The following is a 124,647-nucleotide window of genomic DNA, read 5'->3' as shown; positions in this document are numbered from 1 at the left end:
AGAAATTCAATTCCATTTTATTTATATAGAGCCACATCAAAGCAGCAGTCGCCTCAAGGCACTTAAAGAAAAAGGCCATTCTGTTTAACAAACACGTCTTTCTGAGACATATTTTGGAGATAAGCTTTGAAAGAGAAAAAAAAGGGTTTGAATGTTATAAATCCCAAAAGGTTTGTTTTCGCTGCAGACCGGTGATTCTTCCAGAACGTCAAAAATTGAAATATATACTCCAGTGATGACGCACATCTGCTACAGCCTTTTCCCAGCTTATCTGCACGCACACTCACATTCACAGTCCAGGATTACGCAGGAATTTCTGCTCTGTCACTTTTCCACCATAAATAAAGGAGATGGCCTCCTTGGAACAACTAATGTCTTTATTCACGTTGGACTTTTGACTCCTGCACAGCATTTACAGAACAAGAATAAAAGCTTAGTTCATAAACAACAGTGATTCATGTGATACGCATCCTAGTTTGTGTTTAGCCTCCACAGGAGAGTCCACTGTAGCAAGCCGACCACCGCTCCTGCTCCAAACCTTCAGGCCTGAAACTGGTAAAGCTAATGCAACTTGTAGCTTCAGGTTTAGCTAATTAGAGCAGTAAGGGCTTCCTGCAGAACTACTGTTGACCTCTGACCTCCTCACATTCCTAAAGTACGTCGTCCCAGGCCTCATGATTCGGATCCCCGGGAGAAGTCGGAATGAGTTAGGAGACACGCGACTGATCAAACCACAGGCCTGATGGCAAGACAGTGTGAAGCCTGCCAGTGTTTACTGTCTGAGAATGGAATGATGGGTAATGGCTGACGGGTTACTACTGGCAGGAAGTCAGGGCACATTCCCCCAGCGACTGACCAATCAGACGAGAGGTGTCAAGCAGAGTCAATACATGGTCAAAGGTCAGAAAAGCAGGTTTGGCATGGCCAGCTGTCTGTTTGAATCTGCCGTGAGGGAACACAGAGGGGTCTTTGAAAGGACTTACCTGGGCACAAGCCCAATGCCCGAGGGCTTCACCTGCAAAATGTCACTGACACAGACAAAAACAAAACCCAAAGCAAAGAATTTTAAAAACGAGTTTTTTAAAAAACCAAAAGATGAGGTGAAGATGAACTCAGGCATGTTTAGTGAGTCTGAGATGGTTTTCTCCTGACCCTCTCAGAATCAGCTGACTTTGTTGTCCTGTAACTTTAGTATATCGAATGAAGCCATGCCACATTTTACCCTTATGTGAAGTTACAGGTCCTTCAAGTACAAATCTGTTGCTTTTTAATTCACATTGTTTTCTTCTCTATCAGTACAGGAAGTATCTACATGAAAAGTGAAAAACACAAATGAGCCCTGCTATTTGGTTTTATTTGTTTTCTGTTAATTCAGTGGAGAAAACATACATGATAAACTTTAAAGTGTGATATCACCAGGAGGGCAAAGTGAAATCATACCTATGATGATATTATTTCTGACTATTCTATCATGTAATAACACTCATAAGACATAACATTTGAATTTCTGTTTAATCAAATGTAAAAAGCATGGTGGATGAGTGACGACTGCCTATATACTGTTGTTACTCATATACTATATATACTGCCTATATGACACGTAACAAAGATTGGTTTGATCTTCAAACGTTTCTTCTGTATCTCGGACCACCAAATTTCAAGACAAAGTGAAAGCCTCTGTAAAAACATTATGTTTATTAATACTGACCTTTTTGTGATGTCAGTGAGAAATAGCTGTCCAAAGTTCCCACTGCCTGAAAATCCTTCAAGTCGCTGTAGAGCTGTGAGATTTGCTACACATTAGCATGTTAGCATTTTGTTAGCATTTACTTGTGAGAGTTGACAGACTCATGTTAGCATTTAGCTCAAAGCACCTCTGTGTAAATAAAGCATTATGGATAAAATCTTTAGTACTGCATTAAGGTTATTGTAGTTAATTAAAACTAAAACTAGATGTGAAAAACATTTTAATTAATTAGAAATTTAGAGAATTGGGAATTTTTATTTGTTATGCTAGTAGCAGCCAATTACCCTTGAGAAGCTAGCCTTGGCAGAGACAGTAGTGATGGGTCGTTCGCGAACGAAATGGCTCTTGGAGCCGGCTCTTTGACGTGAACGACGCGAGCCGGCTCCTTATCGCGAGCCGTCACGTGGGTTTTTTTTTTTTTTCTTTCTCTCAGCCTCTCTCTCGCACTTTTTTTCCGCTTCACTCTGCACGCGAGCCTTGTGCTTTACGCTGGGCAGAGGGGGGAGGGGCGGTAGTTACACTCAGTAGCACAGGAACAGAGCCAGAGAGAGAGAAAGAGAGGCAGGGACAACAACATTAGAAAGGTATAGTAATCATCCACAACTATTTTCAGTTGCAGATGATAAAGGATTGAGAAAGTTTATTCATGCAGGTCCATATGACAGAGAATATGCATGTTCTTTTAGTTTTCATATTATAATTTATATTTAATTGTGTTGTGGTTTGCAGGTGTTCTTTTCACTTTAAATTTGTGAAAGGAAAAAGCTGAAAATTTAAATAGTTAAAACTTGAAATGTGAATAGTTGATTTTTGTATTATATGATTTATTTATTACATTTTATGTGGAGTGAATAAATAAAAGTATATTTACGGTGGCCCCTAGAGACAAAGCACATACAAACTTCAAATCACGTACTAACTCTGAAGCATGTACAAACTCCAAAACACGTAAAAACACGTACAAACTCCAAAACACGTAAAAACTCCAAAACACGTAAAAACACGTACAAACTCCGAAGCACGTAAAAACTCAGAAGCACATAAAAACTCAAAACACGTACAAAAGACAACAGAAGTGCTCCAGGATGCTGGGCGCAGTGTTGAGCCTTTGTTATCTTGTGGCTACACAAGCCAGCAAGTACCAACGACCGGATTTGGTGTGTGGTAATAACAGGTAAATGAACTTTTTTTTAAATTATTTGAATATATATATGAGTGCCTGTGTTTAAATACACAAACAATACACACATGCTTTCAATTGTGTAATTTAAGTGATCTAGTAGCTCTGCTTTGGAAGTTCAGTTCATGCTAGAAATGTGTTTTGGAGTTTGTACGTGTTTTGTCTCTAGGGGCCACCGCATATATTTATATATAAACATATATAAATAAAACCACTTGTTTTTACGTTAGTAATTCCTTTTGTGCATAATTTTATATTATTGTTAATAATAAATTAATTAAAGCAACAAAACAACCTGAAGAGCCGGTTCGGAGCCGAAAGAGCCGGCTCTTTTTAGTGAGCCGAACCGAAAGAGCCGGATCTCTAAAAAGAGCCGGAAATCCCATCACTAAGAGACAGGACTGATAAGCTCACTCCTTTCTCACTCCACACACTCACACTCCCAGTTTTTACAGTTGTAGTATTCAGGACCAGCTGGCGCTGACTCAAGTGACATCATTTGAGGTAGTCTGTATCAGACTTCAAGTCCATAGATAAAGCAAAAAGTAAGTTGAAGAAAAACACTGGAACAGTTTCACAAACCTCTGTTTTTCTGCCTCTCGTCTGTCCAGCAGTTTGCTTCTGTACAATGAAAACAAAAGTGACACTGCTGAGTGAAGAGAGAATCAATCTCAGTTTATGTGACCCAAGCCAAAAGCCTTTCCCTTACTAGAAAACCCAGAAAATTGATTGCAAACACATTTCGTTTGCAGAAGAGGAGGATCAGGTGGAGAAAGAAAAGGGAGAAGATCAGTGCCCTGGCTTCAGATCAGGCCACAGGTGAATCAGACTGAAACAGATACTCTGCTGTATATGTTTATTGCAAACATCTTAATTAAACAGAGATATGTGACAGCGAGTGAGGACAGAGAGTACCTTCGTGTTTGTCAGCACCTCAGAGTTTCTTACAGGAAACAGACACGTTTCCTGGTAAAATCACCATCAGTGATGACTTGTGTTCCAGGAAATGCAGTCAGGATTAAATTAATAACCACACTGAGTTTGTGTCAGACATTAAGTCCATGGAAAAAGCAACAAGTAAAACCTCTGTTTTTCTCCCTCTCTCATCTGTCCAGCAGTTTGCTTCTATAAATAATGACAACAAAAGTGACATACCACTAAAGAAAGCAGAATCCATCTCTATCTGCAATCCATCTGTGACTCAAGCCCAAGGCTTCCCCCCTTACTAGAAAACCTGCCCTGAAAATTTATTGCAAACACATTTCTTTTTCGGAAAAGGAAGATTAGGAGAGAGAAGAAGAAGAGGGAGGAGGAAGCTGACTCTGGAACATCATGTGCAAAAAGAACAGGCTGCAGTGGTTGGTATGAGGTGAAAAGAGACCGTGTGAAACATGTACTGGTGGCATGCAGTTTGTGTGAATGAATAGAATAAACTGTTGTAAATGTAATAAAACTCATTTTAAAGCAACAAATGTAGCATTTCACATTGTATGCCAATTTTTTCCTAGATGACGTTTAACTATAATCACAGTGTAAGCTCTTTCATGTACAGACACCGATCAGGACAGGAGCATGACATCTGTGAGACCACACTGCCCTCTAAAGGCCAAACAGTGTCATCAGCAGCAGAAATGTGATATTAGTTTTGGTCAGAATTTTCACAAGTGCAAGGGATTTTCAACATAGCATTAATTTCGAAACATACTAGTTCTCTTTAGAAAGCAACAATTATTTCAAAATAGAAATAACCAGACGACATTATTAGTGCCATGAAAAACGGACCTTTTTACTGAGCCTGCTGCTGTACAGTTATGTGCTTTAACTTCATAATACCCTTTGCTCGTAAAACATGCTCTGAGTTCTGAGTTTCCAAGTGTCAGTCAAGAAATTCAAAGAGAGCCAGACAGTAGAGAAAAAGCCTGATAGAGGTAGGAAGTGAAAGATTTGAAAGACTCTGGAAAGAAAACAAGTGAGAGATGCATCAGTGCATTAATGAAGGCAGAATCATGAAGACAGAAGGATGTGTGAAAACTGGGCCTCGGACGTCGCTTTGTCTTCCAACACAGCAACAACCAAAACATACATGGTGAAGAATGACCCCCAGAAGACCACAGTGAACGTTCCTGACTGGCCTTGAATCCCACTAAAAATCTGTGGGATGAACTGAAGATCAAGATCAAGGCAGAGCAAAAATCTGGAGGAGCTTGAGAGATTCGCCAAAGAAGAGCGGGGTGGGATGTTTCAGGAGACGTGTGAGACTTATGGAAAACTGACTACGATTAGGGGGGGCTAATAACCCCTCCCCAATACTTTTATTGTATTTTTGAAGAGACACTAATTGTTCTGATTAAAAACTGTCAGTAGAGGATTCCAGGATCCATCCATCCATCTTCATCCGCTTTATCCAAGGCCGGGTCGCGGGGGCAGCAGCCTAAGCAAAGAGGCCCAGACCTCCCTCTCCCCAGCCACCTCCTCCCGCTTATCCGGGGGAATACCAAGGTGTTCCCAGGCCATCCGAGAGATATAATCTCTCCAGCGTGTCCTGGGTCTGCCCCGGGGCCTCCTCCGGGTGGGACATGCCTGGAACACCTCACCCAGGAGGCGCCCAGGGGGCATCCTTGTCAGATGCCCGATCCACGCAACATTGCAGAGGCGTGTCAACCAGGACAGCTCTACAACGTCCAGAGCCTTCAGGAACTCGGGGCGGACCTCATCAACACCAGGGGCTCTGCCACCAAGGAGTTGTTTAACTGCCTCAGTGACCTCGCCCCCGGAAATTGGCGGGTCATTCCCCTCATCCCCAGACTCTGCTTCCTCCTCGGAAGACGTGTCAGTGGGATTAAGGAGGTCCTCGAAGGATTCCAGGATCTCTCACATATATTGAGTCTGTTATCTTTGAGAAGTCTCAGTCTCTCCAGATGCAACATATTTACCATCCAAAGCTCAACTCAGTTTTTACCCCACTGCTTCAGTATTATTATTTTTTGCAGTAACTATTCCAAACAGGATTGTGATCCATTCATACTTGTTTACAGATGTCAAAGAGGTGATTCCCAGCTCTTCCCAAATTCTTCAGAGTAACAGTGAAAACTCGTCTTCCAATAAATGCACATCTTCCAATATCTACATATCTATATTACTGCTAATATATATTTTGTAATATATCTATATTATTGCTAAAGCACTTCTGCATGGATGCAAACTGCATTTTATTGTCTTGTACTTGTGACATCTGCAATGACAATAAAGTTGAATTCTATTCTATTCTAATTCTATTCTATCATGACAGACAGGTGAAATATTAGTGTGAAGCCTTACTTTGGAGTTGGGTGCGTTTTCTGACATAATTTCAAATTTGTAAGTATCCAATAAAACCCGGTGCAGTCATTTTGCAAACATTCTGTAACTGTGTAAATGAGGCACACTTACAGGGAGTGCAGAATTATTAGGCAAATGAGTATTTTGTCCACATCATCCTCTTCATGCATGTTGTCTTACTCCAAGCTGTATAGGCTCGAAAGCCTACTACCAATTAAGCATATTAGGTGATGTGCAACTTTGTAATGAGAAGGGGTGTGGTCTAATGACATTAACACCCTATATCAGGTGTGCATAATTATTAGGCAACGTCCTTTCCTTTGGCAAAATGGGTCAGATGGATGGGCCCGTGGCTGGATTGGTAAAGGGCAGAGAGCTCCAGTCCGACTCAGACGCCAGCAAGGTGGAGGTGGAGTACTGGTTTGGGCTGGTATCATCAAAGATGAGCTTGTGGGGCCTTTTCGGGTTGAGGATGGAGTCAAGCTCAACTCCCAGTCCTACTGCCAGTTTCTGGAAGACACCTTCTTCAAGCAGTGGTACAGGAAGAAGTCTGCATCCTTCAAGAAAAACATGATTTTCATGCACGACAATGCTCCATCACACGCGTCCAAGTACTCCACGGCGTGGCTGGCAAGAAAGGGTATAAAAGAAGAAAAACTAATGACATGGCCTCCTTGTTCACCTGATCTGAACCCCATTGAGAACCTGTGGTCCATCATCAAATGTGAGATTTACAAGGAGGGAAAACAGTACACCTCTCTGAACAGTGTCTGGGAGGCTGTGGTTGCTGCTGCACGCAATGTTGATGGTGAACAGATCAAAACACTGACAGAACCCATGGATGGCAGGCTTTTGAGTGTCCTTGCAAAGAAAGGTGGCTATATTGGTCGCTGATTTGTTTTTGTTTGGTTTTTGAATGTCAGAAATGTATATTTGTGAATGTGGAGATGTTATATTGGTTTCACTGGTAAAAATAAATAATTGAAATGGGTATATATTTGTTTTTTGTTAAGTTGCCTAATAGTTATGCACAGTAATAGTCACCTGCACACACAGATATCCCCCTAAAATAGCTAAAACTAAAAACAAACTAAAAACTACTTCCAAAAACATTCAGCTTTGATATTAATGAGTTTTTTGGGTTCATTGAGAACATGGTTGTTGTTCAATAATAAAATTATTCCTCAAAAATACAACTTGCCTAATAATTCTGCACTCCCTGTATTTTCCACATAAAGATCCCTGATGTAGTTCCAGCCTCTCTGCTTCCAGAATGAAACGACAAAACTGACAAAATGTTTAGTCATATACACTGAAAGTCATATATACGACAAAACAATGACAAAAACTGTTAGTAGATGATTTCTTAACTGAAGTAGGGATTTTGAGCAGAGCAGGCGATGTTATTTCATTCTTACTGGATTGATGTTCAGGACGCAGTCATGTGGAAGATGGACTTGACAAAAAAAGACAAAGAAAACTGGGGCTGACCCTTTTGACCCTGGTAGTTTTGGGATTTTGTGAATTAGTTTTAAAAATGTAAGCATTCGAAATACAATTAGGTTGTCAGGGAAAGCTGCATAAAAATTATTTGCTCAGTTTAACAGCAATTGAGAAATGCTTTTCATAAGAGGGCTAATAACTCTGTCCTCATATGTACATGAGATCAGAGCGCAGGTGAATCAGACTGTGCGTTCAGCTCTGTCGGCACCTCAGATTTTCTTATAGGAAACAGACACGTTTCCTGGTAAAATCAGTATCAATGATGACTTGAGTTCCAGGAAATGCAGTTAAGATGAAATTAATCAATAACTACACAGAAAGGCATGTCATTGACATGAGGTTACCTATTTGAAACTCACACACTGATGTGAACTCATTTTTATGTTGTGCGGGTTAATCATTTGCACACAAAAAGTACAATAGAAAGTCTGGTCATTATGAGTGTGCAGTTATAACGTGAGATATGATTACATAAGCACAGGTTTCACCATCAGGTTAGCTGTGAGAAGGAGTGTGTTGAAATCAGCAAGTCATGCAGTACTGAAACTGCAATGATTTTTCACTTCTCATTGATTACCCTCCACATATCATCAAAGGTTTCTATTTCCTGCTGGCAGCTCCCAGCTTCATCGCCACCTCTTTACAAATGAGTCATTTTTAAAATGCAATGACAGGGCTCTTCGTTTCCTACAGACGCACATTAGCCATAATACAGGAAGTAAGGAGATTTAACTTGACTCAGTTGTGGATTGTGCACGTCTAGATATCTGTTTCTAATGTCACTTCCCTATTTGAGGGCGGTTGAGCAAAAAAATAAAACACATTTTACTGAAACTGCAAGTTGGTTGTTGCAAGACCCTCTGAGAAGAAAGTTAAAAAACTGAACAAAACAAACCCTACAAGACATTTTATCACTGTTAGGTTTATTTTGACCACTCTTGATGCATTAGATATACTATAAGTATATTTTGTGTTAAACCCTTATATGGGACAGCTAAACACACCCACATAGATGGTTTTTAACTTAAGAAGAGGGATGACATTAAAACACAAACACACAAAAGTGGCACTACAGTAAAAAGAAGCCCACTGATTACCACAGTATTAAAAGCAGCTGCCTTCTGTTGTGTAAGTCTCGCACATGCCTCCATAATAGCACTGACTCACTGGGCATGAACATGGCCTCTCTTGGGACATGCTATGGTGTCTGACATCAGGAAGTTGGCAGCTGAATCTTTGGGGCTTTTGAGATGCGAGGTGGAGCCTCAGGAGGCTTTATTTGGTTCCTTCCGAGAAGTTTTGGGCTCTTTTTTGTACCTTGGGCTGTTTCTGAGCAGCCTTTGTGCAAAGGACAGGTACGTTGCCATCATATATGAGCTGTTGTCACTGGAGAGTATAGGGTTACAGTCGAGGAAATAATCCTTCGATCCCCTGTTAAACTGTAAGTTTGGTCACTTACAAACAAATAAGCCTTTTGAGTAACAATCTCTTCACTTGTTAATGGCCTTTATTCTGTTGCAGACTGGAATACAGTGAGAGCCAAAATACCTACAAATATTAAAAGAAGCTTTAAAGAGACACAAAACCAATACAAAGACACGACACAGCCAAAATGGGATCCAGAACAAAGACAGCGATGATGTCTGCCCATAATGACACATCCAACAAGCCCAACAAGCACCAAAAAGACTTCACACACTACACAAAACTGCAACATATAAAACTACCACAAAGATACAAACAAGTACAAGCGATGAAAAACCAATTCAACCTAAAAAGAAAAGAGAAAACCCCACAAAAAGGTATCAAACAACTACAGAGAAATGCAAAAAGACATAGATGAAAAGCAAACTTAATAAAAGCAAACGCACAAAGAGTCACAAAACAACTACAAAAAAGATTTACGATACACACAAAAAGATGCAAAACTACCACAAAGATGCACAAAACCCCTTAAAAAGATGAAAAATGCTAGCAAGGGACACGAACCAACTACAAAGAGACGCTAAGCAACTTCAAAGACATATAAAGCACCCTCAGAGAATTGTAAACAAAAACAAACAGAGATGGAGTATACACAATACATTAAACAACTGCAAGCATCAAAAAACAGACACAAAAACAATTACAAAGGGATTTTAAACAACAAAGAAAGGTGGAATTTATTGTACGTCTTCAAAGATGTACAATAAATGTACACATAAGCACTACAAAGAGATGCAAAACAACTACAGAAATGGAATCGATCAACGAAAGGCACAAAGCGGCGTCACATAACTACAGAGAGATGCAAAATAACTTCGAAGGGGAAAAAATATCCATAAAAGAAACTATAAATACCCCATATAACTGTATGCTTATGTTTAATCAGTCACAAAAAAAGAGGCACAAATTGTCACAAAGATAAACAAAAGCTGTCTTTTAACTGATGGCTAATGTGTGCACTACACTGCCAATACAATGCAATTTCCATGGTATGATTTCAGTTCAGTACTGGGGTTGGAAACACCTTAAGTGAAACATTGAGTTAGTTTTGAAGTTGTTTAGAATTTGCTCCACTGATATCAGCTGAAGGTCAGTTTCTCAAAGCAGCACTGATGTGTAGACAGGTAACCTGAGCTAGTGGTAATGTCATACACTCCTTCTTCATTGCTTTACTTGCACAAATAAACTGTTCCTAAAGTGAGCATGATTCAGGTAGAAGGAAGTCAGGGACATTTCAGCTCAGAAACCAACACCAGAAGCTTCACAGACCTTTAGAGAGGCCTCTGCCTTTGAGTGCTTTTGGCATAACAAACATCAGTGAATCACTGAGCTCACAACACTCCCTAAAACAAATGATTACCCGCCAAATAAAACTCATCAAAGCGCTCGTTGTCATGGCAGCCGTGCAGGTGACAGCGTTTTCAGATGTGAGCAGGTGAACCCAACAAAGGCTTCACACCAGCCTGGATGCTATTGATCACAACCGCCACTTGTGGAGGCTGAATAGTCCCACAGAAACCTGGAGGAAATGATGCTATTATCTCCCCGCGGCTCTCTGATGCAGGCCACATGAATAGGCTGACCACTTCAATGGGATGATGTTCATCTGGTGTACCTGTGTATATATGCAACACGCCAAACATCCGCCTCTGCTTACTTCAGCACCGAGACCACTGGAACTATGTGGTATGACATAAATAAATGGAAAACTGGACATTAACTCACAGAAAATATTTAATGAGTTCACTGCAAAAGAAAAATGTATAATTAACTGCATTTTTAAAACCATTATTATTAGCTTTACTATGTATTGCTACATTTTTGGAGTATTTACATAATTCATTCATTGCATTTTGACCACTATATGGTTTCCATGCAGGGTGAAACAAAGATGATTTAAGGGTGAAAGACTACATTCACCCTGGTTGGGGCTGGGTCTACTCTGGTGTAGCTGCCTGCCACCCTTGTGGCTGCTGGATGACCCCGGTCTTTTCTAGGTGCCCCCTGCGGTGGGCTGTGGCTCCCCACACCTACTATTAAAAACTTAGATGGAGAAACCTTCTGAACACAAGCACACGTTTTTTCCCCAGCAGGTGATGAAGCAGATTTTCTGTTTTTTCTCTCCATCCCTCTTCTATTAACTTCCTCTCAAACTTCTTTCCTGTTCACCAGTCTTGACTGTTCTGATTCCAATAATGCAAAATGAAATAAATCAAATATGACTATTAGTTGGACCAGGATAGCAAAAGCTGCAATGGTCTAACGGCTGTAAAGTCTGTTAACTTATGGATACTTCTTAAAATCAAAATTGTGTTCTCTCTTTTTTGAGCAGAAGGAAAAAAGATGTTTGCTGATGGTACTGCCAGGCTAACATGCTTTTTTTTTTTTTTTTTTAAATAATGACAAATTAAAAAGTGTGGTGTGCTACTGATCTAAAAGCAAAGTTTAACTACAATGCAAGAGATTTAAAGTCCCATTTTAACCAGTTCACACCATGTACACCAGTGTATTGCCAGTGTTGTGAATATCAGTCCAGTTAAATCCTATGACATTTACTAAGCAGCATATCCTTCAGCAGAAACACTATCAAGCACCGTATGACTAAGTAACTCGTACCTTTGGTTTTTTTTTTACATTTATTACTCTTGAACTAAATGGAAATCTGTGAGCAGGCTCTGTGAGAATCCTGAAATCATTTCACACAAACTGGGTCACACAAGTCAAAGACAGATGAAACCTGAAGATAGACATGCCTTTATTTAACACTGAGTAGTCTCTACAAGTTCCACACAAACAAACAAGCCATTTATACAGATGAAATGTCAACAGCAACGGGAGCGCCGTCTTCCAAACGACGCACGAGACAGCACAATGCAACAAGCAGTCATTAAATTACAAACTGAGCAAAAACACGACCAGAGCAATCCAGGTGGAAACTTGCCATTCGCTTATTTGAAACTGTCTCCAGGCTCTTGATGCATCACAGGTTTCTCTTGAAAACTCTGGTGCTTCCACAAAGCAAAGATAAATATTGACAAAGACATGTATATTCATATAAGTCAACTTATAAACCTGTACGAAGGATGTATGGAATGATGAAGGCATGGTGCTAACCTATGTACGCACCAGAATTGTGCATCCTTTCAAACGCTGGTAATGAGCCAATTTATAATAGATGAATCTGGGGGGTGGGGGGGTTGGACGAAGGGTTCGGGCCACCATCAGGTGCTTCTACAGAGGGACATCGATCCTTGCCCACCTAATTATTTGAGGTTACGGGTAAGGACGTCAAAAACAGCCCAAACACACACTCGGGAATGGTGTGTGTTTGGGCTTCTCCGAGAGTGACACGCTGGTGGGGCCCAATAGAAACATTAGCAGAGTAACCCCGCTGTTCAGCAGGCAGCTTTCACATCAGACTCCTTCAGCCAGAGCAGAAGACACGCAGATCTTCAGCCCTGACCATCTCCATTTACCTCGTAGCTCCCAGTCACACCGAGAGTTTTACGTTCAGGTGCTCCTGAGAAATAAATGCCCTGTAAAGGGAGGGGCTAGAGGTGAGGCTGAAGTTAAAGGTTGACTGGGAGTCAAGAGGAAAATGTTTAGTAGGGGAGTCTAATGTGAGAGCAGCCTGCTAAACATGCAGGGTTTAACCTCAGCAACCGGACTGTGTGATGTCTCCACCAGAGCTCCTGGTCACCTCCAGAGTGGTAAAGACCTAGAAGGTAAAGAGGACACAGGAACATAATTAACATCTTTAATGCCACAGGCATGTTCTCATTGGCTGAAAAGAAATTGTTCTTAGTTCCGTTTGTTTAGTCATCTACAGCCAAACATGAAACTTCACACCAGGCTGTCACATCAATGCACTGCGTTTGTTTCAGATGAACATATTTGGGCTAAACCGTCAGAAAATAGAAATACGATGTAAACCCATCAAACAAGAGGATCCTCAGCAGCCTAATGCACTGTCATTAGCACCAGCACGATTAACATAATGAATAATCATGTCCCCTAATTACACCAATTATTCCCAAGCATGCATCACCACACACACACACACACACAATATTCAAACAATTCAGACACTGATTGTTTAAGTTCTACACACGATGAATATCCTGTTCCAGCCCAAGATAAAAGTGTGAGACCACTAAAGAGACAGCAAGCACTTTAAACAAGCCGTCTATGGCTGCTCTTTGGACCTGGTGTCTTATCCTGGCCGTCTGATAGGACAACTGCAGACATACACAGCTTTCTTTCTGCCTTCAGCATATTTGCTGTGCAGTTTGTGTGCTAAAGGCAGCTCCAGTGTCATTTCCTGTTCTTACTGGCTTGATGAAAGTACTATTGCAACATGCTGTGGAAATTAACAGTTATTAGCTGTCATACTGGACCTGGAGTGGTTTGACACTGAACTGTGCGGTCTGCCTCAATGAAAAACTGATTCATTTTACCGTCATTAAAACTTTGTTGAAATTATAGAGAACAGAAGGAACTGAAAACACTATGAAACGTTCATGACTCAAAACCGTGGAAAATAACTAAATAAAACAAAAAGGGGGAGAGGGCGGGAGACAGAGAGAGAGACAGGAGAAGAGAAAAAAAAAAAAAAACCCCACACCATTGACCTTTAGGTCAAGGTCACTGAGATTTAAACTTCAAGATTTTTAGTAGATATACTTGTGGTATCAATTTAAAAATCCTGTGTCGCCTTGTTCTCATATTCAGTTTGGTGTCCATGCCACCTGCCAACCCGGCAGGGTGGCGATAACTTTTACAGATGGCCCGGTTTGGACCGATTCTCGGATGCTGGCTACGTGTCTCCCCCCCCAAAAAAACAAACCCCATCCTAAATACATAAACGCAGGATCTAAGGCAGTCCACTAATACAGGAAGATACCCAAGTAAATAAAGTGGCAGCATTGTCTTTTTACCTCAGCACAGGTTGGGTGGATGCCAATGGTGGTGTCCAACTGTTCTTTGGTGACGCCACACTTCATGGCTGCACCGAAGCCCTGCGTCACCTCTCCTGCATTTGGTCCTAGGTAGTGGAAACCTATGACTCGATCCTGCAGTGTGGCATTAAAAAACAAAAACAAAAAACAAATCAGGAGCTCAGGCTGGTGGCTGCCACAGATTCAGGCACATTTGTCGGTTGCATTTTAGTTGCTCTGATCTTACGTTGTCTAGTTTGTTGCAGATGATCTTGGCGTAGCATTTGTTGTTGTCCCTGCCGGGCACGGTGAACTCCAGAGGCCAAAAGAGACTGTGATACACCTGAACATGAGACCAGAAACACATGAATGTAAAAGCTTCAAAACAAACGCAGTTCTGCGGTCCAACGTCAGCTCGCATTCACAGATGTACTGAAGAGTTTGTATGCCTGGAATAAAACACTAAACGCATGCATTTGCTTGATGGCAACCTGTGACAACCAAGTAAGTTAGAGACAGTTTCATTCAATGTGAAAGCAGCGACCAGAGCGCACAGTCAGCCGAGCCTCGTCTGTCATCAACAATTCAGCTGTTACCTCGAGGTTTTCCTCGCCGTAAAGCTCGATGGCTTTCTCCTCTGGCAGACCGCAGGAACCATACTCAAGCGGGGTGAAGACTGTGGTGGGAACATTGATGTAGTCACACTGCAAAAAACAGCATTTGGTTAGTGATTAACAAAATCTTGTTATGGAACACCAGATTCATCATCTGGAGCACAAAACACTCTGACCTTCTTTATGTCCTTCCCTTTCAATGGCTTACTTCAGATTTTAACACTATACCTCTTTAAAATAAGATTAGTCTTAATGGCACCTTAACATTCAGTTTCCATCCTACGAAACAGGTCTTTATGCACCTTAAATAGGTACTAAGAGACTGTTCAGACACTTTATGTCTGGTAGTATTGAGTTGGTTGTAGTTTAATGGACAAATAGATTTTAGAATGACAGTCAGAAATCATGACACAGTCACGTTGTACTTACTTTGACCGTTGATCCTCCGTAGAGGCGTCGGGCCAGCAGCTTGCCAGCCTGGATGGCTACAGGTGTCAGCTCCCACTTGCCTTCCAGAATGTCGCCAATAGCATGGATGTGGGGCACGTTGGTCTGCTCTTCATCATTCACAGGAATCTTTCCATTCCTGCAGGATGGGATCATCGAGCATACATTTAAGACTTTTATCCCGTTTTGTGACTTCAAATTAAATATCCGAGTGTTGAAGTTCAAAGTTAAGTGGGTGTAACAATAATAGAAAGTTACAATTTTAACTGTGAATAACAGATATTTTCTTTATAATAAATCTTTACAATAAGCCTGACATTGTGTAGATGACTGGGGACCGTTATAGAAAGCACCAAAAAGAGTTATACACTCAGCAAAAAGCCTGCAGGAAACAAGGTTAAAGAGCACCACACAGATAAACGTTTGTGTGTCAGTGACAAAGCAGAAATGGATAACTGGCTATGTGGTCATTCATACTTAGCAAAAAGGAGAAGCACACTTGTAGTAGTATCCAAATCACTGGCAGTAGCCAGTGATTTGGATCTGCGCTGCGCAGGAGCAGAACAGCCACAGGCCCCTGAGCACAGAAGCCCTCTGGCTAACGCTGGGCTTCAACTAAAAATTGCTATGGTCATGAGACTCAGAACACTCTTTAAAGCTGGACTCATGCCGTCTTAATCCCTACAGGTAGGGCTGCTCAATTAATTGAATTTTAATCACGATTACGATCTGGGCTTTCAACGATCATTAAAAATGACTGAGCCGATTATTAGCCCCTCCCTCATGCTTTACTCTCGCGCTGCTCCGTGTGGCAAATCAAGCGCACTGCTCTGCATTTCGAATACTTAAGAGGACCCGAAGGAAGCTCGGAAAGCTAAGCAGAAGTTATTTGGAGAGGAGAGTGACTGCCGTTGGTTGAAAAGAGAGGTAAAAAAAAAAAAAAACCTTCAGTGGTGTGGAAACATTATGGGTTCGCGGAGTCAGACGTGGATCAAGTAGACACAGTGTGTAAACTTTGCTATGGTGTCGTAGCTGCACCACAGAGCAACACTGCAAAGTTTACATTTTTCATTTATTTCTTATATTGCAAACATTTGCACTGTTATCAGTATTTGCACACCATTTTATATTATTTTTTAAAGTCATTATTCAATACATTGTTATTGTTAACCCTTTAAAGCCGGTCAGAGCAGCATGCTCGTTTTGTGTAACTATTTTTAAATCCCTGTAGAACCTGAACCGCTAAGCTAGCACAATAAATTTTTCTCCATATGAAACCAGAGGAGTTGTACTTACATCTTATGCCATCAGCTTGTCCTCGGTCACGGTTTCCTTCCACATATAGCTTTGCAAAAATTGCATAAAAAGCGCTTGCAGGAACAAAAACATAATATTCCAGAAACACGCTTTGCCGATCCGATCAGCTGTTCATAACACTTCCCACATTGAAAAAGACATCAACGGGAACTATCGCAAGTGACGTCATTTTCGCGGAAAATGTAGTTTTTTACTTGTAGGCCTTAGAACTTGAATTGCACTGCTGGAAATAGCTTATTTTGATGCACATGCACATTCTTTGCAAATTTGCATCATAGGATTGTTTTTTTTGTTTTTCCTGCAGTGTATATAAAAATTGCTGTATCTCCAAAAATAAAACTATGAAGACACTCAAAATAAATTTCCTGTGGTGGGAAACTATTTTTTGCAACTTTTTTGTATTTAAAGTTTTGAGGGATAAACCTCTTAAATTTCTCCAAGTAGAAATATATGTAAACAAAACAAAAACGATTTTCAATTTTTTTGTAGTTTATTGCACTTTTTTGCAATTAATGTAGTTACTATGGACTTAATACATACACATTATTAAAATATGGGCTATAACAGTTGTATTGATGTATAGCAACTTGAAATGCTCCCACAAATGGCACTACAGCATGTAAAAAAAAAAAAATATATATAAGCTCTGGCGGACTTGGTTCTATGGTAGATCTTAAAGGGTTAAATAAATATCGTCAAATAATCGTGATCTCAATTTCAGTGAAAATAATCGTGATTATCATTTTTGCCATAATCGAGCAGCCCTACCTTCAGGCCTCACAACACAGGCTCAGCCATTCAGTTATTCACACAAGAGTGGAAAGAAAGCCTTATAGAAAACACTGCATTTCTATGCTGGTATCAACAGCATCAATAATGACCTGCAGGAGGTGTCAGTCTGTAAGAATGTTTTTCCAAACCTAATTTTATACTTTTACTCTTTCAAAAACAAACAAACAAGCGAACTCAGAACAGAAAGCCTTTTTTTAATATAGATACTTCCTTTGTTCTGTCACTTAATACCAATGTGATTTACAGCAGTGTTCTCATCTTACCCACAAGCCACCCCTCACCTCCCCACCAAATTCCCCCAACACTCACACCAGGCAGAGAGCCCTGAGCAGCAAGAACTGCTGAATCACTGTGACTGTACTGCGAGTATTAAAGGGACAGGGGAACACACGTACAAGCACTCTGAGAGCAAATCAAGCCAGCTCACCCTGGGCGGTGTTTACTTTTAATTGTATTTTCTGTATATTCACTGTGTTTTCTCTGGTCTTCAAGAAGTTTGCAGTGGACTAAAATATTATACTACAGTATATTTCTATCTCATTCCAAGAAACACATTTTGGGGCCAATTGGACAGAAAGACAGATGTGAAATGTAAATGTGAGGTCAAAGGTCAAGTCTCACATGATATTTGGATGCAGACTTTAAAAATAGTTTTAAAGATGACATTTTATGAAAGTTTGATCTCATTTGACCTTGAAGGAGAGGCCAGAGGTCAAATGTGACAGGCTAATACCATATAAAGATTTTAAAATTTCCATGTGTTGGCAATACACACCAGATTGTCACAATCATAGTTTCTCAGACCACGACCCCACTCTACATGCCTACAGAAGCCACAAAAAAGTTTGACCTATCAAGTTTAATGATGATTTAATGACACGTGCAAATACACCCGAAACATGGCCTCCTCGGCAGTAACAACATACTGAACTTACTTTGGGTTGACTTTGACTCCTGCCTTATCCAGGCCGAGCTTGTCTGTGCATGCGTCTCGGCCCACTGCGATCAACACCTGAAGAACAAAAACCCCAGCTTGTTAGCTTTAATGCAGTGTGATATTAATCCTTTGTCATTGCCAATTGTTCCAGAGACATGGCATCTTCTCAACACTAACATGACAGCTGATGATTACATGGCAGTATCTCAACATATCACAGATTATGTAAAATCATCATATCTTTGGTTTAGTTAAACTGTAAAAATGGGGGTTTAAAAAAAAAAGAAAAAGAGAGAAAAGTACCCTAAACACTACGGAGCACGATTAATATTAAAGTGACCACAGAATAGTGATTATTGCAACACTAAATGTAGTTTCTTTCACAGAAATAAGCTGTGAGAGAAACCGTTTACTCTTTTGGCGGAAATACATGACGACGGAGCAGAGAGAGGGGTGAAGGAAAACCGAAGCGATACATACAGTGTTGTACTCTCCCTCGATGATCTCGTCGGTTTCTGTGGACTTGGCGGTCACCTTCAGCCTGCCAGGAGTTCCTGCTTCAAGCTCCTCTATCTGACACATAATTTAAGAGAAAAGGCTTAAAACATCATTCATCTATATGCTGATCAGAGTCTGACCACCTCCTGCGTTCACTATAAATCAAAGGCTTTTAATGTTGACCTATTAAGCACATGACCTGACAACATTAAAGATTACAGCTATTACCATTGCATGTAGGCATACTCCGAGATCAATAAGCTAAATCACAAACAGCAGGTTGTGTTCACGCTCACCTTTGTGGGTACATATTTACGGAGGAACTTGACACCGTGCCCCTCCATGTGTTCACCAGCGCGGTTGGCCATGTCCTGGTCGAAGCCCCTCAGCAGGATGGACCGTACCATGACGGTGACGTCGAGCCCGAGGCCGGCCAGAAAGCCGCCACACTCCAAAGCCACATAGGACGCTCCGATCACCAGAGTTTTCCCCGGGCAGTAAGGCAATGAGAAGAGGTCATCACTGTGAAAACAAAACAAACAAACAAAAACAAGGTGAGGTTAAAGCAGGTTTTTGTGCAGCTAGTTTTGCATACAAAGAATTTAGCAGGTGTGACACTTGCTTCTGCTGATCTAGACCTTCAGGATATTTTTTCTTTTTACCTCACAGGGTGTGGAGAGATGCTGTCTAATACTTATTTAAAGCCTTGAGCCACACTGTGGATTATTTAATAGAACAAGGTTCATGATGTTGCTCAGTGCTGCCCTGCACTCTGCTCCTACAAGCTGGTCACTCAAAATTTTAAATTCATTTCTTTTTTTCAAAGATTTTCAAATAATTAAATATTTCATGTCACAACAAATAAATCCAACCATATCCCGTATTACTGCTTATCCTGTTTTCAGGTGTGAGCTATAGGATGTGTAGCTTAATTTCAGTAGCTGACAACAAAAGTACCAAATCTGGCTGACTGTCCAACAACAGCTGTGAGATCCGAAGAGAATCCCCGAATAAACCCTACCAAGCCCAGGCTTGTTTCTTACATTGTTCAGACAGCTCTGGTTTAAGACCTTGTGGAATAAATGAGCCTCTCTGCCAAGACAGGAGCATAATCGTCAAAGACACCTGAGGATAATCTCACGTCAGCATTCACAGAGCAGGCAGACAGACGGCTGCTCTGAGGCACAACAACCTGCTGGATCACTAAAGGGCAGGTTTGTTTTCAGAGATCACACCTTAAGGAAGTGACACTTATTTCAGCCATGAACCCATCCACTGGTCTAAAAAGGAGCTCTGGGTGGAGCTTCAGTCACTCACACACATTATAACATAAATTGTCAGATTCTGTGTACTCTGCACGGTGCTGTCACCTGGTGATGCAATACTCCTTGTCTCCGGGAATGCCCAGGTAACGTGGCCTCTCACCCGTAGCCAAAACAAACTTGGCTCCTGTGTAGAACGTCTCCTTCCCTCGTTTGTTTGTAGCCTGTCAGGAAACACAAACAGATATTTTGACACACATGCAACATAACAGGAAGCTTTTTCAATATAGTGGATGTTTCTGAAACATCTGCTTTTTGTGCAACTAGTGAGGTGATTGCAACGACAGCAACAACTTCTAAACACCGATAAGTATTTTTGAAAAGCCTGTTTAGGACACAAAAATAACAGTTAATTCAACAGGATCATTTCAAAGCTGACAGCTTATACAGATTAGTAACAGGTTGCGAGATGGTAACATGAGCAAGCAGAGAACGAAGACTTTATTAAGTTATGAAACGACTAAACCTCTGCATGACTTTATTGAAGATTCATTTTCATTGAAAGCAGTCGGTTACCTTGATTTTGTGTGGTTCCACAAACTCTGCATAGGCATTGACATAGTTGACATTCTTGTCCCTCAGTGATACCCTGTAGCCCCAGTTCAGGGAGCCAATGTAGTTGTTAACAGCAGTCTTCATCGTGTCCCAGTTGTGTTTCACTGAAGACAGAAACAGACACTCATCAGTAGAAGCAGTTGAAAGACTACGGGGTGCCTCCTAAATGGGCTCGCCTCCGATTTACCACGGCAAGCTGGTGTGATGTCACCCCTGCGTGACCTCCTGGGTCGGTCCCCTGAGCCCTCACCTGTCTCATCAAACTCCCAGCCGAACTTGCGCGCGTCCTGCATGGCCGTGGACAGCAAGGCCGTCTGGTGCATCAGCTTCTTGGGAATGCAGCCTACGTTCACACACGTTCCTCCAAGACCTGATCGTCACAGCCAGAGCACAGCAAAACTGTCGTTTAGCAGCCACTACAGATCCAGACAAACCCTGCGTCAAAAGTCTTACTAAAAGGAAGTATCATACCCCAAGTGGTTCCTTTTGGTGTGGGCACAACGTAGTCCAACACCATGACCTTCTTCCCCAGTGCAGCAGCTTCCTGTTGTTAAAAGATTATATCTTACTGCTGTGTTGCACAGTTTTATGGAGCAAACAGAAGTGGTGTAAGTGAATTACATCATCAGCAATAGTTTCACACTAGTTCTGAGAAATCACCAACCACCACAGATCAAGAACCACCTTGCACTATATTTCATTATGATAACACATTTTAGCCTTTCACAGGTTTCTGTTTTCCTGTCATTTACACTAGTACTCTAGTTTCTGTCCTGTGCCCTGTTTATCATACAAGTGTGTGAAAATCTCACTAACAATCCTCCCAAAGACAAAAGCCTGCAAATGTCTGAAATTCTGCCAGTGACCAAAGTTACAGCTGCACCCCCACACAAGTACAAAAGCACGGCTGTCTGTGGGATCCCCAGTTCACACAAAGCAGTCAAATCAGAGCTAAATACTGAATTCTGACATCACCTTCGAGCAGGCCAAGCCTCCAGAGCCGCCTCCGATGACGATCAGGTCGTAGTCGTAGTCTTCATTATCGCCGTTAAGCAGCTGCTGCAGGCTGCCGTCTTTATGGGCCTGACACAAACAGCAACACAACGTTTGTTACTGTAGCACTTAGCAATGCTAATCATTTCAAACAAAAACAAACAAACAAAGGGTACACTGAGCTTTTTCATACTAGGTGTTGCTATTAACAGATATCCCAGTCCAAGTCAGATATTAGCACTGCCACCCATTATCTGACGTGGATTCGTATCAGCAGTGTGTTAAGCGAGAGGTAAATTTTGCCATTCAAGTCTCCAGGGGATGCTACCGGTCGGGATAATATTATTATTTACAAGTAACTAGGTCTACAAAGATTAGCTGCAGCCATTTTACTGAATGTTTCTGAATATTTTCATTAAAGATTTTAAACAGTGGTGTTTTTTTTCTATTTCTTTTTCCTGCAGCTGTATGAAGTGTATGAGACGACATAGCCCACCCTGTTCATGCACCCCTGATGGAATAATCACCATAAACCTTTTTCTTTTTTACATTTTCAATGAGTTTCTCACAGCTTGGCTTAGTGGCATCATACACTGACAACCACATGGTTTGTTTTCACCTCTTTCCAGTTGTGACAAAAACAACCAACCCATTTCTGTTATGAGAAGAGGCAAGTTACAAGAAAAAACAAGTTACATCTGAGCTGCAAGACGACTTTCATTGCTTACCTGTAATGTTTTGTCACAGCCACCGATGTGCTTCTTGTTGATGAAAACGTTAGGAACCGTTTTCTGTCCGGTCATCTCAAGCAGCATCTCCTGGTAGCTTGTCCCATTATCTGAAGGGGGGGGCAAGTTTTTCACATGCTGAAACTTAGCCATGCATTGTGCATTTATACCATCTTTGATGTGCAAATGAAATACAAATAACAAAAGGGAAGGGTAACCCTGGAATGTGTACTGCTGTAATAAACACTTTCCTTAGCTGATCCTGTGCTGACTTTTACTGCACGTTATGATCAATTATAGCCTCTGGTAATTAAGTTTGTTAGGTTTTCCACTGACTAACGTTTAACATCCACCACGTGCAACCCACCTCTAGCATTAAACCTTGGTAATTAACTCAGCAAGACAGGAGCAGTGAGGTACGAGTGCACTGAGATAATGGCACAGGGCCATCTTCGGTGAATGACTCAGCACATTTTGTGCTTTTGCAAAGACAGCCCAGACCGTGAACCAGTATAGGACAACGTTTCCGATATGTGAACAGAAAACCGAATTAACTACTGTAAAAATTTTATATTAAATTAGGGGCTTTGAAACTGACAGCACAAAGCAAAATGTACATTAAACAGGAAGAGGCTTTCAACAGACAAACTAGAAACATGGGCCTTAAACAAGCAGCTGGACTGTCATGAGTGAATTATTAAAAACCTACACTAAAATGTTAGCATAGCTAATAAAGCAAACAATAAACATGTATTGCTTTAGTTATACCAGGTCACAGACAAAGATGGTCACTCCCCTGTTTATACCTGCCTCTTTGTAACTTATTTGCTGTAAGAAGTGAAACATTTGTTTTGCTCAAAGTAATCTGCAGTTTTAAGCCTTTAAATGGAAAACTTGATACAACACTATAGCTAACTATAAAGCACTTACTTTACAATACTCCCAGCTGTTTTTTATATAGTCATTCGCGATCTGAATAATACACATAAAGCTACTTATGGGCAGCCACGGAGTGTAACAGCTGCTGACAAACACATTAAATATCCCTCACAGCGGCTATCAGTTACCTCACAATGCTCGTCTTACCCATAAGATCCAGCTCCACCACATTGCACTCGACTTGCAGTTCTTTGAACAAGTCTTTCACCTGAAAACACAAATAAGGTAAAAGATTAATCCTACATCAAACGCACACAAACTTGTCCACACGTTAGAACATTTCATGCTAACAAATATGTCATCTTGTAACTGTCAGGTAAGCCTTTGTGTCCAGGTTATGGCGGCAGAAGGCAGCATTTTAAAAATGGGAGAAAAGTATGAGTTTTAAATGAATTAGCGCAGCTTTTAAATACAGTGCGTTCAGAATTTACAGCACATTGTAGCGAATCACTAGCAGAGTTAACTAAGAACAATACGATATGTAAAGCTGACTTTTCAAGGAGCTCGTTCAGAGGCGGCTAAAGCGTCCCAGGCTTAAATATATAACACTGGATATTTATCTTCTGCCATTGTTGACCTAACGTAAATTACATTAAAGGCTATGCTGTTCGGTTTTGTTTTTGTCATTTAGCGAGCTTATGCGTAATAGTAAAGTTCTAGCCACCAAAGTTGATGACTGTACTAACGCAGCAAGGCCAAACCAGCAATTAGACCAAGCCCGTGTACTTCGCGGGAGAAGGTGGAAGTTTCTGACCGGCGCGGAGCCTCTACCGCCTACGACAAACTAAACGCCTTACCTTTACACAAAATGGGCAGTAGCTTTTGCTGAACACAATCACTTGATTGGAGTCGATAAGCGCTTGTATCTGAGATTTGAGTTCCTTCTTCCCACTGTCATTTTCGACGGGAGGCATTTTCGGATATTTCCGTCTGCCTGAGCAGGGCAAGCTTAGGTAGACGGCTGGCTACGGCTGGTGAAAAAAAACCGAACAAACCGCCTCTCTCTGTACAAACTCGAGAACAGATCTAAATCTCTTGAGTCTGTTTCCCAGAGAAAGTACTTCTAAAAAATATACTCGAGCCGCGGGTCTATCCCGGATCTACTCCCTTTGCTGTCAGCAGCTAGTCTACCAACCGCGCCAAACGTCTTTTACTATTTCTTGTCTCGTTACGGTGGGTGCGCTCGATCTGAGTCACCGCGCTCACCGTGAGCTCCCTTGGTAATCACTACGGGCAGGAAGAACCCCTCCCGCTCGGGAAACCTCGTGCTATAAAACGCATCTAACTATAAACGTCACAGGGTCGGCTAATTACCTGCCGTAAAGTACAAGAACTGTTATGCAATCAAAATATTCCGCTTAAAATAAAGTATTTTAGAATTAAACGCGCATCTACGTAAAAAATAAGTAGCAACTGTCAGTTAAGGGGACGCTAACACAAGTTGGGGGCCTACAGGCGTCTCCGGAAGACAGCTAATCCTAATTCAAGACAGGAGTGAATTGAAGAGGAGCTGTACAGGAATGTACTGATGTATTGTTGACGTTTGACAGCAACAGAAAGCTAAGTTGACAACCGTGTGAGCCCCTAGCCCCTGAGTATTTCAGCAGTATTGTGAATATTACTTGTCTAATTGTGGGTCCTGTAACGCTGGTGTCTACCGCCATCTGCTGGTAAGTGTGTCACAGGTACATTTTCGCCGTAATAATTTTCCAGGTTCTTCCTTCTTAAACGGGCTATTCCTTCCTTTTGTCACAACTTCCTATGGCAAACTCCAGATGTCCACTCTGTAGCACAATTTCTGTTAAAAGTTCAGTAACCCTAATAATAAAACGTCATGTCTTAAATACACTTTAATTTAAAATAATAAAAACTACGTAAACCAATATTAATACAAATGTTTTTCTCTCGATTTTTTTGGTTTCTGAAGAAAGAACATAGACAAGATGATAGATTGATAAAGACATGCATAAACCAATATTTCAATTTTGTATTATTCATATATGGTATTCACCAAACCATAACAACAGTCGGCTCAGGGTGTTTTATACTGTAAGGTTAAGATCCTACAATAGTATAGAAGCAACATAGAAAACCTCAACAATCAAATGGCCCTCTATGAGCAAGCACTTGGTGACAGTGGGAAGGAAAAAATCATTTTAACAGGAAGAAACCTCAATTAGAAACAGACTCAGGGAGGGGTGGGCATCTGCTGTGATTGGTTGGGAGTGATGAGAGGAAGACAGGAAAGAAGACACACTGTATAAGAGAACCAGAGATTGATAATAGCAGCAGGCCAAGACTATTGCAGCATAACTAAGGGAGGATTCGGTGTCACCTGATCCACCCCTAACTATATGCTTTAGCAAAAAGGAAAGTGTTAAGCCTAATCTTAAAAGTAGAGAGACTATCTAACTCATAAAGGCAAAATGGGAGCCTGGAAGCTGAAGCCTCTGCCTGTGAATTCACTTTCAAATAAGCCCATTGTGTCATTTTTGTTTAACATTCACAATAAAAGTCATAAGCTGGTCAAAAATGACTTCATGTTATTTTTTATAGGGGGTGGCTGCAGATCAGCCACTAATCAGAAGGTCAGTGGTTCGATCCCAGGCTGCCTCCTGGCTGCATGGCAAATATCCTTGGGCAAGATACTAACCCCATGTTTGCTGCTGGTGGTGGTCAGAGGGCCTGGTGGTGCCAGTGTCCTCTGTCAGTGCACCCCAGGGCAGCTGTGGCTACAACATAGCTTGCCATCACCTGTGTGTGAATGACTGAATGTAGTGTAAAGCGCTTTGGGGTCCTTAGGGACTAAGTAAAGTGCTATACAAATGCAGGCCATTTACCATTTATAGTATAGTGTTACTGGAGGCTAAAGTAATGCCATTTAGACCAAGTATCTAGTTAGAGACCGTATTTATAAGATTTTTAGGACAGAGTACAAGGACCTCAGTTTAATCTAAATTTAGGGGCAGGAAATTAGAGGTCATCCAGGTCCTTATGTCTTTAAGACATTCCTGCTTTTAACTAATTAGTGTGTGTCATTTGGCTTCATGCATAGATAAAGTCGGGTATCATTTGCATAGCAGATGCCTTGCATTGAAGGAATCTTATTTTTTTTTGGTACCGGTAATGGTTTTATTTTGTTGTATTTATGTATTTATAATATTGTCGGACATAAACCAGTCTGTGGCGCAAAAAAGGTTGGAGACTGCTGGTCTAAGGCACAGATGTCAAACTCCAGTCCCCGAGGGCCGGTGTCCTGAAATTTTTACATGTGTCCCTGCCGCAACACCTGAATAAAATTAGTAGGTCATTAGCAAGACTCTATAGAAAGTCAATAGCATACAATCAAGTGTATAGAGTCTTGCTAATGACCTACTAATTTTATTCAGGTGTGTTGCGGCAGGGACATAAAGAAAAGTTTCAGGACACCGGCCCTCGGGGACTGGAGTTTGACACCTGTGGTCTAAGGGAGGCATGTATTATGTAAACAGAATTGGACCTAGCGCAGGATAATTTTTCTGTGTGAAGAAAACTCTTCATTTACATGAACAAATCAGAATTTTTTCGATCGATATGAGTCAAACCACTAGAGTGCAGCACCTCAATAATGTGGAAAGCTGCACTGAGGTCTAAAAAGAGAAGCACATAGATGAGTCCACTGTCAGAGGCCATAAGAAGATCACTTATAACCTTCACTAATGCTGTTTCTGTGCTGTGAAGAACTGAAACTTTTTAAATAAACCATTCATCTGCAGATGATCAGTTAGCGGTTTTATACAAATTAGGGCTACATTAAGAAAAAATATACATATTATTGATCATTTTGAGAAAAAAGTCAAAAAAGTGTGGAGGTTACAGTTGCTTCAAGCCAAAACTGTCTGCTATACAATCTACAGAATGGTTTGTGTAGATGAGTTACTGAAACAATTTGATCAGTTGTCTTGTGACACAGCATACATCCTCTTTAGTGTATGAGGGTGTAACCATCGATATCCTTGCATCTCTCCACTGTCAGACATTTCATTTTGTACAAATCAGCTCTTCCACATCTGATCCGATGCAGCTTTCTGGAGCATCTTTCCAGTCCCCATACTGATTACAACACTATGTTTATGTGGTAAAAGAGAAATCATTTCCTTGTAACTAAAACTATTCTGAAATACAATCTTACTAATTCATCTATAGAAGGCATTTTTAGAGGGTACAGCAACCACACCAGTTTGCTTTGAAATAAGTATAATCTCCACATTTTTCTCAAAATGATCAATAATATATTTATTTCTCTTAATTTGGCCCTAATAGTCCACAGTAGTTTTACAACTACTCTTTCAAGAATTTTTGAGATAAAAGGAAGTTTGGAGATTGGCCTATAGCTGGGATAGTTGGATCAAGTGATGGATTTTTAAGAAATATTTTAAGGCTTATGGTGTTTACCTGTGAGTCACTAACCCAACAACAGATGTTTTTGTTTCTCCAGGACCTGCCAAAATGTCCCCAAAAGGCAGAAACATCCACCCTACAATAACTCTAAACAAACCTTCTGTCCACATGAAGTTAGAAGGAACTTTTAATCACTTAGCAGTGAAATAAATCACCTCCTCACTCTAATGCACACTATAGCTACTTGTCCTCATCTTAACCTAAAACTAACTTTACATGATTGATACATGTTTTTCACTGAGGTCTGTCCCAACAAAATGAATGAGTAATACAAGTACACACACACACCTATAAGTTGCTGCACTGGTATGTGGTTACGACTGTATTTCCCCAGTACGACCACACCTTTGTTAAAGCATGGCAATAAACCATTAACATGTAACATCCAGATACTGGATAGTAGGACGAATGTATAACAAGTTTTGGTGACATTTATTCATACACTATTACATTTATTTTTGTACATGTGAGATATTCATATAATATTAATTAATTAATAATTAGATATGTTAAGTTACAGCTAGATGAAGCTAAAATATTATACAAAGTAACTAAAATGAGCCTATCACCACCCCCATCAAGATAGCAAAATATGGAGCCAGTAAAACTTGATCTACTGCCCACACTTCATGTGTTCACAGAGTTTCCCAGAATTTGTACTTTCTTCATAATCTTCATCACAAACAGAATAAGAAATAAATGAGGACAGCAGGGTTAACAATAGTTCCCAAATAGCTTTAAAGTTCCCTAAAGGTCTAATTAAACAGCCTTCTGTGAATATTAGCTGAATTTAACAATCAGCCATGATTGTCTGACCTTGTTCTGTTATTATGCTGTAGGATGTATCATAACATATTAGTCACAGTGTCAAGAAGGAGATGTGTCAATAGCTTCCTATCAGAAAACGTGTTAGGAAGTCAGAGCAGTTTCCAGGAATCCTTTTTTTTTTAATAGGGAGAGTTGATTGCCTGGAATAACTGTCGTGCAAAGTGTTTAAACAGGCATTGATGTTCTTTGCTGAAATAAAAATACATAGTACTGGATTGGGTTTATTGATTACTTATGTACTATGTTATAATGTAGATATAGAGGATTTATATTTTTAAAAGGTGCAAAATAATAAGCAGTTAAATATAAATCTGACTGAGATGCTTTGCTATAAACTTAAACAGACCGTTCATGCTTGCAAAATCTCAAATGTGGCTGAAACCAGTTCTGCAAAAAAGAGCATTGTGGACAACTAATTGCCAGTTAATGCAAAAACTTGACTGGACTTCAAGACCGTCATTAGGTTTAGGAGGAATTTCTTTTTCCCATAGGATCAGGTAAGTTTGGATAACTTTTTCCCCTTAATAAATAAAATCATTTAAGAACTGTATTTTAACTTGGGTTATCTTTGTCTAATCTTAAAATGTATTTGATAATCTGGAGCATGTAAGTGTGACTAATATGCAAAAAAGGAAGGAGGTGAATATTTTTTTACTGCATTGTATGTAAGCTAATAACAAAGAAGTTTGTGAAAACAGAACAACTTATTCGCATTTAAGTAGAAATGTGAAAACACCAGCTGGATGAAACATGTAATTATGGAAAATATTCAAAGTATTGTCATTTTAAAAAGATTTAAAGTTACAATGTCTAAAATATCACCACTAGATGTCAGCAGATTGCAGCTGAATTCTGTTTTACCACTTCCCAATTCAAGCGTACAATGATGTTTTTATGCTAGCTGTGTGCCCCCTGTGTGGGTGTTGAGCAAAGCAACCAATATGGCAAGTATACCTTAGTCCTAGCTACAGTAGCCACTGTAGAACAAAAAGCTCTGGCAGCCATTCATCTGTAGCGAGTGTAGGCTGTCAGGAAGCTCACGGCATGTGTCAATATGTGTCCGTGTTTGTTTACTCTGGAGGAGGCTGTAAAACTTTGTGAAAGAGTCTGACTGGAGATGGTCCGTGAAGCTTGCTGCTGGGGAGCGCTGCTGTTAGCTGCTGTTAGTGACGCCTTCTTTTAAATGGATATAATCTTGTTGTTTTAAATAACTTTTAAGTAACTGCTGTGCTCATAAGGAAGCAATAAATAATTTTATTAGGTTATTTAAAAACATTGTACATTGATTATGTTGTACAATGTTGACACACTGATTAGGGTGTAATTACATCTTAAAAATACATAGGAGCAGGCGCCAGTTTGTGTAAGCCGCCATGTTGACTCATCATCTTGAATACAGTGGCCAAGATAGACATTGCAGTTCCACCTAATCACATTTTATGTATGAAAAGCTATTCAAGTGATTGAACATGTGATTGAACAGCTAATGGTAATGGACTGTTTCTTATATAGCGTTTTTCTACTCTCCCGGAGTATCAAAGCAGTTTATACAACATGCCACATTCACCCATTCACACAAGCACTGTCTTCTATGCTTCTAGTGCTTACTAACATTCACACACATTCATACTCGAATGTGTGTGAATCGAACCACCATTAGCTTTTTATAATTATTTGAACATTATAAAAAGTACCTAATGAAGTGGCCAGTAAGCGTACAGATCCGATTATTCCTTTATATATGAATAACAATATTCGACCGTAAAGAAATCTCCGGTCAGACATATATATATAATATGAAAGGCGGATACGTGAGGTCTTGTGTAATTCTCTTTGAAAAAATAAAAATAATTGGCAGCATCATCTGCTGCCGCTAACCCTCACCCTGCCCGCCTACGTCACGTCGCTGAATCAGCTGCGCTGCACCGCAGAAGCGTAATTTACGCACATAATTTTCAGGTGAGTTTTCGCTGGAAGAGTTTACCTGGCCGCAGGTGCAGGAGTGGATTTCTCAACTCTTACGTGACGTGTTTTCAGCAGATGAAAACACGCAGGAACGTTTCCAAATGGCCTAATTTCTTTGACAAGTCGCAACAGGACGAGCTGACTGGTCTCTGGCTGCGCGCGCGTTTTGACATTGTGTTGCTCCACCTCCGCCTACAACAGCTGAAGTCGCAGTTGAATCGCACGGAGGAAGCGCACAGCAGTCAGGGAGGAGAGAGAGACAGCGCGACAGCTGACGATGGCGGAGAATAAGATGGGCCCGAACCTCCAGGCTGGAGCCGGAATCTTCGCGAAACGGGTCCAGAAGTCCTTGAATCGAGCCCAGGAGAAGGTGAGCCAGAGGAGATCCACTTTTTAAAAAAGTTTCACTGAGCCCACGCAACTTCTTGACAGTGCCCGAAAGTCACTGCCACGGCTCTGTTAAACTATGAGACGGACATATTGAGCTTGTTTTATTAAGCTGCTCGGTGTTGAGGGCTGGAAAAGCCAGTATGAGAGAGGGAGAGAGACCTTGGCATCATGTTCCCACGATGACAGGCTTCTGAAATCGTGTTTCGCTTCTAAGCAGGGTGATTGGTTGAAAAAAATCCCCCACTGATTTCACTTTTGTAATCAGTGTGTGTGTGTGTGTGAGAGAACTGCTCGACTTCATCACTGCCGTCTTTTCAGCTGTGTTTCGTTGCATGGTTTGTAAGGGCATCAATCAATCTGGACGCGTTTACGCACTGTGATCCTGACCACAAGACAGCATTCAAAGCAGTCTGCACACTGTGCTGTACCAGACTGAGCCACTTACTCCAGTTCATGCGTGTGGGTTCACCGTTAACCTCACTAAACTGGCCCCTTTTTTTAACCACTAATAAAACGGTAGCTTAGATTTCCCCCGTCTGAGCAACATGCTGTTGTTCACTGCTATGCAGCTGTGTGCGGACACAGAAATGCTGCTACTTCCTGACTGTGCACTTCCTCTCACTAGCTGTGTCTTTCTCGGTTTGTGGTCAACAAACTTGAATTCACCACTCCACCTAAAAGCAGCAGCTACAAAGGCTTGCTTTTTCGGTACAGTGAAGACTAAAGGGCTGTTTTGGGGCGACTCTGTGATTTCTGTGGTGGTAAATTAAAGAATGGGCATGATGATGAGAGCTTTTATATGCAGATTTCAAGTCAAAGGTTTCAAACAGCTGCACTCGTTGGGCTGTGAAGGGCTCAGAAAAAGTTAGCCACATGTGTCTGGTTAAGTTTTGGGACGGGTGTAAATGGTGCTCTATGTAGAGTTAGTCTGGTTAGGTCAGTATATCCACACTGTCAGATAGATCCACTTTACATTACACAGGTTTATTTTGTTATGTTGAAAGTGTGTGTATCACTGCATGTCGTAGTCACAAACCTTTAAAGAATCAACAGTCATCTGTATTTTCTGTGTTTGCAAAACCTATTTTTAAGTTGTTGTTTTTTTTTTCAATTTGAGCCTCAAAAATTCATCATTCAGTGATTCAGCAGCCAGATGCTGGAGGCAGAGTTTAATATATAGTTTTAAAAAAGATGTAATTTGGTCATAGATTGTATTTTAAAGGTGGTGACAAAGTGGTGTAAACTTTCTAATGGCTGTCAGGGGGCAACATGGCTGGTTGCAGATCAGACATGTTGAACATATCCTACATGTCTGTGACCTCAGTAAACGTCTGGACACAGATGCTGGTTTCAAGTCTTAGTGAAAAAAGCATGATGTTAATCTTGTAAATTACGGTCTTTCTTAGGTTCAGAACAGATGACAATGCAGGGTGTGATTTAGGGTGGGCCTACCATGTGATTAGCAAGGTGCTGCAGTATGAGCATTCAGGATCCTTTGGTTTCTTAGCTCATCTTGTCTCGTTTCAAAACATCAAGTTGGCGGCAGCCAAAATGCCAATCTTGAACTTTCAGAATGAAAGTCTGTAAACCACTGGTGATGTGATGGGAGCCGTTTTTTGTTTACAGTCTATGCACTAAACAGACCATTTGAATGTGAGGGAATGTCGGAGCTCTCCTGTTGTGGGCGCCCTTGAAGCAGAGCTACTAAATAACTAGAGGACCAAGCTGAAATGTTTTTTTTTACTACATGTTGGACTGCCTACGCATCATTGTGGACCTAATATACAGTATCTGCAAAAACATCATGTGAAGGAAAACTCAATGAATTAGGTTTAATGTTATTGCATTTATATAGTGTAAAAAAAAAAAAAAGGCGTTACAAATGGTGGAGCTGAACTACACAACACAAACAATCACCAATAAAGTAACTCAACAGTTCTGTGGGAGATTCAGGTGTGTTATACCTGCTAAATATTGGTAAAATTAGGTGAGGTCTGATGAACTTACTACTTGCAGTTCCTAATTTTTCTATTTGCTTTCTTCAAATTCCAACTTTAGGCGATATTATTTAGTTGCACTTGCATGTACTCTACAACACCTGTAGGCAGGCTTTGATATAGTTTAACTTTAATCTGTATGAGCACAATCTGTAGAAACCTCTCGTGGCATATTGTTAAAATTTACTCAATCTGATTTTTTTTTTTAATGCTTTCAGGTCCTTCAGAAACTGGGCAAAACTATGGAAACCAAAGATGAGCAGTTTGAGCTCTGTTCCCAGAACCTCAACAAACAGCAGGTACTCCAACAGCGTAACCACAGTTTCTAAATGGTAGTCTTCTGCTTTCTGCTCTACAACCTTGATAAAACCCCTTTAACATCTTTAATCTCGAAGCTCATTTGTTTCCTTTTACCAAAATTCTTCACATAATTGCAACAGGGCCAAAAAGTGTTTTGTGTCTTTTTTTCCCTGCACTGACGTGCCAACTCACAAGTTCAGGCAATCATCCTGGCCTTGAAAACAGGAAATGCAAGACAGAGCTCCTGCCTATTTTCTTATCTGTTCTGTGTAAATACGACTTACTATGTCTCCCCTAGAGATCTGTGTGCAGCATTACCCTAAATTGTGAAAGAGCTGTCATTTAAGAAAGGTTTTTACAGGCTGACGAACTGAAAGCCTCAGACTGGCCTTTCTGAACAGCTCTAAATGTAGACTATTTAAAATTTAGAAAAGAGGAAGCAAAACCACTTTCATTTTAAAAGTAACAAAATGCCTTCATTTATTGTTGCGTACTGGTGATCTGTATTCCATGTTACTGTATTAATACTGTAATCGCTGCCACTGTTGGGCTTCTGTTGCTCAGGTTTTAAGTTCACCGAGTGGCAAACAACTACACTACATACTGCAGGGAAGTTGCCGAAGAGCAACAGGAAGGAAGTCTACCCACTGACACTCCATGCTGCTTTCACTTCACAAAAACCACATAAGATATTGTGATTGTTATTTAATTTAAGCTCCAAGTTGTGGTGAGACTGCAAGGAGCTGCGATGTCAAGCAAACTGATGCAGAGAGAGTTTCACAGCAAACTAACAGCCTGCAGTCCAGCTGAAGCACACTGATGTCAAGGAAATGATGCAGCACAATTTTCTTATATTGTCCAACTGTTACTGGGCGTCACTGAATTGAACTTTTCTCCTTTCTTCCTGCACGCAGATCGACGGAAGCAGGTTGTTTAAAGATGTCAAAGCCTACTATGCAGCAGTGAAAGGTGGGTTTGCAAAGCATGGATTGAATCCCCAGTCTTACTGAGGGGAGAAGTTGAAAACTAGGGAAGTGAAAGTCTTCTATTTTTTTGTGGGAGACTTTTGCAATCCTGTCTGCGCTACCAAGTTGTAAAGATCCCTGATCCCGCCTTAAAAAAAAATAGCAGACGCAGCATCGCATATGTGAGTCATGTATGAGAAACCGTTGTTTTTCATGTTGTCAGCTTTTGCGCCTGCATTGTGAGCTCCAGTCAGGAAACTAGTGTTGTTTTGGCCTTTGTAATGTGGGTGCAGCAGCAGCACCAGAAACATTAAACAGCACCACGGTGGTATTGTTTTTGTGCTGCCAGAAGGTAGATGGGCTCATTCCCATGGAGTCATGACTACATTTTAAATTTCTTTTTTTTTTCTTCCTTTTTACAGGCATGCATGAGACATCTAAGCGGCTATCCCAGACGCTGAGCGACATCTATGAATCGGACTGGGATGGAGTGAAAGATCTCGCTGTTATAACAGAAGTAGGATTATGATGCAGCCACTGTTTTATTTGGGAAGTCCCACTTTGGTTGTGTCCCCCCCCCTTGTGGCATGGTAGCTAAATGCCACAAGCACAGATTGGGATCTGACTGTTTGAACACTTATCAGTCACAAGTTAGGCCAGCCCTTCTTTGTCGTCAATCTACTAACTCTAATTTACAATTTGGGCATTATTTGTCTTCGCCATGACTACAAACGAGCAAATGGGGCAATAAACTGATACGAAAATTGTTTACTGAGGGCATGGATTAATTGAGAAGAAGGCTAATTTTTCCATAGATTTCTGTACAACCAGACTATAAAGGATTTGCCCCCTGCTGGCCATTATTAAGAATGCTAGTGGCAGAGGTTTCTTCCTGTTAAAAGGGAGTTTTTCCTTCCCACTGTCGCTAAGAGCTTACTGACAGGGGGTCATCTGATAGATAGTTTTCTGTGCATTATTGCGGAGTCTTTAGCTTGCAGTTTAAAGCACCTTGAGGTGATTGTTGATTTAGGTGATGTTGACTGTGATTTGGCGATTCATAAATAGAATAGAATTGAACTGAATCCTACTGATACAGTTTTTACTTAGGACTACTGTGGATCATGTCATCAATATGTTTCACTGGCTGGAATCACACACTTCTTTAAAATATTAGTGACCTTCATGCAACATGTACTAACAAATACCCACATTTAAATGCAAGTTCACTCTCTGGTGTGAGGTCCAGAAACTCATGAGGAGAGTTTGGATATTATTTTTCTGTCTTGAGCTGCTTAATTCCAAAGTCCTTCTAGATGCAGTTCTCTCCAGCTGCTCAATGCAAAGAGTTGACACAGAGTCTCTGGCTAAAACAAACAGTCTGAAATTCAATAATTATGTTTACCTACATCGTTGCTACAGTGAGCAGGTATATCTGCCACTGCACAGCTGAACTCAACTGTGCTGTGATGTAGTTGTGAAGAAATTCGCCTTACAAATGAAATATCCCTGGTTCTGGGAGGAGAAAGGAACGGGTCACAAGCTAGAGTACTGCTAGTGCTGGTCCCAATCCCAGATAAATGGGAGTGTGAGTAAGGACGGGTATCCAGTGTAAAATTTCTGCCAAATCAAACATGTGGTTCTGTTTGGTGTGGTGACCTCATGGGAAATAAAGGAGCAGCTAAAAGTACCGTCATCTAGAGTCAAAGAGTCAAGCAAGTTATACCCATTGAATACAGATATTATATTATATTATAGTATTTCTGCTAAATATAATAATTCTCCTAAATTCCTGTATTTCTGAGAAGTTATCATGTTTGTGCTAAGTTACAATATTTCTGCTAAGTTTTGCTATGTTATAGTGTTTCTGCCAAGTATTATGTTTCTTCTAAGTTATTGCAGTTCTGCTAAGTAATTACATCTTTGCTAAGTTGTTATGCTTCTGCAAAGTTATTACAGTTTTCACAACTTTTCAGCTTTTTCAGCTAGTTTCAGCAGACAGCTTCAGCCGTACAGCTTCACACAGCATTTTTGCAGGAAATGCAAATTTTATAGTTGTCTTAAATATTTATATGAGACATTCAAAATTAGACTAATGCTAGTTAAGCAGCAATATGTCAAACACAGACCATGGAATGTCAATAAAAATATCTTTGTAAGGATGAAATAACAATGGATGGAGAGCATTGGGCGAGTACTGGGTTAAATTACACACCAAAGCCTGGAATGTCCACTGTTGACTAACTGTCAACTATAAAGCGAGGGCCTTGTCACTAATTATTTTGTGGATGGGATGGTTTCCATTAGTAAGTCAGCTCTCACATTGGACAAACTGCGACTGAAGCTTTCCATAATGTGCAACACTGTTTGTATGCTTGCCTATTTGTGGCTTAGTGCAATGGGAACAAGAGTTTTTAACTCTAATGTGGCACCATCTGTTTTTCTTAGAGTGAAGACTTGCTGTGGAACGACTACGAAGAGAAGATAAATGACCAGCTTGTCCGCACCATGGAGAACTATACAAGCCAGTTTCCTGAAGTCAAGGTAAGCCGACGCTCAAATGAGTCCTGCAGAACTGCAAGGCGATGCTAAAACAGCTACTTTGGTCTCTCAGGTGCTAAGAGGTCTTTGAATTTCTGTGTTCACTTTGAAAAACTGTTTTTTCAGGAACGAGTTGCCAAGCGTGGACGAAAACTGGTGGACTATGACTCAGCACGACACCACCTGGAGGCGCTGCAGGGTGCAAAGAAAAAGGATGAAGCTAAAATAGCCAAGGTAACATTACTGTTAAAGCCTGCACAGCACAGACGTGCAGTGTGCCGCTGACAAAGACGTCTGATCTCGACTGTATTTTCTTCTTTTAAATCCTCCTTAACAGGCAGAAGAGGAATTCAACAAAGCTCAGAATGTCTTTGAAGAAATAAATAACGAGCTGCGCGAGGAGCTGCCTGTTCTCCATCAGAGGTATGCTTCAGCAGCAAGTAGACACAGAACTAGCTCAGTGGAATCTCAGTGGGAATCTGGATCATGAGTGGATAAATAAAAGTAGAATATGGATGTAGGTTTTTAAGACTTGCATATTTCGACCATTCTTATATGAAATCACCTTTCAGATTAAATTTATACAGATTTGTATTATTTTGGGAGCTTTTGTGTTTGTATTGGATACAAAGTTGAGATGACAGGGTATACACTATATTGACAAGTCCCGGGTCACCTTCACGTTACACCTACAGGAGCTGCTCGGCCGTGGAAACCCATGCCATGAAACTCCCAGTGTGGAGTTTCTGTGCTGATGTTAATACTTCATGTGGTTTGCCACTTGGTGGCTGAGTTGCGGTGACTCCTAAAGACTTGCACACTGCAATAACACTACTTGATTGTGGAATATTTAAGAGGGAAGACATTCCACAAATGGACTTTTTGCAGTGGTAGCACCCTATTACGGTACCACACTGGCATTCAGTTAACCTTTTAGAACAATCCATTATTTCACATGTTTATAAAGGGTAGACTGCATAGTTAGGTGCTTGATTTTATACACATGTAGCAAAGAGACTAAGAACAGCTGAATTAAAAGAGAAAGATGTAAACCAATATTTACGTGGCTTATATGTTTAAAGGTACGTCAGCCAGTATAACTGAACCTAAGAAAAGTGTCATGTGGACAAACTGAAAGTTCAACTTTGTCTTTTTGTCTGTGCAGTCGGATAGGTTGCTATGTGACGGTCTTCGAAAACATTTCCAACCTGAGGGATGTTTTCTATAAAGAAATGAGCGGGGTAAGATGTCACACATCGCCTTCAACTTCCTCACTCTCTCACCGGCAATGTGAATTGAAGGTGGACGGTGTGCTTGTGTTTACAGTTGAACCGTGAGCTGTACAATGTGATGAAGAAACTGGAGACTCAACACTCGGGCAAAGCTTTCATCATCAAGGGCCTGAACAGGTAGGGTGTTCTGCTGCACATGTTGCATCATTTGTGGCAGCTGTGTGCGCATTAAGAAATGTCTTGTCTTGAAACGCATACAAACTCTGTCTCTCAGGCTTAAAATAGTCTCCCGTGAAACCAAAATAATAACTGAAAGATGCTAAAATGGTTCTTACAGCTGAGAGGAGATGAAAACAATGGGAGATAATGTGGGTTTGCGTGCACAGTAGAGACCTCCATTGCTCTCATTGTGTTGCCCAAATGTGGACACTTGTTTTTAGAGTTGTTTGTTTCTGTGTCGGAAGCGATAAGATGGCCACATAGGCGAGTGGAAGGTGTTGCATACATAGCCTTGCAAAAGTTTTATCTTTGAAATAAATGACACAGACATGCAAGGGTTTGGCACAAAAGTGTTTGTATTCGTATAAGAACGCTCAGTTCTTCATGAAACCAAATTAAATGAAATACTCTAACCACTTTTTTTTTTTTTTTTTTTTTTTTTTTTTTGTCTCTGACCACAATTTTTTCTAACTTGCATCCTGTACTGATGCTTCTGGGAGATTGTTCTTCGTGTTTTTCGTAAACCAGGTTGCGATTTTTGCCCATACTGGATCTTTAAATGGGCTGTAACTCAACAAACAACAAAATCTCAAACTAGCATTCACTTTCAGTGCTTCCTATCTTGTAGACTGAGGGTTGGGGAACTCCAGGCCTCAAGGGCCGGTGTCCTGCAGGTTTTAGATGTATCCAACACAGCTGATTTAAATGGCTAAATTACTTCCTCGACTTGTCTTGAAGTTCTCCAGAGGCCTGGTAATGAACTAATCATTTGATTCAGATGTGTTGACCCAGGGTCTAAAACCTGCAGGACACCGGCCCTTGAAGCCTGCAGTTCCCCACCCCTGTTGTAGACAATGAAACTTTGTAGAGGGGGATGATGTGGATCCATTTTAGCTCTTCATTAAGCCGGAAGGCCTTGCTTTTTCAGTGTGAAAACTACCATCATTTAAATTAAAGACAAATTAAATTCAAAGCATTTTGAGAATCTCAAAAATCCTAAAAGTGTCCTAAAGTATTTCTCCAGTGTGTCAACCACAGGCTTCAGAATATATAGTACTGCTTTGGTTTATTAATTATTTTTGTATGGGGGGAAAAAACAACAAATTTGCACCTTCGATTAAACCATTTAAAGCTTTTTGGTGAGGCATGTTAGGTATTACGAGTAAAAATCTTTCACTATGAAACACAGAGGAGTCTAAGATATGTTATGCAATAATATTTGGCCCATGCGTTCACTTTTCTTTGATGCACTTTTGGCTATTTCTCACAGTGCTGCTGACACATCTTAGCCACAGCTCATTCTCATTAGGGCTAAATGTCAGGTATACTATAGGCCCAGATGTGTCTGCTTGATGCTGTGCAGTATTAGTTGAATTGGATCAAATTATAAAGGTGTTCTGAGGCAAAAAACTTGTCAAGAGTGTTCAAGAACTCTGTTGCAGTTGCAGGTCATTGCTCCTTTAACAGGAAAATAACCTAAAACAGAACTCTACAAGTACTGAAGTTGGCTAAAACACTGTAGGACTGTTGTCTGTTGATTTTTGCCTGCATTCCTCACCGAATTCAGTGCAACTTTGGGTAGAAATGTAACTTGTAGATGGGAGGAAGCCACACTTGGCAAATGACGTGGAGTTTGCTTCAGTGTCAAGAATAGCAAACTGATACTTGACTGCAACAAAGTCCACTGATTTCACAGAAAATTCTAGATCTTTAAATTTAAAGGGTTCTGCTACTTTTGGACACTTATTCTTTTCTTTCCTGTATGCTGGGGTGTTAATGATAACTCTGTCACAAATAATGTGCTTTTGTTCTTTAAATAGCACAAGCAGCAAGTCAAAGAAGAGAAAGTCCCTGGTTATATCCAATCCCATACCCTGCAACACCGCTTTCCCAGCTGACCACGTCTCCGTGCATTCCCAAAACGGCAAAGGTGCTGCACCCTCTTCCCCTGTCCCAAAGACTCAAAACATCGCTGAAGAAAGCATCCCAGCAGAAGAGAGCAGCATCCCTTCGAAAAGTGTTAGCTCATCAGATTCCGATCTCAGCTCGAGTGGCACCGGCTCACCGAAGAGGCAGTCGCTATGTGACAATGACAACAGCGACACGAGCAGTCAAAATCCAGAGGCAGCAGTTGCGTCGGAGCCCGCTGAAAGCCAGTCAGAAGACAGCAAGGAGGGAGAACCAAAGTCAGAGGCAGCAGCAAGCCAGGAGATCACTGATCCCTCGGATTCTGCTGGTGGCGATGCCCCACATAAGGATGCTGAGAGCGATCCAACATCAGAGGAGGCCAATACCAAACCGGCACCAGTTCCAGCCCCTCGTGTATCCTTCCGCTCCAATGAAAGCCCCCTCTTACCTGCTAAGGAGCAGGAGGATTTGGACGAAGGGTTAGAGTCAGGAGATGACTCGGGTTCCCCCAGTCCACCAGGCTTCCTCTATAAGGTACACGCTTAATCTTAAAGCAGCTACAGCTGACATTTCTATAACAGTAAAGTCCCCCTAAAATAACCTGGAGAGTCTTAATAATTTGCGTGAGCTAAGCCTTTAAACGTCACAGCCGTGTGGTAATGTGGAATAAAACAGCTTTGTTTTACACCAGGGGGTGGCACTAGAGAGTCACGCAGCATCTGAAGAAGGCCTGCTCCAGTTTGAAGAGGGCGATGTCATCATGGTTCTTGCTGACACTCAACAGGTGTGTTTGTGTAGTGTGTACTTGTAAACCATATCTTACTTCCCATTGCACTCTAGAGATTACACACATCCTGTACATTCTGGACCTGGACATGTCATTTAGGCCACTGTGTTTGTTTCTGGCCTTTCTGTGTAGGTACTTGCTAACGTGCATTTTATCACATGCCTGTGTATTTCAACCCACCAGCAAATCAAAATAGTCCAGTCGTTTGCAGGGAGGTGATAGTTTGTACATAGTTTGCTGTGCTGATCAACTTGGAATAGTCGTCAGAATCTATAATCAAACCAAAATTCACTGCAGTTTACACTACACTGTAGTTTGATGTAGTAGACTATGTTCAGCATTCTGAATATCCACAGCAGAGTGTCTGAAATGGCACCTGACGTGTTATGGATGTACATCAAATGACAACACAGCAAAATTTCACTTCTGTTGTTCTACTTATTGCATGTTTTTGAACTTTTGCATCATTTTGCGCCTCTGATAACACAAGGTACCAAATTCTTCAGTAGTGAGGATGACCCTAAACCTAACTTCACTTTTTTGCAGTAAATGGTTAGCATAAACAATACTGTGAATGTGCACTAAAATGACAAGGTGATATTTTAATATTTACTACACTAAACAAGCCCACAACAAAAAAATCTGCTTTTAGCCATTTATAGTTAGCATCATCATGGATGCTAAATTTATTTGTTTCTATTACAAAGCCAGTTGTTGCCACTATTGAGGGCAAGGCATGCACAGTGTTCCACATTTAACTCTTCTGCACTAAATGGTGGGATAAATAAAACTGTGAATGTACTTGTGCACTAAAATGACAAGGTGTTGGAAGCATGGGATTGGAGAGAGCTTTAACTTTTTGTCACAGCCGTAACAAAAATTGGATTGAGCAGCTGTAAGATGAAGAGGCCTTAATGGTCTGATCCCTGGTTGCCAAATCTGGTCAAAGAGACATGAAACTTCACCTCTCTGGTGGGAAAAGGGCACAAACTAGTGTGAAAGGTTCTGCTTCCCCTATGGAGCTGCTCTGAGTGAGAGGCCATGTACAGTACAGGGGTGGGGATACTGCTCTTCCAGTTTGGTACTTTTTTTGTACGTTCTGTTTACATTCCTGCTTTCACCTATGGCTGCGAGTAGTGACTGAAAGAAAACTAGAAAAAGTTGCATTTCCTGCGAAAATGCAGTGTGAATGCCATGTAGTGGAATCTGCTGAAAACAGCTGAAGAAGTAAAACTGTGCTGAAATCCAGTGAAGAAGCAGACATGTTTGCTGAAAAGAGGTGAAAAAGTTGAACTGTCAGCTGAAAAGAAATGTTGCCATGAGCAGGGTTTGAATCCAGACCTTGTGGTCTCAAGGCGGCTACTCATCTCACTGAGCCAAACTAGTTCTCAGGTAACTGAAAGAGGTGGAAAAGCTGAAAATTCTGCTGAAAAGAGGTGAAGAAACTGAAATTTGTGCTCAAAACTGGTGAAAAAATTCCATTGAAAACAGTTTGTGCTGAAAACAGCTGCAGAATCTGGTATTTTTGCTGAAAAGGGGTGAAGAAGCTGAAATTTGTGTTGAAAAGAGTTTAAAAAGCTAAAGTGTTAACTGAAAAAAGCGGGATTTGAACCCGGGCCTCCCGCTCTGAGAACGGCTGTTCATCTCACTGAGCACAGCTCACCCCGGCAAGCAAAATCAGTAACAACACTGATAATGTGGTCCATTCATTTCAATGGGACAAAAAAATTGCATAAAAAATTTAGTATTTCAAAAAGATGCTGTGAGAAAAAGCTTACTTACAATGATTAAGAACAACAACAACAACAAAACAATGTACACAGGAGACACACAGGCCTGTTTTCCAGAAAAAACAGAATTAATTCATATTAAGAGCTGCTCTGATCAGGATATTTAAATAATAATGGCATTCAACGAGTCCCGAAAAAAAGATGGAAATGCACATTTGGCTTCCCATAGTGACAACTGTTAACCTTCTAAGTTGTTCATAATTTTATATTATCTTTCAACTTCCATGTCGAGGTTATCTAGCATCTTTTCACGCTCCTTTTCTGGTCACGGCTGAGTTTGAGTTTACTTTCACGGACTGGTCTCCCAGTCACTGTGTACACAGTGTGGAAATGAATTCAGAAGCACCATTTCACCCTGTTAGTAAATCTTACTGTCATGTCCCGAGTATCTAATCAGAGGGTGGATTTGTTTCCCTGAGTCCTCACATGTGTTTACTGTGTCTTGCAGGAGGAAGGTGTGGTGAGGGGGGTCAGGGAGCAGAGCTGGAACGAGCACCAGGATGCAGAAAATCACTCCGGGATCTTCTCAGAAAAACTTATCCGACCCATTAAAGAAGAGTGAGGCAATAGTCACTGCTCGGTCTGTAATCTGTTTCTTCTTCCATCAGGCACTTCTGGTGACTCACACACACACACACACACACACACACTGAGAGGGAGTGAACCCATATGTTATGGGTGCAGAAGCTGTCCAAACAAATGAGCACAATTCCCACGTGGTTTCCCTCATGCTATGATGTTGCAACTTGTGGAACAAAAGCGAACGAGCCGAAGAACATTTTGTAAAAGACATTTGGAAATCTTAAGGCATTTTGCTCTATGAGACACTGTGAAAAAAAAAATGTTTTTAAGCCCATGTTATTATCCTGTGTAATGTTTCCTAATAAAGTTGTAAGAAAAAAAAAGTTGTTGTTCTGATGTAAGATTTTAACAAAGTAGGTTTCATTTGCTGTATGTTTTTAAATAAAGCATAATGTCGCTGCAGGGCCGCTGATAAACAGCCTGAGCCCGAGAAAGAGCTGCAGTGATTCACTCGAAAGGAATGTGAAAATATTGTCAGGACTTGAAACTCGAGACACATTGACTGATCGACTGTGAGAGCTTTTTGGAAGTGGGATCTGTCAAATATAAAAACAAACAAAAAGCTGGGGCAGACTACCCTCAGCCTGGCAGCTCTGTCGTTTGAATGAGAAAGTCTATCACCAGACGAGGCAGCTCTGTGTGACGACACAGCCTGATGTGATTTGTTGGTCACATAAGGTTTTGAGACATTAAAGTAGAAATGTAATTTGCTGGGGCTTCCCCTGTGCAACATTGCAAGTTGGAACTCCCAGTTTCCAAAACAAACATGAGTTCCTATCACACTTTTAGTTTGAAAAACGAAGCAATAAAGAGAAATTTACACCCCTGGATTATTGTTCATTTTGAATTATGTGCAGGGTGTTGGTGTCATTACATATTTAGTTCTCTATATTGTAACTCTAAGTGTGAACATAGGTGATGGGGCTACTGCACTTTCCCAAACTCCCACCCTGGCTGGTGTTCTGTGGTGATGGAACATCGCTCATCAGTGACAAGGTAGGTCTGTGCCAAAGCGTAGTCTGCTTTACCCTCCATTTTTAATCTAATTGGGACCGCTGTCTACAAAATGAGCCCCACATTCTAGCCAGTAAACCTTGAAACTAGCCACAAGACCGATAACTCGCCAAGAACATGTGAGAGGTTGTGACTTCTTGCAACCTGAGCGGTCTTCTGTATTTGCTTCACTTCTCAGTCCCTGAAGCGACCTTCATCAGTCCCGGTCATCTTCCCTAACCTTGTCAGTGGTGCTAGTTTTGGTCATTATGCACATGTACTGTTTATAAGGTTGGGGAAACCTGCAGTCAGCTGAGACTGAAGAAGTCTTGTGATCAAAAACCTTTTTGTGATATTTATCACTAAAAATGTAAACAAACTTAATTAAATTAAAGTAATGAATGCTTCTGATGTCTTATAGCCACATAAATAATAGTTACATTCAGAGTGTCACATGTATTAAAATGGGTTTCAACAGGCCCAATAACAAAAGCCTGTTTTTAATGCATTAGCCTCATAACGTACATTTAAACAGAACAAAGAAAACAAAATGAAAAACAACTTGAGATTCAGAGTTTTTACAGTGCATTGTTAGCAGTGTGCATCACTGTACTGTGGTACAGTGATTGCAAAACATGCTAATGTTAGCTTCCTACCACTGCCACTTATAATAATACACAATATTTCCCTTTAGCCTTTTATGCCATTGTCTCAGTTCTGCCTTGGCTGACTCACTAGCACGCTCAAATTCCACAAAAGAGGAAAACAAATGGCAACATGAACACTACTACTATGTAATGGGGACCAGAGTCGCCATGCGATGGCAAAATTGGTTAAACACCAAAGCATTGCGTCTCATAGTGGTTTGATCCACTGCCTATCATTTCCTAGTCCAGACGTGGGCAACCTTCAACATCAAAAGAGCCATTTTAGCTCCTCCTACCAAACAACAGGAAAAAAAGGAGCAGCACACGCTGGTGGCAGGGGGTGACAGGGACAGATGGGCAGATGTAGTTGGGAGATGATAAATTGATAAATATAGGACATGGATTAATAGGGTTACAGTTAACCATAAATCTAATCCGTGGTTCATGAGCCATAGGTTGCCGGCCTCTGTTCTAACCTAAAATCACCAGTTGCTGAATTTTTGGTTTCCAAGTGGTTTGATTTGGTGTTTCTCATGGTCACTGGCCCTTGGTTTCCTCTGTGAAACCACATTTAAAATCACTGGAAATGCAGCTGTTCAAGGCAAACGACCTTGTGGCACTGGACCCAAGTGTCAGGGAATTACAGAGAGTTATATCAGTTCATGCTCCTGCCAGCACGAATATCTGTGGATATTTCAGTGCTGACTCAGGACCCAACATCTGGCTAGCATAGCTAAATATCTGTCACTGATATCAGAGTTACAACTTTTCAACCAACACAGGAGAAGCATAGTTGCCTGCTCACGTTTTCCCTACTGTTGATGGCTTTGAGTTTTGTAGAACTGCCATAAAGACGAACAAATCTTTTGTTATGCTGTCGTAGACGCTATCCAATGCCAACAAACTGAATGCTACAGAAAGTTAATGTACATTTACTTCAGGTGTTTAGCAAAACTAGCTTCTGTAATGTGGCCTTGCAGAGATGCAGTTCAAAGCAAGGAGGCAGGAATCCAAGTATGTTGCACTGGCTCAGCGTTAGCGTAGTTAACCTGCCTGAAGCCTTTTGGAGGTGGAGAAGGCCTGGTTGGGGTTATTACAGGTCCTCTGTACTTTATAACAAACACAATATAACGAATGCTTTATTTCCTTTTTGAGCATGCTCCATTCTTTACTTCCTTAAAAAACAAACAAAAAAAGCTGCTCTAAGTTTTAGTTTTCTTCCTGTCTTTGTGTTGCAGTGAAATGTTTCCACTGATTTAAGGACTGACAGAGAAACCTGGCTGCCTCAGTTCAGAATATTTTTCAAGCTACCTGTGGGAATACACGCTAACAGTTTAGGCCGCAGGCAACCATGCTCCCAAGTGTCCCTCATAGATTGAATCTTGGTCACTGATGGATTTCTGTTATTAATAGAGCTGCTTCGTCACCAAGAGGTTAATATTGAAAGGTGATATTCACAGCGGAAGACTCTGGGATTTGCTCCAGTATGAATATAATTTATTGTTACTTGTCTTTTTCTCAATGAGGGGCCTTCATCCGCGTAAGACAGTATCAGAGGCCTGTTTCTTCTCCGCTGGCCTCGTGCTGATCTGCTTGTTTGCAGTGTGAGTTTTCCTTGCTGCTCCCCTTGAGCAGTTGGCAAGTAGGTTCAACTTGGGTAAGAGCTGCATTAGCTCAGGTTCATTAAGAAGCAGTTTTGTGTTGACAAGGCAGATGATAGATTCGCTTGGATTGAGTTCTCTGGAAGGCTGTGGAGTGCCGTGCACGGCTTCATCAGTTCATTGTGGATGAAAGTGATGGAAATGAGATGTGGGAAAACTAGCTCACACACCTCTGGATCTCATTCATAAATATGTTTCCCTCCTGCCCCCACATACACGTACCTCATTCATTACTGTATAAATGGAGAACTAATGCTAATCAACGCTAATCAAACACTTACACGGAAGTGGTGGCTTTTCATAGCAGGCCATGACTGAAGAAGTTAGTCTCTGTGGAAACGAATGGGAAATCTCTAATCTCTATTTCTTCCTGTAAGACTATTCTTTTTCCTCTACTGCTTAGTCAGCAAGCAGAGAAAGGTCAAAGGTCAGGCTCAACCATTCAAGGAATCGGTGAGATTGCTGCTCTGTGATACAGCAGAGTAGAAAAAACATTAGAACACCACTGTTCATACTGTATATTCTTTATAAAGAAGTATTTTATAATAAAAATGCATCAAACAGACACGTGACAGCAGGGAATTTTAGCTTTTATTGGAACAGGAAGCTGTGAAAAAAAGTATACCCTTACTGCTTCCACAGGACATAAGAGGATAAGTAATCAAATGCACCTGATTAATACCCCACTGTGAGCACCTCTATAAAAGCAAATGTTTTGCTGTTATAGACACAATGTAGACACTTTATTAATGAACAAGCACCAAAGGGTTAAAGAACTCCCATTTAACAGGATGAGACCTTCTGCAGAACTAAGCTCAGGAAGGGTCATCCACCTGATGTAATGAGGGGAGAGGAAAGTGACAAGCACGGAGATACAACAATATTGATGGTTGCAGCTTTTACTGATCCACCTAGCTACAAGTGCTCGTGCTAAACATGCAACGTCCAACAAACTGGGAAACAGAAAAGAACCACTTGCAAAAAGAGACCTATGAACAGTAGTAAGACCTCAAATAGAGAGATTTAATTACAAAATAAGTTGAAACTCTTTTCAGTTCATCATCTTTTTAAAGTAGTGTGCAGAATTAGGATAAGCACACATCGATTGGCACCTAATGACAGTTGCAAAAAGTCTGATTGTCCTGAGGCAGCTTATTTCAGGCTTGGCAAATACCTAACTAATAACCTTAGAAAAACATTTCCAAACTCCTACATTAGCAGACATGTTGTTGTTTTAATTGCAGTAATTCTGTTGCTCTGTGTGTAAAGGTAAGAGTGCCCTTACCTTCATTGTTCAGTGCTCAAGACAACATGCAGACACTCCTAGCAGGTGTGTGTGTTATGTCTCTTATCACCTTCGCCCTGACATGATGCAGACAGTCCTGTGTGGGGGTGAAGCTGAAGGGAATTTTGGCTGTAAAAAGGCATAAATAATGTCCCCACACATGGCTAGTGAGTGGACCAGTGGAAAATGAGACCCTTTAAACTCTGCAAGCACATACGATTGCAAACGATTGCAGAAATGCTGAAAAGGTTGTTTCAGTGTGTGCTTCTGTTCTCAGGCCTTTCCAATTAGCGACTGCAGATAGAGCCGGCACAGCAGGCATTTGAGCTTTTGCAGTTTCAGCATGCTCCTTGTAGCTCAGAGCGTCGTCTTTTTTTTCCACAGCAACGAGCCAAATCAGTAAAGGTCACCTCTGTGCACTTCCCTCTGCTTATTTCTGCTTTGAAACTAAGGTTAGAAACACATAGTAAGCACAGATGCAGAGAGTGTGATTGATGTGATGATTGCTTTGTTTAATAAGCCAATTTTCAGTAAAGTAATGGTGTATCTAAAAAGATATTATTCTGTCCATCCCTCCATTTTCTTCACCTTATCAAATTGAGGATCGCGAGGGTGCTGGAGCCTATCCCAGCTGCCATAGGGTGAGAGGTGGAGTAGGCCCTGGACAGGTCACCAGTCACCAGCAGGAATAACTTTATGAATGCATCTGTGTATGTATGCATTTATTTAATTTTGTAATTGAACTAAAAAAGGAAAACTCTCATATATTCTACATTCGTTATCTGTAAAATGTTACTTTATTTTCGATGTTTGTGGTGACCAGCTCGTGAAAATCAGAAATTCTGTCAATCCTCTCAAATTATTAGAATTATTTTGAGTCCCTTTTAGTAGGAAAAGTGCAACGGGGATGAACCCCGACTTGGGAGGATTGTCAATAAATGTTGCTTCAAGAACTTCAGAACCAGAGGCAACATCACAAGACCTTACCGGGGCTGAGGAGACAAAGAACTGCACTGTTGCTCGGTGGCCTTGTTTTCACATGAAAGTAAATGTTGTATTTTATTTTGAAATCAAGGCCCTAGAGTCAGTTTGATGCACAGAATCCAAGGTGTTTGTAGTCCAGTGTGAAGTGCAATCTGATGATTGTGGTATTATGTCCTCTGCTGGTGTTGGTGGTGGTCGGCCCACAGTGTCAAAATGGGTTTAATGTATTTGATTGGCCAGCAAACTCGCCTAGCATGACCCCATAGAGTCACAGATAAGCTTGAGGCTTCTATCAAAACAACCTGGCCGGTGTCCTGCAGGTTTTAGGTCTCACCCTGGGTCAACACACCTGAATCACATGATTAGTTTATTACCAGGCCTCTGGAGAACTTCAAGACATGTTGAGGAGGTCAGTTAACCTTTAAATCAGCTGTGTTGGATCAAGGGCACATCTAAACCCTGCAGGACACCAGCACTTGAGGCCTGGAGTCCCCCCACCTCTGCTATTGGGGGTCTCCACTTCTGATCTCAAGCACTGGGTACTGCTAATATAAACTAAACGCACAGCTGTCGTTTTGAAGCACTTGCTTGGTATTCAGCTTCTGTAATTAACTTACCACAGTGAACAGAGAAATCCTTTAGAATAACTGTTTTCCAGAAGCAGAGTTACAGCTATGCTGCAGTCTTAAAAATGTTACAACCAAATTTAACATTTTAATTAATGAAATAAAATCGGGCCTCCCTGAGCCTGGTTCTGTCAGATTTTCTTCCTGTTGAAAGGGAGTTTTTCCTCCCTGTTGTTCCCAGTGCCTGTTCATAGGGGGTCATCTGCTTGTTGGGGTTTTCTCTGTATTATTACTGTTGTAGGGTCTTTACCTTACAAAGGCAACTGTTGTTATAATTAGGTGCTCTATAAATAAAACTGAATCAAATTCAATTGAAATGAATTGAACTGAATATAAATATGAGTACCATGTTACAGATATCCAGAGTGTCAGTGGGCACTTGAATGCACCAACAGAAAATGTTGCTTGTGGTCTTCACATTTGTCCCCTGCATCAAATTGTACAACTGCTACAAAACAAGTTGAATAATTTATTTATATATCTACAAAAATATATGTCTAAATGAACAAAATGAAATAAAATAAAGAGTCAGCCAAAAAGACAAATACCTTCATGGGTCAGTGGAACTGTTTGCAACAACACTAAGTGCGTGTGATTTGTCGTCAGTAGAGAGAAACTTAGGGAGGCGCTGCAATAATTTATTGCCTCATTGCATATTACATTGTAGTTTCAGCACCAGATGGCTCTCAAGCCAAATACATAGCACTGTGTGTTTAGCAGTGCCACTAAACCCTTATCATTGTATTTGGTGCTAGTTTGCAGTTCATACCTCAGGCCAACAGAGGTCAACAAAGGTCACAGGTTGCTTGAGTTATCCAGGCAGTTTGTACAACACATGGTAATGTATATACTCGATTTAAGCCAGGTCTTCACCTCACAGCCGCAACTCCTTTTGAATTTTAACCATCTCCACTTATAGTATATTGCTAAATAATAGGTTTTGAGTGGTGGAGACAGGCACTTGTGAGGAAACACAAATGTTTTAAACTCATTAAAGTTAATGAATAGACCTTCAGTCTCATGGATGTGCTATTTAAATCTGTTACTGAAATACATTCTTGGACAAGGAAATACGTAAAACCCAGCACATTACCACATCAGCTGGCATTTGTGACTTTATAAGGGGAACTAAGCGTTGTATTATGAGTTGCTACGAGGACCACTGTGCCATGTGAAAATGTGTTTTTACCGAGTGAAAACAGTCTTTGTCCAAGTGCTGTTGCCTTTGGCAGGTAATGCATTTTGACTCACTGTTTTTCAAATCTGGGGCCCTCTATTACTATAGGCTGCACATTTACATACACATAACCATGACCAAAGGAGACTAATAATCACACAGTGTATACTCGCCTGCACGTCTGCAATGATAGCAGAAAGTTTATTCCCAGCAGAGTGACGAGAGACTGAGCTGAAGGTGGAACTCTGTGGGCTTTCCCAGTTTAGTCATGCCGAATTGCCTTGACATGTCTGCATGGTAGAGGAAAAGCACAACTCTGACAGTAAGTCTGACTTTGAAAACATACAGCCTCTTTTCTACACACGGATGAGTGAAACTCCAAAACAGCAAGAACAAAGATAAAAGAGTTAATTTCTTCTTTGTATGTTTTCCAGGAAGATCTTTGTAAATGCTAAGAGCAGCTATAATCAGTGTTGGTACAATGATGAGGTGTTAAATGACAATATGAAAACAAAGTAACAATGTTCCAGTGAACTGTCACGTCAATCTGCAGCTCCTTTCAGCAATACAGAGCTTTATACCGACGTTCGGTTCTTTTATTTATTAGTGTAGCAGCGTTGGGAATGTATTTCTGCTGAAACCTAATGTAAAATTTGGAAGTGCATCAGCTGTGATTTGGTAGCACTGCATAAAGGAGTCGACTCTTGCAAAAACATGAAGGTAAATCTGGAACCTTCATAAGAACTTTAGATGTCTGACAAGTAAATGTCAGTTGTTGGCTTACTCTTAGACGTCACATAGTCTTATTTTCCACTGCAGCAGCAATAAAAAAAGAAGAAGCTTAAAACCCCGCTCTTCACTACCTGATGTCTATGTTTCCATTTTAAATTTCCTCCTTTCTGTTAAGTAATGGGATTCACTTTTCCCTAATCGTTCAATCATGAACTCTTCGCAAAAGCTAGACTTCCAAACTTGTTGCCAAGTCACAAATCCTGTTACATGATTGGAATGACATTTAGAGAATAGTCTTATTATGCTAAATGTAAAATATTTAACAGTTGGGGAGCCGTAAAAGTTACAGCAAGTGGTTGCCAACTGTCCTGTGTTAGCCTGGTGACCTGCCCAGGTTGTACCCTGCTTCTCCTGCTATGACAGCTGGGATAGGCTCCAGCCTCCTGTAATGCTGAATGGATAAGCAGAAGTGAATGGATGAATGGGATACACTGAATGCTGAAACCTTACATTTATGTATACATTACAGATATTAACTGTACTTTGTACTGTACACATTTCTTCTAGTAAGTCACACTCTAAATACAGCACTTTACTGTCATTTTTGAATCCACGGCATCTTTCTGCATCTAACTACGAGGTCTAAACCATCTTTGGTAAGAGCCATAGTCCTAATTCTAACCCTGTGCAATCCTCTGGTTTAAGATAAGCATTGACATGTAAATCGAAATGAGGCAACAAGAGAGTTTAATTGATTTAACAGGGCTACATTTGAATAAATAAAAAGTTCAGCTAACATTAATCCAAACGTTAATAAAATGACTGCATTTAGCATTTATATGCATTTAGCTAAAATGTGTTGCAGTTTTGTTTGTCTATATAATAATATAGTGGAAATGTTAATATATATTTATGTGCATCAAATTAAAAAACAAATTTACTGAATTACAGTATTGTAAAATGCAAAGTTTTTATAGTATGATTATTGTACTGCAAAAATACATCTTCTCTTGCTGTAGAAGTGAAATACAGTTTTGATACTGCAGCTTGGAGTCACTGTAACTTACAGTAGTGGCCTGTTTATTTACAATGTGCAATGCTGAAATAACCACTTCTCTCTTCGGTGCCTTGAGGTAAAGAGCTTTAGCCCACACTTGAGGTTCTGCTGTGATATTTCAGATTTCGTGCCTTTTAGCTTTTTACAGCATTTTTTTCTTTGGGAACCAGACTGTCTGGTAATATTTAAAAACTCCACCCCCATATCTGGCCGCACTCTTCCCCTCCCTCTCACTCTGACCCTCTTCCTTTACAGTTCATCGTTCACTGTGGGACTCTACACCGGACCTGTTGCATCTGAAGGAGAGGATATTCAGGACACCAGTTTATGATTACGACTCCAAAGGCGTCCCGCGGAAGGAACAGCACGCATGATGCGTTTGCGGCGCTGCGGCTGTTCAATGAAAGAAGAGACGCGCAGCACAAGAGATGGGTACCGTTCCTGGACTTTCACCTACCCGGTCTTGGGGAAAATGTTGTGAGTGCGCCGTGCTGGCTCTACCTGTAGTGGTGCTTTGGTTTCAGCTTGGCGCCGCTTTTAACTTGGACACGGAGAACCGCGTCGTCTTCACTGGACCCCCGGGGAGTTACTTCGGCTATTCTGTGGAATTTTTCAAGAACTCATCCAGGTAAAGTGCCAGGAACGGCCACAGAGCTGGATTCTTTCTCCAGGTCAGCGAGGGGAAGTTTTCCGGCTCTCCTTACAGTTTGTAAAGTTTCTTTTTATTTCTAGTGTAAGATTAAAATCTTGTCCTTGTGGTTACTTTACGCAGTAACCCACTTCTCTTTTGGCGCCCCTATAACATCACCCTGAGACACAGAGCAGTATTTTCTGGTAGAGCCACCAATCCTGACATGAGAAACAGATTTTAGATTTTAAAAACGCATCTCTGTGTTTGGATCACAGCCTAAATGTGTGTTTACTTGTGTTATTGGCCATTGTCCCAGCTCTTTAAAGGTTTAAACAGCATGGGCTGGGGGGAAATGTATGAAATGAAGCTCACATGCATATACACATACATCTCTCTCCCCCTCCACCACACACACACACACACACACACACACACACACACACACACACACACACACACACACACACACACACACACACTGGATATAGGCCCAACTCTGATTGGAAACAGACACACAAGTGTGTGTCTGTGTGTGATTGAGGGAGCAGGGGGTTAACCTACAGCAAAGTAAGAAAAATGCAAGTCTTATTCTGAATGAAGACTGAAGGGGCATTAAGGGTTTCCCGATGTTCTTTACTGACAGATGAGGAACTGCCAGGTGAGATGAAGTTAAAGATCAAACCTTCCCCTACAGACAGCCTTTAGCATCACCTATATCTCCTCTCTTCTGGGCACTAGTGGAAAAAGCACACACAGTGATTTTGAAGAATGTGTGAAGTTTATCAAGCAAAACCAGCCTTAGTTACAGTTCTGCATCAGATTTGTTTGAGAGGCCAGTGCCATGAAAAACTAAAACGTTTATAGTAGACTGCAATACTTCAGGGACTCAGTCAGTGAAAACATATTCAGTGTAGTGCTAGAAAAGAAAAACCTGGTTTTCCCAGTTTGAATCCACAGTAGCTGTAAATAGAAAAGAAAAAACTACTTTTCTTTAAACAACATAAGCCAAATAGAAAATGTTACAATCTGCTGTTATAGCGATGTCGTGTACACGTGTGTTTTAAATTGTCACACAACAAACTGTGATCAGGTTTGGCTAAACTGCTATGTTTTATAGCTGGTATGGAAATATCACATAAAAAAGCCTTGTTCTTTTTTTTGTATACTTTATTAATCCCCTGTAGGGAAATTACTCTCTGGCAGTGGGCAGCCACCAATCCAGCGCCTGGGGAGCAGTGTGTAGGGATGGTGCCTTGCTCAGGGCTACCTCAGGGTAGCTCTTTGGTGGATTTGAGCCCCTGACCTTCCAATCATGGGGCGAATGCTCTACCTATTGAGCTACGTCCTCCCCTCCTCCTTCATATATATTTTTAAGTGAGCAGCAGTAATTTATGGATTTGTTTAAAGTTTTTTTCTTTCAGAAAAGTATTTATTTTACATTAATGTACTACTGAGTCATGAACTGTACTGTTTGTGGAGGTCAGTGTAGCCAGATGTATAAATCACCAATACTTTTGTACAATGTTCTGTCAATGGCTCTAAACAAAACCGCGTCACAGTACAAACAGTACAAACAAACAAACAAACTTGGTCCTCTGTATAACACTTCCCTGCTCAGTTTATGGTCTCAGCCAATCATTTTGAAAATTTTGGTTATTCCAAATTTTAGAAAGGAAAATATTTCAGCAGATGCTCATTTGCTGACATATTGTGATTGACAAGCGAATGAACATGTGGTTTCCAAGCCAGGCCCGCCCCTTATGTGTCACATCTGATTTCTAAACAACAAAAATGATAAAACAAACAAACCGACTCATATCCAGCCTTCAAAATGGAACATCACAAACTGTGGGTGACGTCATAGTGATTATATCCATCTTTTATATTGTGCTGTCTCTGGTCAGTACATCAGATGAATGCTAGAGTCACACTAGAGAAAGAGACAGGGCAGGACCAAAATGAATGCAACTTTGTTCAATGAACCTGCGATCTTGTTGCCCTTGTGACCGTTCACAATCAGTTCTCAGATTGACTAGGGTGCATCAAGACAGCAATAAAGCTGTTCAGTCAGTGCTGCAACAGAGTCAGCAGTTAGTGTTATAGAGGGCGGATGGAGCAACCTTGATTATCTACAACTAACAGTAAATTGTACTGCATTACCCCCCTACACAGTCTTCCTAGTGCTGGTAGTTTACCAGTTACAACTGAACTGCTAACAAGCTGACAGAAACAAATACCCTCAAAGTTCTCAACCACATTTTTCTATTTTTCCCTGGAGACAAACAAATCCATGTTGGTTTGTCCAGTCAAAACGCCCTGTTTTAGCCAGCTGTTCACAGCTGCTGACAGCCTCTGGAAGATATGTTACATCACCTAAAAGCACTTTATGTTTGCAAGCCTCGATGATGACAGGGTTGTAGTTCAGTTTTGCTGCAGGTTTAATCTGCTTTATGTTACCACACCGGAGAGCAGCTGGTAGCTGGCAGCCATTGGAAGTCAAATGTAAAGCTACTTTTGCTGGAGTTCACTTACACCATTGTCATCCCTGGGGGCTCACAGACTAAAGTCAATGTTGGTTTAATGAATGTAGATATTTTCATTTAAGGAGGTCGGTTAAGATTACGTGAGTTTGCTCAACTAAGCTTGTGGCAGTCAGAGGGAATATTGTGGAGTGGTTCCTGAGATGTTGGTTTACACACATCTTTTTTTTCTGCCTATGCTGAACAATACCACATTTTGTCTTCCACCGAATTCAAGCGTACTGACAGCAGAGAAATGCAGCTGAATGTCTTCCTGTGAATCTAGTGCTTGTTGCGATGAGTAAACAACACAGGAAAGGGATGCAACTGCTGAATTTTCATTCTGCTGATGGGATAGTTTCTGCAGGCTGTCATGCATTCTGGCAGTTGCTTCGCTGTCTGTCTGTTGGGAGCCTTGGGAAGCTTTCTCTAGCTCATATCAGGTGCTGTGGTGAATAATTATACGTTAGGTTTTCTGTTAGGACAGTGCATGTATTCACTTAGTAATGAGAAGCATTTTGGGATGACAGTCTTGTGGCTTTTTGAGGAAATCAAAACTATGCAAAAATTAGAGAGGTTTGGAGCATTTCTTAATTAGGCTAGGAATATGCAGACGAGTGACTTGGTTTGGAGAACAAAGTCATCTAATGTTTACTACAGCTTTCGGAGCTGTAGACAAACAGTTAAATCCTTCTCATGTGCTGAAAGAATTCTGTCCTATCTGGAATGTGACAGAAGTACAAAACATGGCATATCACATATCAGGTCATTATTTATTTAACAGGAATTATGCAGCAGAAGGTTTGGCAGTTTGCTGTGCCGGAGCATTCAGGTGTTAACATGTTGCTAAGGAAAAAAGACATCAGCACTAATCTTAGAGATAAATGGGAAGGGTTATAAGGTATTTTCCAAACCATTTGTAGTTCGTTATTCTACAGTGCGGAAGATTATTCACAAAGTTGAGCTCACTCACTACAGGCATCAGTTAGCATGTTAAATGTCAAAGTTAATGACAGTAACATTAGAAAAAGAATGAACAAGTATGGGTTGTTGGGCAGGGTTGCCAGGAGAAAGCCCCCTTTCCCCCAAAAAGAACATGGCAACCACAAGGCTTCTTTAACAGTGTTCTTCTAACATTCTCTATATAAAGCGCCTTGAGGCGACCTTTGTTGTGATTTGGCGCTATATAAATAAAATTGAATTGAGTGGAGTGTATATTTGGAGAAAACCAAACACAGCATATTAGCACAAACATGCACACCATGCCAACTACAAGCACGGTGGTGGAGGCGTGATGATCTTGGCTTGTTTTGCAGCTACAGCAGCTGGACTCAACCATGAACCGCTCAGTATACCAAAGCATTCACGAGTGAAATATGAGGCCGTCGGTCTAACAGCTAAAGCTTGACCCAATTTTGATCGTGCAATGTAACAATGCTCCTAAACAAAGCAGCAAGTGTTTAACTTAATGGTTGAAAAAGCAAATCAGTATTTTTTGCAGTGACCCTGAAATGGTGTGATGCAAACTTCAGTGAACTGAAACTGTGTTGTAAAGAAGAGCAGGTCCACAATATGAGACCAATGAAATCATACAGCAAACAATTATTTATTACTTCAAGTTATTGCTGCCAAAAGTGGGTCTCCAAGCTACTGAAACATGGGGTGTCCTTAGTTTTTTACATACAGCTATTTTGCAAATACTGACACAGTGTAATATGGCATGTGTCAGGTAATATTTGCCTAATGTTATGACACTGATAATTTCTGATTATGTCTTGATATATAAAATCTTAGAACAGACACAGCATGTACTTTCTTTTTGCCATGACTGTAAAGTTTTCGACACCAGGAGGATCTAGAGAACAATAAAGCTGCCTAACACCTAAGATGCTTTATGTGCGATTGCCTTTAAGGTGTCACTGACTATATGGCTATTCATGGACTGAAGGATGTATAAAAAATTATATATTACATACTAATTATATGTGTTCATCTTAGTGAGATACTGTAGTGGACTGTTTTGCTTTTGTCTTGCTTGTTAAAACACACAACTAAACGTTATTATAAAGCCGGTTTACAATTTGTTTGGATAGTTTCCCTGTTCATAAATACTGCATAATAAATTGATTCTTTTTCATTTCTAATGGTCCTTCCAGTATTACAGTACGCAGTGCTTCAGAGGTCATGAGGGAATTTCTAACACTGTATTGGTTTGTTACTTAACACTGATTAGCAGATATCTATATCAGCAGCTGAAAACTGGCTCCAGAAAAACGTACGTGTTGGTGAACAAAATGCTGTATTGAGGCTTTTTAAGGAAAACTAATAACCAATGTAATGTGGCTACATCTAGGCTACAGTCTGCAGTGTTGAAATGAAATTTCTTACAGACGTTTAGAATACCAAGATTTATAACTTCCTGTAGTCTATTACCGCCACCAAAATATTCTTTTTTTCCACTACTTTGGTGCAGTTTTGGAGATTCGGTTATTACACTTGCCTTTTGCTCTGATTACTCATAGAGGTTCAGTAATGATCTCATGGTCACAAGTGTAAAGACACTAAGGGAGCAGTATTTCAGGGAATTCTGGGCCACATGCAGACGTGTGAGTTCAGTGAGTATATTTACATGTTAACCAAATACAGCAGATTTTTGGTATGGGGGTCCAGTTCATGTAAACACCATATCCTGTTTATTATAAGAACCCTGATAAAATCTTAAAAAATCTGAACAGTGACAGCACTGTGATGCACGTCAGCAGTTCCCAACCATGCTAATCAGGTTGTGTCTACAGACAGTACTGATCCCTATCACGGGATCAATAGGCCTGTAGGTCATGAGCAGTTCTACCAGTTCTTTGTTTGGATCATTTTACAGACCCGATGTGGTGAAACTACACAAATAAATATAATTTTGTGTACAAATATGCCACCATTAGGACACAACCTATTTTGGAATAATGTGACTGTGAGTAAATTCAATGGAGGTCATAAATCTTTCACTAAAAATTATACGTTGTACTGCTCCTGAGCTTCTTTCCTGTTCGCAGCTGTTCCTGTTGAACATGAGTTCAAGGAAAGGAATCCTGTAATTTCGGGGCTCAATAGTGTCATTCTACTGATAAACATCCTATTGTTCAGGATTTGTAGCTCTAGTGTTTTTAGTCACCTCAGAGAGTGAATAAAAGTTATATACTGATTTGAAAAAGTGAGCCACTGAAAGCCTGTACTCTGCACTCCTTAGTGGCTGTGGAGTGAATGGTTTATAAGGAAAGCTCATCCAGCCGTGTAAATATTCCTAAGACATTTTGGGGGATGGGGAGAGTACAGAGTCTGTCTGATATCTGCTAATGTCATCAGTCACCACTGTCTTAAGCTGTGCCATTGGCTCTGGGTTTTTTTTTTTTTAGCAAGGCTGCATGAATAACAGGTGTAGGTATATATTTGCATGATATTTATCTATATCCATGCAAGCAAATGTTTAGAACAGCTTTTGATAGGTCACATTAATGTGTGTTATTGCTTTGTTGATTTCCAGAGTATATCATGAAAATATGCACAACCATCTCAGGATACTTCTTGTCTACTCTCCCATTTTTTCCACCAAAGTTTGTTTAATTTTCTAGCTACAAAGCAAAAGTACGTTCAGCACGAAAGTAATAACTGAGAGATAGAAATCTATATCTCTTTAACCTAAAGGAGCTGCCACATGGTTGTGCGCTAAGTGAAAACACTGAGTTACTGTATTTGCATAAATAGCTTCTCGTCATTGTAAGACAAAAAAGCAAATGACCACGTCTTTGTCTTTCTAAACAAATCAAAGGCTAAAACCATACCTAAACAAGGCTTTGAGAAAGATGATTGCCATTCATTAAAGTGAAAAAGAGCTACAATACTCTGGGACCAACGTGTTGTCATCGCAACACTTTGAGTCTATAATTTCCAAACAGGTCACAGTCACCTACGTAGGACAAAATATAAGAACAGAAATTTAACTATAACCAGGATAGGTCCAAGGTCCAATTTATATTTGGAGAAAAAGGCTCTGTTCTGGGATTTTTTTCTACCTTTCATGTGAGAACATGAAGCTGGAGGTGGGCAGAGCAAAACAAGACTGTAGCCCAGAATAGACAAAGCTGGACTGGGACTTATGCAGCACTCTGAGCTTTTAGCAGACAACATACATGACATTAAGTCAGACACAGGATGAAAGGAAGAGTTGGGTTAAAGTGGGTTGCAAAGCAGATTGCAGGTGCAGAAAAAACTGCCTTTTAAGTTTGCCAATAGAAACCACAGAGGGGTATAAAGTGAACCTTCAGTGATGGGGACTAATGTGTAGAAGGCGAAACTACTAATTTTGGAGGCAAACTGGACTTATTTGGGGAAAAATGTACATTTTTTTATGTATATCACTTAATTTCACCCCTGGTTGCAAAGACTTGGGAGAAAAAAATTGCATATCTTTATTTCCTCGGCCTGGAGTTAAAGTTAGGATTCAGATTGGGGTCAGAGCATTAAAATGGAGGGCAGGATAAATGACTATAAGTCTTGGTGTTGTCTGTAGATTTATGTTTAGCAGTGCCAGACAACGTCCTGTAACTGTATCTAACATCTGGTGTAAAAGTAACTGGTAATGGCAGGGATCGGTGGGAATGCTGAGGTAATAGCTACAAATTGCTCTTTAAATGTTCTTAACATACCTCTATGAAACAGTTGTGCTGAACTTTACAAACTTCTATAAACAAAACAATGTGATCTAACTTCTCAAATCTTTATGGCTGTGTTTTCATAGCCGGCAGTACAGACTGTCAGAGTCTGGTTTCCTCTTTGTCATCATTTGAGTTCTGATTAAAGGAATTGTGCAGCATTTGGGGAAATGGACATATTTGATTTCTTGCTCAAGTGAAAGGATAATTTCTGTGTTCATGTCTAGAAGCTACAGCCAGGAAGGGTTCATGACTTTCTTACTGTCTTGAGATCACCAAAAAATGTATGTAGATATAGTTTTGGAATTACGCTTCTGTACAGAAATTGGTCATATTTTCTTTTCTGCTGCTCTAGCATCAACATTTTGATCGGTGCCCCGAAAGCCAACACCAGCCAGCCCAACGTCACTGAAGGAGGAGCTGTGTACATGTGCCCGTGGAGCCAAAATAACTGCACCATTATCAGCTTTGACAAGCAAGGTAGGGTGTCTCGTTAAATCTAAATTAACGGTTGTCTTCTTTGCACCGGCACAGATAAAAATCATGCTCAATATTTAAAATCCAAGGGAGACGATTCTCCCTACATCATAATCACAGCAGTGGCTCGTAGGTCATATTGTTCCACAGTATTAAAATGTCACTTTCCCCAAAGGTACCGTGAAATAGTTGAAACAGAATGTGTAGTAAACGCACAGCTGTCTTTACCTCGCCATTAAAGTGGCTGAGAGAAGCTATGGGTAGCTTCCCCCAGTTAAGCGCCGCTGTGCTTGACCTTGAGGTCAGGAGTGCGGCTCCCTGCCATCTTCCATCGCCCGATCTAGGGGCCATGTGTTTTGATTGAAACTAGCCTTTGATGTCTTTCCTGAGTTTTAATGGTGACTGAGTCTTTCCTCAACCCCACCCCTCTCTAAGGTTTCCATTTTGGGCAATGAGCTGCGTTTGCAGTGTTTTCACAGAGCTTTGATTTTTCTCCTCGACTCGGGGCCCAGTGTTGTGAGTGCTCTTTAATTAGCGCAGAGTCATTACGGGGACAAGGACCCCAGAGGACCCGGCCTTCCCCCGGCCCTGCCAGGAAAACAATCACCTCCATCAGAAATGCAGGAAACGATAAGGACCACCGTTTGAGGATCAGAGGGTGTAACTTATCACGACCGACTGCGTGCTGATATCAAATTGTGGTTTGCACAGACCGAGAAATGTGGCTGTGCAAACTCTGCGCACATAAATATACACTCGCAAGATGTTTACAAACACAAATGGTCTCGGAAACTTGATATAGTGTATTAGAAAACACTTAAAACCACGCTTACAGTCACACACCACATACATTTACATTCAGTAGTCTCGCTTTTCCCATTTCAGGCCTCAGGATTAATGGTGTGTTGGAGGACGTAGGCCAGACTCCATTAACCAAACAGGCACACTGAACTGCAGCCAGGAGAGTTTAATGTCACCACTCTAGTAGAGACAGCAGGAACATATATCAAGAAAATCACCACGGTTAAGGTTACAGTTAAAGCCACATTATAAGTATAATTTACATTATTTGAGTGCTTAAACAGGGACTGAAGACAAGTGTTCTCATTCAGGCATGCAGAAGGCGTTAGGGTTTGTTAAGCGATCAGGGATCCTGAATGTTCCTTTTTATGCGTGTGAGACAAAAAGCATGCGTGTGCAAGAAATTGTCCGATAGCAAATCTCTACAACTTTTATTTGCCACTTAGTGAAGTGGTTCTTGTTTTAACTGTGCTCCAAAGGACATAAAGGCAACTTGGCTCAGCTGAGTCAAGTTTTGTGGACCAGGAAAAGCAGTTGAACTTGGAAAACTGTCTTAGTTTCCCAAATTAATTATTTTAACAGAATGTCCCTGAAAAAGCAAAAATCTGGAGGTGTAATGTTGCTGAAGTTGCAAGATTAAAACTCTTTGGCACATTCTCCTTACACTCCACCAAACCTTTCCTCATCGGTGCCTTAGTATTGCCAGGGCCTCTTCTTAAAACACATCTTGACAATCAAATACGACCGTTTGGGTTACAGTAACAACAAGGTCCAAGTCCTTTTGAGCTGTTTGATGTCTGCCATAGCATGGAGGATGGATTAAGACTGCAGACCCCGGGAAGAAGGCCATAAAATATCCATGTAAAAAGCCAAGAACATGTGGGGAACTCTCTCAAATGAAGCCCAGACAGCACAAAAGTCAAACACAACACGGTGATCAGAGTTAAAATAGCAACTCCTGACATCACTGAAGTTTCCTTCTAGTCCTGCTTTCTGAGAACCAAACTGTGTGGTGACTATAAATCTTTTGGGTTTTCTTCTGTGTTTTCACAGGTGACCGGTATTTTTATATAAATGACGTGAACACTCAGGTTGAGTTCAAGTCTCATCAGTGGTTCGGAGCTACTGTGCGTGCCCATGGTAGCAGCGTCCTGGTAAGAATAGCTCATTGGCTAGATTGCTGAAGTGACCTGTGGCATATTTGTTTAATTGAAAAGCTGTTAACATATAGTGCAGACTTTGTTGTCAGTAATTCTTTAATATGGGGTTTCGGAAACACATTCTCACACCCAACAGTAAAGCTTGGTCAGCACACTTTATCATTGCATTTCAACACAACAGCTAACTCAATAGCTTAAGAGACCAGGAGCAAAACCTCAGGACAAGCCAAGTGACTCTTTTTTTCTACTTCTTCACAATCGTCTTGGTTTGTTTGGCGATTTGGTTTGGCTAAGTGACTAGTCAGCTTATGCTATACTATGACTTGGCCATTGAAGTTTCTTACTGTAGGCAGCAAGTCCAGAGTCTTAACAGATTTTTGTCTCGTTACACACTCGATGCACTAGTAGCTTAACAACTGTAAGGAAGTTTAAGAGTAAAGTTTACATTTTTTTATTGAGTCTTCTTTCTCTGGTCTCCAGGCTTGTGCTCCCAGATACTACTGGAGGACTGAACACGACATACCCTTCTCCGATGTTACAGGAACCTGCTACCTCGCTGTAGACAACCTCAAAAGATTTGTGGAGTTTGCACCATGCCGAACAGGTAAGCTAGAGCAGCAACAGCTACCTTTCAGGGGATTCCACATCTTAATCCACCAGGTGACCAGCAGCTCACCCACAATTAGGGTTAGCGTTGGATTTGTACTAAAATGTTGGTTAAACCTTTCAAATGAAGTCTTACACACTCACTTTAGCATTGTACCTTATGATATAAGTCATCACAGGTGCTAACCATAACCGTAACCCCACTCCAACTCTATGTTTGTGTTTGATGCATGTCAGAGTGATTATTTCTGAAAAGCTTCAGGATAACAATTTGGTAACAAAGCTATATATTTGGATTACACAGGGTTTGGGTTCTCTTATGACAACTTAAACCTTAGAGAGTTAATCTAATTGACACCCTACCCCTAACTACAGATGTCAAAGGTTGCAACTCCATTATTGGCAGAGATGTTATGAACAACGTGAAGTTGTTGTTCAATAAATGTATTGATATTTAATATGTTTTGTTGCTGCTCACTGCAGAAAGACATGGACCTGCTGGACAGGGCTATTGTCAGGGGGGATTCAGTGCTGACTTCACCAAGGTAAGAGAAATGTTTGCTAGTTTTATGCAGGAACATGGTCAGTGTTTCTCTCTTTTTGCTGATCAAAGCAGTGGCGATTACACTGTGTGCACCAAACATGCACAGTTTATTTGAAACTGGTGACACACAGATTCCTCAGCTCAGTTGTGTGTGTGTTTTTTTCAGGATGGGAGGGTTGTGCTTGGAGGACCAGGCAGCTTTTACTGGCAAGGTGAGCTGAGAGGAATGTGATGCCGTATGGCTGTTTTAGAACACATCCTCCAGTGTTGTTTTCTTCTTCATGGAGAATGGATAAATAATTGGGAACCAAAGTTCAAGATACACATGCCTCACGAGTCACGACCCTTTGTTACTGGTCTGTTCTGAAGGTCAGCTGATCTCTGCCACTACAGAGGAGATTGTTAAGGCCTACTATCCTGCCTACTTTCTGCTGTCGGTCGCCGGGCAGATTCAAACCCGACAGGTGCAGGGAAGCTATGATGACAGTTACCTGGGTAAGGAAGCACCTTTACCATTCCCAGCATAAACCCGACCTATGGGCAGTTTTTGTTTTATGTCTGTTTTCTTAAGTCTTTGTTATCTATATATAATTATATCTATTCTTCGAGTAACAGAAGAATGATCAACAATGCCCACAAAACACTGAAAATTTACAATGAAGTTTGACAAAATAAAAAAACATTTTCAGCTTTACTGGAATGAATTGTCGCCAGTTAAGTTGAATGCCTGTGATGTTTAAGACCTGCCGTGCGTTGAACGTGATGTGAAACAAACACATGCAAACGGAAGATCACACTCTGGGGGGCCAAATCAACATGATATATACAAAAATCCAAACAACTGGGATTTAAAATCAATTTTTCAAAAGACATATCAATTTTTGAGGGCCCTTATGTTGCATGTATGCTTACGTCTTGTCAATGCATCACAAACTATTTGCAGTTTTTTTCCCAAGAATACATTTATTTTTATTGTTTATTTGCTGTCATTCTGTGTATAATACCTCACAGTATTCATAGCATTGCCTAAGTACAGGTGTAGTGTGGTATAAGTAGTGTATAATTGGCCAGCAGATAGCCCTGTGGTTCTGCTTGCATGGAACAAATAGTATGAAAGTAAGAAGGATTATTTTCTTTGTTTCCTGACTGCCAGGGCTTGTGAAAAAATGTATTTTAAAAAAATGACTTAGTCTGATGGTTAGAGTTAGGGTTACAGCTGAGGTCACCACCGACTTAGACCTCAAAGATTAATAAAAAGGGTTACATTATTTTTTCGGATTAATGCTTATAGAAAAATGGAAATAAGGTTTTGATGAGCGACAGTCAGAATGATGATTTTTTTTGTCCCATGGTTACCAAGACTTACAAGAACAATTCAAAACACAAAAACAACATATTCTGATGGGGCAGCGTTAGCGTTGGTGTCATGATGATTTCCACCTCACAGGGTTAAGGCATGTAGGCAAAAATATACTTTTATTGTATCCACCACTTCAAGCTGTTTCTGTCCTCTCTCCTGCAGGTTACTCTGTGGCTAGTGGCGAGTTCAGCGGGGATGGTGAGGAAGGTGAGGGTCATATTTACAGTACTGAGAACCAAAATGCATGGCTGAGTGTGGGGATTGCTGCTTTGTTTCGATAAACGTGTTTGTGTAGTAACAGAAAGGTGTTATTAGCCTTTCAGGAAGCCAAAACATTCAGACCCCCCCTCCCAAAATAAATCTGATAATTATGTTGTTACTTTTCTTTTCACAGATTTTGTCACAGGAGTTCCAAAAGGACTCATGCTGTATGGTTTAGTAAGGAGTTCCTATGTTCTTCTTGATTTTTGCAGTACAAATAGGAAACGTGAGGCAACATGAAGGTTCTCAGCGCACAGGTTTTAATAGCTAACTCTCTGCTGTTCTGATATAGGTGTCCATATTAAATGGAAGTGATCTGAAATCTCTGCTAAACCTGACAGGGGAGCAGGTACGTACAAGTGTGACTGGATGTTTTTTTTTGCCCGACTGCTGTTTTCATGTATGGTCCTATATTTAAAGTGGCATGTGCAATGGAGGGTTGGAGATGAAGGAATTTGCCCTGTGGAGAAGAGGCCTACGCCAGGGTCAGAGCTGCAGGTCACAGTACGCACAGCTCGTGGTTTCTAAAAGCTGTTAATCAAACCCAGAGTTAGCAGACACCAAGACAGTGGTCAGCATATTGATTCAGGATGTGCATTTTTAAAGTCAGTCAGAGCTGAAGAGCACCAGTGCTGAACAGAATTCCTTTAAATAAAGCCCACAGATTAACAGTGTTGGTCAAGTTACTTGAAAAAAGTAATCAGTAACTAATTACTGATTACTTCCCCCAAAAAAGTAACCCCATTACTTTACTGATTACTTATTTTCAAAAGTAATTAATTACTTAGTTACTTAGTTACTTTTTAAAAACACGATTTACAACCTGAAGAGGTGATAAAGCGATAGATCTTTCAGCCCAATTCTACTTTTTCTGCATACTCCATCATACAAAATGTAATCAAATGGAAAAGTCTCTTTTTTTAACTTGTTTTATCAGTTTTAATCTTTTAACTTTATGCATCAAGCAAAAATGTAATTATCTGCAACATTCTCTGACTTGAATAAATTAGTTTAACATTTAAACCTATTTTCTGCACATTCCAGCACATAAAATAAAATATTTTTTGTGTTTACACTCACTCTTTCAAATAGATGCAAGTAAAACACAGCAGGAAATAAATAAAGTCAAAGACTCAGCGGTCCTGTTGCTCTATTTTCACCTGTAAAGCAGGACTGCGGTAGGCGGAGGTTTACCCTGGTGCAGGTGTGCCGCGGTCAGTTGATGAATCCGCGAGTTTCTCTGTGAGTTTCCCATTACGTCGTTGTGCACTCGGTGCTTGCTTGGAAGTTTAGGGGTTTTTTCACTGTAAAAAGTTTTCTTCCTACGCACAACGGACACTAATGTTTTTGTCACTTTTTATGGAATCAAACTCAAAGTAAGGTCAGTACTTCCACGCTTTAAACGCTGCACGCTCATACTCTCTCCTGCACTCATATATGATCCATTGTTGATCTGCACACAGCTGTTGTCACTAACGGCGCACTCGCTTACGTCACTGTCATGAGACATTCTCGCAAAAAAAATCACGGTTTTAGTAACGCAGTAACGCAGCGTTCCTACGGGAAAGTAACGGTAATCTAATTATCGTTTTTGCAATAGTAATCCCTTACTTTACTCGTTACTTGAAAAAAGTAATCAGATTACAGTAACGCGTTACAAGAAACGCGTTACTGCCCATCTCTGCAGATTAATCACGTTGGTATATTTAGCTCAGCTACTCATTGAGCTTTATTTTTGACATGTTAACTTTCAACGCTGTGCAGCTGAAGGTGTGAAATGTCATCTGTTAACCACCTACTTAATTTCCTGTGAAAATGTAAGTGCTAGATTACAACGTTACCCTTTACTATCATTAAAATACTATTTATCAATTCTCTAGTGGTGAAAAAGCTGAAGGGTGGTGATGAGTCATTTGTAGAGGGCATTCAGAAGCCCCTTCCTTTGACCTCGAATGTAAATATGAGTACATGTTTCATTTACATCCAGAATAAATTTTCCTTCTGTGTTTATTGTATTTGCTTAAAAATGTAGGTTAAAACCAGTAAATGAAAAGGACAATTTTTGTCACACATTTTGGTTTTATTAATTTAGCTAAATTTGAATCTTGTCCCTGAACTCTGACACTGAATTGACTTTAGGGTGGGGTCACAGACAAACTGTAGAAGGGGAACAGAAACGAAAAACTCTTTCCCTGTACAAACTGTCGTGTGACACAAAGGTAACGGTATTGCTTGAGTTGTGACATACCAGTTACGTCATTAGGCTTTGCTGATGCGAGAGCATGTGACACCTGGACTCATGGTAAAGCATATGGCTAATCGTGCGTTTATGTTTGTGCGGCGCAGCCTGGGAGGTCATCAGTAAGTGCTCAGAGGTGTCCATCTGAGGGTGGAGGGCACCGGATAAACTGTCAGGTCATAGTGAGAGTGATCTGGTGTAAACTCCCGGCTAATGAGGCTCCTCTCTCTGTTGCTGGTCTCTCTATGGGTGCTCAGACTGTGATGTAGAGATCAGCTGTGAAAACACACCAGAAAGCCTTTCTCCAAGAGGTCGTGTTGCTTTGCTGTTGAAAACGACAGTGTCGGTCGCTTGGACGCAAAGTTGCAGAGCGGTACAGCGTCACATGTACAAATGCAAAGTGGGTGTAGGTTAAATTGTAGGCTCTACATACGTAGATTCAATGAAGAAGTTTAAATTAAACTTCAGAGTTAGCAGTTTGACTGCGTTGCTCATTAACCTTTGGTCACTAACCTTGTCTGCTTTTGGTGTTCCACTTTGTTCATCAGCCACAGCTTCTTTGGTGAAGGGCAATTATAAACTACCATTAGCATTCAGGTTAGGGCAGCTTTAATGAATGGGTAAAAAAAAAAGGCTCTTAATTAAAGACAGACAATGCTACATTTACATCACCATCATTTGTTTGTGGACTTCATATTTAAAAGCTTTTGCTTCAGCTTTATGGCAAACCCTACCAAGCTGGTTAGCAAGCTGTGCCCATAAACTGTAGGGTTGCAATGTCTCAATGCATGCATCCAGGTAGGCAAATCCCAAAAGGTTGATTCTGTTCATCTGGATGTAGCTACATCCAGATGAACAGAATCAACCTTTTTGGATGTAGGGTTGCAATGCACACAGACACTGGTGTGTCGAATTTTTCTCACCAAGACTGGAGATCAAACATTTTGGACTGTTTCACAGTTTGTTTGTTTTTTAGCTGATTTCAATTTAAAAAATACTGCAAAAGGCACGAGCAGCACAAATGTGTGAATATTTTAACATGTTTGGCACTGCTGTATTGGTTTGATTTTTGCCACTTTGTTACAGAACTTTGTGGCCTGGTCCTCATCTCTACAAACCTGACGCAGTTTGTAGAGCTATTAAAGGAACCCCAGACGTTGTGGCTGATGACTGAAAAGCCATCAGTGGTTGACTTTTCCTAGCTTGCTGTTCTCACCACAGCTCACCAGACCTCAGAAGAACATTACCAGAGCACTTGATTTTGTTTTCTTGGACTTTAAGTGTAGGGCAAAACAGTAATGCCAGAGTTTTACATTGCTGCATTAGAACTTTATCCTGAGCCTCAGTGATTTATGTTAAGAGCTGCTTTGCATGTGCACAACGGGAAAGCAATCCTAGTATTCAGTGTTGTTTTTCACAAAGGTTTCAAGTGTTGGAAACCCTTCAGTGACGCTATACTACAAATCACTTTGAAATCAGAGTCAAACGAGGATGTAACGTGACCCTTATTTATCATACATGCTCATACATGGCATGAAATTAAACCGGAAAGCCCAAGTCCCACAAGCATTTTCTTTGGGTGTGCTTTAAAGGAGTTGTAGTTATCAATTCTCAGACCCCCTACCTCAACTCGAACTTACAGGAGCGTCAACACTGAACCCCATGAAAAGAGAGAAGAGGAGACCCCAGGGGATTGTGGGATTGAGAGAGAAAAAGAAAGCTTCTGGGGGTGGTGGTGGAAAGATAAAAAGGAAACGTAGAGAGAGAAAATGAAAGAAAAGAAAGGGATCTGTGCGCTGTGGTATGATTACAGGCTAACTGGGTCTTGTTTGTAATGCATTCCAGATGGGGTCCTACTTTGGCTACGCAGTGGCAACCACTGACATCAACAGCGACGGGTAAGCGACTGTCATGGTGGCACAAAATATCAGCAGTGAGTGATGAAATGGGAGAGATACGATCAGCTAAAACAAGAAACTAAAAACAATTGAAACAGAGGTCAACAGTGTGACTTTTGGACATTTCCCACAGTGGTTCAATTACTCATGCTTTCTAATGTGTCATTAAAATTTCCCCCCGAGAGTATTCTTGTTCTGTGCAATGAGTTTTTTTGCCATTCTCACTTCCTCACTCCCTTCTTCTTTTAGAATTTCAACATTTACTAGTAGAAGAGTCACAATGTAGCAAGTTAAACCCTGAGAACGTTCTAAAGCTCACACCCTTCTTTGTTCCGCTCTACACTTTCAGTCATGATGTCACATACAGTGTTAACCTCACTCAAAGGACTCAACACACTGTACAGTATCTGTGTAGAATAAGAGGCTTTTCCAGAATGTTAATGTTACTGGAAGTCACAGTGAAAGGGCAGTTAGGCCATATTTAGCAACTGTAGTGTGACATAGTGCTAAATGAAACTGAATACAACAGGCATTTAAATCAAATCTATGGTTGGACTGTGAGAGAAGTAGTCGTGGCTTAGCGAGAAAGCTCAAATGTAAATGTAGTGGCAGACTTTATTATTTCCAGATGAAATCCACACACGCAAAAATCAGCTATCTGTGCTAGCTAACAGTCAGTGCAGTTTTATATGAGTTGCCCTTTTAGCTAGTCACCGCAAATCACATTTGATTACGTTAATCTCAAGCTGAGTCACAATGCTGCAAACTCCTAAATTTACATAAGAGGGAAAAAGAGGATTACATTTTGAAATGAAAAAATGCATTTTTTCATTTCATTGTGTGTTAAAAGCAAATACTAAAAGGGGAGCACCTAAAATCATTCTCTGATTATGTGGCTTTGACTCAAATTAAACTCTTTGTATCTTATTGTCTGTGTTAATATCCTAATTTTCTCATCCTGTCCTCATTTAACCCTGTGAAGCCAAGTGTGCTTTTCCTCTGAAAACCCCCCAAATTCCACAACATCTTTTAAACAACTGCAATTACAAAAAATATCGGATGTAGCAAATATGATGCAAATTAAAACTCATACATTACAACAAGTTTCTTTCTTTAAATTTAAAAAAACAATGGATTTTCTGGTAATTAATTTATGTACAAGGGTAACTATTGTTACTCTTTTCTAAACTGAGTGGTTTCTGTCAGACCTGCTTCCAGAACAAAATTATTGGGGTGCATCAGACGTTAATCAGGGTGATCTCTGCCTATACAGTTTACTGGTCATCAAAACAACTCTTTATTGATATACAGGGTGGAGAAGAGGGTTGCATTGACAATCCAACACAATGGGCAGCACATTGAACACATTTTATAAGTGGTCAGAAACTTGTAAATAACTCATGAAAGAATAAAGTTATGTTGAAACCAAGCACACCATTGTTTTTCTTGTGACATTACCAATAAGTTTGATGTGTCACATGGCCCTCTTCCAATTGAAAAAACAAAAGTTGTATCCAAGATGGCCGACTTCTAAATGGCCACCATGGTCACCACCCATCTTGAGCAGTTTGCCCCCTCACATATACTAATGTGCCACAAACAGGACTTTAATATCACCAACCATTCCCATTTTATTACGGTGTATCCATATAAATGGCCCACCCTGTATATTGAGGTGTCATTGAGGGTACAGGGTCTTCCTGTTGTCTTCATGGGGAAAGAATAAAGCTTCATAATTTGCTTTTTGCCCATAACTCCAGTCTGGATGACCTGGTGGTGGGAGCGCCGCTGTTCATGCATCGGGGGTCTAACGGGCGTCTGGAGGAGTTGGGAAAAGTGTATGTGTATCTACAGAGGGGTCCTCTGGAGCTGGAACCAAGTCAGTCTCACCTCCTGGGTCTTCAGGCCTTCAGCCGGTTTGGCACCTCTCTGGCCCCGTTGGGTGACCTCAACCAAGATGGTTTCAATGGTAAATTTGCATCATAGAGAATGTGCTGAACATAGACCAGAACGAGACAAAATAACTCAGTTGTTACACTATAGGTCATAACCCCATTTCTGAACATACTTTACTATAACTTATGTAATTCTATTGGAAAATCCACCCATTGTCTTAACCATTTACACAGCTTAGGGGTGCAGGGAAACTGGAGCCTGGTGTAGAGGGAGAGTTAAACCCTTGACAAGTTTCCAGTTCATTATACCATTAACACATACAGTAGATACAGACAGCCTCACAGGCGCATTGTTGAACCTAACATGCACGTCTTTGGACTGTGGGAGGAAACTAGTGCATCTGGAGAAAAAGGAAGGCTTTTTTTAAATTTGAGGCATCATTCACCACCATGCCACCTTTTCTTTTGAGACCACGTTAGTTAAAGTAAGATTATTTTTCCATCTGGAGTCATTTATTTTCAGATGCATGGCTCTGTTCTTGTTCCTCCCTGAAATTCCAGGCATACGTGATGGGAGAGCTGCAGAAACAGAAAAGGCCTAACTGACAAAAGACATAACCTTGATTAAGTCAGAAATAGCATGAAATTGATAATCTGGGGTAAAGGTGGGTTGCAAAGGAAACAGGATCAATGCTAAAGCACCCTTAAAGGAGCCACTATATGAGATTTTGGCAATATGACATGAGAGTGTAGTGTAGTGGTTTTCTTGGCAAGCAGAAGGTTCCTGGTTCAGTTCTAACTAGAGACACAAAAGCCTTTGGCGTTGTCAAATATAAATGAAAATGTTTCTGAAACAAAACCTGCAGAGCTACTTGCTGTGGTGAAGCCTTTAGCCAAAAGTGGCCCTCTTGTGTGCAATTAAGAAGTGTACCAGCTCAACTGTCTGTGGGCTGGCAGATTAGCAGATCTGTTGGGAGTGCTGGCTGAGGTGAACTTTGTTGCCTACCAGAAATAATACTGCACTCAGTTTGTTTTTTTAGATTTGGTTTCTGTCCCATGAAGTAGTTTCTTTCATACAGATCTGCATTCAAGTGTCCATTTGTCTAATGAGTTTCTTCTTTGGTTGTTTCATGCTATAAAAAGATAGAGAAAAGGGTGAAAAGTGCCAATCATATAAACAGGGAAAAGCAAATCCTCACATTTGCGCAGCATAAAGAGCCAAATGTTTTGTTTGTTTATTTCCTACATGACTGAGTCAGTATAAGGGAAAGGGTGTAGTGACTGATTTCATGTTTCAGCACTCGTTTAAACGGCCTCAGATGCTTTTCCAAATGTGAATGATAACTTGGCTGAGCTAACAGACACACTGACAGAGTCTACACTTCATTCATTCAAGATTCAGCCAAAGTCTAACAATGTAAATAACCAATAAACACAGCAAATGACTGAAGTCTGCTCCTTGAAAAACAACTGTCAGTCCTAGAACAATTGTTCTTCATTATTTTGTTGTTGAAGGAATATAAGTGCGTTGTGCTGCCTTGCATAATAATATACATGTAGTTAACAAAGTCTTGTTGCTGTTTACGATCAGACGTGGCTATCGGCTGTCCGTACGGAGGAGACGACCAGCAGGGGTCGGTTTTCATCTACAACGGTCATGTTGGAGGACTGAAGGACACCCCCACTCAGATGCTCTCGGGCCAGTGGGCTTTCAGCTCTTTCCCGGCCAGTTTTGGCTTTACTGTGCGAGGCAACAGAGATCTAGATCAAAACGGGTACCCAGGTATTGCAGAAAAGGCTCCAACAGATCTCTATCAACGCTTCTTCTTTGTTTCATTTCATTTATTGATTTAAGTCACTTTCCTCTTCTCGCAGACCTGATTGTCGGTGCTTTTGGGGTAGATAAAGCTGTCCTCTACAGGTATGTTTAAACTTTTAGTAACGTAATCACAATCATGCAGACCATTCTACTCATTCTTGTCTCGTGTCTGCAATCAGAGCTCGGCCAATGGTGAACGCCAGCGCGTCTCTCACAGTACAGCCGACCATGTTCAACCAGGAGGAGAAGCACTGCATGCTGACCACAGGGAATAAAAGTCTTTCTGTGTCTTGGTAAGGTATTTTCCTGTTCAGAGTTCGAAACATATGCTTATTAATAGGTGGATTATACACAGTGTGATCGAGCCTTTGGCACTCACCGCTGTAGTGGAAGTTTCTTTAATGGTCTACCAAAAAAGTTTAAGAGCAACTCAAGAGTTCTCTGAGGTTATGGAGCATCTCCTAAATTATGTAACACACATCTTAGTCAGTACTTTACCTCAAGAGAATGTCAAATGACTTCATGTTTGCCAGTTTCCTCCTCTGAACACAGAGTATTCTTAGAATCAGTGGAAAAACAAGGAGTAAAATTCTCCCAGCTTTCAGTCCCAATAAAGCTCTTTCCACAAGTTCACTTTAACCATCGGATTCAGTGTGGAACCTTTAAATGCTGTTGTGGGGTGTTTGCCAAGCTGCCTGGTGTCTTTGTATCTGACTCTGATGTTGATACAAGCGAGTCTTGTTTTCATGCTTATTGCTGTATTTTTTGCTGCCGTGGAAACAAAACGGAAACAGAGGGAGAGAGGAGAAGATGGGGAGGTGGGAGAAAGGTGGAGTAGCTACATGGAGGAATGAAAAGAGAGTTGGGAAGGAGACGGAGGCTTTGAAAAGGTTGGAAAAGGCTTGTAAGTTTTATGGAATGAATGAACACGATGTTCATTCATGTACGTGTGTGCATTTCAAAGCTAGAGCTCCTAAAAGGGACCTTTCATGTGTTTCCATAGTTACAACAGCTAATATTAAACATGACAAGAATTTTTACTTTTCACTTAAATTCCCTCAGTTTTATGTGTTATAATTCTGAGGAATAAAGCTCAGGTGTCTGAGGTGTTAGACTGTAGCTCTTTTTGCTCTTGGTTCTGCACAAGGCATTTTATATTTTAAGGTAAGGACCCTACGATAATACAGAGACAACCCCAACAATCAGACAATCCCCTATGAGCAAACACATGGTGACAGTGGGAAGGAAAAACTCCTTTTTAACAGGAAGAAACCTTCAGCAGAACTAGGCTCAGGGAGGAGCGGGGCCATCTGCTGCGACTGGTTGGGGGTTGCAGTGAAAGACTTTAGAGTAAGCAGTGGGAGTAGGATTGTAGAACGTGGTGATGTTGCATATCAGCTGGTCATGTGTCCAGCTGAGATGAATTGTGCCTAACCATGTCTGTGAGGGTGAAGTCAAACATAACCCAAACTTACAAATCACAAGTTTGCCTAGAGAGGATAAATAAATCTGTGTACAATCAGAGGAGAAGTAGATCTCACGAAATGACAAAACTCCTGAAAACATCTGAAGAACGTGATCCAGCGAGATGCCAAGCAGCTCCCAGGTGTCGCCAAACAGATTTACACAGCTTGTTTCCTGTGCTTTTATGTGCACCATTCAAGCACATAGTGTAATTGTTAAGTGCTGACTTTGTGTTATTATTCCAGCACATTTAGAGTCAGTGTTTACTTTGGTTTAAATGCAAGTAAATGGCCAAGGATGGCTGGAATTAATTTAGAATCAGATCAAACTGACAACATTTTCGTATCTAATTGAAAGCTGTCTGGGGATGTTGCATAAACATAGACTGGAGCATTCCAGTGTTTTATTCTGATCTCTACCAATCTGCCACCCCTGCTGACTGCAGGAGCGGAGCAGTGGATCTTCTTGTTTTAACTGGTTAATCCAACCATCCATTTCCCTCTGTGAGCATCATTTCCCATCACACCTTCTGCTTTGTCCAGTATAATGTTACAGTCACGGTACACAGAAAATCTACCGTATTTCAGTTCTACGGTTATATAGTGAGGTAATAATAACAAACATCTTGTACTTAGCAGGTTCTAAAGTTAGGCAAATATAAAAGCAAAACAACAACACTAAACTATTTTATTATTATTTTTTTTTAAAAAAAAAAGCTCAAATGCAGTGTGTAAAAACTTAAATCCACCTGTGTCTAGAGCCACCTTTAGCAGCAATAACTTTAGGTAATCATTTTCCGTATGACCTAGTTTCGCATCATTGTGGTGGAATCTTTGCCCACTCTACTTTACAATGTTGCTTCAGTTCATTGAGGTTTGCGGGCATCTGTTTATGTGCAGTTCTCTTAAGGTCCTACCACACCATCTTGGCCAGTTTGAGGTCTGGACTTTGAGTGGACCACTGTAACACCTTGACTCTCTTCTTTTTCAGCCGTTCTGTTGTAGATTTGCTGCTGTGCTTGCGATCGTTGATCGTTCCATGACCCGATTTTGGCCAGACTTTGGTTGTCAGACAGACGGCCTCACATTTGACTCTAGAATACTTTGGTGTACAGACTAGTTCATGCTCAACTCAACAATGTGCTTGGTGGTGCTGCAGTTCTATGAGATGTTCTCTATAAATGTGGTGCTGTGCATTATGACCAAACATCTTCTCATGGTTCATCTGAGGTTGAATTTTCCTAATTTTAAGACCTGCTAAGAATCAGATAAGTTTTTTTAAATTATTGCTTAATACATACAATCCTAAACTTTAAGAGAGGGAGTACTTTCTGTCATCAGATTACTTTCTGCAGAATTTGGTCTTCAGAAGGTTGCAAACAGTCTTAGACTGAATTTGGCCCTTCTAATCTGTATCTGAATTTATTGCACAGCATCAATTTAGATACACTGGTTCTCACACTTTTTCTGCTATTTCTCATTTAAGAAGCACAATACTAGATTTTTTTAATGAATTATTAACAATTAAAAATGATACAGTTTGATTTTGACTTAGGATAAGCACAGGTAGCATCAAAGGACCCTTTTATTTGGTCTCCGTAAGAGAAGAACCATAATTATTCACTTTATTTACTGAACAGCTGCCTGATAGAGGCATACTGTAGATGCTTAATGCACACTGTCTTAGTGCAGGGAAAAAACCCCAAAACAATAAATCTATGAATAGGGGATACTTTCTGAGGAAGACAGAGCTACGGCTCAAATAAAGTCAAGACATCCCTGCTAGCTCTGCATGCTAATTTTTAAAAAATATTTGTGTCTGTCTTAAACCTCCAGCGTCAGCATCACTTTCTGCCTGCTGGCTAATGGGAAGCACCTCCCCTCTCATCTAGGTGAGGCACACACACACACACACACACACACACACACACACACACACACACGCACACACGCACACACAAACGCACAGATGGTCCCCATTACCTTGCTTTCTTTGTGCAGCCACAAGTATGCTAGCCCTCACTGTGGTCAATTTGGCAGTTAAGATCAAGATAAAAGAACAATCGTGTAAACACGGGGTAACTTGGTGGGCTCCGGCAGTTTAGAAAAGTGCGTGTGTGTTTATTTGAAGTGAGTGGGTGTGTATTGTCTCTGTTCTCTGCATAGTTGTTGTCATGTGGTCTGCAGCAATGCTCTCTATGTTTCTGTACAGAGAACAAAATAGCACACAAAGGCTGTTTGCCATAATAATATTTACTCCTGCATATGTGTGTGTTTGCATGTGGCCAGGCAAACACAGACGGCTGAGCACATATGCGTTCGTGTATGTGCTTTGCACCAATTGGCATATTTGTGTGAAACATAGATGTGTGTGTCATACATTTTTTTTTTAAGGCTTCGTGGCAGAGGTGCAGTTGGACAGTGGGAAGCAGAAGCAGAAGGAGTCTATCAGGAGGACTCTGTTCCTGGACAGCCAGCAGCCCAGCCTAGTGAAGACCTTTAACCTCACCAACAGAAAGCCCCTGTGTCACAACAGCAATATCTATCTGCGGGTCAGTCACACAAGCTGTGTTTGCACCTTGAGGTCAAGCAGTTTGAGCGAATGTTTTCCATTTGATTTTTTTTAGCAAACCTTTTGTTTTGGTCAGGTAGAATTTATTTATCTAGTCAAACTAGAGAAGATATAGGACTTCTCCTATTTTTTTTCCTAGTCCCCCTTGTGACTAGGAAAAATTGCCCAATGATTCCACTGAATGCTTTTGAGGGGAAATAGCTGCAAACCAACTGGTCGCCTAGAGGTTGAACATACAATACCCTCAGTTACTGGGTAGCCACTTTTCATGTCAAAGGAATTGCACAGGAAGCAACCTGTCTCCAAACTGTTGTGGTCTGATTGCAATCACGTTCAGGTTCTCCATTGGCAAAGGCTTGCAAATAACATGTTGCAGTTGCAGTCTGCACTGCACAGATCTCTTTGTAATAGGGTACTTCACTTAACTGGTTACATTCCTGTATAAAAGAGACGTTTCTGAGCGCCCATGTCATTATTTCTGGAGAAAAGTCTTCATTTCTGTTTCAAAGTAGTTAATGTGAAGTTCTGCTTAATATGAATTTCTGTATATGTAGATGATAACAGATTTACAAGATGGGAAAGTATTTCTGATTTTTACCATATTTGTATTTATTTTTTTTATTTGACCTTTATTTATACAGGCAGTCCCACTGAGACTCAAGGTCTCATTTACAAGAGAGACCTGTTTCAGACAAACATATTAAAATTACGACAACAAAGAATAGCCTAATGTTTACACAGTCATTTCAAAAAGAGGAACAAGTTCCCATAGTGATGATTTTACAAGGTAATTTTTTCATTTTTTTAAATCTGCAACTGAGAGAGCTGCGAGTCCTTCTGTAATGCATCCAATGAGGACTGGGCAGAAAACGAGAATGCCTTCTTTCCAAGTTCTGTAAGAGTCTGATAAATAAGAGGGGAGTAAACCACAAATAGATTTATAGATAAAATTATACCAATGAGCCATCCTGTGTAAGGCCAGTGGGAAGCAGTCAGCCAGAGAACAGAAAGTACAGTGATGTGTTAAAGGTTTACAACCAGTTAGAAATCTTAGTGCCCCGTGATATCATGATATCATGTAAATTATATCATGTTATCCAGGAGGGGTAAAAAGGTGGTAGCAACGAGCCTTTTCCCTGCCGTGAAAGAGAAACACGATCGATTTTGGGAATATAAATAACTGTAACTCATCATATTATCACAGTTTGTGAGTAAACGCCAACTTCAGTTGCAAACTGATAACCGACTTACTCAATCTTAAAACTGTTTTATCACCGTAGCACAACTGACTGCTAATGTTCACAGAGCTGCTGTTCATCAGCAACAAGACTGCAAGTTCTTTGTACTCTGTCACAATAGTTTTGGTTGTGCTGCTGTGTCCAGCCACTGTGTGACTGTAACATGAGGTGCTCCTCAATGAATAAGAAATGAATGAAGCTAAATAATTAGCATGGTTGCTTATAAAGCATTCATAACTTGATTTGGAGCCTCTGAAAAGTACAAAAATGCAGTGAAATACACCCATGAACCGAATAATTCAGCAACAAAAACTTAATTTTTATTCTGTGACAACAATATAAAGCAAGAAAGACCTCAAGCTCTTTCTCTTACCTTTCTGAATCTTTCTCTTGAGTCTCATTCTAGTTTCTCATCAAATACAACTAGTTCAGATGGTCATCTGGAGCTTTGGCGCATGCCGTTCCCCTGATCTCTTTCACCACATTTCCTGTCAATTTGTACCACAAAAAAAGAGGGAGAGAAAAAAATGACACGTGTTTTATGACAACCACTAGTAAGATTACTGATCAGTATTTCTTATGCATGTACGTACTGAAAGTTGGTACCATAGTTAACATATAAAAAACATTAAAAAAGGACAACATATCTAACAAAAGTTAACATAAACAGTGAATCTGAATCATTCATGAGCTTTGCAGATCTTTTGTAAGGAATGAAAAACATTTAATAATTTAAAGGCTAAAAGATATGTAAATTGCATTTTGGTGAGGAGATATTGGCTATAATGATAAGTACACCCAGCAATTTTCAGATATAAACACACGCAGGGACAGAAATGTACTTTCAGGCAGAACTATGATAATAAGCCTGCAAATAGTCGCTCATATTTCATGCTGTCATCTGGGCAGGAGAACAAGCACATATCATTTACAAACATGAAAGTAATTGTGCAAACAGCCCTTATTCTTCAGACCAACCATTTCATAAGTATGCTTTTAATAATTTTTGCAAATTTTCTACTTCTTAATGTTTGGAAACGACTCCAGCCCTGCTGCTTTTCATTGGAGCCGTCTAATCAGAGACTGGTTTGCACCTGCAGAACCAGGTGAATGCACTTAACTTTCGGCTAATACCGAGGTTGAAGTCATTTCCTAATAACAGGGTTTGAAATTGCTGTTTGAAGTGCTACGTGAGGTGAAACTGCTTCAGTACCAATCCTCTCATCACTTAGTGGTGACCTGATCAAAGATTGTGCCTGACAAAGGCGCTTATGTCATACGTGTGGATGTTCACTGTTAGATATAATGAGCAGAGCACTTTGGTCTCTGACAGGATAAGAGACCAGAGTAGAAACTGACAAACATGCACTCATGTCAGTCAGCACTTATCTGTCTGTGTACTCTGTACTCTTTCTTTAAAAGAGCCACATCATTGTGTTTATGCAAAGGGAATTCAGGCAACATGTTATTAACTTTAAACACACTCAGGCCATTTTAAAGGTAATATTACTTTAAAAACTAACTTGTTATATCACTGCTGTTATAATATCAAAATCCCTTTCAATTTAGCTTAGCAATTTGGGTCAGTTCATCAGTTGTGTGCATTATAACCTCTGGTTTTATTGACTTTACCTCAGTGCATAATAAGTTGATATTGCCAGCCTCTCCTTTAACCCCTTAACCAGAAACAAACCAATTTGTTGTTCTCTGATCAACAGTTTTGGGGCTCAATCACAGTTGTACCTTTGTCCTACACATAGCTTTGCTGACTGATTTTTCATACAAAGAGCTGAAGTGAAACCAAGTGATAAAAATAGGTGCACTGAAAGCCACTTTTCTGTGTGTTTCATGCCGTTTTAATTTTAATTCTTTGTGGGGGTTTTTCATGCTTCTTGCTTCATCCACCTTTCAAAATCAAAATTAAAATCATCCACTTATAGACACCATCAACCACATCAAGCTGTTGGTCATTTGAATGACTGCATATGTTGTATACCCAGAATCCTTCACAATAAGCGAATACAGGTTTGAATCCCCCATTAGCCAAACTAAAAGCTAGCTAACAGTATCACTGGTATTTTGTTAGCTAACCTAAAAGCTAGCTAGCAGTAGCACTGGTATTTTTTTCCTTCTCAGCACAAGTTTTGTGGAGTTTAGCTTGCAGGGAGTTATTGTAAATGTCAGGTAAAGATCCTTAACTTACATATATCCTATAAATACTCTAAAAGAAGTAAAAAAAACAATCAATCTGCATCTACTAAAACTGATTTCACTCACACAATTTATGTTTTTGCATAGTGCCAATTCAGAACAACAGTTGCCTCAAAGTGCTTTATACTATAAGTCTTATAGTATAAGATAACCAACAGTCCGACTGACAATCCCTTATGAGCAAGAACTTGGTGATGGTGGGAAAGAAGAACTCCCATTCAACAGGAAAAGACACTTCGGCATAACCAGGTACAGGGAAGGTCGGCTGTTTGAGGCAAATGTTTGGGGGTCAAGGGAAAGAGGAAAAAATGAGAGAATAGCAAGACTGAGAGCAAAAGAACTTGAGCCTGTAGCAGTATAATTAAGGGATGGTTCAGTCATCAGATCCATGGGACTGGTTCACTAAGGAGACGGGTGTGCTAAGAAGTCAGAGTGAGCCACACCAGACATTAGTTACTACAATGAAAAAGTAATGTAGGCCAGTTTTTGCTGTAAAATCTGTTCTTATTTTCAGAAATCGCACTTGGTAGCTTTCTTTTATTTAAATATACAGATTTCTCAGCTTCTAATGCAGTTGTTTCTTTCTCTCTTTCAGCCTGAGGAAGAATTTCGGGATAAACTATCCCCCATTTACATCAGCCTTAATTTCAGTTTGGATCCACAGGCCCCGCTAGACCAACATGGCCTCAGACCTATCCTCAATTACGAGACAGAACAGCTCATAAAGCAGAAGGTATGTACATCATCTAATGATAGGATAATGCAAAACGCTGTGACAATACACTGTTGTATGCATGTAGAAACAGATGCAGGGATGGTAGAGTTAAACAAGCAGTTTGAAGATGTTGCCTATTATTATTATTATTAATAATAATAATAATAATAATAATAATAATAATAATAATGTTATTCTCGCAATTAAAAGCCGAAATGCTACAGTTTGGTGGTGCCAGTAGCGCCTGTAAAGCACAACATCAGGCATTTTAAGCAAAACAGCAAATACAAATCAAAACCTGTTTAAACCCTCTGTTGCTAATGCGAGTATTAGGAATTGGTCATTGAGATAAAGTATTTCTTCAGGTCTCATTAAACCACTTCAGAAGAAAGTGGGCAACATAAACCACATATATCTGATTGCAGCTGTGCTGTAGGGAAGTGGGTGTGTCATGCATAGGGTTAAAGTTAGTGTAATGGTGAGGGTGGTGGTGTCATGAACTTGGTTTGCAAGGCTGCAGCTGGATGCTTCTACAGCAAGCTGTGGAGCAATTTTATGGCGGATTACAGTTTCTCCATATCCTGCACTATTAAAAAGGCGAGAGGAGCCTCAGCTTACCCAAAATTATTGGTGACAATAATTTTAGTGCAGTTTCTTTGAAAACACTGGATTTTTAATGATTACTTCAGCAAAGACATTGCCTTACAATTCAACCATCTTTCTAAAATGAAACCCGTGTTGTGGTCTGGAAGTTATCTGACTGTCTGCTGGACACCTTTCCCGGACTTTCTAGCATGTGGTGTTGGTTACTAGGACCACTTCCTGAGTTAACTAGCCATTGTGCAGAGGATTGTATGTGCTCCTGCCATTAACAGCACGATACAAAAAGTATATCATTTACTTATGGATAAACAAATGCACTACCAGCACCCTCCTTCCTAATTTAACCTTACCAAAACCTTCCCAAACATGATGGTCGAGCCTCACCTGTGCACATTTATTTAAATCTTGCAATGAAAGCTTCAGTGGAGATCGTATGCTTCATGTGTGCCGCATATTTACTTGCAAAGTCTGTTTTTTGCACTTTGTTTTTGTGAACATGGCATCTGTCCCACCTATTTTCTCCTCTTTTTCTGTCAGCTTTGTAGAGTGAACGACCCAAAGGAAGGATGCAAAGCAGACTGATAAGAAAAAATTAACCTTGAAGTCTGGCTTAAAAGCAAAAACACCAAATTTAGCACACAGCAGAAATCCAAGAGTTCCAGGAAAAACTGAAAGAGCAAGAGGGAAGATAGACAGATGCTTAGAGGGACTATGTGTCTGTCTGTGGGGAAGGACAGAACTATATATACACACTGAGGACTAACTGGGAATTGAAAACAAGACAAAAAGTAATCAAGACAATCACAGGGGAGGAAGTTAAACTGAAAGCAAGACACACGAGACGACTAGTTATCAAGTAAATTAGGAAAAAGAACTCAGCTAAATACAGAGACAAGGAAACTATCAGTAGGAAGACATGAAGGCTAACTTAAAGAGAACAAGCAAACTATAAGTACATCACAAAACTGAAAGGCACTACAAGAATAAGAATAAACAAGGCCGGGACCCAAAATAAAGGCAATGCAAGAAACTTCAAATACTAGAATAAACAAAACCCCAAACTCAGGTGTATTAACTATGGATACAAACTCAACCATGTGATGCATCCCAGGGGTTCATAACATTTCCCTTTTCTGCTGTGTCTTGGATGCATTTTTAACGTAACCCTTTGAAAACTGTCTTTGAAGTCTAAAGTCTCTGAGGATAAGAAGTGTGTGCTTCTGTAAAAGTGTAGAGTCTGTCTGTACTGTATATCACATTACCACACCAAAATCCTAGACCACACCACTTATATGGCCACACGCCGTGCTTCTTAGGGTTTAACCAGATGGTCGCCACAAATGTTACCAGATGAAGGGAGAGCAAGGGGAGTGAGGATGCTCTACCAAGCAACCTAAAGTCATGTTTGTTCCATACATGGTGAAGTCACGGCTCACTCTTACTTTTCATATAGGAACATGACTTGATTGGCAAGGACAGAGGCTAGCATTGGCCCTTCTATAGTAGCGAAGCCCATATGGTTAGAGGTTGCGGGTCGGCACTGTTAAATCAAGAGCTGCGTTCTGCTCTCTGGTCTCTGTTGGCAATTCCTTTGCGCGCGTTTCATATACGAAGAGTTGGAAGGTTTATGGAGGACTTGCGAGTCATGGCTCTGCAAAAACACAGAGGGGGGACTGACAGCTCCGTTTGGGCGGGGTGGTGCTCAGCTCACAGACATCTGGTTGTGGTTTGTTTATGTATGTTGCCAGTGGTCTCCTCCACCAGGCAAGAGCCAGGGCCTGCAAATGTGCACATGTTTATGTGAGGTATATAAGCTGAAGTGAGTGTGTGATGTGGGTGTGTAAGTGTGCACTACATGTGCTTGTAATTGGAGTTTTGTAATATTGAGTGCACCAAACTTTTTTGAGTTCGGAATCCTTAAAGGAAAAATTACCAGGTTCATCTGTTGATCTCCCGTTTTAGCCGTCCTTTGCATAAAAGCTAAGATTTTGTTGAGTTGTATGCTTCCACTGAAGCAGATTTGTGACACGGAGTAAGATTTATTGGCATTATGATATAATTAGATAAAGCTGCAGACTTCTTAATCAATTAGAAATATCACTCTTCCTTTAGTTTCCAACACAGCTTTAATGAGTAAGCAACCTAAACCATGCTTACTGTGTGTTAGCAAAGTCACACCTCATCAGCTGTGTTTTTCCTATGGTGGCTTTGGTTACCTGCATCAGACTGCAAGTAAATTCAGCACAGAGTTGCCCCCTGATTGCTTTTATTTTCTTTGCTCCTTTGCTGTGAAGGATGCGTACTCCAACATGATAATTTGCCCCAACATACGTCAAAGCTTTAAAAACTACCTGATGACAGAAGACCAAGTCACAAACTTTCCTCCATAGTAAAGTAACCCCACTGAGGGTTTGTGGGGTTTAACCCTTGTTATTTTTCTTCGCCATACTTTTTGTGAGACAGGGTTTAGAACTACAAGTCCCATAATGCTTTACATTGTGAACTACAGTTTGAGCCCTGTTATTTTCACTCTCTGTGTTCACATAATGCCAAATTAGCACCAGTGAAAATTTCCTCAGTCAGCTGTCAGTAATTGCCATGAGCTGTGTACCCATAGACACTAATGCTGTGGACAGATTTGCTGCTACGCCTTTCTAGACAAAATCAGTTTCACTGCTTTTTACTGCGTCCAGACAGGCTTATATATAGTAAACTGCAGGACTACAGGACACTTAATCAGAGCGTAAAGGCCATTGATAAACTTGATAATGCTTCAGTGATGTTGCCATGCATTTCACGTTAGAACATTGCTGGGTGTGGTGACAGTACAATAGCCCACAACAACCACACCAGCAACTACAGGGATACTGCAGAAAATTGAAATGATGTCAGAGCTCATTATTCACTGCATTAATGGCTTTTCACTAATATCCAGTTAATTAATTTCTGTTCTGTAATTGCTTTGTTATATTACAATGTTTAGTGAGAATGACACAGTCTGCTGAGCTGTCAATGACTAGTCCAGTTAATGAGTTCATTTTATCAGCGATCGTGGCTCAAGAGTTAGGAGTTCGCCTTGTAATCGGAAGGTTGCCGGTTCGAGCCCCGGCTCGGACAGTCTCGGTCGTTGTGTCCTTGGGCAAGACACTTCACCCGTTGCCTACTGGTGGTGGTCAGAGGGCCCGGTGGCGCCAGTGTCCGGCAGCCTCGCCTCTGTCAGTGCGCCCCAGGGTGGCTGTGGCTACAATGTAGCTTGCCATCACCAGTGTGTGAATGTGTGCGTGAATGGGTGGATGACTGGATATGTAAAGCGCTTTGGGGTCCTTAGGGACTAGTAAAAGCGCTATATAAATACAGGCCATTTACCATTTACCATCATTGTTTTTGTGTTGGGGAAAGAGTCAGACGTCCATTGGAGCAGAATTAGTCTCTCGTCTGCTGTCGTAGCTGGAAAGACCTTCTATCCAAACCATTATGAGACTTTGTGTTTGGGTCCAGATGAATGTGTCTCTTCAGTACATTTCCAAGCTGTTGATGTGCTCTTAAAGGTCTTGCAGTTCAAAAAATGAAACGTGTATATTGTATTTGCATTTAAAGAAGGGTTGACGGCATATAGTTTTAGCCCTCTGAGGTCTAAGCCTAACCCTATATTTTGGAGAAAAACAGTGTTTGTGAAAATGATTATATCTCTTTGTCCTTGATTACCAAGACTTGGGAAATGAATTTCATAAAAACTTTTTATCTGGGATGAGCGTTAAGGTTAGGGTTGTTGACGATGAGGACTTCAGGAGGTTAAGATCTTCTCTTTTGTATAATGTCGCTTGGGTCAATGGTTATGACACATGTCATTAATTTCCAGTAAATTGTTTTGAAACTGAACTTATGCCAGATCTAATTGTGATGCTGTTTGGAGTTTTCACTGTAACATGAAGTTGATGGCAGTAGAATAGCCTGCTCCTTTAAGATCTGGAGGGAAACATGCTTTACATTTGTGAGGATCAAGAGATGAAAGTGAACGACAGATGAAGAGTTTTTAGAAGGAAGAGATTATAGGTTAGAGCTCATCACTTGATCTTAGTAAGTGTATCACAGAGCATGTTATTCTCAGTGGTGCAGTCACAGCGACGCCCCATAAGCAGCACTGCACTCACCAACACAAACAGTCAACAGGCCAAATCAGACAATGATTCCACTCTTTTTTTTTAACCACATTCACACATGTTGGCTGATATTGACCTAATTCTCTGACCCTACGTCTTACCTCTCATGACTCCCAGTATATAAGGCTGGCCCAGAGTACTTATGTAGAAAACAATAAAGAATCGCAATATAGTACTGGGCCGTCAAGCAGCTGTGTTTAGTTGTAAGTGGCCAGACTCAAAGATCTCAAAGAGTGTAGACTATCAGAATGTGAGGGAGGTGTCTGCTTAGGCTTCTGCAACCTGGATAAGCCAAAGCAAATGGATGGATGGACTACATGAATGAATTTTATCAATGCACGTGGATGGTAACTTATTTTAGGCAACTATAATTACAGCAGCTCAGTTAAACTCAGTTCTTACCCACATAAGAACTGAGTTGCATAAGGTCAAAGGTCACTTTGCCATTGTAATGTTCTGCACATCTGCAAGCTGCTTTACCACCCACCTCCACCTCAGCTTCTCCTCTATCAGTGTCATATCTGTTGTCATTGAGTCAGGAATCTCCCAGAGCAGAGCCATGCTGCCAAGTATAAAATACTGCAGATGGGAAGAACTTTGACTACATGGTCTTGGCTAAATTTTATTACAGCTGAAACCAAAACAGATGAAGGGGAAGTTCTGTTATGCTCTGCATCCATCCTCCAATTCTATGTCTGTGCACATAAATCCAGTGCCGGTCGAAATGAACTTATATTAGCAAACACAGGTGACTGTGGGCGAGTTTTAACAGGAAGAGACTTCACGCTTAGAAGTGTACAGTGTATACCTGCATAGCATTTAGACTCAAGCATGTTTGTTATTAAATGGCCGATAGGATCTTGGGTCCTAAATAAATGTAAAACTAGGAACTTGAAGCAGGGATCTCCACTGAGACACTGTTAACCATTGCCAGGCTGATTCTTTGCTCTCTGTTGCATTCTTTGGGAATCTAATGATTCCCATATGTTGGAGAGACATGCCACAGCTACGATGACAGTAAAGCTACAAGGAAGAACAGAGAAGAGAAGACAGAAAAAAGGGAGAAAGGAGGGAATAAAGCAAAACGCTCAAGGGCACGTTAAAGAAAAACTATACTTCTAAATCAAATAACATTTATCTTGTACTGTGGTCATCTGTCACGTAAGACTAAAGGGCAGATTAATCCCTACTGCCTTTAAAATATGAGCTTTTCTCTGTTTTTGAAAAAGACTTTCCCACAAAAATGTAATACTTGTTAAGATGGAATTACTATCCTTTGATTCTCTTAAACCTTCCACCACCATATTTTCTCCCTTTTCTTCCTTCCCACATACGTGTAAGGCACGTATTACTTTTACTCTGCAGACATTAAAGGGTCATGTTTTCTCACAACTTCCCAGCATCTGGTAGATGCAAATATTGTTACAGTTTTTTGTGTGTATATAGAGGATATGTATAGTCTGTATCCTCTCTTATCCTTTCATTAAATCACAAATCTGTTGTTCTGGCTTCTGTCAACACCCACTTCCTCCAGAGCTTTTCTCTCCCTGTACCTTTTGATTTTACAAGGAACCAAATCTAACTTACTGCTCCTATTTATTCCATTTATCTCGGTCTTTTTTTTCAGGCCCAGATTCAGCTCGATTGTGGAGATGACAACATCTGTGTCCCAGATCTAAAGCTGGCTGTTTATGGGTGAGAGGAACCCACCTGATCCAATAAACACAAGTTAAAACTGCTAGCCACCTGAAGCTAAACTGCCATAGTTTTGTCCCTCACGCAACAACAATTCTAATTATTCCAAGAAAAGCTTCGACTTTTTGCAGCCAGGAAGACCAACAGAAGTCGACATGTTGTCATTTGATGAAGTCAATATTGCTAAGCTGTTAGTAATCTTGCTCCTGGCTGCGTAGCTAATGCAAATCCAGCATTCACTCGTCTTTTAGCTCCGTTATGTTAACTTACTAACACTATCCATGCGGCGATGGGAATTAAGCAAAGAATAAAACACTTCCAGTTGTAACGTAATACAAAGTAGATAAGAGTGGTGAGAGTGAATCACAGAATTCGACACAGTTTTCAGGCCTTAAAACCAAAACAAGGAGCTGAAAGATGCTAAAATAGTGAACTTGGGGAAAATGATCATTTGCTCATTTTCTGTAGTATCATGACTAGTTTGCATATGAACTAAATACATATAAATACTGCAGTTTTAAAGGCTTGTTTCTTTTTAAACTGTTTTACATGAACAAAACTATAATAGCAATATCCATTTATACAGTCACACAATTCCCAGCAAGCAAACGAGCAAAGAAGAAAAACCCCTGTTATTGGCGAAGGGTTTGGGACAGGTGTAGATGTGGTTCCACCCGTTTTTCTTTTACTTTGACTCATCTGAAATAAATCCCCAAATGGAAATCTATTAATAGGAAGACTGTAACGCCTAAATGTTTCAGTCTTCATTTAAAAAGTAACACTGTTGCTGACAAACCGTCATTTTAACCTGTGACTTAAATGATAACCAAGCCATAGATTGGTTGTTTGGTGCATGTTAAAAGCTCAACAGTTATATTTGTTTGAATTATTTTATTTTATTTACTTTGAAAGTTTCAGTGTAGAAAGACAGAAAACGTGGAATGGAGGTCCTCTGGTTTTATGTTACTAAGTACTAAATAACTGGACACACAGGGAAAAAAAGTGGTAACAGAATTAAACTTCATGCAAATTTCGAAGTTATTTATCTAATGAAATCACAAATTCTTAGCAAAACATAAAATAAAGACTTTAGCCATCAATTAACTCTGAGGTCTTACTCGTCACAGGTGATAACCCTAACACCCTAACCCCGACCCTCCCTACGTTTTTCAGAAAGTGTTTCACTTAGAATCATTTCTTTGTTTGTTTCTCTGTTTCCTGATTGTCAAGACTTGGGGAAAAATAATTTTGTAAAATTTAAAAAAACAACATATTTTGATGCAGATTAGGGTCTGGGTTGAATTTCTATAATTCTAATTCTATAGTTCTTTATAAAATAGTCATTTATTTAAAGAAGTTAAGGAAAAACATATGAAGATATAAGCCTGATACACACAGAGTGAATCCTCCACCAGTATCTGAGGTCTGGGTATCTTGGCGATGACCCTAAACCTGAGCTCAACCCTAACCCGGCACAATCAGTATATATTTACATATAAAACCATGCAGGGTTCAGGTTAGGCAGGTTAGTGTCATCGATGACTCAGACCTCGGAGGGTTAAAGAACGTGATCTGGATCCACTGCAGAACTGAATGAGCTTACATGTTTCACGAACTCCAGCTTGTCAGTCTTTTTCGCTGTCAGACATGATCACATCCCCCTCTCCCTCACTGAGGAAGAATAGGAGGTTGTTTACAGCTCAGAACATGCGTGCACTGGGGTAAAGATCGTGGCTCAAGAGTTGGGAGTTCGCCTTGTAATCGGAAGGTTGCCGGTTCGAGCCCCGGCTTGGACAGTCTCGGTCGTTGTGTCCTTGGGCAAGACACTTCACCCGTTGCCTACTGGTGGTGGTCAGAGGGCCCGGTGGCGCCAGTGTCCGGCAGCCTCGCCTCTGTCAGTGCGCCCCAGGGTGGCTGTGGCTACAATGTAGCTTGCCATCACCGGTGTGTGAATGTGTGCGTGAATGGGTGGATGACTGGATATGTAAAGCGCTTTGGGGTCCTTAGGGACTAGTAAAGCGCTATATAAATACAGGCCATTTACCATTTACCATTTAATGACTCCTAGCTCTTGGCACAATAACATATCATTGTATATTAATCCTGAATCCTTGTTGCTGAATAGGCTCCAGCCAGATAGTTGGCTGTGCCTCAGCCCATTCACAAAGCGAACACACACTCCAGACTTTCTCCTCCCAGCCTGCCAGCTCTGATATGTGGACTGTTTTGCATTACATGGCCATGTGATTTCTCTTAGCTGTAGAAATACAATCAGTGCTAAAAGTTTCCCATGAAAAGTCAAAGATCTGCATTTGGAGCTGCCACAGGACCAAACTTGGAATGATTCAGCACTTCATCCATCTGCCGGTGGATCACTGACTTCCTGACGGACAGGAAGCAGCATGTGAGGCTGGGAAAGAATGTCTCGGACTCCCGGACCATCAGCACCGGCTCCCCTCAGGGCTGTGTTCTTTCTCCTCTGCTCTTCTCCCTGTACACCAACTGCTGCACCTCCACCCACCAGTCTGTCAAGCTAATCAAGTTTGCAGATGACACCACCGTTATTGGGCTCATCTCGGACGGGGATGAGTCTGCCTACAGGAGGGAGGTTGAACGTCTGGTGTCCTGGTGCAGCCACAACAACCTGGTGCTGAATGCCCAGAAGACAGTGGAGATTATTGTGGACTTCAGGAAGCACACAGCCCCACTCCCCCCCATCATCCTGACTGACACCCCCATCACCTCTGTGGACTCATTCCGCTTCCTGGGTACCACCATCACCCAGGACCTGAAGTGGGAGCCCACCATCACCTCCGTCATCAAGAAAGCCCAGCAGAGGATGTACTTCCTGAGGCAGCTGAAGAAATTCAACCTGCCAACACGGACGATGATGCAGTTCTACACTGCAATCATCGAGTCCATCCTCACCTCCTCCATCACCGTGTGGTACGCTGGAGCCACTATCAGGGACAAACAGAGACTGCAGCGTGTTGTGCACTCTGCTGAGAAGGTGATTGGCTGCAGACTCCCATCTCTGCAGGACCTGTACACCTCCAGGACACTGCGGCGTGCAGCCCGGATCTCAGCTGACCCTTCTCACCCTGGACACAGTCTGTTTGACCTGCTCCCCTCAGGCAGGAGGCTCCGGTCCATTCGCACCAGAACCTCTCGCCATAAGAACAGTTTCTTCCCCTCTGCTGTTGGTCACATGAACAATAACCATATGACTGTCCCCGCCACTAACACATGACCCTACGCTGTGTCACTGCATCATTTCATGTTTGGCACTGATCACCACCTGCACTCATGTATATATCTTTCTACGTAGCACTCTATTCTTATTCTCATGTATATATCTCATGTATATCCCATGCACATATCTTTCTACATAGCACTTTTAATTCTTATTCTTACTTTTTTTTTTTTTTTTTCATGTCTATTTAAGTGCTATTTATGACACTATGTTTGCACTGAAGCACCGCAGCAATTTCCTAATGTTGTAAACTTCAACATCTGGCAATAAACCCCATTCTGATTCTGATTCTGATTCCACTAAAACACAGTTTCCCTTCACTGACTGTTGCACACAGCGATTTCCCTTCTTTGCCAAGAATTTGCAAACAGTGGGATGTTTAAGATTCATAACCTAAAGGTCTGTCGCTGGTGTTTTAGTTGTATCCTCTGGCTTTAATTATGCTTTTATGAGCTTCATGATCCACTGTTATATTTTTCCCAGCGAAGTCAGTGTAGTATAACGTGTCAGCTGTGAGCTGCTGATTCCTGCCCATTCCTGGCATCGGTGAGAGTCTGCTGTTTGTGGGATCAGAGTTGCTTCCTCTGCATTTGCTAAATTTGCCCAAGGTTAATTAAAATCATCTGGGTGTCGTCTTACCTAGTTTGGGGTCACTGTGTCCAGACCCCTTTTTTGGGGGCGGGGGGGGGGGGGGGAATGGAGTGAAAGATGAACCCCGGTTCCAACCTTCAGCCACGCTCCTTTCTTCCTTTCCTGCTCAATAGAAACGTGAATTTACTACTGCCAAGTGTAGCTGATGGGGGAGGGCCAGAGTTGAAGGGTGTTGAGTGGATTTATCACTTCTCTGAAAATGTGTTTGCACACAGGGGTGTCACTATGAAGTCGAAGAATAAGGTGGGGGTCGGTTTCCTGAGACAAATCACAGTGATCAGATTTGGGTCATTTCCCATGTCACTCATGACATGATATGTCGGAGAAAATGGCCTTTGGGGACAGACTGAAACAAAGATTCATTGTGTGGAAAGACTTTATGTCCCTGCTTTTCATTACGTTTTACCTTCTTTTGGGCCACGTTGGTCATGTCCTGCACCCAGTGACTTGACATAGATCTGGAAATGAAGGAAAAGTGAACTCTGCTGGCGTAGAAGCTGTGTGTGAAAGCTGCTGTTTTCAGTCATTTTGATTACAGTAAATAAACTAGCTTTTCAAGACGGAATAATAAATGGCCTGTGACAGTCAAGGGAACCAAAAGCCAGAAAATGAGTCTGACACCATGCAAGTGGCTGTATAAGGATGTACTTAGGACTTCACTATACTATGGTAAGATGGCATTATTATACAATCATCTATCATATATGATATCTGTGTATTTAAAAAAGGCATGTCAAATTCACTGTGGACCACACACAGCCCACTTTGATCTTAATTTTAAATCCCTGTGATAATTTCAACAGTACATCTCAGTTTCTCCGCATGATAAAGAAATGCTGCTGTAATCTATTACTATGACATGCTGGGCTTTTATTTAAAAAATAAATATGTCAAATTACAGAAGAAGTTTTGGTAGCTCATTCCCGAGACTGTCCTAAATTTATAAAACAGAAAGTTCTTGTGAATTCACTGATTTCTTTTCACTTTGAATATATATATATTTTTTTATATATTAAAAAAACATTTCTGTAGTAGATAGTTAATAAAACAGGAGGTTTTGATGAATTTAATTATTCATATATTACTTAATTACTTGTAGTATGAATGGTGTGGGGTGGTCTGTATCAGTAGGGAAAGCTGTAAAACCTATGAAAGTGCAGTCAAAAGGTACTCTGACCCCCCAGGTCATTTAAAAAAATAATTTACATTTAGATTCTATTAAGAGTTTCAACTTTCAGTGGCAGCATCACAAAATAATACATCAAGTACTGATAATTTTTGGCATATTCACATTCACATCAATGAGCTTAGCCTGTAACGCTGAATCCCGACTTTACTTAGTGTTGCTGCTTTCAGTTCTTTGTTTTGCTTTGGCTGTTTTTGTTCAGTCTTGCTGCTCTTGAAAAACCTTTGAAAACTTCGATTGGCAGAACCGAACATGAGTGAGAAACACTGTGGAGAATTAAGCAGCTAAAGAGTCACAGATGAGTAGCTTCCTCAGGGGCTGCTGAAGAACAGAACAGATCTACAGGAGGGAGATTATAGTGCTTATTTTAATCGTGTGGCTTAAAGCAGACTGCAAATGATTGTTTGTTGACTGTGTAACTCTTGCACAATCAGACACTTTTTGTGCATTACGTAATCATTAGGATTGTGATATATTAACCCTCTGACCCTGACGTCTCATCACTGGTAATGACCCAACCCAGTCCCTGTGTTTTGGAGAAGAGTGTTTTCAATGTTAGCCTGACAGCACTAGTTTAGGGTTGGAGTCATTGTTGATGATGGGTACTTTGGTTACGGTTGGTTATAGTATATCACTTTAGGTTAATAAAAAATAAAAATCTGGTTCAAAAACTGTTTTTCTCTGATAAATCGATTCAATTCTCAGTGTTACATGGAACTTATGGTTTTATGTGCAACAGGAAGTCTGCATAAACTGTTCTTTTAACAGCTTTCAACAGCTTTCAAAAAGGTAAGGCTCAGTGAAAACGTAGTGATGATGTTGCGCTTCTCTTTGCCCAGTGACAAGACAGAGGTTTACTTGGGAGGCGAAAACTCCGTGAGCCTGACCTTCAATGCCAGGAACGAGGGAGAGGGAGGTGCGTACGAGGCTGAGCTCTATGTGGCGCTTCCCCCAGAGGCTGACTACAGCGGGATAGCACGCAACAACGTGGTGAGTCGGTGGCGTTTAAAAGGAGGTTTAAGTATCACGGTCAGAAGCACCGTGTTTTTTCATTCAAATGATAATTATGCATAAAAATGCTTTAATGCAAATAAAATGTGGAAATTATTTTGACTTTGCATAAAGTCAAAGGTCACTTTGCCATCGTAATGTTACGCTAAAAGAGTTTTCTCAACCTGACGCCCTCCTTGATGAGTTAAAGCCGTGAAAGAACGTGAATACACTTACTACGTTTTGAATACATTTTTTGAAAGCCCTGAAATGCAGCTGGTTGGTAGAGTCACACTCTAACTCTAGTCAGAGTTTTGATTTATTATTCTAACAACTCGTGAGACTGAAGAAGTCACTTGGCTGAGTGACGAAACGTTTCTCACACTGAAAACGCTACGTCCAGATGAATCTTCTTTCCTTACCTGGATAGCTGAGCATGCATCAAGACAACAGCTCTTTAGCTTTTACAGCAGTACACTTAATAAAGTTAAATACATGATGGAGTTTTATTTCTTTGTGTCCTTTCCAGAGCTTGACTCAGCTGACCTGCAGCTACGAGGCAGAAAACCAGACCCGCTATCTCGTGTGTGATCTGGGAAACCCCATGAAGTCTGGTACCAGTGTAAGAGCCAATAAGACCCACATGTTATTTTTGGCCTTTCCCACTCTTTGTGTCTCAGTACAATTAAGCCAAGTTGACTTGCCTAATTCATACATAAGCAAACTCGACATGTTTTCTCACCGACCTGATAAAACCTGATAAACATTGCTTTTGTGTTGAAAGAGTTTTCATTCCTTGTTTCCAAAGTGGGCGTCTCTAAGAAAAAGAACCCAGACTCTATTTAACACATTTATTTCCTTTCTCATGTTCCCTGAAATAACTGCGTGAATTTTCTGTGGCTGTTTTTGTAGCTGTGGGCCGGTCTTCGCTTCACCATCCCCAGACTCAGTGATACTTACAATACTGTTCAGTTTGAGCTCCAGATACGAAGGTAGGCCACTTTTTAGGGATTCCAGTTCAAGTGGGATGGGGTATCTTTGGCAACTGCATACCAGTGGAGCAGATTTTAATCCAAAGTATTCTCTTAATTCTTATTATAAGCTACATACAGTTTTTTTTAACAAAAAATTCTTTAGGGCAACCAAGTAAATCTGTAATCATCACTGTTATTGTGATTCTGTGGTGTAGTGGTTAACACATTTGCATAATGATCCTCGGTTTGATTCTGGTAGGACGAACAGGAGTCACAAAGCCACTTCAGGGATTAGTGTACTCTTAGTGCTGCTCTGAAGCTCAGATAAATAGGAGGGTTATGCTGGGAATGGTATCCAGTGTAAAATCTGTGCCAAATCAAATATGCACATCCATCTGAAACCCCTCAGGAAATAACAGAGCAGTTAAACATACATACTACTAGTGCTAACTCATGCTGAAGTCAACCTCAGCTGATGTCATTGCCAGTCCACACCAGCTGACTTCTTTCTACACATGGTAAATCCCATATAGGGCATGCTATTAGGCTGCTTTAGCTGCTTTCAACGTTGCTGCACCTCAACCCCAGCTCCTTGATCTATTCAGTTCAGTTTTATTTATACAGCACAACATCAGTCACCTCAAGATGCTTTATATTGTAAGGTGGACCCTACAATAATACATACAGAGAAAACCCAACAGTCATATGACCCCCTATGAGCAAGCACTTTGGCGACAGTGGGAAGGAAAAACTCCCCTTTAACAGGCTGCTCTCACGATGCCTGCTCTGTTCTTCCTAGGATTTTTTTGGAAGGGTTGAAATTTGGATTTCCATTGAAACCAAAACAAATTACACAATGTGTCAATAAAGACTTTCAACCTGAATATTTCATTCATGAAGACTTGATGTCTGAGTTAAGTGATCCCTTCATTTTTTGAGTAGCATTTAAGTTGCTGCAGATGGAAACAGCCTGTTTTAGTGATCCTGACTGAACCGCGGTTAATGTGGCTGCGTTGTAGTGATATCACACCAGCAAACATTTTGATGTTGAGAAGGTGATGGTGATCCACATCCAGTCTTCCAAACTGAAAGTTGTACTAAGTTTGGAAATTCTTAACCTGAACAAACTGAAATTGACAAAACACGCTTCATTGAGACAAGAGGAAGAACGCCAAGAAAAAAATGTTACTCATCCTACCAAAAAAAGGGACTGTGGACCTGGAAAGTGACCTGGATACTCTGGCTCCTCTAAAAATAAAGGCTCCATATGAGAAATACTCAGCAACGCGTACCTTAAAGCAGTTAACCTGTAAGCTGGAGAGGAAATGGCATCCTGCTAATTTAAAAGATCTTTTTTTTTAGCTTGGAAAAAGAGTTTGTTGCTCTATTTCTGTGGAAAGTGAACAAGATTTTCTCCAGCAACTAGAAAACACCTTTTGTAAAGTTAGAACATCTTACGATTTGTCACTGATTCAGTGCTGAAAACAAGAACAACCCCAGGTTTATTTAGTCAGAGCTTCGTTGAGCCAAATACTCTTTGAATCTGAATTAAAATGACTTTGTTCACAAGTAAAATTTTAACCATTAAAGAAAAAAAAAGATTCATAATGAGCAGCTACTTCCAGTACTACTGATATTTATTTAGACTCATTCTCTCTGATTGAACTTTCTGTAATAACTTCAGTAATTACTTCCTCCAAACCAGCAATGCATCTACTAATGTGGGGTCTTTATGTTGTGTGTTTGAATATTAAATTCAAATTCAAATTCAAATTTTATTTGTCACACACACACAACCATACACAGTATGACATGGGGGTGAAATGCTTGTAGCTGTACAATGCCCGACCATTAAATGACAGAAGAAAAGTTTTACAATATTTACAATTTACTACAAAAATTTACAAATTAACTTAGGAATTTACAGTAAAGAATGTGCAAATAGCAGAAGAGATTATAAAGATAAGGATTATAAATTATAGGAATTATAGGATTATAGGAAATGTGTGGTGGTGCGTGTGGTGATGTGTGTGAGAGTCCAGTCTTATAGTGACGTGTTTGGGAGAGTCTAGTCCTACACCTGGTTCAGGCCCCGAATAGCCTGGGGGAAGAAGCTCCTCCTCATTCTCTCTGTTTTGGCCTTAAGGGAGCGGAAGCGCTTCCCAGACCTCAACAGTGAGAAGAGTCCATTGTTGGGATGGGAGAGGTCCATCATAATCTTCCTAGCTTTGGACTTGCACCGCTTGGTGTAGATGGACAGCAGGTCAGGGAGCTCTGATTGAATGATGCGTTCTGCCGAGTGCACCACCCTTTGCAGATCTCGTCTGTCCTGATTGGTGCTGTTCCCAAACCAGGTGCAGATGTTTGACGTCAGGACGCTCTCGATGGTGCAGGAGTAAAAGTTCTTGAGCACCTTCAGTGGCAGATGGAAGTCTCTATTAGCGTGCAAAATAACTTAAACTCCCACTGGTTAAATAATACCTCATGTGAAAATACATGTTCCTACTGTGTTATCCAAATATTTTTGATTCATTTTATCTTGTAGGGTTTTTTGGTAGCATTTGCAAAGTTAGTTTTATATATATATATGTTTAATAACTTCTCAGCTCGCTTCACTAAAAGTCTACAAAATTCAGGTTTGTAAAGCTGTTTAATGCTTCTTGATCAGGTGATCAGGGCTGTTTCAGTAACATTACGTTTTTGTGGTTTGTTCTAGTAAAAATGCAAATAACTCTGAGAGCGAAGTGGTGTTTTATGAGCTGAAGGTCTCTGCCATGGCTGACATCATTCTCCAGGGGTGAGGCTTCACTTTAGACACATAACTATGACATCATTTTTCTTAACCTTCATTCTTGCCAAGATAAAAGTGTGACTGTGCCGTTTGCAGTGTTTCTCGGCCAGACAAAGTCATCTTTCCTCCTCCCAACTGGACTGTGCGACAGGGTCTGGGGGAGGAGCAGGAGATCGGCCCTGAGCTTCAGCAGGTCTTCGAGGTAAAAATAACATCTACGATACACAAGAAGCTAGTCCTATCACGTTTGCACACTGAAACATAGAAGAGTAATACATTCAAAATATTCACCAACTTTTAATGTGAGTATAGTAGTGTTGGTGAGCTTAAATTAATAGTCGTGTAAAATAGGAGCTCGGCTATTTCACTAAAACATTTTGCACTGTGAAAAAGAAGCTAACATTATCTTCTGAGGCTTAAAACGTCAGCTGTGGTTACAAAAAAAGTACACATAGGTGCCAGTGTTCACAGGAATGACTGTCCAAGAGCTGCATCTCAGACTCTACAGGCCTCAGTTAGCATGTTAAATATTGAAATTCATGACAGTACAATTAGGAAAAGACTGAACGTCTTTTAAAAAACAAATTGTCTCTTCTCTCCAGCAAGAAAATAGAATGGTTACAGTTTTGTAATGTTGCATCTAAACGAACCAAAAGACTTCTGAAACAAGGTGGTGACATTTTGCCATAATGCGCAGTGGCATATTTGGAAAATACCTCAGACCAGATGTCAAACACGGTGGTGGAGGGTTGATGATTTGGGCTTGTTTTTTGGAATATTGGAGTCACCAAGTCAGGCATGAACTCCTCTGTATAAATATTCCAGAATAAAATCTCAGGCCATCTGCCTAACAGACAGATCAACAACAGGAAAATGATAACAAGCATAGCAGCAAATCTACAATAGAGTAGTTGAAAAAAGAATCAAGGTGTTGCAATGGCTGAGACAAAATCCAGACCCCAACCTGAATGAACTGCTGTGCATAAACCAAAGCCTGTAAACCTCCAGCAACGTAAAGAAGAGTGGGTCAAAATGCCTCCACAGCTATGTGAGAGACTAAAAGTTAATACTGCTTAAGGTTGTTCTACAAGGTAAATAGGGAGCTGTTCATAAGCCATAATCATTAGTTTTTCTTATGCTCTTTCTGTATGTTTATGTGTTTTAAATGATCTTATTCTTCATTTTGTTTTATTTTTACTATTATGTGTCATTACAAAAAGTTGCAAATCTTCAAACTTGAGAGCCTGAAAGATCCTGGACTTTTTCAGATCTGTGAAGATCTGAGGAGTTCAGTTCTAAAACAAACTGGCAGGTGATTAAACTCTAGTGAGGGAATTCCTCCTTCTAACGTCACCATCCAGAAAAAGGAGGCGTCCTGAGTAACATTCCTGTGTAAAGACCGAAGCATCAATCGTCAACTGATTATCACTGCAAAATTACCACACTCCTCAGTGACACTAACACTTATGAGACCCCCATAAGCAGATACAAGAAGAAAGTCATGCATATGCAGGGTGTAACATCTCGGTGTAGGCATCAGTATGTATGGTGGTCAGTAGCTTTTTCCCTTTTAAGCTGTTGTATGCAATTCATGTCTTTCATCTAGTAGCTGCTTGTGTCTTACATTAAGAACTCATAAGTGTTGCTGTAAAATATTACCACACTCCTTAAATTGTTGAAAAGTGTGGTCATTTTGGAGTGATAATCAGATGAATTGAGAACAGCACTGCACCTCCCCTTGTCAGCTGGTAATATTGAGATGCGTCGGTCTTAACTAAGATGTGCGATAGTCTTCTTTTCCTTAAAAATGTGGCTACAAGGGGTTTCAAAGTGGGTCTCCTCCACTAGTGGATAATAACCTGGGTGCGTTTGTTCACAAGTAATCTGGTAGGATAAATCCAGTCAGAACGGATCCTGAAACCTGTTCAAAGGGAAAACAGGATTACCTGATTGGATAAGATCAGATAATCCAATAGTTTTTGGGTTTTTAAAAAAAATCTAGATCAAACCTCCAGTTTGTCTTGTTCATTTCTTCTTTTGAACAACCAGGACAAAAGTGAACTGGATGACGTGATCCATGGAAAGGAAAAAGCCGGTTCATTTTATCCGGGCTACATCTGTTGAACAACTGGACCACTTGTTTTAGAACTGAAGAGAGGTGAAACGTTCACAAACCAGTCCAGTCGGCTTCTTTTATTAAGCTCTCAAGACTATCATGACGTGGGTGGCTGTGCTGGCGCGCTTGATACAGTCAAACATTGCTAATGTCATTTCACGCGTAGGACTTGTGTTTCCTTTTACTAAAATCACAATGCAAGGGAGTTTGTTTGTAAAGTGCAGTACACAATGTACAGTGTACTAAAAGAAGACACAGTATAACATGTTAAACTCTTTCTCAGTTGGTGAATAACGGTCCCAGTGTGGTGAGCCAGACATCTTTAGTGGTGAAATGTCCCCTGAAGGCTCATGGTCACTGGCTGCTCTACCCTCTGGAGGTGGTCACTGAGGGTCCACTCAGCTGCTTCTCCAAAACAACCTTAAATGCACTGAAACTTAAGGTGAGGACACACACTTACACCTTTGTTGTTAGTCTATTCTTGACTGTGAACACTGGCTTGTGTTTGCTAATGACTCCTAATGTATTTATGTTTACAGCTTCAGCCTGGGGCAGTAGAGGGTCCAGCATCACTGAAGTCCAATGTTGAGCACCGCATCCAGAAGAGGGACGTGCACAGAGATCCTCTGGCTGAACAAGGAAACCTGGTGAGACATTACAGAATATAGAAATTCAACCTGTGAAGGAGTTTTACAGAGAACATGTACTGTTCTTTGATTAATGAATGGAATTGCTTGATTACAGATTCTAGCTGCAGCTAACTCAGCTTAAAGCCATCAGGAGCTAAGCAGAGTCTGACATCTCTGTGCACTTCATGCCAAACCTTCACTGTAGCACCATAACCTATGTATAGCCTAGCTTAGCACAAACACACACAGCAGGGTAAGTTCGTAGCAAACCTAGCTAAATTCAAGTTTAAACTGAATATCCAACTTTATTCCTTCTTCTGCAACCTTGTGACAACATTTGCTCCTCATCAGTGGACGTCATGTGTCCCTTAAAGACACGGGTCATGTTTGTCTCTGTCCTCAGTGTCTGACACGTGGGTGGAGAGTAGTGGCGAGATTAGCTTGCAGATCCCAAACACTTTAAAACAAAAGCTCTTTTGTTGGGTGTCGAGTCTCTCTGAGTTTCTACGGGACTGTGTAGTGTTCAGTGGTATTTACACATGTATGCAATGCACTGAAACCAAAAGATGCAAATGAGACTGCAGAAAGCAGTAGCTCTGCCTTTTCTTGTTCTGATTCGATTGTTTGTTTCAACAGAGGAAATGGAAATAAAGATGATGAGCTCTGGTCAACATCGACAGCTGCTTGCTGTAATTGTTTGTGAGAAGAAGTTAATTACGTTTGTGATTTACTGAGTTATTTTTGTGCGGCTGACATTTGACAGCTCATCTCTAATGGCACTCGGATGAAACCAAACAACCTTAGCACACAGAAATGTTTCGAATAAACCGTGCTGCACAGTGGGAATTCTAAAAACTAAAGTATTTTTAGTATTAATGAATTGGTGCTAACTTAATAGAAGTTCACAGGTCAGTGTGAACAACAGTTACACACTCCCAGAAGAAAGTTAGGGCTGCAGAATACTGTACATGTGCATTGTTGGGTTATTTTTAAGAGATAAAAAGCTTTAATTTTGATAACTTGTAGCTTCAGTGACTTGCTGTGGTATGTGACAGTCACTAGTTTTGTTTCCAACATATCACACAGTCTGCCATGCAATGCACGATTGTTGTAGGCAATTCAATTCAATTCAATTTTATTTATATAGCGCCAAATCACAACATAAGTCGCCTCAAGGCGCTTCATAGATACAGAGAAAAACCCAACAATCATATGACCCCCTATGAGCAGCACTTTGGCGACAGTGGGAAGGAAAAACTCCCTTTTAACAGGAAGAAACCTCCGGCAGAACCAGGCTCAGGGAGGGGCGGGGCCATCTGCTGTGATTGGTTGGGGTGAGAGAAGGAAGACAGGATAAAAGACATGCTGTGGAAGAGAGACAGAGGTTAATAACAGATATGATTCAATGCAGAGAGGTCTGTTAATACATAGTGAGTGAGAAAGGTGACTGGAAAGGAAAAACTCAATGCATCATGGGAATCCCCCGGCAGCCTACGTCTATTGCAGCATAACTAAGGGAGGATTCAGGGTCACCTGGTCCAGCCCTAACTATATGCTTTAGCAAAAAGGAAAGTTTTAAGCCTAATCTTGAAAGTAGAGATAGTGTCTGTCTCCTGAATCCAAACTGGAAGCTGGTTCCACAGAAGAGGGGCCTGAAAACTGAAGGCTCTGCCTCCCATTCTACTTGTAAATACTCTAGGAACAACAAGTAGGCCTGCAGAGCGAGAGCGAAGTGCTCTAATAGGGTGATATGGTACTACAAGGTCATTAAGATAAGATGGGGCCTGATTATTTAAGACCTTGTATGTGAGGAGCAGGATTTTGAATTCAATTCTGGATTTAACAGGAAGCCAATGAAGGGAAGCCAAAACAGGAGAAATCTGCTCTCTCTTTCTAGTCCCTGTCAGGACTCTTGCTGCAGCATTTTGGATTAGCTGAAGGCTTTTCAGTGAGTTTTTTGGACATCCTGATAATAATGAATTACAGTCGTCCAGCCTGGAAGTAATAAATGCATGAACTAGTTTTTCAGCGTCACTCTGAGACAGGATATTTCTAATTTTAGAGATGATGCACAAATGGAAGAAAGCAGTCTTACATATTTGTTTAATATGTGCGTTGAAGGACATGTCCTGGTCAAAAACGACTCCAAGGTTCCTCACAGCGTTACTGGAGGCCAAGGTAATGCCATGCAGAGTAAGAATCTGGTTAGATACCATATTTCTAAGCTTTTCAGGGCCGAGTACAATAACCTCAGTTTGATCTGAATTAAGAAGCAGAAAGTTAGCGGCCATCCAGGTCTTTATGTCTTTAAGACATTCCTGCAATTTAACTCATTGGTGTGTGTTATCTGGCTTCATGGACAGGCACAGGGAGACTTAACGCTTCCATGAGGAAACTAGAAACCCAGACAGTGTGGTTCATTCATAATCATAAAACACACCAACACTGTTGGTTATATATCATATTTCTACACATATGAACCGTTCATGACCCCTGGAATCATTTATGGATTTCTCTCTTTTGGGGCTTATGGGAGGCACATCTTGTTGGTGTAGGTAGGGTTAGGACAGGCTGTATTCACGATGTGAACCCTACTCAGTTGGTAATTGTTGATTTCAAAGGGACACTTTAGACCCTCTTGGCTTTTTAAAAATATATAGGGTTTGGGTTTAGGGCTGGGGTTTCACTGACAATGACTTACACCTCACAGGGTTAAACTGAAAGCTGAAATATTAAATAAACAACAACATTACTTTGTTCAATACACGACTTTACTCATTTACACACATCACAGGAGTTTCAGTGTGTGCTGTGGGGATCTGAGAACAGAGGCATGTGAATTGCCAGCAATCTTCTTTTGATTATATCCAAAGAATGAAGTTCAGTTTTTAGTCAGTGGGATTTTGAATGAAGTTTTCTTGGCGCTCAAACTGGTTCATATCAACTCTGTATAGAGCACCGGTGACTTTGACATCTTATATCATCACTGCACTGTAATCTGCTCTTACTCTGTCACTGTGCTGCCAAAACCATTTAACTGTGTGAGCCTTTCCAGAGGACCCGTCTTATTTTTAGAACATGTTTCAACATTTTAGCTTAATTCAAAGTCATAATAACTGACAATACTAATGCTAAGCATAATACAAAGAAACATAATCTCTGTTTATCCATGTGTTTATATTGCTACAAAAACAACTGCTAGGGTTTATGGTTATGCAGTTATATCACAGCATGTGAGGTATTCTCTTCTATATCGAAGATGGGGCTGTTTCTGTATAGTTCTTACAGGAAATTTGTCTTGAGCTTAGAGTCACTGCCACTCCGAATATTGACTGCCAGATGATGCATTGAAGTGCCAAAGCTCACAAAGTACGGAAGTACACTCAACAAATCATCCTACAAATCAGGAACGTTTAAAAGACTTTTGCAGGCTTCTCAGTCCCTGAGGCTGTGAGAATTAACGCTTAACAGTGAAATTGACAAATGGAAAACTTTTTATCAAACTAAGGAAAGTAAAGCACATGTATGCAAATGCATCATGTAGTAGAAAAATCCTTGCATGTTTTTTTTTTGTTTAAATTGCTGTTGTGAGGGCAGTAATTAGTCATTAGTAATGAAAGAAATGACGGTGAATGGTTAACTGGAATGTGCTGTGCCTGCTCTGTCCCTCTGTAGACATGCAGTACAGTGGAGTGCTGGCAGCTGCAGTGTAATGTGGGGCTGCTGCAGAGAGGACGAAGTGTCATCCTGACTGTACGCTCAAGAGTCTGGGCTGAAACGTTCATGGAGGTGAGACTACAGGTCTTTGAACTCTGCATTACTGCTCTGTAGTGTCAGTCATGTCTTTCAAGTTTGAGAAGAAGAAACTCAACTAAGGAACAGACTAGAGCGGATGAAGGCGAGAACCTGCAGGAGTCTGTGCTCATGCTGCCCTCTGTCGACCGACAAAAACAGACAGTGTGTCTCATCCACATTAGATCATTATTCATACCTAACAGTTTTCCTAATGAACTTAATAGGCTTTCTACTGTTAATTGTGACATTTTATAATTAAATTTTGAGCCTACTATAACCCACAGTACAGAGTAGATGATGTATGGAACGATAAACTAATATTTAAAGAAATAGTACGAAACTGATTTCGCAGAAATCACAGAGGCTTTTGATTTTCCTTAGATACAAAAAAGTTTCCTCATTAAACTTTTGTTTATCGATCGTCCACAGCGAGCCTATAAGCAGTACACGCTGGAGTGCTCCGTTCACTTCAGCGTGGACAGGATGCCGTATTCTGTTTCTCCCACATTAAAGCCATCAGGATCCAAAAAGGTAACATCAACAGCTTTTTTCTGTGTTTTTACAATTTCACAAGCTCTTTAGATTTTTCATTTACAAATGAAAATCAGTGCACGGTGGATCAGTTCTGCGGTTTCCTGTTGTTCAGGTGGCGACTGCTGTGATGTGGAATAAACCCAACAGTCAGTACTCGGTTCCTGTGTGGATCATCATCCTGGCTGTTCTAGCTGGGTTGCTGTTGCTGGCCTTGCTCATATACTTACTTTACAAGGTAACAAGGTGTTCAAATACCCTACTTTTAGCATGATCACAGAAAAACAGCTCTGGAATAACTTGGTTGTTACACATTGCAGTTTTTGTAATATTCTTGATAAATATGAGATTGACAGCACTAACCTTCGGGCTTTTCTGCTCTACTGAGTTACAGCCTGAGCCAAAGACCCCAAAAACAGATTTTTGTTTCTTTAGTCAGTTTGTTTACTTATAACTGCTGAAAGCTGTGATCTGAACTAAAGCTGTGCTTGCAGGACACGGAAATTGTAAGATTGTCTTTCAGTTGTTACTGCGGGAACAAAAACCCAACAAAAACCATTACAGAAGCAAGAAAAACAATGTGTTGTAGAAAAATCAGTATGGCTGTCATTAGATAGTGTTTGTGGATTGACTAGATATTGTAAAAGTGACTATTCTTTAAGAGTTGTGAGTTGCATTTTGGGTAAGTTATCAGGGAACAGTGTATTTTTTTACACGTATCAGTTGTGAAGCTCACACGTTATTATTGTTTTGCATCTAATCTCTTCATCCTTTGCTTTAGATGGGCTTCTTTAAAAGATCAGACCCATACGGTACGACCATGGAAAAGGCCAAACTCAAACCCCAGGCGTCCTCTGAAGCTTAGATCTGAACGGAGCCTCCACCTGCAGCTGTTCCAAAGAACTGGAAGTATTGTCGCATTCCCAAAAAAATAACGGAAATTCCTAATTATAAGCAGGCCACCCATTCATGAAGGGACAGTTATGGGTGCTGTATCACTGGAAGATAAAAATGTCTGGTGCTGCACTAAAACATTACAGGGGTCACGCAGTTGGATATGCACTGCTGTTTGTTGGACATTCCTCTGTGCAGTCAGAGACTTTTCTAGAAGCTCATCCTGTCATATTATACTCCTGCATTGACAATAAAGAAACAAATGGACATCCAACAAAAGGCACCAAAACGTCGGTAGTTCATGAATGCAAAAAAAGTGTGATTCAAGCCATGTTTGTAAGCTTGGTGTTGATGATTTTGAAAATTCCTGCTTATGAATGATGCCTAAACCACTTGTTATTTATGGCACAATGATTTCCTATTGATTGTTGAATGTTGTACTGTACTGTCCACAGGAAGAAAAAAATCAAAAAAGCAACTTGCCAAATCTGCAATGTTTAACTTGAATTTTTCTCTCCCATATTGGGAGGTACTTTGTGTATGATGTAATGTATTCATTGTGTTATATTGATGTTGTGGCGCAGAATAAAACCTAATTTTGTATACCCACACAAGAAGCTATGATCAGCCTTTTACAGCTAGATTGGGCTGCCTGGTAGGGAGCTGGTTAGCACTGTTGTAGGAGCTGCCTGCTCGAGGAAGGAGATTTTGCAGTGGAGTAGGAACACCAGCAACATCACCTCGCTCAACTTCTTCTGCAGGAACCTGCTCACCAAATTAAACCCCTTTCACCCAACTTAATCCCCAAGAGCTCCTTCAGCTATTTTTCTTTTCTTTCTTTCTTTCTTTTTGCATTTAGGGGCACTGGCACATGGAAAAAAATGCTATATGTAATAGGTCATTCTTCTGACGTCTATTCACCTTTTCTTTAGTTGGACTGAACGTGAAGTCCTCCAACTTAAACTCCATTTTTGACACCACCACACACAAGAAAAAGCTACTCATTTAGAAACATTGATTTATAATTACTCCCTTTATTTTCCATTAAATTATCAAATAATGATTTCTTTTGTATTTTTAGAATAAAAATAATTAAATCCAGCACTGCATCATAAAACCCTGAAGTGCTGTTTTTATTTGCAGAGTATTTTAGACTTTCTTATAGTTTACACCTGGGACACGGAGGACAAAAACTGTGATGAAATGTATTGATGCTTTCATCAACCAATAAAAGCAAGATGAAAGTTTGGAAGTGATCCAATTAGAAGTAATATCCTTCTGATCAGGAGTAATATCCTTGTGCAGTAAGTTTAGACCCTCACATTTTCTCATGAAAATGGGACAAAATGTCAACACTTGGGAGGACCAGAAGACATATGGACACATTTCCCATCTGATGTTATTGAAGATAAGACCCTTTGTAAACCAAAGGAGCAACTGCAGTAAAAACACAGCAAAGGTAGGCTTTACATTTTACATTACATTACATCAAAAGGCGTAAACTACATCAAAATGTGCTGTCAAAATGCTAAGAAGCAAAAATAATTTCTAAAATTATTATTTTTAAATCGCCGAATAAGCTTGCAAGATAAGAATAATTTAACGACTCTGCTGTTAAAGTGTGTCACCAGTAATTCCTTTGTGGCTTGTGGGTATGACCGTCCCTTAGTTTGGGTGTATGACTGATTTAAGTTTGTAAATAAAATAAGAAGTTGATACGCTATTACTTTTTTATGATCTATTTAGCCCTACAGCTTTGACAAAATGGGCCATGATGGTGCAGGGTGTTCTGGGAATCCATCCTACCTGACAAACCATCCTACCCGTTGTTTCTACGCATGCGCACAACACGAAACTCAGTGGCGAACCATCCTACCTATGTGAATATAAGCTACTAACATACTCTGATGGGTACAATTAAGTGCCAAACCGTCCTACCTTTGTAAATGTGACGTACAAGCATACTTTAACAGCTAAAATTAAGTGGCAAACCGTCATACCTACTTACATTTGTGCTGGAATGACTCTGTGACAGCAGAAATGTGCATAAACTACTTACAATAGGACGTTTTGCCAAAGCAGGACGTTTTGTCAGAACACCGGCTTCATTAATATTGTTTGGTTCGTTTACTTTCGTTTAAATTAAAAACTTACCAGTCATCTAAGTTGTGTTTCCATCATAAGTCACACACTTTTCCTGGGAGTGCTCATCAGACAAACCACAGAGCAAATCTTTGTCTAACATGTGAACAAGTGTTTTACATTAAGGGCATAAGCTCGCTTTTGGTTTTTGGCAGAACCATCATATGATACCACATCTCCCTCTGCAGGTGATATATGTTACTGCCATCCACAACCTTGCTGCCGCTGCAGAGGAATGTGCTACACATTGACAGCATAAAAGATGCGTGAAGTCAAGATTGATAAAATATTTAATATCTACTCAAAACTAAGGCCCAGGCACGAGGAAAGGTCCACTAGACAATATTTTGGACAGATATTTTATGTGTGATGTGTGAGGCCTATGCAGAACAGCAGCACGGACATGTGCTGCATCACCCTGTTATATTGTCCACTTGATGGTGACTGCAGCTGGACTCCACAGTCCCAGTGAGTTCCCAATGGATGTTATGAGTGGACCATTAGTCTTGTACAGTCCCACTCAGGTCAGTCTGCCTGGTGTTACAGCTTAGAGTCCTGGTGTACTGCTCTATCAGCCGGTCTATAAGTCAGCTGTTTGATTGTAATGCATGTTACTGTATGGCAAATTCTACTTGGTCCCCTTTCCCATCAGTTTAAGATGTGTTTCCTGGTTTTGAGTTTATTTTCACTGGGTCTGTTCACTTCTGGAATAACTTACCTTCTACAATCTGGTGTCCTTTCATATGTCATAGATCATTTTCTGATTTTAACTAATTCGCAAAGTTTGGTATTTAATTCTTGTTATTTCTTAACTTTCTTGGTTATTGTTTGGCTCTTCTTGTATTTGAATGCTACATAAAACCTCACGATCAACTAAAGTGACCCTATTAGTATATGCAACGTGACTTACTGAATGCTTTTCTCCCACAGCTGCTGTTGAAGTGTTTCCTCTGACATTTGTGCTGAGTCCATGTGTGTTCTGCTGAGTTATGCTGGATGGATGCACCCTGCCTCCAACCAGAGTGTTCTGTGTCTCTCCTCCTCCTCTCTTCGCTCTCACTCCTTCTCGTGTGTGTGTGTGTGTGTGTGTGTGTGTGTGTATGTGTGTGTGTGTGTGTGTGTGTGTGTGTGTGCGTCACAGTCTATAAAAGCCTCTCTATTGTGGGGGTGCAACTCTGCAGAGGAACTCAAGTGCAGGCAGAGAAACAGCCAGAGGAAACAAAAGACTGCACCTGGCCACCTTCTTGTCTGTGAGTAACATACACAATATGCTGCTTTATGCATTTAGCTCAGTGTTTTATTTAAAGCAGAGCATGTCATTAGCATGCGTGTCATGTAGCTGTTATGCTTTGCAGGGGGAAATGACTCAGTAGTTTTTTCTCAGTCTCAGTGAACAGCAAAATGCAGATCCAGTATCTTGCACAGTGTCTGATGCACAAAACTCTGTGAGACTAAAATGACAAGTTATCGTTTTGGGCCTTAATGCAAAAATGATTAGCTCATCTTAAAAAACATTGTTGGTACCAGTGCTGAAGCACACAAACACCAGGCATATAAAGAGAAAGCTAATGACCAGGCACTGTACATACACTGTATTCGAGCTGCTAGAGTTTAAAAGTGTTGCTATCCCTGGTTGTTTTCCTGCTGACTGATGTCTGTCTGATGACTGCTTGATCCTCTGTGATGCCTCCTATTCAGCATGTAAAGCGTGAGGCTTTCACCCTCTCTGCTGTGCTGTGAGTCAGCAGACAGGGTATTAGTGTTTGGGTTGGGATGTTTTTGAGACTATAGGTCTCACCTCATATGCTCCTGAGCCCACCTAAACCACATATGCTGATCATTGATTGCACCAAATGTCACAAAGATTTCAGTCAATTTAAAACAGCCTTTTGCTGTAAAGGAAACTCTAGCACCATGTGACCACTAAGAGTCCCAAAGTCACTATGATTCTCCTTGGATGTTTATTTACATGTGCTTCCCGAGCACAAGCCTTTGCCTTATTGGACGTTCCCCATTGAGTGGAGTTCAGCAGTCTTCCAGCTGGCATGACACACACACACACTACTGTTCCAGCACACTACTGTGTAATATAGAAGAGACCTGTATGAGTACCTCTCCTGCAGCTAAGCCAATACCTACATGAAGGATCTGGTTTAAATTGTAATACTGGTCCAAGTAGCAATTTCCTGTTTTTCCTGTGCAGGTCGTGCCTTCTCTGAGTGAGCTGTAATCATGGCCAGAAACCTGCTGAAGAACCCCAGCGGAGATGGTAAGATATTATTTTTCCCTCAGTGGATTAGAGAGCATGATGAGCATTTCATCAGATGCTTTTTAAAGTAGTAGTTTTGACATTTTGTTTATAACTTTTACTTTTTGCAGAGCTTACCTCTTGTATGAACCTTACATGTACACAAGAGCCTAGTGTAGGATACAGGATACCTCCAAAGTTACAAAGCAAGGCAGAATCCAAGCAGTCAAAGATGAGACAGGGAGCAGTGCACACATAAGGAGGTTCACGGGGAGGCCACTGATCCGAAAGAGGGAGCACAAGATGCTTTGGGTAGACTGGAAATGGGGCACAGGGAGAAACAATAACGAACAGGAGACATACACACAAGAAGTAGTGTTATTCATTTAGAAACATGTTTCTAGGCACCCGGTGAATGGTAGTCCAGTGTCCACTTTTCTTCTTGGCTCTGCTTTTGGTCTTCACCAAGTTCTGAGGGGGGGTATCTGACTGGTTTGCCGTCGAGTGTGTTCAATAACTTGCTAATGATTTCTGCCTTTTACCGTGATATTTTAGGATGTGACACTGAGAACAGCTGTCAGCTTTGTTCACTTTTGTTTCTCATAACTTACTCATAACTATTTCATAACAGAAGTTGCATAGCTAACAAGTTACTCACCAGATCAAGACTAAATTAGATTTCTTTTTAAAAACTATTAGTTCTGGTCTTTTTTTTGAGGCCGTTTCGTTCTGGCCAGCACTCAAATGCAACTAATTGTGCTCTTGTATTTGACCCAATAAAGCTCATGTAAAAAACAAAACAAAACGAAACATAATACTGTGACTGGAAGCTTGAGACTGTGGATTTCCCTCCCAGATGAGTTGAAATTCTGGGAGCTGATAGAGAATGGTGGGAGCCAGTGGAAGGTGGAGGACATGCCGGGAGACTGTGGTCATGACTTTTGCAGTGAAGGAGTGACTAAATACTTTGCAACCTCCTTTGAGTGAGTAGTTATCACATACAACATATGAGTATTGGTCACACCACTACATTCTGTCAGGCTTCTTTTAGGGTCACTGGAAAAGGTTTAAATGGTAAGTATTTGTATAGCGCTTTTACTAGTCCCTAAGGACCCCAAAGCACTTTACACAACCAGTCATCCACACACCGGTGATGGCAGCTACATTGTAGCCACAGCCACCCTGGGGCGCACTGACAGAAGCAAGGCTGCCGGACACTGGCGCCACTGGGCCCTCTGACCACCACCAGTAGGCAACGGGTGAAGTGTCTTGCCCAAGGACACAATGAGACTGAGACTGTCCAAGTCGGGCTCGAACCGGCAACCTTCCGATTACAAGGCGAACTCCCAACTCTTGAGCCACGATCGCCCCATAAGACGTTAAAATGTTTGGACAGATAGTTATGATACTCTATAATACAGCGCATAGTTCTAACAGTATTATTGAGTCTGTCTCAACAACATATGTACATGCATAAGGTTTTACTAAACTACAACTTTGTTATTCACATGAAACATATTAAGTTCAATTTAAACATCATATATGTGGCAGAATGCTTTTTTTGTTTTCTTCCCAAAATTAGTTCAGTTTGCAAATATATCCTGTGTGTCCCAGGCTGTGTCTGAAGAGGCAGGTGATTGACCTGCTGGCAGAGGGATTCTCATCTGAACAGCTGGATGCACAGCCTCCTGTCACAGTACAAGACTGGTAGGACACGTCTGAACAGACACGTTATTTCCTTTGTGTCAGAGAACAGACTCAGTGATTAAAGGGAAGCTCATCCTGCAGGTACTGTGGGAGGACGGACTGTGGCTGCACCTACCAGATGACCGTGTGTCTGCTAGATGAGAACCACGAAGTCATACAGGAGTTCAGACCAGATTCGGTGACTCTGGACCCCGACTGTGATGACTGCTCATGGAAAGAGGTTTTTGAAAGCCCCTTTAACTGTTGGTAGAACCTCAAAATCCCATCCTTTCGTGAACCTCGGGACCAAAAATTGTCCCGCCCCAAAAGTGCTCTAAAAATGTTATATATCAATATTTTTTTCTACTTTAAATTAGTCAATCTTTTAAAACTACTTCTGCTTAAAATATCCATGTCAAGTTTTAATTATATTTTCATTGTTTTAACCCTTTAAATCCCAGTTTTATTACATGAGCGCCCTGTTTTTTTAGCCCCAAAAAACAAAAAAACTAAATATTTTCCAAAAAAAAAACATTTGAAGTAATATTTGTTTGTTATTATAATTAGGCCTTTAGATGGACCAAAGATTGGCACCAACATTCATTTCGATCCACTTTTATTTTTTTTGTAGGAGCGCATTTCATAAAATGCACACACTATCGGTCCTAATCGACCACGCCCAAAAAAGTGCTATAAAAAATTTATATATTAATATTTTATTCCACTTTAAATTAGCCAATCTTTTAGACCTACTTCTCCTTGAAATATTCATGTCAAGTTTTAATTACATTTCGCGGATTTTAACCCTTTATATCCCGGTTTCGTCACATGAGCGCACTGCTTTTTTAGCCCCAAAAAACATAAAACTTGAATATTTTCCAAAAAAACCATTTGAGGTAATATTCAATTGTTATTATAATTAGGCCTTTAGATGGACTAAAGATTGGCACCAACAGTCATTTCGATCGCCTTTTATTTTTTTTTTCAGGACCAGAAAATGGTCTCCAGGCGGCAAATGCTGCTCCTCTAGGCCAAAAAAAGTGCATCTTCCCGGGGTAAGTCGCGACGATGACCGGGGCACGATCACCGGGGACTGCTTTTTCCAGCACACACGTCCGATACCACGTGACAACAAATACATCATTTCCTGTTGACTAAAAAAAAAAAAGCACCCTCTCACGGTTCTAGGGACCGAAAATGGTCCCGCCCGATCAGCGGGCGAAGCCGCTGCTGCACGCCGGGAATCAGGCTTCTTTCCCCGCAGGTCTGTCTAAGCAGCCCGCTGTTTTCCAGCCCGGGGTCAAATGTGAAGCAAGGGCGCCACCCGGTGGACAAATAAAAAAAATTACAACTCTAAGGCCTCCTCAAAAATGAAAATGAAACTTAAAAACATCGACGATCCCTTTGACCGTAATTAATTTGCAGTGAAAAATAGCGTTTATAATGGGTTTCAAGGGGCAGAAATCGGCCACGAGGTTCGATAGTGGATGCATGCCTTTTATTCAGCCATTTAAGCTCATTTAAAAAACTCAGACTGAAATTTTAAAATAAAATGGGAAAAAAAATACATGTTTGAAAATTTGGCTATACTCCATTAAACACAGTGGAAATGGCGTGGAATTAAAAAACGCAAAGGCCACGAAATGATCCCAGGTTCTACCAAGGGTTCAGTTAAAAATCAGATTCTTATAAATGTGTGACAAACACAGTGCTCTGTATCCTGCATTACAGCTCACAGTGGTTTTCTGTCTGTACTGCAGGTTAACCACACGTTTTCTGACTATGGCCCTGGGATGCGTTTCATTTCCTTTGAACATGGAGGACAAGACACTAAGTTCTGGGATGGCTGGTTTGGAGTCCGTGTCACTGGAAGCTCCGTTACTATTGAGGTTTAAGCAGCACTGACAACAGAAAAAGGGAACCACATAATAGTGAAAGGTGGAGAATAAAGAACTAGAATATTATTGTCAGAGCTTTCGATTGATGGCCAGCTTTGCCTTATCCTGCATTTTGCTTTTCATGCTGTGAAAACACTGCTTCACATTTGTAAAATGACACAACAAAACCCTACCATCGTGTCATCTTGGCTTTACTAACCTGAAAATCCTTAAACTGCTGCCTGCACCAGTTATTATCTACTACATAATCTGTTAACTACTACCTCTGTGGAACTACACTGTGGGTTGAACTAAGGGACTGACTTGATGAGTGGGGTTCTGAAAGTGACCACATTTTATCAGTTAACCTGGAATTATAATTAGGATATAAACCAAAAAGTTAATAAAGAATTCAATGGATTATGACTTGTCCTCATTTATAAGAAGACTGCTTGTAGGGGGTTGAGAATATCAAGATGGACGTACTTCCTCTGCTACTGCTGACTATATGTGGTCACAAAGGCTTTCTCGATGGACCATGAATCAATACATCATATACAAATGTTCGGTAATTTATTCAAATATTTTTCTTTTAATACTTCTGTTCTGCTACAGAGCAGAGGGGTAATCTTACCACCACACCCTTACAAAAAAGGTGGGGTGTTAAATATAAGAGCTGCTGATCTGTTGGTGTCTTTGGAGATGAAGGACTCAGGAAGTAGCTGCTGTTGATGGCTTTTTGTGTTAATTCATCTGACAGATAAAGTTTTGTCAAAACACAAAGAAATGAAAGCACATATTCAAAAAAACTCACTTTTTATTTTTTTTTATAAATCATACTCAGGTCAGAGTAGATGCCATAGGGTAACAAACAATACAAATATTTATAGGTTACAAAATTAGTGACTGTGGCAAAAACATGCAGGAGTAGCTCGTGAACAGATCAGTGAGACTCTGACGAGTCTATATGAGCTGTGGTAACACACAGATATTAAGGACAATGGATTTTAAAGTTACTATTAGTTTGTGTTCATGAATCACTGAAACACAGCCTCATGGCCAGAGCGGAGCGTAGTGTTGCATTAAGTATGCTGGTAAGAGAATGAAAACTTTCAGACAAAATCTGAAGAGCTAACATGGACCAAAGAACTTTGTTTCTCCAAGACTTCCACCAGTCTGCAGCTCCACTACCTCCACCTAGAAGTCCCTGAATCCAAAAGGATGTGTGCCTCTGAATTAGTTTGTGATATTCTCTTCAAAACATCAGGACAGCTGTTCTTATACAACAGGGTATGTATTTAAGAATGTATGACACTACGTATGTAGTAATGGTAAAGAAGGCTTCCAAAGGTACGTGAATCCAGATCAGCTGAAACAGTTCAAAGCTGGGCCAAAATTCACACACGATGGCAAATTCATCCGGATAACTAACAGACAGACTGACAGAACACATACCATCACTGGAAATCACACGGACAGATAGAATAGACTTCACTCGCAGTAGGACATAAAAATGTGACCTTCTACAGTCTGTGATTGGGTCAGAGTGAGACATCACTGTAAGGTACTGGCTGAAAAACACAGTGGAGTGGAGGAGTGATAGCAGGATATTAAAATACTCCTAATAAAAACGTAGGCAGGTGACAACAAGTCAGGAGAGCATAATGTACAGACTAGCAATGTTTATGACCGGAGCTGTGCCAAAACTGATGATTTCTTCAGTAAAGCTGTGATTTTTCCTCATTACTATGGTACTTTAACACCTGCAGCAAGCTTTAAATATTAAGAAGTTAAAAATAAAGCACTCTGTCAAAACAGGCTCTTAACAACTCACTGTTGCAAAGTGACAATGAGTTGTTAGAGGAGAGGTCCAAAAACATCTCTCCTCTCATGGATATCAGCCTTAAACCCATTTCTGGTTGGCTGAGAGACTTCCTGGGTTAAGAAAGCAGGTAAAAATATCACTATGTATGTTTGACCTGGACACCTTTCACATGCACACCTCGGGGAAAGGAAACATCAGTAACCTGATGCGCCTCAACATCAGCTTACAACAACTAATGTGTGGCATTTTCAAGTCCGCTGCAGGGCCAGGAACTGGAGTCTGTTAAATGTCACATGTTGCCTGATTCAACACCAGAAACAAATACTTTTTAAATTGTTTCCAGCAGGTGGCAACAACAGAGATGCAGCTGAATATAAGAGAGCAGTCTGTGTGTGTGTCTCTCCATGGTGTTTTTGGAGGGTGTGTAAAATAGGGAGGACAGAGCATCATTCTCCTTGTGACTGCATCTGTTTACAAAAGGCCTCAAACTGCTGCTGCTCCAACTCTGTCATCACCTTGTTCAAAGCATAGATCTGCAAATGAAAGAAAGCAATCAAATTTAATGTCTGTTTATGATTTTAGGTTGGGGTATGTGTGCTAGGTTTAATAACAAAAGGGGATGATGGCCACCTCTGCTCTCTGCCGCTGCTTGAGCTCTTGCTGTGCAGACTTCTGCTTGGCTCTGTCTCCTCTGGTCGGGGTTGAGTTCAGCTTTGGTTTGTCTTTACGACACGCAGGCTCCATGGTGATGGTCCACTAGAAATGTAACAAGAGACGAGCGTCAAATGGTCTCATAGTGACAAAACATTAAAAAGAAAACCATATATTGTGACTAAAAATAGAGTCAATATGAGAGCAAATCATGATGGATTGTCTAATGTGATCAAGAAGAGTTCAGTAACACATAACTAGCTAAACCTAATGAACAGCTAGTGAAACAAACAAATGAGGAAAACAACAAAAACGAGTGGGTGAGAGAAGCTGTAGTTTCAAGGTTTACAATCCACTGCCCAATTATACAGCCGTGACATCAAGGTGGCAACTATTCACAATACAGAAATTTGAGAACATTTAAATAAAAAAGGAAACAAGAGAACTAAACCCTTTGATGTAGAAGATTAAGACACAAAAAGCGCAACTTTTAACAAAAATGACCCACAAAATGAGAAATATATCAAGTTTACTTAACTAATTGTGGATTTTATACATTTAAATACTTATTTAAATGCATCACATCACCCCTCCCCTTTCCCTCCAATTATCCAGTGTGTGTTTGTGTATGTAGGCCTTTTATAACTTGTGATTTTGCTCCTTCTCTCATCTGTATGTTTAGGAAATTAAACAAGTATTTTAGGCAGTGTCATAACCAGCTTTATGATGAATGCGTTCCACATTTACACAGTTTTAGGAGTTTAGTTAGGACCTTACATTTTCATTCCCTGGACAGCGGGAAGTTTTAACGATCTTTCCCCCTTATTTTCGAACAAAAACCATTAACGGAGTTAATGGATGATAAATGAGCGTTAGCTTTGGCTGTAAAGCTGCAACAGCAACAAGAGCGAAAACAACTGTGCCGACACAAGTCAAGTGCTCCACAAAAAGAGAAATCTAAACGTCCTAAATGTGCAGCTCTAATCCTTTATCGCCAAGATCGTCTCTGTACATGTAGCTAATATTAGCGAGCTAAGAGTTTGGTTTTAATAGAGTAACATTTCAATCGCCAGCAGCATTTTAGATTCTGATAATGGTACACTTACCCTACAGTTGACAAAGTAAAGACAACAAGTAGAAAAGGCGTTATAACGTGCTTTGACCACCCTTAATCAGCTTGTAAACTGACTGCAGCTAGCTACTAGACGATCACTAGTGCTACCAACAAACAAGTCCGTGTTTAGTCTGCGGGCATTTGTGGAAGGTTCCGGATATTTTTCCTTCTTTTTCTATTCAAATTTGCGGTCAGCTAGAGGCAACAAAACCACATTGGTGCCCTCGATAGGTCTTATGTAGTTTGTGAACTTGGAAAACTAAAAAACAAACAATAAACAAACAAACAAACAAAGAAAAAAAATGTGGAGAAAATAGTCTTAGTTTTGTATTTGTTAATCTGATAAAAAATAATAAAAAAAAAAGTTGTCACAAACTTCCTGATCAGGCTTTTATGGACATGTTTATTGAGACTTTGTATGTCTACAAGACTGAGTCAACTTCTTCCAACTGTTTCTGTTGAAATATAATAAAATATACTGATATTCCTTAATCGTTTCTCTGGCGTAATAAAAAAAAAAAAATACTAAAACTAACACTGAAACTAATAAAAGCTAAACTAGAATCAAAGATATTCAAATAACAAAAACTAAACTGAAATGCGCAAACACATTTTGGAAACTAACTGAAACTGAATTAAAAATAAAAAGTTAAAATAAAATAAAATAAAATCTAATAAAAAACAAAAACAAAACCAATAATTCTGGATCCCACATTAAGGCAAACTCCATGAATTTTGGTAGATTTGGCAAATTGTTTCAGAATATGTCTGCATCATTAAAAAAAACTGTTACCAAATGCCGATCCTTTTTTGCTTGTATGTGTACTGTGACATGTTTATGTCTGTATTCATGAAAAAAAGAAGAAAATATTCACTGATAGATGTGTAAACATATACATGTTCAGATTCATGAATATGACTTAACCCAAGCAATTTCCTGTTCTGCTTTACAGACCTGCACCAAACTATCAAATTTATTATATATTTACTGAGGAAATGCTGTTTAGGTTATGAATACTTTACATTTATTAGTGTGAGTCTAACTGTCTTTGAGAATGAATTATAACTGTTAGATATTCATAAATGAACCCAGCCACAGAGAGAGTGAGGGTGTGGTAGGAAGGGCATTTGGTGTAAAATCATATGCAAACATGATTCATAAGGACATGCAGATGGTTGTTATGATAGAGGATGATAGGGATGGTGTGAGATGGAGCCAGATGATCCACTGTGGTGATCCAAAAAGGAAGTGTGACAAAAGAAGAAGAAGAAGATATTCATAAATGATTTTGTGGCATTTAACCCAATAGATTTTTAAGTTTTTCTTTGACTGAGGTCATGTCTGATGCTTAGTCCAAAGGACAGAGGTTTCCCATCAGCTGTGATCTGTAACCTGTAGCTTTACAGAGAAAGAGTTTGCAGACACAAATCAATTGTGCTCCCTCTGCTGGCTATGAGTTGAACAGCAGTACAGACTTGTTGCAGATACTTGCCTCAAGATTCGTTAACACAATGCTGCCTTTATCAAATTTTTTAGTTTTTTTTTGTTCAGTCTTTGATAAAACAAGATTGACCTCTTTGTCTTGAACGCCAAGAGTTATATCTGGAGGAAACCATGCACCGCTCATCACCAGGCCAATATGAGTCCTACGGTGAAGCATGGGGCTATCAGCTTCATGCTGTGGGGCTGTTTTTCAGCAGCAGGAACTGGGAGATTAGTGAGTGTCGAGGGAAAGATGAATGCAGCAATGTACAGAACATCCTTCATGATAACCTGCATCAGAACAACTATGGACCTCGGAATGGGGTGAAGGCTGATCTTCCAACAATACAAACACACTCAAACTTAATAATGAAACCATTGCCAATAATCAGCACTGTTCTGTGTTCATAATTCCATCAATTCTGACAAGGTTGCCAACAACACTGGTTGAAATGAAGCCCCACACCATGACAGAGCCTCCACCATGTTTTACAGATGGCTGTGGACACTGTTGTACCTCTCTACTCACCTCCTTTATTGACGTTGATTTGGAACAACAATTAAAAATTTAGGTTCACAACTCCATAAGACCTATTTACACTGATTTTTAGTCAGTTTTTATATTTCATTTCTGTAATTTGGCATACATGAGGCTTTTTCCTTGTTCCCTTTCCTTAAGAATAACTTCCTGACAGCCACCTTTCTTCTGAGTCCATTTCTGTTTTGACTTCAGTGAACAGTAGATGGTTCAGATGCATCTCTCAGGTTCTGTGTCAGGTCTTTACTGGATTTTTCTTTTTAGGCTTACCAGTTCTTTTTCATTCACTCGAGCATTTCCCTCCAATTTTTTAAGCACACACTGCACACCATGCCAAGGTACACCAAGTTCTCAGCTAATAGGGGAACACCTTGTTGGTGCTTTTAGTGAATAATCTGTAATGACCTTTAATAGTTCATAGATTTCACGTAAAAAGATACGTGTAGCCAATGCAGAAATTCTTTAAACCTGTGTTATTTATGGTTAAAAAAGAACAATATAAAAGTAAAAGAATTTCTTGATTTATGACCTCATTGAGAAATGACTTGGACAAGAGCAAGAAGTTGGTCACAAATCTCTTATATGTCTTCAGAGAGACTGACATTTGGTCACAACAAAGGTCCCTGGATTTAACTGCCATCAGTGATCTCTAATGTCGCGTGAAATCCTGGAAAAGACCAAACCCATCGGGACCAAAATATTTCATCACCAGAACAACTTATTAATGATTTGCAGTAACTGTTCCCTGTGAGGGCACACATGGAATCAAACTATATGAGAACCACCTTTTCCTGGGGACTTTCCTAAACCACCAGCCCCGGTTTGCTACACATATAGCTGTAATATGAATAGAATAGAATAGCTTTTTATTGTCACCGTTACAAGAATAATGAAAGGCAGTTTGGCATTTCTCCATGTGTGTGAAGTACACAATAGCGTAAGTATTTACACAATAACAGACAAATTTACATTTACACAAGAAAGATATGTACAAGTTATACACACACAACTGCAAACTTACACACACATACATACATATATATATATATACACATGTATGCATCCGTACATACATACACACATATATTTCCACACACACGCTTACATCTACATACATGCCATCTAACTAGCAGGTGCATTGAGAAGTGCAGTGTGATCAGTGATATTGAGTGTGAGTGTGTGTGGGGGTGATATTGCACATTGAGTGGGGGGGGGGGGGGGGGGGTGCTGTTGCAACTATACTAAATAAGGTTATAATAAATACAGTTTAAAGAGGTAGGGATGTTGGTTGCATTGAAGTATAAATAGAAATACGATTTATAAATAAGGTGTAATGTCCATGAGTGTTGGCAGTGCAGTCATCCTCCAATCAGGGTGGATAATGTTTGACAGCCTGTGGGTAAAAACTTGAGTCTGTTTGCCTTCGACCTAATGGACCTGTAACGTTTACCAGAGGGAAGGGGGGGAAAAAGTGAATGTCCAGTGTGCGAGGGGTCTTTGATGATGATGCTGGCTTTCTGCTGAAGTCTGCCAGTATAGATGTCTCTGAGGGGGGTTAGTGAGGTGCCGATTGCCCGCTCTGCTGCCATCACCACCCGCTGCAGTTTCCTCTTGTCCTCCGCGGTGCAGCAGTTGAACCAGAGTGTGCAGCAGTAAGTCAGAAGGCTCTCGCTGATGGAGCGGTAGAAGTTTACTAGCAGTCTTTGGGGTAATTGGGCCTGACGTAGTTTCCTGAGGAAGTAAAGCCTTTGTTGTGCTTTCCCTACCTGGTGGGAGATGTTTGTGGACCAGGTAAGGTCGGCTGAGATGTGGACTCCGAAGAACTTAAAGCTTTCTACCCTTTCTACCTCCTCCCCATCAATGTAGAGGGTCGAGTGCTCAGATCGCTTTGTTCTCCTGAAGTCGATTACCATCTGCTGTGTACCATGTGCTGTGTATCAACTAAGTTGAGGCTAATTTTAAGAGGTTTCTAATAAAGACTGCAACAAGATAAAGTGGAACTGCATGGTGTGTAGCGCTGGCTGTTCTCTAGTCAGGTCTGGCCACTAGATGTCGCCACAGTCCAGCAGTAAATTTCTGTCAGTTTCCATTAGCACAGATCATTGGAGTGCGTGACATTAGAAACATAGACGTCTCACAAGAGAAACTTCATCAAATTGTTCCCGTTGGAACCTCATCATCTTACACCTGCATATGTGGCCAAAAAAGGAATCTTTAGATAAACAGTTTTTAAGTGTTGTCCACTGTAACTGATAAGCACTGCTCACACCGTACACATACTGAGCAGACTCCCCTCGGGGCACCTCTTCAGTGCATAAATCAACTAGGTGAGGAGTGAGGCTGACACCGGCCAAAGGGTGGTCCACAACACATTCATCACCGCAGAAACAAAAACAGTCATTACGAAGCGACAGAATTACTAAACACTCTCACATATGAAGCAAGGAAACCGTCTCCTCACACCAAATATACCTGACAGCACTGCAGGTCTCTGCTGTTGTGAACTTGATGTCTGATCGTGCGCATGTGTGCCCTCTGGCAGTGCTATATGCCACAGAGATTTATCGCACGGCATACCAATGGTTTACCTGGATTTATCCTCCAACTATGGGAGAGCGCTCTCCCTCAGAATAATATCCTGCCAAGAACAACTTCAGCTCAAAGCTGCAGACGACGGCCAGACCGGCTACTCCATATGCACAGCAGTGCAAATGAAAAACACTCACATGAAGCTTGGCAATCAGCTACAGGGGTTAAAAAGTAGTCTCTGGACTTTGGTCATATAGCACAACTAAGAGTTCATTTAAAGCAGCTGAAGTGTAAATGTTAAACTCTTTGCCTGCTTTGCTCCTGTGTGCAGGAACCTGGGCTGGTTTGGAAGAGCTGAGGGAAAAATCCTCAGTAGGGGATGTGTCTTGTGTAGCAATGGTCATTTAACTGACAACATAGACAAACTGGGCAGTTAGGACAGTCATCATGTCTGCCACCTACAGAAAATGCAAGGGGAAAGACGTCACAGAGCTGACCACGCTGTTTGATGGACAGGTGATTTCAGGGAAGAGCCAAGCACAAACACCCACAGCGATGACGGGACCAGACTTAGCAAAAGATCAGAGGGAAAAGGTGGTGCAGGGTTGGTTAGTAGCTGCATGGTACCTTAAATAACATGCTGAGAAATCCTTCATATTGTGCAGCTGCTAGGTTTGCTTGGAAGGAGCTTTAACAGAATATAGTCCCATTCACATAAGTTTATAAACAAGAGGGGAGTACACAAGTGGTGATAACACTTGATCTAACAAAAACAAGTCATTATCATCACTTTGACTTTTAGGTAGGGACAACATAATCAGATATTATGATCCTCTCTTGTTTTATCTTCATTTGCTCCATCTTTGCTTTATGGTAAAGAATTATGAAATATTATTACATTTGTAGATATAATCTGAAAATGTACTATTAGCTGACAATGACAAGTGGTGGTTGGATTTGTTTTATGAACCATTCTTTTAGCAAAACTACAGAGATGCCTACACAAAAGCTTCAACACTATGTGACGTGGTTAACTGTCGATATCTACAGAGGGGACGAAATACATTCATGGGAAATGAAGGTGTATCAACAAAACAGCTGGTTAAACGTATCCCTTCACTCAATCAAGTGATTTCTCAGAAAGGCTGATCTGAACGCGCTGGTGGCGTCTGTGCCTGTTCAGCTTGATTAGAGAATTTCTTTGCTAACGTGGTTAAAGGGGTTATTTCACTGCCGTCTAAGTACCGTACATTACATAAGCTGGCTAATGTGGTCAGTAACAGAAAATGTATCTGTTACGATGACAAAGTGGAGCTTATGTTCGAGCTGTCTGCTCTGTTTCCACACAAAGTGGAAGAGGTGACTGATCTCAGAGCAGTGAAAGTAGAGTTCAGTAGAGCAGACAGCTTATCTAGCTTGCTTGTCCCCCATTAATTTTTAACTTACAGGGATTACTTGTATGCAGACTGACTTCATGTGAAACTTTGGCTATATTTAATATGAACTTTTGTATGAAATCAGTGAAAACTTTCTTAGTTTTAGCATTAATTTTCAAATTTAAATGCTTATTTTTGAAGGTCCTTCATGGACTATGACATCAAGAAATGCTAGGAAGCTACAAACAGGCTTTGCCCTTCAGGTCAAGCAGAGCAGACTGCCTGATTTCTTCCCTGGAAGACACTGGAAAAATCTGCCAATTTATATTTGGCATTCTCCAAGATCATCCATATTTAAAGCCAAACTAAAAACCCAGACCTATCAGCAGTCATGATCGGTAATCTCAGTCTGATGTTAATAATCACTCGGTTTTATTAAACATCTGCTTGTTTTATCCATTTCATTTTTTTAAAAGGTTTTTTTTACAGTTATACTGGGCTGCTGCTGATCTTCATTACTATTTCATAATATTCTTAATCATTTTTATTGATTTAGCAGTTTTATCATTGTTTCCTATCCCACTGTTGCCTTTTATTTGTATCTACTAGTTACAGTATGTCTGTTTTTAACTATTTTATTGACCAAGTTGTTGATATATATATATAAATATCTATATATAGCTTAAACATCAATGTGCAATGCTGTGTGGAGTCCCAAAACGTAAAGGTAGATAACTGAAAATAAGGGAACTAATACAAACCAACTAAAGTTAAGAACATAACCCAGCTAATCATGATATTAGGAACAGAGATTGTTATGTATTATTGTAGGGCCTACCTTACAATAGTGATTGTGATTTGGCGCTGTATAAATAAAACTGAATTGAATTAAACTCCCAGGGAAAACCAGAAATACCTAATATGAACAAGAACACAGCCTAGACAAAAACATGATATTAGACCAAACTTTCAACTGCAAAGCTACCACAAACCATGACAAACAGGGAACGGACAGAAATTGAAAGTCCTGGGTGAAAACCCAGGATCATAGCAGTCTGTGGTAGCTCCTGCTTTCTGCAGTGCATTGTGTTCTCACCTGGAACTAATTGTGCTATATCTGTAAAGTTTTGCTTGCTTACTTATTATGTTCCATACTGTTTGTAGACTTATTCTTGCACTGAGTCAGAGCACAAATAAGCACCGTACTGGTCTTTAATTTTTTGAATGATGACCCTAGTCTGAGCCTTCCTGCTCTGCTTCAGGATTTCTGACAGTCCTGCCTGATGAGCATCCAGACTTGTGATTTATTACTAAGAAACCAGACATGCAAATGCTTGAAAAAACAAACAAACAAAAAACCTCAGAGAAAACTTTATAGCA

General features: G+C 40.6%; 5 protein-coding genes across 6 annotated transcripts; 3 read left to right on the top strand and 2 right to left on the bottom strand.

Annotated features, from left to right (window-relative positions):
* Window positions 1-11,971: 11,971 nt before the first annotated feature.
* Window positions 11,972-24,465, bottom strand: txnrd3 (thioredoxin reductase 3). The gene is made up of 16 exons (XM_085405614.1): window positions 24,110-24,465; window positions 23,460-23,520; window positions 22,374-22,483; window positions 21,628-21,735; window positions 21,124-21,196; window positions 20,903-21,022; window positions 20,614-20,756; window positions 20,146-20,261; window positions 19,072-19,297; window positions 18,758-18,850; window positions 18,276-18,352; window positions 15,214-15,370; window positions 14,767-14,874; window positions 14,418-14,513; window positions 14,171-14,305; window positions 11,972-12,951 (listed from the first exon to the last, which is right to left on the bottom strand). Exons 1-16 carry the CDS (start codon window positions 24,224-24,226, stop codon window positions 12,883-12,885), a joined length of 1,809 nt encoding a protein of 602 aa, XP_085261740.1. The 5' UTR covers window positions 24,227-24,465; the 3' UTR covers window positions 11,972-12,882.
* Window positions 24,466-30,536: 6,071 nt separating this feature from the next.
* On the top strand, window positions 30,537-44,067 carry bin2b (bridging integrator 2b). Its single transcript, XM_085405612.1, has 12 exons — window positions 30,537-30,915; window positions 33,151-33,231; window positions 34,147-34,201; window positions 34,620-34,714; window positions 36,643-36,738; window positions 36,862-36,969; window positions 37,073-37,158; window positions 37,901-37,976; window positions 38,062-38,144; window positions 40,007-40,628; window positions 40,786-40,878; window positions 43,120-44,067. The coding sequence occupies exons 1-12, from the start codon at window positions 30,823-30,825 to the stop codon at window positions 43,231-43,233; spliced, it is 1,602 nt and encodes a 533-aa protein (XP_085261738.1). The 5' UTR covers window positions 30,537-30,822; the 3' UTR covers window positions 43,234-44,067.
* An 8,594-nt stretch (window positions 44,068-52,661) lies between these two features.
* Window positions 52,662-106,943, top strand: LOC146669152 (integrin alpha-5-like). The gene is made up of 30 exons (XM_085405611.1): window positions 52,662-53,043; window positions 60,627-60,751; window positions 62,603-62,703; window positions 63,190-63,313; window positions 63,799-63,860; window positions 64,026-64,071; window positions 64,229-64,354; window positions 65,382-65,426; window positions 65,614-65,657; window positions 65,773-65,829; window positions 69,565-69,617; window positions 71,378-71,586; window positions 73,104-73,295; window positions 73,388-73,433; window positions 73,511-73,624; window positions 76,631-76,686; window positions 77,189-77,346; window positions 81,411-81,548; window positions 87,921-87,988; window positions 93,918-94,068; window positions 94,598-94,690; window positions 94,981-95,060; window positions 97,759-97,839; window positions 97,930-98,035; window positions 100,233-100,391; window positions 100,489-100,596; window positions 104,254-104,367; window positions 104,803-104,904; window positions 105,020-105,142; window positions 105,686-106,943. Exons 1-30 carry the CDS (start codon window positions 52,844-52,846, stop codon window positions 105,767-105,769), a joined length of 3,165 nt encoding a protein of 1,054 aa, XP_085261737.1. The 5' UTR covers window positions 52,662-52,843; the 3' UTR covers window positions 105,770-106,943.
* A 2,129-nt stretch (window positions 106,944-109,072) lies between these two features.
* Window positions 109,073-114,205, top strand: fbxo2 (F-box protein 2). 2 transcript variants are annotated; one of them, XM_085405609.1, is made up of 7 exons: window positions 109,073-109,190; window positions 110,144-110,209; window positions 111,045-111,171; window positions 111,803-111,895; window positions 111,977-112,115; window positions 112,863-112,929; window positions 113,635-113,771. In XM_085405609.1, the coding sequence occupies exons 2-6, from the start codon at window positions 110,173-110,175 to the stop codon at window positions 112,902-112,904; spliced, it is 438 nt and encodes a 145-aa protein (XP_085261735.1). In that variant the 5' UTR covers window positions 109,073-109,190; window positions 110,144-110,172; the 3' UTR covers window positions 112,905-112,929; window positions 113,635-113,771. The 2 variants fall into 2 exon arrangements, with proteins under 2 accessions (XP_085261735.1, XP_085261734.1); XM_085405608.1 differs by lacking the exon at window positions 112,863-112,929 and having other exon boundaries at window positions 113,635-114,205.
* A 345-nt stretch (window positions 114,206-114,550) lies between these two features.
* On the bottom strand, window positions 114,551-117,470 carry svbp (small vasohibin binding protein). The gene is made up of 3 exons (XM_085405610.1): window positions 117,334-117,470; window positions 116,207-116,332; window positions 114,551-116,109 (listed from the first exon to the last, which is right to left on the bottom strand). Exons 2-3 carry the CDS (start codon window positions 116,318-116,320, stop codon window positions 116,023-116,025), a joined length of 201 nt encoding a protein of 66 aa, XP_085261736.1. The 5' UTR covers window positions 116,321-116,332; window positions 117,334-117,470; the 3' UTR covers window positions 114,551-116,022.
* Window positions 117,471-124,647: the final 7,177 nt, after the last annotated feature.

Source organism: Rhamphochromis longiceps, linkage group LG5, assembly GCF_057381845.1.
Source record: "Rhamphochromis longiceps isolate RC_006_pf linkage group LG5, R_longiceps_female_GT1.1, whole genome shotgun sequence".
Lineage (NCBI taxonomy): Eukaryota > Metazoa > Chordata > Actinopteri > Cichliformes > Cichlidae > Rhamphochromis > Rhamphochromis longiceps.
This window is presented reverse-complemented; position numbering and strand designations above follow the sequence as displayed.

What these genes read in the sequence shown, in the direction of transcription:
- bin2b (XM_085405612.1), top strand. Translation starts at nt 30,823, where the DNA reads ATGGCGGAGAATAAGATGGGCCCGAACCTCCAGGCTGGAGCCGGAATC. An exon ending in AGAACCTCAACAAACAGCAG is followed by an intron (nt 33,232 to 34,146) that starts GTACTCCAACAG and finishes TCCTGCACGCAG; the next exon opens with ATCGACGGAAGCAGGTTGTT. An exon ending in ATCATCAAGGGCCTGAACAG is followed by an intron (nt 38,145 to 40,006) that starts GTAGGGTGTTCT and finishes TTCTTTAAATAG; the next exon opens with CACAAGCAGCAAGTCAAAGA.
- LOC146669152 (XM_085405611.1), top strand. Translation starts at nt 52,844, where the DNA reads ATGGGTACCGTTCCTGGACTTTCACCTACCCGGTCTTGGGGAAAATGT. An exon ending in GACTCATGCTGTATGGTTTA is followed by an intron (nt 65,658 to 65,772) that starts GTAAGGAGTTCC and finishes GTTCTGATATAG; the next exon opens with GTGTCCATATTAAATGGAAG. An exon ending in GCTGACATCATTCTCCAGGG is followed by an intron (nt 97,840 to 97,929) that starts GTGAGGCTTCAC and finishes TGCCGTTTGCAG; the next exon opens with TGTTTCTCGGCCAGACAAAG.
- fbxo2 (XM_085405608.1), top strand. Translation starts at nt 110,173, where the DNA reads ATGGCCAGAAACCTGCTGAAGAACCCCAGCGGAGATG. An exon ending in CCTGTCACAGTACAAGACTG is followed by an intron (nt 111,896 to 111,976) that starts GTAGGACACGTC and finishes CTCATCCTGCAG; the next exon opens with GTACTGTGGGAGGACGGACT. An exon ending in ATGACTGCTCATGGAAAGAG is followed by an intron (nt 112,116 to 113,634) that starts GTTTTTGAAAGC and finishes TCTGTACTGCAG; the next exon opens with GTTAACCACACGTTTTCTGA.
- svbp (XM_085405610.1), bottom strand. Translation starts at nt 116,320, where the DNA reads ATGGAGCCTGCGTGTCGTAAAGACAAACCAAAGCTGAACTCAACCCCG. An exon ending in AGCAGCGGCAGAGAGCAGAG is followed by an intron (nt 116,110 to 116,206) that starts GTGGCCATCATC and finishes TTTCATTTGCAG; the next exon opens with ATCTATGCTTTGAACAAGGT.